The sequence below is a fragment of the Staurois parvus genome, unplaced genomic scaffold (assembly GCF_062004578.1).
Source record: "Staurois parvus isolate SC_StPar_1 unplaced genomic scaffold, SC_StPar_1.0 ptg000292l, whole genome shotgun sequence".
NCBI classification, from domain to species: Eukaryota; Metazoa; Chordata; class Amphibia; order Anura; family Ranidae; genus Staurois; species Staurois parvus.
This window is the reverse complement of record NW_028318088.1, coordinates 3,757,762-3,901,940: the sequence shown is the minus strand read 5'-3', so window position 1 is coordinate 3,901,940 and position 144,179 is coordinate 3,757,762. Positions and strand designations below refer to the sequence as shown.

Genomic DNA, 144,179 nt, shown 5'->3' with positions numbered 1-144,179 from the left:
CTGGTGAGTGTGTTTTTCAGAAGGGAAGGAGTTGAGTGGCACTGAAAAAAAAAAATCTTATTACTATTGTCTATATAAGGATTATTGTTTGGTGTATAGCTGCTGGGTTTGAAAATAGGAATAATCTAACCATAAGCACAGAGAGATGGCCTTTTGAACTTTGTATTTAGTATTTTTCAATCATGGTATCTAGAAGCAGGGTAAGAAAATATTTACAGAGAGACAAGTATCTAAGAACACGATTTTCTCAGCGATAACTTATAACGATTATGCATTTCCTGTGCCTACAACTGTTTTCGTCATGATGTACAGTGTATTACTTACAGTACCTCTACTACAAATTCTATTATCAAATAACACTGTATTTAAACGTTTTATAATGCAATAATGGGGTCATTATATTCCACCACATCTCATTCCTGAGAATAGCTAAATCCAGGGTAACAGTACCCTCTTCCTGACGGCCGTACGCATGCATGCGGACTTTCTTCGGGTGGGCCTTAACCACATGCCGCCCAGCCACTGTAGAAATACAGTGGCAGGGCGGCACGGCTGGGCAAAACCACGTTTTAAAACGTGTGTTTTCAAAACAGGTAGGGGGCGCGCGCGATGCGCGCCTCCTCCCTACCTGTCCTGCCGATCACGGCCGTGGGTGTCAGTCGCTGGGTCACAGCCGGTCATTACCGGCTATGTCCCGACGATTAGCGGCAATCACTGACAGAGAGCACAGCGGCAGTAGCTCCTGACACGCTGATCGGGACAGAAGAGTTTATCTGTCCGGATCAGTGTGTCTCCGTGCAGTACACACCCCCGCCCCCTAGTAAAACACTCCCCTCACACAGTTAACCCTTTCAGTGAATAATAAAGTTAACCCCTTCCTCCCCAGTGCCATTAGTACAGTGTCAGTGGGTTTTTTTTGCACTGATCACTGTATCGGTGTCACTGGGGATGTCAGTGACCCCAAGTCAGTTCCCCCCAGTTTCAGAATGTCTGCCATAAGTCGTTGATCGCCGCCATAAGTCACTGATCGCCGCCATAAGTCCCAGTATCTTTCCCGCCATTTGTAAACGCTATAACTTTCACGTAAACCAATTAATTTACACGTATTTGGTTTTTTTTTTTAGCAAAGACATATGCTAAATTTATGACTAAATTTGATTTTTAAATTTTTTTTTACTGTACATGTTTTATAGCAAAAAGTACAAAATATTGTTTTTTTTTCTCAAAATTGTCAGCCTTTTTTTTTATAGCGCAAAAAATGAAAACCGCACAGGCGATCAAATACCACCGAAAGAAAGCTCAATTTGTGGGAAAAAAGGAGGTAAATTTCATTTATGTACCATATTGCATGATCGCGCAATTGTCCGTTAAACTAGCACAGTGCTGTATAGCAAAAAAATGGCGTAAATTGCAGTATCTATACCATTGTTTGTAGATGCTATAACTTTCACACAAAGCAATCAATATACACTTATTGGGATTTTTTTTACCAAAAACATGTAGCAGAATACATTTTGGCCTAAATTTATAACTAACTTTGAGTTTACTATATATTTTTTATAGCTGAAATTAAAAAATATTGTTTTTCTTCAAAATATTTGGTCTTTTTTTTGTTTATAGCGTGAAAAATAAAAAGCGCACAGGTGATCAAATACCACCGAAAGAAAGCTCTATTTGTGTGAAAAAAAGGACATAAATTTTGTTTGGGTGCAGCATTGCATGACTGCGCAATTATCAGTTGAATTAGTGCAGCGCCGAGTAGCACAAAGAGGCCTGGTCAGGAAGGGGGGTAAATCCTCAGGAGGGCAAGTGGTTAAATTAAAAATGTAAACAATGCTGTGTCGAGAGCATGTGCAATGTGTGCTCCCGGCACAGTTACCTGCAGGTAACAGAAAGATCAAGATCTCTACTTGTGATCGGGATCTTTCCGATCATGTGACCGCTGTGACAGCCAGTCATTGTGTTCACATAAGCAAAATGACGGCCTCCGCCCCCCCAGCATCTGAAACCTCTTAAAGTGCTGGGCGGTGCCAGTGGGAAGGGGTTAAATAACATCACAGCTTTTAGAAGGTGATAATGCAGAAGCAACCAGTATTCTATGGCTGGGTAACTATGATCTACAGAAGGAACAAAGCATATTATAAAATGGAGTTACCAAGCTAAAGAAATAGGGGTTTTACTGCTAATTGTACTTCCATTGTACAAATTTTGCTCACTTGTTGTCCTGGTGGCCACACAAGAAGTAAGGAGAGGGAAGCTCTCATTAATGGGCCCTCAGAAGGCAAAAAAACATGACAGAGGCTCTAGTGTTTCCTACCATATACAAAAATACACTGTTCAAAAAAATTAAAGGAATATTTTTAATGAGCATAGGCGATGACAGTGGAGAGCGAGGATGAGGTCTTGGATGCTGCCCCTGCTATCCCATCCACCACAGAATCTGTTGCACTAGAGGAAATGGTGGCCTCTGCCTCACTCCTTCCCCAGCAAGCTTGAGGAACAGCACAGGAGGTAGAGGAAAATGGCCGAGGGCTGATGAGCTTTATTATGTGAATGATAAAGCTGCCTGTAATGCTGAAAAAGGGAATGCATGTGTGGTGGTGGATGGAGTGACTACTGCTGCCTCTGAGGTAATTTGCAGAGTGAGGGTTCTGAGGCTCCAGGAACCAATATGCAGAGTGCAGCTTTAAGGTCTGGTACTGTACATCTCATGCTGCAAATAAAACTTATGATGGGGCTCTGGCTGGGAGAGAGGGACACATCAGGCTCTCAGCTCAGGGGGGAGGTCTGATGCAGGTCTGCCATCTGCACCCCTGTCTTTCAGATGGCGGAATGTGGTGCAGCTCAGGTGGGAGGGTGGGGGTGCTCCCATTATCAGGAGGTTGGTTGTGGACAAGATTTTTGGGATGGATTTTAAGGCTGATGACATCTTTGCTTTGATCAGTCTGGTGGGCTCATATGAGTATGACCTATCCTTTGTGTGCCCCAAGTCTCTCAATATTTTCTGGAGAAGTACGAGCATGTGCATAGGGGTTTGCTGGAGTGGAAGGAACTTGTCCCAAAGCATATCTCACGCCAGCCTCTTGTTAAGAATGTCACCATCCTAGTAAGGAATTAATCAATTCCATCTGCTGACTTGGCTGTCTGGCTGAGAGGATTTGGGGAGCTACTGACCCCTCTGAAGAAGATTGTGGATGAGAGGGGGATATGGACTGGTGGGTGGTCAGTGCAGATGAGGCTGTATGTGTGTGGTAATGTGGTCTAGCATCTGCCCTCCTCAGCCTTCATTAGGAATTATAGGATTGTTGTGTTCTATCCTAGACAGCCCAAGCTCTGTAGTAAGTGCAGTTCTTTGGGTAGTTTTTCCTCCTCATGTCCAGAGATGAAGTACTCTCTGTGTACGGACCTGGGGCATCTGAATAAGGATTGCAATATCATCAGATGCAATCTTTGTGATGAGGTTGGCTATGCATACAGCCAGTGCCCTGAGGCCATACATAACCAGTCAGCTTTGGTGGAAGAGTTTTTTCGCCTGGACATGTAGGAGGCAGAGGAGAGGGGGCTGTGCCAGGGGTCCCCAATGTCTCTGTCCCTGTTTTCTCTGTGGTATCAGTGTTTGATGGTCCATCCAATGTGTCATCTCCTTGTGTTGTGTCCCCTGAGTCAGTGTCAGTGGATGTTGTGTCTGATCCTCCTGTTTCAGTCACCCCAGAGTAGTGGGGCTGTGAAGGGAGCTGGACCAGCATGAGTTGTCAGTCCGCCCCTGGTTGTAGGCCTGGTTGACAGTACGGGTTCCTTGAAAAAGTCTAACTTGGAGATCCTGGAAACTGCCAGGTCATATTATGCTGACCTCCTGGGTAGGAGGGACATCGATCGAGTGAGCATGTCAGGTTTTCTGGACTCTACTCCGGGACTGGGAAATGGCAGTTCTCTTGTGAGATTGACAGAGAAAATCACGGCAGATGAGGTGGTTAAAGCTATTGATAAGCTTGCCATTAAGAAGTCACCTGGTCCAGACAGACTGACAGCCGGGTATTATAAGCACTTTAAGGTTACTCTGGCCCCATATTTGATGGAGGTTTTTCATGGCTGTCTGAGAGAAGGTTCACTTTCTCCCTTCATGTAACAATCTGCAGTGATTCTTCTTTCAAAGGGTAAAGATTCTTTGAGAATTGGCGTCCCATTTGCCTTCTCAATGTTGATAGGAAGATACTGGCAAAGATAATTTTCTGGAGTTTATTGTCTGTTGCAGGCAATTTACTTTCTCACCGTCAAAACTGTTTGGTTCAGGGTAGAAGAACTCTTTCAGCTGTGTTAGTTGTCCAGGAGGCCCTGGGACGGTGCAGGGCTACAAGTTGGGGAAAGTTCCTGCTGGCATTGGATCAGGCCAAAGCTTTTGATCGGGTCAATCATGAATACCTATGGCTGCTTCTTGACAAGTATGGCCTGAAGGGGGGTTTTATTGATTGGCTGAAGATTTTTTACAGGAGGGCTGAAAGCTTCATGCTTGTAAATGGTTGGTTCGGACGGCTTATTGAGGTTGGTTCAGGTGTGCGTCCAGGGGTGTCCTTTAAGTCCTCTGTTATACATGTTCGCAATTAATCCCTTCATTCGAAGGTTAGAGAGCGGACCGTTGCGTGGAGTTCCTTTGGGCATTCCTGGAGAGCCTCCTCAGAGAGTCGTGGCCTATACTGATGATGTGTCTGTTTTCATTTCTGGGACAGAGGAGGCGGAAGAGGTGGTCTCAGTGATAGAACAGTATGCTGAGGCATCTTGCTCAAAGATCAATCAGGATAAGAGTGAGGTTTTCTGGATGGGAGAGGAAGGCTGAGGCTTTATACTACCAGACACCTCTACATAGCCCCGGTAGGAAATTAAAGTTTTAGGCATCAAATTTGGTCCAAGTGATTACGGCCTTGCAAATTGGGTAAGCAGGCTACTCTCTTACAGAGAAAGGATTGACCTGATTAAAACTTACCTGATCCCAGTATTTCTGTATGTCAGCTTTGTCTGTGTTTTGAAGAGAACTGAAAAAAATAGGCACTGTGGAAAATGCTCTCAGACAAGCACCTTAATGAAGGTGCATCTTTATTGGGTGAGACAAAGTAGCAAATATAATAAAATTTGACCAGCCTGAAGTGAATAGTGTGACTCCAACGGACGGTCCGCGATTACATCAATGAGTCCATTCGTCTCCTTTCTGATATCGACACATATCAGCTACTAAAGGCAGATCCCTTACCAGAGTATCAAATAGCCCTCAAATTACTCATTGACAAAGCCTATAATGATAGTGTAATAAATAAGAGAGAAAAGTCTTTCCTCCTTCCCCCCATTTGTAGTACTCCATATATTTATAATTTCCAAAAATACACAAATCTACTACACATCCCCCTGGTCGCCCTATAATTGCAAGCACAAATAGTTTTACGAATGGCCTCTCCAAGTACATTAGTTGTACAATTGCCGTCTTACATCAGAGACTCCAGTCATGTGATAGAAATCCTCAGCCATTACCAGTGGAAACATGGGTATCATTGGGCATCACTTGATGTAACTTCCTTATACACATCAATCCCTCACCACATAGGCCTACAGGCCCTTCAATATTTCTTATCCTCTGAAAGTTCTATTAACTCCACCCAAGCCAAATTTATTATTGAATGTACAGAATTTTGCCTTACCCATAATTAATTTACATTCCTTGACCAATTTTACTTGCAAACAAAACGGACTGCGATGGGAGCGAATTTTGCCCCTTGTTACGCCAATCTCACAATGGGCTTTTGGGAGAAACAATATATACAAGTAAACAACCCCTTTGCCAAATATATCGTTTTTTTGGGCGCTATATTGACAACATTTTATTAATCTGGGATGGTGATTTGAATGAATTTTTATCTTTTGTCGCATATTGCAGTTCAAACTACCTTGGACTTTCTTTTACTCATGTTTTTAACTCCCAAGATATAATCTTTTTAGACTTGGTTTTATCAGCCACAGATAATGAAATTCGTAGTACAATTTACACCAAACTCACTAGTGGGAACCCATATCTACACTATTCCAGTTGTCACCATCCAGCCTGGAAAAAAAATATTCCCAGTGGCCAATTCCACAGCGCCTATTTTTTTCAGTTCTCTTCATCATGCAATTGATTAACAAGGCAGCAGTGGTGAGCTCATGATCAACTGTTCACATGTTTCCACCTGGAGGGGCCTCTCTGCGCTCATTGTATGAGGTGCCCTTTGTCTGTGTTTTGCCAGCGGAGATCCACAGCTGTTTCTTCCAGCTGTTATGGGGGAACAGACTGAACTTCATCAAGAGGTCTGTAACCTATCTTCCCAGGAGGATGGGTGGCCTAGGTATCATCAACCCGTTGGTTTTCTTTTCTCTGATGTTTTTGAAACATCATTTTGGTAGCATGCTGGCAGAGGAACCGCCTGGGTGAGTTGGTATTTTTCAGACCTGGTTTAGGCCTTTTCTGCAAAGCTGGAAAAATGGTGGGCCAGTGAAAAGCCTGAGGGTCCAACATGGTAAGTTCCCGGCTTATGTTGCCCCGTTCCTGAAAATGCTTCGGCAGTGGCGAGTGACGGCGGAGGAAATTAAGTCTCGTCTTAGGAAGGCCCTGAAGAGGAGGGCTGTTGAATCTGCCTTTAGCAAGCCATTGGCCTTGAGGGATTGCCCAGGCCCTGTTATGAGGGAGGGTCTGCGTTTGATTAATCTGGAGAAAATCCCTTTAAAGTTTTGGGATTTGGCCTGGCTCTCATTCCATGAACGACTCTATGTGAAGGACAACCTGAAGCATCGCTCTGCAGAACCGTGGTTGTCCATGAGTGGAGTGTGGTGGGGTGGAGGAGACAAACCATTTCTTGCTTTAGTGCCCCTTCAATATAGAAGTCTAAGTGGTGGGTGGGGCTCTGGGTATCCCTTTTATTTCCCGCTTGAGTTATGCTAAATGGTCTTACGGAGCCTTTCAAACTCACCAGGATTTTGATTTCGAGACACTTTTTCTAGTTAGCTTAGCAGTCTGTTACTACATGGGGAATGCACAGTGTCAGGTTTCCATTTGCAAAAAAGTCCTTCCTGTCTAGGTGGTGGTGCACAGCATTCTGGGTGAGGTTGGGAAGATTCGGGGTCTTGAGAAGAACAGGTGGCAGACGGGGGCCTGGACAAAGGTGTGAAGGAATGTCAGGTCCCCGTAGCTGCTGTCTGTCAGTCTCTGAGTGTGTGGCTTCTCTTTCTGTCCTTTCACATCCCCTACATTTTTGTAAGATCAGGTGTTTGAAAAAAGGCTGCATGCATGGGGTTAATGTTTAATTGTTTCTTAGCCTGAGGGTGTGTTTAGGTGGAGTTAGGGTTTATTGAGATACATTATAACGATAATAATAATATTAAAATATGATTAGCTCTGTTTATATTTTTTGCTTAATTATATATACACTATATTGTCAAAAGTATTGAGACACCTGCCTTTACATGCACACAAATTTTAAGGGCATCCCAGTCTTAGTCCATAGGGTTCAATATTGAGTTGGCCCACCCTTTGCGGCTATAACGGCTTCAGCTCTTCTGGGAAGGTTGTCCACGAGGTTTAGGAGTGTGTCTATGGAAATGTTTGACCATTCTTCCACAAGAACATTTGTGAGGTAAGGCACTGATGTCGGACGAGAAGGCCTGGCTCACAGTCTCCACTCTAATTCATCCCAAAGGTGTTCTATTGGGTTGAGGTCAGGACCTGGCTTTGTGCACTGGTGCGCAGTCATGTTGGAACAGAAAGGGTGCATCCCAAAACTGTTCCCACAAAGTTGGGAGCATGACACCTCAAGAGTTCCCTTCAGTGGAACTAAGGCTCCAAGCCCAACCCCTGAAAAAGAACCCCACACCATAATCCCCCCTCCACCAAACTTTACATTTGGCATAATGCAGTCAGGAAAGTGCCGTTCTCATGGCAGCCACCAAACCCAGACACGTCCACCGGATTGCCAGACAGAAGCGTAATTTGTCACTCCAGAGAACACATGTCCACTGCTCTAGAGTCCAGTGGCGGCGTGCTTCCCACCACTGCATCCGATGCTTTGCATTGCACTTGGTGATGTAAGGCATGGATGCAGCTACACGGTCATGGAAACCCATTCCATGAAATTCTCTACGTACTGTTGTTGTGTTAATCTGAAGGCCACACAAAGTTTGGGAGTCTTTAGCTATTGACTCTGCAGGCAGTTGGCAACTTCTGCACACTGTGCATGTGCTGACCCCGCTCTATTATTTTACGTGGCCTACCACTTTGTGGCTGAGTTGCTGTTGTTCCCAATTATTTCCACTTTGTTATAATACCACTAACAGTTGAGCATGGAATATTTAGTAGCAAGGAAATTTCATGGACAGACTTATTGCACAGGTGGCACACAGTACCACGCTTGAATTCACTGAGCTCCTGAGAGCGACCCATTCTTTCACAAATGTTTGTAGAAGCAGTCTGCATTCCTAGGTGCTTGATTTTATACACTCGTGGCCATGGACGTGATTGGAAGACCCGAATCCAATGATTTGGAGGGGTGTCCCAATACTTTTGACAATATGGTAAGTATATATATATATATATATATATATATACTGTATATATATATATATATATAATTTATTCTGTATATATGTAAATATGTTTTTAGTATGTTGTTTGTTTATAAGATTTTTAATAAACAAACATCTACATGGGTGGAGAAGAGGGATCTAGCCAAGCAAAAGAATAAATATCCATCTAGAGTAAGATGCAACAAGTTTATCAAATTATGCCCTTATGATAAGACAATATAGTACTTTATACATATATGTAGTCAAAGCGACGATGGGTCATGCCGGCCGCTAGATAGTAGAAAAAAAGGCCCCATTATGTATGGTCCACAGCCGAATAGAGATGGTCCCCAAATGGGCAAACCTCTTCATCTGCAGCACTTCTGTAAAAGGGACGAAAGCAAGTGGCAGCCATGGGAACCAAGGCCACACCTAAAGGCATACCAAATCAAGACAAATGTACAATAAGAGGTAAAGGAAAGGTAGGACAAGGTTGGTGGGTTAGGGTGGGGCAATAAACTAGTTAATACCGGTTCTCCTAATATAAACCCTTGGAACTCAAAGAAGACTCTGAGGACAGAGTACTAGGGTTGCAAAAAACTGAAGCATGGCAAGTGCTCCCAAAATCAGGGAGCTTTGTAAATTACAAAAAGACATAGGACAGTAGTCTTGAGAACCATATTGTGTTACTCCTTCATTCTGAGGATGTGGCCTATGTGTACCTGAAGATGCGCCGATCTCCGCCATGCCAAGGTTAGATAGTTATGAAAGGTTGAGCAGAGAGGGGGGAAAAGGGGAGGGGAATGAGAAAGGATATAAGAAGAGGGGGGGAGGGAGATGGAGGGGAGGGGAAGAAGTTAGGAGGGGGAGGAGGGGAAAGGGAGAGAGGAGGGGGGGGAGAGGGAGAGAGGGAAAGGAATGAAGGGGGGGAAGGGAAATGAGGGGAGGAAAGGGAGGGAAAGAATAGGGGAGGGGAGGAGAGGAGGAGGTGGGGGGAGGGGTAGAGGGGAAGGAGGGGGGGGGCAGGAAGAGAGAAATAGGGGGGAGGGGAGTCAGAACATAGGAGCTAGGAATTAAGAGAGGTGAAGAAATTAAAGGTTGGCATTATCTAGCGGGTGGCTACAAGGCAGGGGCTAGCTGCAAAGATATCTCACCATCTCACCCAAGGTCAATCCCGTCACTGAAAAGGGACATAGTTCCCTAATATAACTGTTTCCTGACAGGTCAGTACAGCAGCAACAAAAAAAAGGGGATAACCTCCAACTATTGGAAACGAGGCAAACCATGCAACACATAATAGTTGTCTAACAGATAAATAAAAGGAACAAAAGGAAGAATAAGCATGTCCAGAGTCTATAGTATGTGGGCACAATGCCAAAGGGCATGTTGCCAGCAGGTAGCTTACCCAAAATGGCATCTATGAGGAATTGGGAATACCTGTGCAATGGCAACCTGAGTGGGTCTGCTAACGAACATTGGTAGAAGTGTCCAGGTATCCCCCCTTCCCTTACTCTGGCTGGGGTATGAAGGTGTGCACCATACTCTTCTAAGTAGCCTGCCAAAGTGCAAGAGACCTGAAAAAGAGGTATTCAAGGGGGTCAACCCCCAAACAGTTACAGATTGGGAATGGAGATGGGCCATGGCCTGCGATTGTCTAGCAGCAGCTTGATCAGTCTTGAGATCGGGATCTGGAGCAGGACAGAGCTGCTGAGGGATGGCTGAGGTGAGGTAGGATATGCGTAGATATGGAGAGAAGGCCCAGATCAATGAAGATTCTTCTAAGTTCCTCCGGATTATTGGTGTCATATTGTATCCCCTGGAATGAAAAGGACAATTTAAAGGGGAACCCCATTAGTAACGGATTGCTCGTTCCTGAAGCAACTGGAGCAGTGGTCGCATGGCCCGCCTCTTCACATTACATTTTGTGCTGTGATAGTGAAACTTGAGCACTATGTCTCGTGGGGGTCCATTAGTACATTTGCTAGTGAAGGCCCTATGGACCCTGTCCATCTCCAAGCATTCCAAAGGGAAATCAGGTATCAGTTCTTTTAGTAGGGTGAGAACCGAGCCTTGGAGATCCGTGATGGACTCTGAACCTGATATTACTGCGACTGGCTTGGTTTTCCATATCCTCCAGCTGGTTCTGTAGTTGGTGGAGTTCCACTTGGATCTGTTTGATATAATTTGCATGCCCATCCAACACAGCTGTGGCATTGTCCATTCGATGTTCTAAAAGACACCCACCTCCTTCACCTCCCGCAGGAGCTCACTAGTGATTTTGCGGGAAACCTTTGACAACTCTTCTCGGACTATGCCCCTGATTTTGTTCAGGAGTTGGGCACCTGGGTCGGAGTGAGCAGCTTGTAGAGCAGAGGGGAATTGATTAAGGCTGTTCACTGAGCCACCAAGAGAGAGCCGTGTGGTCTTGTCCGGCGCTATCTTGACTTGAGACTTGTCTTGTGGTTTCGGGTCGGAATAATGATGGGTTTTTGATCTGTCTGATGGCTGTCGATCGGTGCCTGGGCAGTGCTCAAGGAGTACTGGAGTAGATAGTGAGAGATTCAAGGCTAATTGCTGTAGCGGAGAGGAAATCTGTGCCCAGAGTGTGCAGAGCTAGCCTACGAGTCGACCTTCTCGGGTTGCCTTGCTCATGTGCCCCCCCCCCCCAACACTGCACTATTTCAGCTGGTAATTGTGTGGTCATGCAATGCTGTACCCAAACAGCCTTTTTTCACAGAAACAGAGCTTTCTTTTGATGGTATTTAATCACCACTGGGTTTTTTTTTTTTTGGGATATAAATTAAAAAATTAATTTTCTACTTTCTGTTATAAAAAATATCCAACAAACTCAGTCAGTCATAAATTTAGGCCAAAATATATACTGCTACATGTCTTTGGTAAAAAAAAAATCTCAATAAGTGTATATTTATTGGTCTACAAACTATGGTATATACAGTATATTGGAATTTACGCAGCTATTACTTTCTGACTGCCTGTCAGGGATCCCCTCGATCCCCGCCGCGATGGTCCCGGCGCAGGCACAGTGCACCGCCCTGTGCAGGGACACAGGCACTAGGTCCGGGCCGGCCGCGGCGTTCGAGTTCGCGCATGCGCAGTAGAAGCCGCGGCCGCCCGCTGGGCACCAATGGCAGCGCAGGGCGGGATATTTAAATGGCCCTGAGCTGTCATTCAGTGCCTTCTGGTCTCTCCTGTATCCTGTGATTCTGCGAACCTGTGCCCTGTAAGTTATTGACCCGGATTGTGCCTGACCTTGCTGTTTTCTCCTGTCCTGACCCTTGCTTTGCCTGACCTCTCTCCTGGATGCCCCCTATTGGATTTGACCTGCTGTTGCTGACCTGGCGTGTGACCCGACCATTCTCTGCCTGCTGCCTTGTACCTTACCGTCCTCTCTTTTACGACCCGGTCCGTCTGACCTTGCTCATCCATCCATCCGCCCATCCCTCGCAGAGGGGTCTTCTGACCTCCTCATATCAGACTCTTTCCCGTGGGAGCCCTTGGCGCATACCACTACCACTAGCGGACGTACCCAGCAGCCACGACCTGGTCTCGGGGGGCTCCAAGTCCATCCCCACCATCAGGGGCTCTGGTGAACAAGCACCCTGGGACTTAGATTCCGTGCGCTGGGGACGCCTATTCAGTGGAGTGCTAGTGGTACCGCCCGGCGGTCCCTTACACTGCCTATCACATTGCGTGAGGTGCTAAAATGCCAGGGCAGTACAAACACCCCCCAAATTAACCCTTTTCGGAAAGTAGACACCCTAAGCTATTTGCTAAGAGGCATGTTGAGTCCATGGAAAATTAATTTTTTTCCACAAGTTTTTGGAAAATGACAAAAAAAACTATTTTTATACAAAGTTGTCACTTACATGATATATTGCTCACACACACCATGGGTAAATGTGGAATTACACCTCAAAATATATTCTGCTACTTCTCCCAAGTATGGGGATACCACATGTGTGAGACTTTTTGGGAGCCTAGCTGCATACAGTTGTCCGAAATCCAATAACCCCTTTGAATGCCTGATGGTGTGTAAATTCCTCATTTAATTTCCTCATTACCTATCACAGTTTGAGAGGTTCTGAAATTCTGAAATTCCAGAATAGAACAACCCTCCCCCAAATGACCCCTTTTTGGAAAGTAGACACACCAAACTATTTGCTGAGAGGCATGTTGAGTCAATGGAAGATTTTTTTTCACCACCACATTTTTAGAATATAACAAAAGAAAAATTTTTTTTACACAAAGTTGTCACTTAAATTATATATTGCTCACACACACCGTGGGTAACCCCAAAATATATTCTGCTACCTCTCTCGAGTATGGGGATACCACATGTGTGAGACTTTGTGGGAGCCTAGCTGCATACAGGTGCTATTCTGGCATTTCAGGGCCTCCAAAAGTGTGATAGATAGTGAAGAAGTGAAATGAGGAAGTTACGGACCTTCAGGCTTTCAAAGGGGTCATTGCATTTCTGTCTCCTGTATGCAGGCAGGCTCCCAAAAAGTCTCTCACATGTGTAATCCCCATACTCGGGAGATATGGAAGGAACCACTTCATCCAGTTGCTTTGTAAATTACAAAAGAGTTATATATAGCCAATTGAACAAAATAAATAGACACCTTTTCGTACCAGTGTCAAACTTTGCTGGAAACTAGGCATGGATTCATCATTTGGCCGTTGAAGTCCACCCCTCCCATGTTAAGGTTATGGTCGTGGACACAGAGGGGTTTCTCAAAAAAGCCAGATACCGTGGAAATTTGGATGGTTGTGTCTGCGTGAATGGAAGACAGGATGAAAACATCCCGTTTGTCCTTCCATTTCACTGAGATCAATTCATCATTTTTCAAGAAAGCTTTTTCCCCGTTTCTAAGATGGGTATTTACAAGCCATTGGGGAAGCCCCGGTGATTAGGTCGCATGGTGCCACATGAGCCAATTCTGTACAGAAGTCTAAATAGTGGCATGCTTGTATAGAAATTGTCCACATATAAGTGGTACCCCTTGCAGAACAAAGACGACACCAAGTCCCATACTATCTTGCCACTGCTCCCCATGTAGTCTGGGCAGTCGGGGTGCTCTACTTCACTGTCTGTTCCCTCAAACCCTAAAATTATATAAATAGCCTGTGGCCCTCTCAGACAGCTTATACAATTTGACCCCATATCTGGCATGCTTGCTGGGGATGTACTGTTTGAATGCAAGGCAGCCAGTAAAGTGAATTAGGGACTCATCCAGGCAGATGTTTTGCTTTGGTGTATACACATCTGCAAATTTCTCAGTGAATTGGTTTACAAGGGACCAAATTTTGTAGATTCAGTCATGTTCAGGGTGACCCTGAGAAAGATAGAGTGTGTTATCACTGAAATGCAATTGCATTATTGTCTCATATCTACGCCTGGCCATGGCAGCAGAGAACATGGGCAAATGATGAATTGGGTCTGTGGACCAATACGACCGCAACTCATTCTTTTTTGTGGTAATGCCCATGCTGAGGGTTAGGCCCCAAAAAGTTTTAAATTTGGAAACTGTAATAGGTTTCCATGCAAATGGTCTGGCAAGAGCTGAATTTGGGTTGTCGGCGATATTTTGTTGTGCATATAAATTGCTTTGGCCCACAATCAAATTATACAAATCTTCTGTGAAAAACAGCTCCATAAATTCAAGGGGAGTAGTTAAATTTGCTGTTTCCATCCAAACTCCGTGTTGGACATTGAACGTGGGAAGTACGGGTGCTGCAGAATCTGTGGGCTGCCAATGAGGATTTGCAAGCACGTCTGGAAGGTCACTATGGGCTCTACGAGCCTGTGTGCGAATTCTTGGTTGCTGCGGGACACTACTTGTGCTAGCCACTGCACCAGCTTATACTGCACTAATATATTGATCCGTACAAACACTATACTAGTAATGACTGTGACTCTGACCCTGGCTGGGAGGGGAGCTAACTGACCCTGACATATCTGACATCGCTAGTGGCACTAATACAGTAATCAGTGAAAAAAACTGTATACTGACACTGCTCTAATGGCACTGGCTGCGTGACAGGGGGCACTCAAAGGAATAATGTGGCAATCAAAGGGTTAAAAGCTAAGGTGTGTAGGTGCAGTATGTTGCTTTTACTCACATGTGGTGTCCCTATCTTCTCTCCTTGGAACAAAATGGTTCCAGGGAGAGAACATCCAGCTAGCTCTGCTTCTCTGTTCACTGTAGATCTGGCCAAAATCACTGGCCAAGACCTGTTGACATGAATCTCCTACAGTGTATGACGGGGGGGGGGGGGGCATGGACCAAAATGTACAGGTATGGCACTGGTCCTGCTGGTGCCACTCGCCTGCAGTACATTGAGGGAGGGTGGCCCCAAAGTGTTTAATATGCAGCAGCTTACAAGCCCTTAGATGTGTTGCCTGCATTTTTTTCCAGGTAATCCTGCTAATAACACATTTTCTGTCCTAAGAAGTGCTGTCCTATAAACCAGCGTTTCTTGGTGTGCATTTGGCCATTGGGGAATAAAGGAATGACGTGCATGGCTCTGGAAGACTTTCTGTTCTAAGGCTAGCCAGATATGCATAGATTTTTCATGTTCAGCCCATGGGTTTAATGAAAAAACTTTAATTAATTCCTCATTCCACACTAACAGGGTGAGTACAGGAATCTCCCCGCTTTTTCCTGTATTCAAACAGCCATAGCACCCATAACTGTCTGATTACCCAAATAGTAACTGCATCTGATAGGATGTACAGTAGTTACTATTCAGCTGATAATTTTCCACTCTGCTCCTTTGATTATTTTTTTTCAGTTTGTCAAGCTGGGTGCTGCAAACAGGCCACTCATGGCTCCAAATTCAGATGATTCAGCTGAATACAGCCACAATATCAGCCATGTATGACCTTAAGAAGGCTGCACTGTGCTATGCACTGATTTAATTGGAGGGCTTTTTTGATTTCTCTAGTCCCTTCTCACCTTAACCTCACTAATATTGGGCTATATTTTTACTATATACCAGTGGTTCTGGATCTGCACTTGGCCACTGGAAGGAATCATTTGCATTGCTCTGCCCATCATCCTAAAGTGAGGAATAATGGTCTTATTTTTGGGATTTGTGATGCTATGAGACATGTGAATACTTTATGTTCCAAGAAAGCTCTACTTTGCTGCTACTGGTTTGGCTGGATAGCTTTTTGATTCCTTTAGTTCCTTCTCACCATAATTTTAAAGGCTACGTTCACCTTTAACAACATGGTACACCCATATTTAGGGTGTAACATGTAATATATTACTATGCATCAGTCCCTACATCCCCCAATTCCCCCCTTCATGACAGCGGGTGAGGGTTCATATTACCGCACCCACTGTCACAAATTAAAAAAAAAACAGTGCAGCTGTGTGGGGCTCAACCCACACAACTGCCTCATTCATTCACAGTCCCATCTACAACTACTATAGACAGCTTGTAGTTCTCAAAAGCAGAAACATAAAAAAGCAGTACATCCCCTAACAAAATGCAACAGAGTAAACATTGATCACCCTGCCTAACACACAGTTAACCCCTTGAGCACTCCAGATGTTAACCCTTTCCTGCCTAGTGTCATTAGTATAGTGTCAGTGGTTTGTATTAGCACTGATCACTGTATTAGTGTCACTGGAGTTGTCAGTGGCAGGTAGAGAGTTCCCAACAAGTGTCAGCATCAGAATAATCGTCACAGTCTTGCAGTCCCGCTATAAGTCGCTGATCACCACCATTACTAGTATAAAATACATAAATAAAAATTCCAGTATAAATACTGCCATTTTTAGACACTATACTGTAACTTTCACACAAACCAATTAATATACACTTATTAGGATTTTTTTTTTACCAAAACTCATGCAGCAGAATACATTTTTTGCCTAAATTTAGGAAAAAATTTAATTTTTTTATTGGGTATGTTTTATAGCAAATATTTAGATAAAAATTATATATTTTTTAAACTTTCTGAATTTTTTCAATTATAGCGCAAAAAAAAAAAACAGTGATGATCAATTACCACCAAAAGAAAGCTCTATTAATGTGCAAATAATTATATAAATTTAATTTGTGTACAGTGTTGTATGACCGCACAATTGTCAGTAAAGTAGTGTAGCACCGTATATAAAACAATGGCCTAGTCATGCAGGGAGGTAAATCTTCCAGAGGGCAAGTGGTTAATAAACACTAAGTATATTACAGATACTAACAATTCCAAAAAATCATTTACTAACAAATGTGACCAACAGTCTTTATCCATCCAACAGCAGCCCTTAATAATCCCTATACTGTATCTTAAATAATTAAGTTAATAATCAGTTAATAAATAAAAGTACATTTTTACTATGAGGTAAGTTTAAGATTAACTAGACTATACCATTCTGTATATTTAAATTCTGTCATAAATTGTTATATCTCTACCTGATCTAAAGTGCAGTCTATAAACTATGTCTATCTCTTAAACAAATTGTTAACTTGGGTCTGATTTGAGATTTCCATGCTTCATTTTTCGATATATAACAGTGTTTTCATATTTGTTATTAATTCTGCCACCATAAGAGAGGCACTAGTGCCTCATAATGGCTCTCCGAGCTGTCAGTAAACTTATATGAATCTACTGCAAATTAGATGTCTGTCTATTAATAATACTTACTGCCTCAGCCTGATCACAGCTGAACAGTAACATCAAAGGGTCTTTGAGAACAGTAATAGCTGTAACCAAATTTATGTATCCCAACACCTGCTCCCAAAACAATGAAATCTTTGGGCAATGCCGCAAATGATGTGCCAACTTGGGTCTATATAAATTACATCTTGGACATATTCCTGCATACGGTGATAAGGGATTTATTATAAATGGGATAGATAATCTATGCATAATTATAAATTGAGTTTCTCTCCAGCTCTCATTTATAATGTGAGGAGTGACAGAGCCCAGGGTCTCAGGAAAACCCCTGCTGAGAGGCCAGGGAGTGGACTGGCGCAGCAAGGTGCTGCAACTGAAATGGCTGAGTGAGCCAGGAGTGCTAAAATAGCAAGGAGAGCTAAGAGAGGGACACATAAACACAGAGGTACCATGTGGGCTGGTTGGAGGGACCTGCGCATAGCCAAGATTTAATGCTTAAGCAGCTGAAGTGAGATCCAGGTGGCTCAATATTATTTTTGTTTTGTGTTTTGATGCTGGAAACCCCTGCGTGGGCAACTATTTTTCTTGTTGAACTTGCTTTTGCCACTAAGCTAATTACCCCAGATATCACAATCTGCTATGGATATTAGGGGATCCCATACTTTTTATTTTTTTGCTTGGGGTTCTCCTTCAGATTCAGACCCTTACACTTTTTCTGCTGTTTACAGTGCCAGAAGCACTTGGAGGACTCATCGACCAAATTGGAAATTGTTTAGGCTGAGCAAAAGCCTAGTGCCTGACACACTTGGTGAAGTAAGCAGGACGTTGTGTTTTGTTTTATGTTGAAGTGAAATTGTTTTATGTTAACTGGATGCCTGGAAATAAATACGGGACGAGTAATCCTTTAAAGAGACTATATTGTATGGTGCCTTCCTTCTACAGAGCTGCCACTTGACACATGTCCCATGTCACAGTATATATACCCGCTTCACTTCTATATATATATATATATATATATATATATATATATATATATATATATATTCTTTCTTTTTTAACCTAAAAAGCAAATAATGTTTACAAATAAATATGTTCCATCCTTAACAAAAAATGTTACTATTTTGTTATACCGTCACCTAAATAGAATCCCATAGCTCCTATACCATCTCGCTGGTTTATAATTCTTGTAATGTAAAAATGTTTACTAGTTTTTTAACTGCTTTTTCATATCTGATGACACCATATTTTTTATGGTTTTTTTTTATAAATTCATTTTAATACATGAAAAAATATATTTTTACAAGTTCAATTCTTTAATCATATAAAATAAAAAAAGAAATGATGTACAAAACCCCACTATACATTCCCTTCAGTTCTATTAGCCTTTGGGATTACATAAGCAATGGTAAGGTAAATTTTACTAATAATTTTGTTGCAGGCAGAGAGAAAAATTGCAATAGTGCAAGGCTGGAAAGGGTATTGCACAGTCAGTGAAGTCTCTTGTGCTCAAGGTCCTCATACCAAGCTTATTTCAGGAATGATAATAAGATTAAAACTGAGCCCAGGTAATGATTGTCCTCTAATATGTGCAAGAAAGTAGATGATAATTAAAGACATTCATACAAAGTACAAAAACTACATTAATCAAATATAAGTAGTTGCTTGAATAATGTTTATGATCGTGATAACTTTTTCATACTTCAGTTATAAAGAATATTTTATTAATAATCTATTTGAATTAACACCTGTGAAATCTAAAAAAGAGTCATCTGATGATGCCAACACTGTAGATGCAGCAGTCAGTTGCTCTTTGTCAACATATTCAAACTTAATAGGGGAGTATTGTTCCATTTTGTTGATTTAGGCAAGGCTGAAAATGTAAATGTACAAGGGTGAGAGCAGATTTAGTTTTAGTTTAAAATAAAGGTGGCAGTATCAGATTTTGTCGTAGTTTACAGATGGCTGAATGTAGCGATAACACATGGTACCCATTTCTTACCTAGACGTGAAGAATTTCTAGCAGTATTAGTGGTAGTGGCAGAGAAAGATCATCCAAAAACTGCCATTATAACTCATGTGGGATTGTTTTATTTCAAAAGAATATCATTTGGACTTACAAATGCACCTACCACCTTAGAACATGTTATGGAACAGTTTTTGGGTGACTTCAATTTTGAACATTTGCTTATCTATCTAAATGATGTAATAATCTTTTCTTCATTTCCAAAGCACCATCAGTATTTAGGGGCAAACTTCATGAAATTAGCAAAGCATGCATTAAGGTTGAAGAACTCTCAACTTTGTGGAAAGTATGAGCTTCCTTCACATGGTGGGCTAATATAAAAGATTCTGAACTTCTAAGAAGTGGGCAAAACATAGACATTTGAATGGGGGGGAGGGGCAACAACAGCCCTTTGAGGACAGTAGGTACCTAAGGAACACCTAGAGAAACCCATCTAATTACAGCACCTTCAAACTGGAACACTTGGCACTAATATGGACTGTTACTGGTAAATTTGACAAATATTTCTCAGGGGCACTTTTGAAGCAATCACCAACCACATCCCTCAAAGTGCAAAGCCAAGAGTGTAATGACTGTGCGCAATAGGGACATGGAAGCTATAGGCGACAGCCATCTTGTTAATGTCTCATACATATTGTTTTCATGAGCAGTGATCTTACGCCCTCCCTCCTTCTGCAAACTATGGCATTTGTAGCCAAAGCTTTTAACAAACTTCAAAAGAGTCTCTTATCTCAACCAGGGACAACATAATGCAGCAAACAGACCTGGTCAGAGCTGTAAAACATTAATTGAGGTCTGCAGGATGCCTGTTTCCACAAACTATGGTGTCCTTTTATAAAACAGAGATCAGCAGTGATCCTGAGGATCGTTTCTGATCTCTGATCGTTAGTGGTTTAGGAAACAGAGATGATTAGTGGAGAACATGTCCGCTGACCATCTCAGTACACAGATGGCCAGTATATGAAGGAGCGATGTCAGTCCTTCACTGGCGATCTGTGTTCTCCCTCCAGATTCTCCAGCTCAGAGCTGGAAAATCGGAGGAACCGCAAACAAAGCAACGATCATTTACCGCTGCTTAGTAAACGGTGTTTGACTGATCTCTTGCTGTAATCTCACAAGATTATAGTAAAAGCAGCCATTTTCCAGCGTTGAAAGCGTTTGTAGATCGCGTCTCCCTTCATTCGGAGAAGTGATTTACACCACTTCATAAAAAGGCATTCAGAGGAGAACTGTCTTCTCTGAGAATGCCGGAGAACTGAGCAGCGGTCATTTCCTGCTGCATGATAAAAGGACACCTATGAAAAAATCTTCCCTCTGACCTATCGTAAAACAATAATAACTCAGTCAAGCCTATCACACATGACGTGTAAGGCCATTAAAGCTCTAGGAATGCAGAGCATGCCATAAAATGTCTATTCCACAATTTAACAATTCCACACATGATCTGTAAAATCCAACAACAGGATACATTAATATTAGGTATATAATTGAATGGGGAATATCATACCGAACAATTCAAGGTCATACATGACTATGTTATCACATACAAAAGGGGAGAATGCAGTCTCCTCCCTCCTGGGTTCCAGATCCATACGCTGTGTTTGGTATCCCTGGATATGAAATATAATTCTGAATAATAATCTGCCAGTTTCTAGAATACAACCTGCACGTATTGGAAGTTATTAATATTAGTATAAAACTGTATTTGGAACTTGGTCATAAACTTGGTGGCCTCCCAGCATCCATCCCTTAAACCGGATAATTGGTCAGATGGTCTCAGTCGACACCCCTTTGACATCACAGAAAAGGGAATGACAGGGCCTAGTAAGGTAGCTCTCGTTTTAACATCAACCAAGGAACACCCAAGAGAGTCACAGCAATATTTTTGCTTGGACAATTGGACACTTAAGACCAGGACTTTGAAAGTATTCTCCATTTTCACCTCCTTTTATTTCTCTGTTGCATTATTGTTCTCTTTATGTCTTTGTAACATCCTTTTCTGTAAATATTTTAACTGCACCATTTGACCTTTTCATTAATAAACCCTATTTTGAAAAGTGTTAAAACTATCTCTAAGGCTTTTAATGCAAACTAAAGAATCCCTGTCTCTTGAAGAGTGCTACTGTATATAATAATCCTCTGAATATACCTGTCTGTGGTGACAGTGTGTGTTACAGATGTTTATTGTTCACATTTGTACTTGTTAACATTGTGAAGGGTTGATAGGCCCAAAGCTATGGCATTTTGGAGTTTAAAGAGTTTATTGATTAATTCATTAACCCAGTGACAATTGCTCTCAGGCTGCTGACACATAGATTGTGGTCCCGCGAGCTGGAAAATCTTTGTGCAGGGTGCAACTGAGAGTGGCATTGTTACAGCACAGTATGAGATTGGCTGGTCTTTTTCACAAGTTGGTGAGAAGGGCAGGGGTCAGGCACCGCATTCGTCACAAGGAGCAAAGGTGGGTAGCCCACCTAGCAAAATTTCAGTTTACTAGAAAAAATCATCCAGGCAATTTCAATGGTAAAGCTGGTATCCTATCATGCTATCCTCAAGAAACTGTACCCTTAGACATAGATAAAAAGTTAGAAGAAATGTATTTGTTATGGTCTCACCAACTCAAAAAACAAATCTAATTCCTTAGTGGGAAAATACTATTGCCACAGAGGATTTGGGGAGTATGTGGGGGAAATTAAATTGTAAGGACTATCATATTTTTAGCTCCATAAGGCGCACTATTTTCCCCCAAAAAAAGGTTGGAAAATGTCAGTGCGTCTTATTGAGGGAATATGGAGCGGCTGGTCTGGTATTCCCGCCGCCGCAGCCGTGTCAGAATATTGGGCCGGCCGCTCGGTTCTTCTCTGCAGCAGAACCTTACCTGTTCCTTGGTCCAGCGCTGTACAGTCTTCTGGCGCCAGAATCTTTACTGTGGGCACCTGGCTGTGACAGCCGGCTGCCAACTGCGCATTCGCGAGAAGTGCTGCGCTTTGTGAATGGTCCTGCATCTTCTGGGACACATGACAGGTCCCAGAAGACACGGACCATTCACAAAGTGCAGCGCTTCTCGCGCATGCGCAGTGGGTACCCGGTTGTCACAACCGGGTGCCCACACTAAAGGGAGGACAACTCCGTGGAAGTGGGAGCAGGTACCTATCAAATTCAGGTACCCGCTCCCCCTCCCTTCCCAAAGGTCCACAGTCTCTTGGTCATCCCCTGTACTGTCTGCAGTCTCTTGGTCATCTCCTGTACTGTCTGCAGTCTCTTGGTCATTGCTGTCTGCAGTCTCTTGGTCATCCCCTGTACTTTCTGCAGTCTCTTGGTCATCCCCTGTATTGTCTGCACTCTCTTGGTCATCCCCTGTATTGTCTGCACACTCTTGGTCATCCCCTGTACTGTCTGCACTCTCTCGGTCATCCCTGTACTGTCTGCAGTCTCTTGGTCATCCCCTGTACTGTCTGCAGTCTCTTGGTCATCCCCTGTACTGTCTGCAGTCTCTAGTCATCCCCTGTACTGTCTGCACTCTCTTGATCATCCCCTGTACTGTCTACAGTCTCTGGTCATCCCATGTACTGTCTGCAGTCTCTGGTCATCTCCTGTACTGTGTCCGCAGTCTCTGGTCATCTCCTGTACTATGTCTGCAGTCTCTGGTCATCTCCTTTACTGTGTCCGCAGTCTCTGGTCATCCCCTGTACTGTGTCCGCAGTCTCTGGTCATCTCCTGTACTATGTCCGCAGTCTCTCGTCATCTCCTGTACTGTGTCCGCAGTCTCTGGTCATCTCCTGTACTGTGTCCGCAATCTCTGGTCATCTCCTGTACTATGTCCGCAGTCTCTGGTCATCTCCTGTACTGTGTCCGCAGTCTCTGGTCATCTCCTGTACTATGTCCGCAGTCTATGGTCATCTCCTGTACTGTGTCCGCAGTCTCTGGTCATCTCCTGTACTATGTCTGCAGTCTCTGGTCATCTCCTGTACTATGTCCGTAGTCTCTGGCCATCTCCGGTACTCTGTCTGCAGTCTCTGGTCATTTCCTGTACTATGTCTGCAGTCCATTGGTTCAGAATATTTTTTTTTCTTGTTTTCCTCCTCTAAAACTTAGGTGCGTCTTATGGTCAGGTGCGTCTTATGGAGCAAAAATGCCCTCGTAAACCTGGCAGAAATGGGGCAAATAAAGCTTAAAATTGTTTTGACATTATCCAAAACTCCAGATCTTAAACAGGATCCTGTAGATAAAAATAACCCTGTTGAGCACACTTGGCAAATGGCCTTGTCTAATTGGGATGAGCCAATGATTCAGTCCGAACCTAGGTTCAAACTGAACTATCACTGTTTGGGCATTCAGGAATGTGGCTAAACTTGTGTCCATTCACCCCCATGTTTGGTGGGAGATGAACATCATATCTTGAAGTGGTATTTCTACTTCTTCTGTATATGATAGTTTCCCACTGTCAATAGTTCCTAAGGAAGCAGTGGGTGCTGGCTCCTCCTATGTCCCTAGCAGGTGATAGGGCTATATTTGGTCAATGATGTCATTACTATTACTGCCCTTTCCCCTAAATCGCTGATGACAGCTCAGGAAGCTCAGTGATCAATACCCTCAGGATCAGTTGTGTTTGCAGGGTGGGCAGCAGGCATCGCGATTTACAGTGGATTTACAACATTTTGGGGGATTTTATTTTTCTAATAAAGGATATGTCAAATGTAGGGAAATCTATTTCTATGTTACTTTTTTTGTGAATGAGTAGGAGTACTATATCCCCCTTCCCATGGGGGATGGTATCTAAAGGTTCCCTTATTTTTACAGGGGGCTTCCAGATTCTGATAAACCTTCTGCCCGCAGACCTCTCACAACCACAGGCCAGGGTTGTGGGAAAGAGACCTTTGCCCTTATCAATATGGGGACACGGTGCTTTGCCAAGAGGATCCCCCTTGAAAGACAGCCCCCTATGGTTCAGGAGGAAGTGGGGCTAAAACATTTTTCTTTGTTTTTTTGAACAAGGTACCCCCTTAGAAACCACACCAGACTCAAAGGATCTAGCATACATTTTTGGGGGGACTCTACACAACCTTTTTTCATTCTTTTTGTAGGGTATGCTACAGCAAAACTGACATTTACAAAGAAAAAAAAGATACAATTTAATTGCTGAGAAATGACAAGCCAACTTCATTTTTTTTAAAGGCACACAGACCGCTCTGAATGTCCCTCAAATATCTCGGGGCACCTTTGGAATGGTTTATGTGCTGTTTTTAAAATAGAAGCCAGAAGGCAGATATGTTTTTCCAGCAATTCAAAACTATTTTCCTTTTTTTAAATATTAATGCTCCAGCCAAATGGAATTTAAAAAAAAAAAAATTTTCATTGGTACATGTTCTCCAGGGCAGTTCCCATCCTTCATACTTTTTTTTTTCAGATAACCCTATTACCCAGAAAATGGGCATTTTTGATTTGACAGATTAAGCTTCCATTGATTACAGTGATATTTGAGTTCAGGTATGCTGTAGTAGTTGTGATGACCACAGAATCAGCAGCAATTGCTTTTTGGAGGGACTTTTTCCAAATATATGGTGCCCTCAGCATTTACAATCAGACCAGGGATCCTGTTTCGAGGGAAAAGTTATGCAGGAACTATGTAAACAAAATGAAACTCATAAATAACATACAATTACATATATTTTGGGTAATGGAGCCTGTGAACAGATAAACTATAGGCTTATCCAACTTATAAGGACCCTAGAAGGAAGAAAAGTAACATAAATGGCTACATTATGTATGTGAGCTTGTATCTACATATATTCACACCATTTATGTTTCCACAACTTTTGGAAGAGAAGGATTAAACTCTTAGAAATGTTTTGTTCAGTCACCATTTTCAGAGCAGATCTGGACATTGTGCACCAGAATCATAAGAGGCAACTGCAGGAAATGCAATGTTTCATTGAACAAAATAAAGAGGAAAATGTTGAGCAAGTGAAAAATGTCAGTGGGAATACAGAATTACACAGTTTAAAATAGTAAATTAGTTATTCACCCACTTGCACACCTCTCTGTGTTGAATCCTCAGATGCAACTATAATGTCTCCTATGTCTGGTGGAATGGTATTGTCAAATGTACAGTCCACTATGTTCCAAAAGGCAGCATTATGCAGTAGTGTACATGTGACTAGGACCTGTTTGTTACTGCAATACATCTGAATGTGAATTTTCATATCCTCTCAATTTTAACACAGTTACTGTAATTTTACAGTGTATCTAAGCAGCATTTTTAGAATTTTCCAGGTTAGCAGTCAAGGCAAGCAACCAAGTTACACATTTACTCTCTGCTCCACATACAGTAATAAACATATGCCTAAAAAGAGAACTAAATAGAATAAACCACAAAAAACAAAACAAAATACGACATGAATACAAAAAGACTTAAAGCTAAACTACAAGTACTGTATATATAATAAAACACCAATAAATACAGGTATGTCAGTTCATTCTGAAATTGGAGAATATCTTCTTTTCTACTCCAAATCCAAAATAGTGCTTTGACTTATTACTACACCATTAATGGTAATAAAGTGCATAAAGCATAACAAAATCCATGAACTGTGCAAAATTAGTGTCGCACTCCCACCAGGTAATATTCACAATTCACCACTTGCATGGGAGATCCTGCTCCAATCAGGAAGAAACTTGCCAGAGCAAGTTTCCACCGATTCTCATGACTGACACAAATAGCTATGTGACCATTGGTTAGCACACCACTAAACTACTCCTCCATCTAGCTTACATGTCACCACATAACATAAGGAAGAAAAAGAAACAGTCTCCAATAGTGTAGTAAACATCCACATTTTAATCTATTATTAAAAAGCCATTCACAAAGATAAAAACAAATGGCACTTATCACAAAAAAATGGTGTAAGGCAATGCTGTATAGTGGCCACATCAGTATCTCACCACCTCCGGAACCCACTGGCACTCTCACCACATCATTTCTGGCTATGAAGTCACTTCCAGTTGCCATGTAGCCATGTTCCGATGTGTTTTGCCCTTACTACTTCTAGCCATCTAGGGGGGTGGCTACATGGCACTGCAACCAGACCTATATACCCTCCTCCTCATTACCAGTAACTCCTTCCACTACTCTGGGTAACACAGTGTCCAACAGGACAGACAATTATACAAAGTATAATTACACTCCATACTACCAACTTGCCCCCCTGCGCATTTAACCTTTATTTAACCAAATCAGCTGCATCAATATAACCCCTACATCACTAACAATGTTACCTAGGGAGATTTAACTCTTTCATCTCCACCTGGTATCTCGGTGGCCAGCAGGGTAGATAATGGACCTTAGCTAAAACTGTTATTACTAAATTATCCGCCTGCACCTTTTTCCCTTCTTTACCAAATAAGCTGCCTCAATATAACCCAAATAACCAGCAATGATCAAAATACATAAATTATATATTTCCAGTCATTTATCCTTCACGCAAACCATATATAGAGTAGGATATATGAGACAACAGAATACACAAATAAGTAAATACATTATAAAATGCAATAATTAATAACAAAATAATAATAATATATTCTCAATAAACTGGTTATCATAAATCTGAATCATAAAATTAACACAATTTAAAAAAAAAAAACTCACCCTTAATAATGGTCATACATGAATTATCGCTGCTAACTTATAAATCACTTATGAAGCTATTTATATTGAATTCAATATTTAAACTCTCAGGTACCAATGTACAAAGAAATCAATTTATTTACCCCTCCAAGAGGGATACACTCTATCAATGCTTCAAAATTGCAAACCAGATGGGTCCTTAGCGTGAACTTTCCTAAAATGGTGAAATAACTTCTTTTCCGGACCAACAAACTGCCAGAACATATTGAGAGTGTGTATTTTTCTTGACACAGCTCCCAGGCTCCCCTGGACTTTTTCCATATGTGATTGTGAACAGTAGCCTATATGTTGAATATTCCATCTCCTCCATATTTACTCCACTAGCACGCCTCTTTAATAACCTCGTCTTTCCACCAGGGCTAGACTCAAAAGTGATGCCCCGGATAAAGGTCTATATAGGACAAAATTTTAAACCAGATGGATATTTAGCTTAAACTTGCCTAAAATGGTCAGAAACACTATGGTGTTTATATCCCTTCACAATATTTTGCATATGTTCACCTATCATTTTTTAAGGAAAATTGAATTGTCTGAATAAAATATGCATGCTGTGGACTTATAAGGCATAACACCAAGCTCAACTAAAGAAAATACCTTTCTTCTATACACCCATGGAACTTTTTGGGGCACTCTTCTGCCAGCAAAGTCTATGGTAAAGTCACAGCATAGAGGATCAGTGACCCAGGTGCTTCTGTAGTGTAGACTGGTAGAGAAAGTTACACCTTACATTTTATGGGATTTTTAAGGCAACCTTGAAGTATATACAAAGAAATAAATTATTTAAAATATCAACATTTTATTTGAACAAATTTCTTTTGTCTGACACATTAATACATATTGGGTAGGAAATACATATTAGCCAATATGAAATACAACAATTTTTAACAAGTCATTCACTTCACAAATTTGTGGTTCTTACAATATACATCCAGTGGTATCCCCCAAAGCTGATTTCCATCTTGCAACCTCAAAGTTTGACTGCAGATATATTCAGCCTGAGAGCCAACATGTTTCAAATACATTAGTATAGATTCTTCCTCAGGGAAAAGATACCACTCTATAACAATAATTATTGTCAACAATCAATTATCAATACATATCTTTATAATTGAGCAATAGTAAGCTAACCATATAGGATACATGACTTACATATCCACCAAAAATAGTTAAAAGAAGATGCTTCACTGTGTTTAGAAGGCGAGTTTCTCTCATAACTGAGGCCATCATTTGATGTGCAAGGACCACAAGTGCCACACCACAAGCACTGTCATAACAGAATATATACTGTATATATATAATGCTATGTATAACAATATCTTAAAGATACAACAAGGCATCAAGTATATATAAGTTTGTAAAAGTTAAAATCTATGAAGATCATGGTAATATGTATCATTTTAATGGACACATAGATTGAAGGGGATATCTAGGTAGATTACAAGGTTCCCCGTATTATATTATCAACATCAACAATGAAGTATACTAGATATATGAGTTATATAATAGAAATAAATATCAAAAGTAGTTGCTCTCATTTAACACACTAAAAGCTGCATAGCAATGTAACAGTGTTCAAGTTGAATATTAAGAGCTTTGTCTTGTTGTTCAGACCACAACCTTCCAAGGGGTCAGCGTCTGGCACAATATATGTGGTTCCTCCCAGGATCCAACTAGATGATGAAAGCTGTATTTGATAATGCCAATAGTGACCTTTTATAATTTCCAAAGTGGATGTGATGTGTGTATTTCCTCCCATGATCAGATCATGTGCACTGGAGAGGAAAATGGCACCCATCGTGTGGTCCCCTGCGGTCATCTGAACTGCGGAAGCGCGGATGCACTATACGCATTGACGTCACATCCAGCTCCGGAATGACATACTTCTGGAGAAGACGGGCGCCATTTTGGAGACAAGAAAATAATGTGGACTGCACATAAAGCGCATGAAAGCAAGAGGGAAGAGAACTTATTCTACTGCTCTACAAGGCCACAAATATAGGTCTCCTACTGTGATAGGCGACCCTTTCTGTGCCAGACATGCCAATATAAGACCGCCCCATCAGGAAGACAGACACCAACCTCTACAGTGAAAACATGTACAAAAAGTTTGTAATAATGACTAGAGATGAGCGAATCGAACCAGGCGAAGTGGAATTTGTTTCGAATATCGGGAAAAATTCGATTTGCATCGAATCCGAATTTTAGCCAACTTCGGGTGCACGAATCGAATTTTTCCCGATCAGCCGGCAAAAGTGTCACTGCAGAGAGCTCCGCTATTTCTGACAGTTCTGACAGTTCATTTACAGTGGTTGAAACATTGTATTTATTTGTTTCCATTTAGGATACAGATGTTTTTATTCGGAAATAAATAGATACAATGTTTCAACCGCTGTAAATGTGAAGGAACTGTCAGAGAACTGTCAGAAATAGCGGAGCTCTCTGCAGATACACTTTTTGCTGTACTGGAATACTTCTTCTTTTCATTCTTCTTCTTCTTTTCAATTTTCTTCTTCTTCTTTTCATTCTTCTTCTTCTTCTTTTCATTCTTCTTTTCATTCTTCTTCTTCTTCTTTTCATTCTTCTTCTTTTCATTCTTCTTTTCATTCTTCTTCTTTTTTTCATTCTTCTTCTTCTTCTTTTCATTCTTCTTTTCATTCTTCTTCTTCTTCTTTTCATTCTTCTTCTTCTTCTTTTCATTCTTCTTTTCATTCTTCTTCTTCTTCTTTTCATTCTTCTTCTTCTTTTCATTCTTCTTTTCATTCTTCTTCTTCTTCTTTTCATTCTTCTTCTTCTTCTTTTCATTCTTCTTTTCATTCTTCTTCTTCTTCTTTTCATTCTTCTTTTCATTCTTCTTCTTCTTCTTCTTTTCATTCTTCTTCTTCTTTTCATTCTTCTTCTTCTTTTCATTCTTCTTCTTTTCATTCTTCTTCTTCTTCTTTTCATTCTTCTTTTCATTCTTCTTCTTCTTCTTTTCATTCTTCTTCTTCTTCTTTTCATTCTTCTTTTCATTCTTCTTCTTCTTTTCATTCTTCTTCTTCTTCTTTTCATTCTTCTTCTTCTTCTTTGTCGTGCCCCGTGACTGCCCAAATGAGTGAAGTGTGCGGTGATTCTAAGATCGACGGCACTCATCTGCATGTCATACTGACTGACAGTATTATTTCTCTTCCCCAGCAGACTCCAAGGGCATTTAAATTAAAGGTACAGTGTTCTGCACTAATATAAAGGCTCTCTGAAGCCTAGAAACCCTTTAAATAAGTTAAATTCGCGGCGAATAAATTTGCATCGAATCAAATTTCTCCCGCAAATTCGGCAAATCAGCCGAATCGAATATTTGAATAATTCGCTCATCTCTAATAATGACCAAAAAAGTTGCCATATAATCTGGACAGCATAACATAAACTTATCAAAAGAAAAAAAGATACAACAAATTAATAACATTGACAGATGAATCCCTGCAGCACAAAAAGAATGGGAAAATCCCCTATTGAGGAGAAATAAAGCATTCAATAGGAGGACATATTAGGGACATTATCAATCTGTTTTACCAAAAGAAAAGCCCTCCAAAAAGAGTCTATAACTTTTGGACTCATTTAAACCAGGATGGTGAGTGGCATCAAGGCACCTAATCCAGGGCATTTCTTGCTGTAGTAGTACCTTATTCCAGTCGCCTCCCCTGGTAGGAACTTGTATTCTATCTAGAGCTGAAAAGGTCACTTGGGGCATCCTATATTTGTGGAATTTAGCAAAATGTCTTCCCAAGGGTAAATACAGATTACCTATTCTCATAGCATGAACATGTTTGTAAATATGTTTCCAAAATTCTTGACATGTTTTGCCCACGTAAAAAGATCCACATTCACATGACATAGGATACACTACTCCTTTTGTCTGGCAGTTTATGAAATGTTTAGAAACATTTGTGTTTCCCTTCAGAAGAATGAATTGTTTTGATTGCTAAGTACAGAGCAATATGCACATTCTCTACAGGGGAAGTGCCAACATATTTACATGGATCACATCTCTGATCCCCTTTATATTAACTTTGTACAAGGGAGTCCCTTAGAGACCCTGCTCTTCTATAGGTAATAAAAGGATTCTCACCCACCACGGGTGTTCTGCCAAGACTGACCCATGGTTTTTGATATTTTTCTTATTTTGACATGCTCATTAGAAAATCTAAAGATGACCCTAACCTCCTCTTTCTCAGCCTGTTTATGACATTTGGAATTAAACAGGAGACTATGGCTGTCCAAATTTTTTACACGATGAAAGGCCTTTTTCAGGCCTGTTGGTATTCAAAGCTGCATTGCCAGCAGTTTCTTTCCTGAAGAGGCTACTCTCCAGGTCTAAAAAAAGGGGGGGGGGGAGAGAAAAGAAGGGGAAGAAGCTGGGGAGTCCACAATCTCCTATAATGCATGTAATTGAGGTGCCACCTAAGCCAAGAGCAGTAAAACAAGAAAAGAAGAAAACAGGCTGACACCTAAAAAGGCTAACCTCAAAAATGTTTATTGAACAACAACAAGCACAATATACAGCGTACATACCCAGCATCACTAAGACACCTGACCACTAGAATGCAAAGGGACCCTCCATGTAGGACATAAATGGATAGAAAAAATGTCCATAGGGTCTACACTACCTACTGTAATAATCCCCCATGAACCAAAACCGCCCACCTCCCACCTACCCAGCTAATCCCAACCACCCACCAATCCCAACCACCTACTGTGATAAACAATAGCCAGCCAATAAGAAAACAACAAAAGGAGAACTGTATCAGCTACATCCATGTGTGTAACCAGTCCAGCCTATGCAACTGCACAGCTGATATGACTAAAGTAGTAGCACAGGGTCGCCAGTACTCACAAACCGTTGGAACCACCAGGATCCTGTGAAGTAAGGTCTAGGTTAGAATGTCGATGGGAAATTCATGTCCTGCAGGAATACCTGTCATCACTGCACAGCTGGCTGCCGATCATGTGCAATGGGCACAATCCAGATTTGGGTGTCCGTGTGGTAAAAGTCCAGGGATGTGCCATGGGGTGTGGAGATGGCATGGGGATGCTGGAGGGAGGGGGGGAGGGCACATGCCACGATAACATGATTTGTCCCGCCTACTTCCGTAACTTCTTCATTGGTTGCGCAGTCTGTCAGTCAATGCTTATATGTCAGCAGAAATATCTGCCCTCAGTTTGCTTAAGGGGATCTCTTCATTCAATTACAGCCTATCATCCACTTAACATCAAGTAGATGGGAGCATAGGGAGAAAGGTAGATTATATACAAAAAGAGAGAAAGATATGTCATAACAATACCCTAGTCACAATGATTAACATATAAAAATGAATAAAGATAAAAACCTCTGCAAACATATACATATATCCAGCAAACACTGTATGCACCAATTGAAGCCCATAGCGAAAAGCCATCATTCTTCATATAAAGAGGGGGATAACCATATAAATGGTAAACCCCACATAGAGCAGTTCAGTTGAGAGATTATCAGGCAAGGATAGAGGAAATATGAGAGACTTTGAAAAGTACCTAAAAAGGCAATTTTGAGGACACAAGTTCAAGTCAACAACCATCATATCACAATAAATTATGGTACATAGTAGAGGGTAAAGATCTGACCGAGCATGGATGGATTATAGAAAACATTGCAGGGACAGGTCACTGTTAAGTCCTTTGGGAATAATGGATTCCAACAGGAAAATCCACATAGCCTCTTTCTGAAGGAGTATTTTATCTCTATCTCATCTTCTTTCAGATACAGTAGTTCTAATTTGAAAATTTCTAGATACTTGAACCCCTTAGTAGATCCAACATGTTCATTTCTAAAATGTATAGCCACTGGTGATTTATTGTCAGCAGTGGAAATGCTGGTAAGATGTTCACCCATCCATTTCCTAAATTCCCTTTGAGTCTTACCTATATAAATATAACTACACGGACATATTATCTGATAGACAATGAAACTAGAGGAGTAGTTTACAAAGGAACGTTTCTGATATTTCTGAGTTTTGTTAGAATTTTCAAAAACTTTACTTTTTACTACATATTTAGAGATGCTATAATGTCCACATGGATACATTCCCACTAATGGCTTATTAAGAGGCAGAATGGTATTTTGTTTTTTTGTGGAAAAGTATTCACTGTGAACCAAAGTATCTCCAATAGTTGGAGCTCTTCTGGCAATTAAATTAGGTCTAGGGCCCAAAATTTCCTTTAACCTACCATTCAGTAGTAGTATGTACCAATGTCTATCCAATACTGATCGCAAACGATCCCAATGGGTGCCATATGTAGTGACATGGTTTTAGAACATGCACCTTGTTTATTTAGAATTTTCTCCCTACTTCGATGCCATACCTTTTGTTTTCCATCCTTGACTACTGAGTTGGGATACCCCCTAGCTTTGAATCGCTTACCCAATTGGACAGCTTCCTCATGAAATTCTCTGGGATTGGAACAATTCCTCTGAATCCTAAGGAACTGTCCCGTGGGATCCCTCCAATCAAATGCCAGGGGTGGTGGCTGGTGGCATGAAGGAGGGTGTTACCAGCTGTAGGCTTCCTAAAGGTTTTTGTAGCCAATGTAAATGAAGACTTGCTTACTAGCAAGTCCAAAAACTCAATCCGATAAGGATCTACTTTATATGTAAGGAAGATATTCTTATCATTCCTATTAAGTTCAACAATAAAATTCTCAAACTGTTCCACTGTTCCCCTCCACACCACCAGCACATCATCAATATACCGATCCCATAATAGTACATGTGAATCAAAGGCCAATTGGGTATAGAGTTCTTCCCTTTCCCAGCTGATTACACTAATTAACACTGCCTTTTTTCCATCTAGCTTTGACCACATCAGAGGATATATGTCACTACATATGCACTGGATTTTGAGGCTATAGCCCTTCATATTGACATCTGGTTGTACTGCTACCTCTTTATATAGATTTTGGTCACTGCCTAGTAGGTTTCATTCACTGTGTATTCTACTAGTGTATATGCAGCTGGGTGTATACCCATTTATTATGGTCTATGATTACTGATTGCATACTAATGTTTTTCATTCCAGGTGCTTTCACCCTCAGCTCCTCTATCTCCTTTAGGGAGGGGGGTGATAGGGTGGGTTTTCTAACTAAGAGGTGCATCCTGGGGATTGCAGGGGGTTGGTGGGTGGTCGGGATTGGCTGGGTAGGTGGGGGGTGGGTGGTTTTGGTTCATGGGAGATTATTCCATCTGGGTAGAGTAGACCATATGGACATTTTTTCCATTCATTTATGCCCCACATGGAGGGTCCCCTTCCGTTCTAGGGGTCAAGTGTCTTAATGATGTTGGGTATGTACACTGTATCTCCGATGGTTTACATTGTGTTTGCTGTTGTTCAATAAACATTTTTGAGGTTAGCCTTTTTAGGTGTGCAGCCTATTTTCTTAATTTCTTGTTTTATTACTCTCCAGGTGTCCCCCCATTGTCTTAGAGATGTTGATGTTCAAAAAAATAAATTTTCTCCTGATCATGAGTCGTAGTAAAGAAAAGATTCGAATCATTTTGATTCTTCACCTCAAGACACCCTTTTCTGTAGTGTTTCAGGACCATCCCAAACAAAGAATATTTAATTTATATATCTTTGCCAGATGATAATGTGTTGTGTATACTTAGAGAGAGACTCACTAGACAGAAAATGCTGCTCCCACAGCCCCAGGTATAAATTGTCATATGAAGGGGCACAACAAGCCCCCATAGCCACGCCCTGTACCTGGAGGTAGTGGGAGCCTTTAAACACAAAGATATTATAAGTCAAAATATAGTCAAGCATAGTCAGAATAAATTAGTTAAATCTCCATTCATGCACTCTACCTTGTTGCAGAACATGTTTGACCACCGCAATTCCTTTATTATGTGGAATACAATTATAAAGAGATTCCACATAAACTGTTACTAAATAAGCAGATTGGGGTACATCAAGATTTTCAATAATTTTTAAAAGATGGATAGAATATTTTACATAGGATGCTAGATTTACAACATGAGGTCTAAGATAATGGTCTATCACTTGACCATTTGAGATACAACCATTTCCTGAGATGATAGGTCTACCAGAAGGATTGTTCATGTCTTTGTCGATTTTGGGAAGTGCATAGAATGTTGGCATCCTGGGGTACCTAGTTCTAATGTTTTACCATAAGTCTTTTTTAATAACTCCATTTCTATATGCTGAGTCCACTAACGCATAAAACTGTGAGTTAAATTCGTTAACCAATGCAACAGTGAAATTTTCCTATAGCATGTTTTATTTCTGAGAATTTTTAAGCACATGTTTTCATACATTCAATTATCCATTAGAATGATATTCCCTCTCTTATCAGAAGGTTTAATAGTTATTTTCATATTTGCCAATAATGACCTCACTGCAGTTTGTTCAGCTGCACTCAAATTATGATGGGTATGAATAAATGTTTGTGATTCAATGTCATTAGTGACCTGTCGTACAAACAGGGCAATAGCTGGATTTTGACTGAGCGATGGAAAAATATGAGACTTCTTATGAAAGTTCATATCCTGTACTTGTGTATCCTCACTAATTTGCCTCAACATATTCTTAATGTCTGAACTATCAATCTGATTATTGGGTTCATTTTCGTCTAATAATAGTGTTAAATCTCTAAGTGCTTTGAGGTCCGCTGTTGTGAGATTAGTCTCAATATTTTCAATTTGATTAGTATGTTTAACATAGAGACATTTAAAGAACAATTTTCAGGCAAAAATATTAATATCTTTTATTGTTTCAAATTTAAAAAGATAATCCCCATGTTAGTACTTGTTCCTTTTCTCTTGATAATGTATAAGATGAAAGATTGATAATATTCAATTCCCCTTCTGTATCACCTTTATAGTGTATGGTTCTATCCCTTTGCCTGCTTTGGGTGAAGTGCTCTGGTTTGGTCTTTCTAAAACAGCATCTTTCTTTGTCTTAGGGACAGCACCCGGTTCAATTTTTTGAGCACGTTCCTGAGATTTCTTAGTGAAGTGTAGCCTGGTTACCTAAGAGATGTCAACAGGTCTTGACAGCTCTGCTTAAAAAGTATCACAAGACAGATATGTTGTTTGGATAATCTTTAAACCACCTTGTTCTGGGGAGGAAAAAGCAGTAAATTGTAGGACTTTTGATACATCTTTACAGGATTTTTACTCTTGCTGGAAGCAATTGGATAACTTATTTAGGAAATTACTTTTCAGTTTACTCTAAAATGTTTATATATATATATATATATATATATATATATATATATATATATATATATGTATATAAAGAATGTTTCGACTCTCATATTTGTTCTGTAAAAATGTAATTTCTATATCAGGAAATATAAAATCAGGAAATAGCTGATGCAATATTAAATTTAGTGTGTACCTAAAGTTACAGAACATTACAACCATGTAATGAGTGTTTTTATCACCCAATGTATGTTAGATACATTAGTGCGTCGCGCATAAATTAACCCACACAGGCATTGTAATGTATAAATGGCATGCCTTCTTTAAGTTACCCCTAACAAGTTTACATGCTTTACACTTTCTGCATGCAAAAAAATCTTTCTTATCAAGTTAAAAAGAGAGGTTTTTTTTTCACCACCTTTCTCACCCCTCTTACCAAAATTGCATGTTCTCCTGAAAAATAACCTCAACGTCTTTATGCCAACAATGGAAATTAGAAATAAGGCTCCACTGCTGATTACCCTCATGCTCTTGCCTCTCCACATCCTGCAAACACTGGTCTCTAGGTATAGTTAATATTTCCTAAATAATTTTTTCAATCTGTCTGATGGATAAGCTTTTTGTACAAACATATCCTTAATATAGGTCTGATTGCTGAGCTGTGTAGCTGCCCGCTATGACGAAGTCGGAAAGGACAAAACACGTCAAAGCATGGCTATGTGGCAACTGGAAGTGATGTTAGAACTGGAAGTGACCTGGTGGAAGTGCCTGGGGGTTCCAGGAGTGGTGAGAATGGTGAGAGACTGATGTGACCACCATTGCCTGACACCATTTCACCATTTTTAATGTGGTAAGCGCCCTTTGATTTTACCTTTGTGAGTGGCCTTTTAATAATAAATATGAATGTGGATGAATTTACTACACTATTAGAGGCTGTTTCTCTTTTCTTCCTTATGTTATGTGGTGACATGTAAGCCAGCTGGAGGCATAATCTGGTGGTGTTCTAACCAACGGCCTGTGAGTACAATAGATATACAAAGCAATTTGTGCTAAACATGAGAATGAGTGGCAGCTTGCTCCGGTGAGTTTCTTCCTGAGGGGAGAGAGATCTCATGAGCACAAGTGATGAATTGTGAAGAATACCTGGTGGAAGTGTGACACTAATTTTGCACAGTTTAAGGACTTTGTATGGACTACATTATGTTTTATGCACTTTATTATCATTAATGGGGGGGTAATACGTCACAGCGCTACTTTGGAGTTAGTGTAGCACAGAAGATACTCTCCCATTTCAAAATGAACTGAGATCTTGAGATTTTAATTTAAAGGTAGCAGCAGTGACAATTTCATTCTGTTCACAATACATTCCCATGTGTATTTCAAACGTTAAATAGTGCTCAAGTTTCTACTTTTACGTTTAAAACTCAATATGTGTATTTTTAATAGCAGTTAGCGTGAATACCTCTATTAGACTGTTATCAGCCTTTTGGAATCCCCTTAACTGTGGAGCTCAGAAAAAAAAGAGGAAGGGGCAGCACTAAAAGCCAATCAAGTGAGCTACAGTGTCCATGTATGAATGAGTAGAGATTAGATCAACGTTTGGGCTGAACACAAATATAGATCGATTCTTGGCTGTTTGGGCAGTTGTCCGAACATCAATATTTTTGCTTGTTCGAGGGAAGCCGAATGTCATGTATAGTAGCAAAATTTCTACCACTACTATATATGATAGCTTCCTTTCTGCCAATGATTGTTAAGGAAGAGGCAAGTACTGGAACCCATCATGTTTTTACCAACCACTGAAATCACCCAGTCATGTATACAAAGAGGCAATGATAGTGCAAACATTACTGACCAGATATGGCCATATTAACATACTTAAGGAGTTTCCCTGATTCTGAAGTCTACTCAGCACAGCTTGACCTGCTAGGGAGCCAGGTGATATTTACTAAGATATCGAATCTGCTGAATAAGGGACTTTTCAAAATGGCAAAACAAATTACATCTAGGCAGACATTAAAGAACTAGACACAACAATTGAAGTCATAGAGAGCAAAATTGACTCCACTGTTGCCTGTACTAATCAGAACAAAATATGGATTCAGGATCTCCAGTAACAACTGAACTCTGCTCTGTGTAAGCTTCATGATCTGGAAAATTGCTCACAATGTTATAATTTTCAGATTCAGGGTTTGCCATAGTCTATAATGGATTATGAAAATGCTGTATAAACCTATATAAAGGACCTTATTCCTGACATCTCTGAACACGAGCCTCGTTATTACAGAGTTAAACTGGTCATGAATAAATCAAGGAAGACTAGCACTCTATCCATCTGGGGAAACCTGATAATCACTCCCTATACCATCCAGAGCACCAGGCTCTGAAAACTCTAGGCATTATCCCACAAGGAGGTTAAGTATTGATTGGCCTTTCCACTTCACCTCATCTTCTTCTACAACAAATTATACTCTTTCTGTCCATTTTAGGAAAAAGACAAAATAGTGCTTCAGTTGGGCATCATGCCTAGGGATCCAGGTCTGCAGGTCCCCTTGCACAATGAACAAGATCAGGTATTGCTAATTTTCCCTAATGTGGATAAGAGCCAGACATCACAAATTGTTGGACACTCCTCCACCATGCACTCCCAATATTTAGAGTGCACTTAGCTTATGCTTTTGTGGTCGCTTAAGAACTGTGAATGTTAGTGGTTATTTTAAACTTTATATAGCTTTCTTTCTACACCTGACAAGACATGTTTCATACCATATTGTGAAGGCAGTTTATTATAGTACTACACAAGGGAATCCTTGGGTTCTAGGGTTTAACTAAATAGGGATTTTCATTTGAAAACTTTTACCCCATAGAGCAGGACAACCATTTAACCCAAGCTATCAACTGAGCAATATACTTCGAACCTAGCATTTGAGTGTTTTTCTCGAGGGAGGGTTCACTCTATTTTATGAAACACCCTTATGGTTCCCTGTGGGATGATCCCACTAACATGCACCAATCATTCTTTCTGTTCTGCAAGCACAGGACAGTGTAGGCCAGTAATGTTTGTTGTGCATCTTCACATAAATTGGTCTTTGACTTGTGGTTCACCTTCCAATGTAAGTGTTGTATTATCTGTGAAGTTGATACACTTTTGACATTGTTTGGGTCTAGTAACCCAACTGAACTTATTATAGTGTACTTGTAAGTGTTTTATCAAGGTTATATGATAGTTTAGGTTTTTGGCATTTTTCAAGATGTGTAACGAGAGATCACACAAACACGTGTAGGTAAAATGAAACTGTATATAACATTTAATTAAATAACAGATAAATATAACAAATTTAATAATTTTGTAAAATGTAATAAGAATGCTTATTGTAGCTATAGATTCCTTACACTAAGGAGTGCCCTGTTTCCATGAGGGTTTGGCACGATGATCAAACCAGGCGTGTGCTTCCCTTGGTATGGGATTCCGAGTTTTGGCTATAGTATTAACATAGCTGGTAACATTGAACAATCATAACACTGAATAGTAGTATTACTTTTTAAAAATGATAGCACACATTCCTGAAAGGGCTTGGTCATTTGGTCAGTTCATATTGATATTCTTATAGTATGAAGTCAGCAAAGGTAAGGCTTAGGATTCATAAAGAAAACAATGCATATTGGGACTTTATAGGTGCTTTATCAACCTCAGGAAGATACACTTACACCAAAAATTCCATAGAAATCAATATATTTTATTCCAAAAGTTAAAAAATCAGAGATTGTCCCCATGAAATCAATTTACAGACAGATGACAAATAATCAGAACTACTAGACACTTTCCTATACCAAAGTTGGTTTTTGCTATCATGTAATGAATGCAACACACTGTTGAGAAACACAACTAGGAAGGTGTCATATCCCAACATGTTTCACCGGGTAGGCTTCTTCAGGAGTTCAGGAAAGGGAACACTGTAAATACAAAAAAGCACATATAACGTATATTTATCAAATAACATATAAAATACAACATTACTGCATCAATACATCATAAATTACATAAATATTTTATACTATAAAAATTTAGCAAGGAAAAAGCTATTATTCTCTTTACCTATTCTGATGATCATCCTGAGTATGCGGCTAGGCCATGAAGAGAGGAGAAGTAGAGACAGGAAGGAGGATAGAAACACCGAGACATGATCCCACCTGAAAGCCCTAGGGCTTATTAAAGGGAGGAAGGAGATCCCTTAGCTCAGATCACACTGCCTATAGGCCAATAAAGTGCATCTGGTTACAAACCAATAACATAAATCGCCACTACCCATACATGACTCAGTAGAGACACATATATCCAACAATCTCTTTGACTAATGCAGGCCATAGATGAGGAGAAAACCGGATGATTTTTCTTAAAAAAAACAAAAAATCGGTCGTTCAATTGGCCGACGTTACCAGGAAAAAAAACGGCCGATTTTCATCCTGTCTACAGGCGGCAAAAAAAGTCTCTGCAGAGAGCTCCGCTATTTCTTTGACAGTTCTTTGACATTTATAGCGGCTGCAACATTGTATCTATTTGTATCCATTTCGGATACAGATGTTTTTATTCGGAAACAAATAGATACAATGTTGCAGCCGCTATAAATGTCAAGGGGCTGGAAGGACAGAGTGGAGTCTAGGATGACACCTAGTACTCTGGCTTGAGGGGTTGGACTGATGGTGGTGTTGTTGGTCTTGATGGAGAAGTCTGGGGGGGAAGCGCGGGCTGGGGGTAAAATAGGAGTTCAGTTTTGGAAAGATTTAGTTTGAGGAAGTGCAGTGACATCCAATCTGATATGTCGCTCAGTAGGCTTGTGATAAAGGCGGAGACTGAGGGGAGGGGCAGAGAGATAGATTTGCGTGTCGTCGACATAGAGATGGTAGTTGAAGCCGTGAGAATGTATCAATTGGCCAAGGGAGGAGGTGTAGATGGAGAAGAGAAGGGGCCCGAGGACAGAACCTTGAGGGACCCTGACAGAGAGGGGGAGTGAAGAGGAGGCAGCAGCATTATAGGTAACACTGAAGGAGCGCTGTGATAGATAGGAAGAGAGCCAGGAGAGAGCAGAGTCTCTGAGGCAAAGAGAGTGTAGTTTTTTGAGGAGGAGGCGGTGGTCAACCATGTCAAAAGCCGCAGAGAGGTCGAAGAGTAGGAGCACTGAATAGTGGCCATTAGTTTTGGTGGTTAGCAGGTCGTTGGTGAGTTTGAGTAGGGCAGTTTCGGTGGAGTGTAGGGGGCAGAAGCCAGACTGTAGGGGATCAAGGAGGTTGTTGTCGGTGAGGTGGGAACTCAGGCGATTATAGACTAAGCGCTCTAGGAGTTTGGATGTAAATGGCAGTAGGGATATGGGTCTAAGGTTGTTCAGGTCGGTGGGATCCAGGGAGGGTTTTTTAAGTATGGGAGTGATGTGCTCGTGCTTTAGAGGGGAGGGGAATGTGCCAGTAGAGAGGGACAGATTAAAGATGTGAGTGAGGGAGCGTAGGATGGAGGAAGAGGGTGATCGTAGGAGTTGTGAGGGGACAGGGTCAAGGGGGCAGGTGGTGAGCTCTTCAGTAGTAGCGAGATTGAAGGAGTGGAGTGTTGAGGGGGTTTTAGTGTGAGGAATGCTAGGTGGGGTGGAAGTCTGAGCAGTGGCGAGGTCGAAGGAGTGGAGTGTTGAGGCGGTTTTAGTGTGAGGGATGCTAGGTGGGGTGGAAGTCTGAGCAGTGGCGATGTCCCTATGAATTGCGTCGATCTTGTTTTTGAAGTGGTTGGCAATCTCGTGGGCTGTGAGTGAGGTACTGGGTGGAGGTGGGGGTGGAGAAAGTAGAGAGTTAAAAGTAGAGAAGAGTCGGCGAGTACTGGAGGAGAAGGTATTAATGAGGGTAACAAAGTAGGCTTGTTTGGCAGCGTGAAGGGAGGAACTGTAGGTTAGGAAGGCAGATTTATATCAGGTGAACGCTTGTTGGGATCTGGTTTTGTGCCATAGTCGCTCCAGTGCACGACTGCGTCGTTTGAGATTTTTGGTACGGTCAGTCTGCCAAGGTTGTAGTGGTCGGGGTCTAATGCTTCGTGTTGTTGGGGGTGCTAGCGAGTCTAGAGCAGCTGATAGCGAGTTGTTATAAACAGTAGTGGCCAGGTCAGGGCAGGACAGGGGAAGGATACTGTCGTAAAGTTGGTCAGCTGCAGAGTGGAAAGGGGCAGGGTTCAAGTTGCAGAGGTTTCTGCTGGTGATAGTTTGACGTTTGGAGGGATAGGTGTTTGAGGACAATGAGACGGAGAAGGTAATGAGGTTGTGATCAGAGAGAGGAAAGGGGGTGTTTGTGAGGTTGTAGGGAGTGCAGAGATGAGAGAAGACAAGGTCCAGGGTGTTCCCGTCGGAGTGGGTGGTGGACTGTATACACTGTGCGAGTGCAAAAGAAGAGGTCAAGTGGAGGAGTTGGGATGTAGCTGGGTTATTGATGTTGATAGGGATGTTGAAGTCTCCAAAGATGATGGTGGGTAGCTCGGAGGAGAGAAAGAAGGGTTGCCAGGCGGAGAAGTCGTCAAGAAAGAGGGACACGGGTCCAGGAGGCCAATAGATTACTGCAATTCTCAGAGAGATTGTAAAGAATAGCTGGATGCAGTGGGCCTCAAAGGAGGAGAAGGATAGAGAGGGAGGGTTTGGGAGGACTTGGAAGGTGCTCTGCGGTCACAGGAGCATACCAACCCCACCACCTTTTCGACCGCTGGGTCTGGGTGAGTGGGTCCAGATGAGAGCTCCATAGGAGAGTGCCACAGGGGAGGTAGAGTCAGTAGCTTGGATCCAGGTTTCGGTGATTGCTAGGAGGTTAAGGGAGCGGGAGACAAAGAGGTCGTGGATGGCAGTGAGTTTGTTGCAAACCGATTGGGTGTTCAAGAGTGCACATGAAAACGGGAAGGTGGTTTTGGGGAGCAAAGGGACAGGTATTAGATTGAGGGGGTTGCAGTAGTTCGTGGAAGTAAGAGGGTGCCTTGTGTGTGGGCGAGGTGGTGGAGGACCAGGGTTCAGGGAGATGTCCCCAGCGGTTAGGAGAAGAGGGGTGAGAAAGGTGGCATGGGAGCGGGATGTACAAGAGCTGTATGTCTACCAGTGATGGCTTTCGGGTCAGTGGGAGAGTGGAGTATCAAGAGGAGGTGGTGAGAGTCGTAGTAGGGAGATGGAAGTAGTGAAGGTGTGATGTACAGTTGTTTGGGAGGAGCAGAGAGATATAGAAGAGAGATTTTGGGAACTGAGGAGAGGAGTATGAGGAGGAGGAGTAAAGGAGGCATTTTAGGAAGGTATACGGAGTGGCGGTCAAGTGTGGTGGAAAGTTTCTCAGGGTGCTTGATTGCAGATAGTCTAGCGTGCAGTAGAGTATCTCGTTGTATCTTCCTGCAGCTAGAGTTCTCGTGCTTAGGTTCAGGATGGGTTGAGTTCAGTTAGATAAGTTGTGATCAAGGGTAGTACTGGCCCCAGGGGATCCATGGTGCCCAGCGCCGGTGCAGGGGGTAGTAGCATGGTTGTAATCAAGCTACAAGTTCCAGTTTGTGCAAGTCCCAGATTGTAGGGTGAGGTTTGGCTTAAGGAGATGAGGGGTGGACGTCAGCTGTGGAAGTGTTTCCCAGGTGGTGGAGTTGAGATTTAAAAAAGGTTGTGAGGGGTGGACATCCGCTGTGGGAGTTGAGTGTAGTAGGGGCTAGGGGACCATGGAATCAGCAGTCGGGCCCTCTCCCACACTGACTGTACTCATGGGGGGTAGACAGATGGGCTTCAGGTCCGTGCAGGGTCGCGTCGTGGTAGGCGGTGGTAGGCCTCACCAGGCCGAGATCATCTGCTGGGCTCGACAGCGTGGAAATAGGCCCACTTCGGTTCACTCTTTCAGGTTTGGATGAGGATGTGCGAGTGAAGCCCCTTTAGGCCAGCTTCAGGCTCCCTTCGGATGTCAGGGGGGGGTGCCGTGGTAGGCCGCTGCAGGCCCTGCCAGGCCAGGTGCTGTGGTAGTGTGGTAGGCCTCGGCCTAGGTGGCACTGGTCTCTTGCTCCTTCACACTGGTCTCTTGCTTCTTCACGGCGCGGGTAGGGTTGGGGAGACCACTGGTGTCCTCCCCCTGCCCTCAGCTACCCGGGCGGTTAGGTTATATGGTGGGGGCTGAGTGGTGTGGTTGGCGGGCCTGGCGGTCTATGTAGCAGTGGGCCCTGCTGGGTTGGTGTGATGCGGGGGGGTGCTGCGGGCTCTGTTAGGACAGGTGCCTGAATTGTGGTCGGTGGGAGGCGGCGGAGTTGTGGGCAGTGGGGAGGCTCATACGGCCGCACTCCCTTCACAATATGTATCCTGGAGCCTGGATATGATTCACAATATGGATCCGCGGCTCAGCGGGCCCTGCATGGACGGGCGCTGCTGCGATGGGGCTCCAGTGGGGAGGCAGCGATGGAGCAGTGGGGAGGCTCGGGCGGCCGCTCCTTGTTCTCGGTGTGCACTCGGAGCTTGGCGGGCAGGCTTGGCGGTGGCAGGCCGCGTCTCGGTAGGCCCTGCATGGACAGCGCGTGGACGGGCGCCGCAGCGATGGAGCTTTGGGCCACGCGGCGTGAGGTCGGACCGGCACCGCTCCCCCCTCCAGGTAAGGGAAGGGTAGGGGAGACCTCCGGTGGGCGCCGTGAGCCCGCTGCTCCCGGGGTTGGAGGGCGGGAGCGAGCAGGAGTGCGGAGGCGACCGGAGATGTGACATATGCTGCTGCTCCGGTCGCCATTTTAGCCATATCAAGAACCACTCTTAGCAAATTTCCATGCTCACAGTCATATATACTAGAAAAAATAAAGAGAGGAAAATACTTCAAAAAGGTTGCCAATCAAATGCATGAACCATCCATAGATATAAAATTAAATATGGTCACTGGCAGACCATTTAATTAAGTACCCTTAGAATAAAACAGCCAAATGAAAATATTAGCTGTCATAGTTCTGGAGTCTACATAACATGCCATCAATTATCCATCAATATAAATAAAAAATAGCATAGCCCAAAAAGCTTTATAAAATGAGTTTGATTCCAGGTGGTACATAGAGATACTCCTGCAGTCATTCAGATATCCCTGCATGTAACAACCCAATAGTGCTAAATAAATATATGACATATATATTTATGAGCTGCTAAGTAGCACTTACCCATAATAACATAGTCATCTGTTTACCTCTGCAATTTCATCAAAATAGTTACCACTCACTCCAGAGACACAGTTCAGCTGTCCAAGAAATTTGGCTTCAGTTTATATGTATGGGTAGGATACTACCCCCCTCCCCCAGCCACACTGCAAATGTTGTGCATTAAAGCTAGCGGCATTCCTGGATGTGCCACCACACATGCTTCAAAAGTCTGTGCATGCCCAATAATGGACAGCACGCATGCGCAGTGGTAGCGGGACGGACAGAAGCCTCCAACCACTGAGTGAAGTCACTTCAAATGCCAGTCTGCCCAACCTCCATCCACAAATGAACATCAAGGTGCAGTGTCTGGAGGTTCACTGTATTGATTACTTGTCCTCTTTCTGTAAATTGAGTTTATGGGGACAATGCCTGATTTTTTTACTTCTGGAACAAAATATATTGGTTTTTATGGAATTTATGGTGTATTGTATCTTTCTGAGGTTGTATAAAGTCCCAATATGCATTGTTTTCTCTATTTGCCTTTCTAGTGGGGGATGTAGTGCTGATGGATCAGTGGTACTTGTCACTAGGCTTAGGATTTACTGTGAGATATTGGTGAGCCAATAATAATAAGGAAATATGAAATAAAGCTTTGTTTATGTACTAATTATTAGACTTCAATTTTTCTCCACTCTATCTACCTTCTTTTCTGGACCAGCAAACTGCCAGGATGTAGTGAGAGATTGCTTATTTTTCTTGACACAGCTCCCAGGCTCCCCTGGAATTTTTCCATAAGCAATTGTACACAGTAGCCTATATGTTGAATATTCCACCTCCTCCATATTTACTCCACTGGCACCCCTCTTTAATAACCCTATCTTACCACCAGGCCTAGACTCAAAAGTGATGACTGAATAAAGACCTATATAGAATAGGGTATAATACCACCCCTATGAGACCCTTGACAATTAAACATTGTTTAGACAAATTAGACATACCCCATACTGAAATATTTAGGTATCACCAGATGCACCATTTATGCATTCTATTAAACCACACTCAACTGGCTAAACATGCCTCACCTTCTATGTGCTCAAAAGGTGGGTCAGAGGGGTAGAATCTCCACAACATATGAGCTTCTATTGGGAGATTCAAGCAAGTTGTCATATATGATGGCTTGGGACAGATCCTATTGACACTCCACTAACTGAACAATGGCACATGCAAAGCATATATTCATAAAAGGGCATATTAGGTGTCTCTCTTACAGGGGCTAACTTGAAGGTTCTAACACAATGGTATCTGGTCCCCTCCAGGCTAGCAGTATTGTACCTGGGGTTCTCGCCATTATATTTTAGAGTTTATAATCATTTCAGTACAATTCTCAACATTGTGGGAATTTTAAAAAATTAGGGGATTCTGGTATGGTCTCTTTTCCCTTATTTAGAGTCACAGCCTGAAAGATCCCAGTAAGATCACTGAAAGATCCCGATATTGCACTACTCAATCAGTCAGTCAAAGACATACCCCGCAGCTCCCAAGAGGTTAATCTTTTTGTATACTGCCCAAAGCTAGAATTTCCATTGCAAGAGAATTGAAAACTCCCAATATTTCTCACTTTAATGAAAACTAAAATCTCTTGAATTGTGACCCATGAAACATTAGCAAGAATTCTAAACAAGAAGAAAAACAACAGTTTGAACATCCTTATCCTTCAGTGTGGACAGTTTACATTTATAGTGGGCATTCTTCAGTTGCTCTTTTGCACAGATCTATTTTTTTCATCCATTGTACAATGTCTTAGTGGAACAGTTCTATCCGTTCATAGACCTAGGGTAGCACAGTAGGTAAGGGAGTCACAGAAAAATCATTATTTGATGAAAGTTTTAGAAGGCACAGTATTGGACCCAGATCTTTTTTATTGTCTAACTCCTGAAGAGCAGTCCTGTTGCCCCGTGGGCATGGTTATCCAAGAAATGGCATGCCCCATGAACTGCTTGGTGCATGACACTGATGAATATGGGTCACATTTGCACTCTGATGGTAGTTTCCACTGATATACTGCTGTAGGGGAAAATCTGTTACCTCCATGGAAGATTTCAGTTGCATAACAACCTCACATCCATCACAGTCCTCCTTGAAGGAAGAATCTCCATGCAAACTAAACAGGGTGCATTGTTGCTCCTTTAGAACTCTGTGTCTGATTGCGCTTAGCAATGTCTTATATAATGGACCTAGAAACATTATAAGGGAAATTTACTAAAACTGGAGCACTCACAATCAGTGCAGCTGTGCATGGTAGCCAATCTCTAACTTCAACTTGTTCAGTTACGCTTTGACAATAAAACCTGGAAGCTGAATGGTTTCTGTGCAGAGCTGCTTCACATTTTGCACTGTCCAGTTTTAGTAAATCAACCTCATAGTCTCCCCTCCAAATGACAAACACATTGTCAATAAAACAATACAAAGCTTTGCCATACAGATTAAATAAAGCATTAGTGTACACAAATTTCTGTTCAAACGCATCAATGGATTTGTTGACATGTAGGCAAAGATATGTGAGCCCTTGACTGCACCACTTAATTATAAAAAGTAATCATCTTGAAAAAAAAAAAAGAAAAAAAAAAGATTTTCAGGTACAATCTGTAATATCGGCAAGCAACAACCTATCTGTCATAAAAGGTAATAACATTTCAACTGCTTTTATTCCTTGGGTATGTGCTATAAAGGTATATAAACTAGCCATATCCCAAGTGGATAACAAAAACTTGAAAGGTTGTTGCATATGCCGCAACTTCAGAAGGAAATCAGATATGTCTCTCAGTAATGAATTGCCCTTAGCAACAAGCAGGGAGATAATCTTCTCCAAGTAGATAGCTAACAAAGCACACAAGGAACCCCTTCTGCCTAACACAATTAGTTTTCCATGTGAGAACAGGGGATTCCTGTGTATTTTAGATACATCACAGGTGTAATAGGACAATTTTCAATAAAATTTGTTATATTGGTTTCATCAGTCAGACCTAGCTTAGATGCAGATGTTATCAACTTTTCACTTTTCTTAGTCACTTTAAATGTAGGATTAGAAGACAATTAGTTTATAAACCTCAATATTTGTCTCATTGGCACAATCCATAGAGTTCATCACAACTAAAGATCCAACCTTATCTGCTGAATTTCTGATTATTCTTAAGCAAGCATTATATTCATGTCTATGAACATTATAGCATTTCTTGCCACATAACATTATGAATGAAAATTTCCACAGATGAGTATTGAGATGATAGTGAGGTCCCCCCCTCACCAGAATACACTGATAAGCACTTGTAGCCATTGGCTGCAAGAGTGATTGGATGCTGTTTTTTCTGCCAAAAGCCGGTCATTAAACAGGGTTCTTTTGGACAGACTGCAGTACACGTTGACTGAACCAGTCAATTTTCAAACAGTGTGTACCCAGCTCTATAATCCCTTATACATTTTAGTGAAGTTTGCATAAAGCAGGGATTTTGGTTCACGCACCCTTTTAGCACCTAATGGGTTATATGTGTATATTGCTATTTGGATTTAGGCACAGACACTTCTTATCTCTGTTGCAATGCAGGTCCATGACCAGACCTGAATCTGTAGCTCTCCTACATCTGTGTCTTATCTGCAATATATCTACTGATGTATGCTATAAGCACGTAAGTATTTTGCATATTGCAGAGTAGAGCAGGGATTGGCTAGAGAGGGATTACTTTCATGCAGTTGGTCAGCTTAAACATGTACTGCAATGTGAGAAATATAGAAATGTGTAAGGGTATAACAGTGAGTAGAAGGCTGATAAAGATTTTTGAGTGCTCCTGTGATCACACCCCTTTAGCACCTGATGGGTTATATACAGTATATGTGTAAAGCTATTTGGATTGGTGTACAGATGTAACTTGTTTCCTCTCAAAATACAATATACACACTGGAATGCAAATCCAAAGCTTATATTTTACAGCCTTGGCCAAAATTTTTGAGAATGACTCAACTATTAATTTACCTGCAAGAAAACACATGCAGTCATCATTGCTTTGCACAAAAATGGATTCACAGCCAAGGATATTGCTGCTATTAAGATTGCACCTAAATCAACCATTTATTGGGTCATCAAAAACTTCAAGAAGAGAGGTTCAATTGTTGTGAAGAAGGCTTCAGGGCGCCCAAGAAAATCCAGCAAGTGCCAGAATCCTCTCCTAAAGTTGATTCCACTGCAGGATCAGTGCAGAGCTTGCTCTGGAATGGCAGCAGACAGGTGTGAGTGCATCTGCATAGTGAAGTGAAGACTTTTGGAGGATGGCCTGGTGTCAAGAAGGGCAGCAAAGAAGCCACTTCTCTCCAGAAAAAACATCAGGGACAGACTGATATTCTGCAAAAGGTATAGAGATTGGACTACTGAGGACTGGAGTATTTTCTTTGATGAACCCCCTTTCAGATTGTTTGGGGCATCCGGAAAAAATCTTGTCCAAAGAAGAAAAGGTAAAAGCTACCATCAGTCCTGTGTCATGCCATTAGTAAAGCATCCTGAGACCATTCATGTGTGTGGGTGCTTCTCAGCCAAGGGAGTGGGCTCACTCACAATTTTGCCTAAGAACAAAGAATGGTACAAAAACCTCCTCCGAGCACTTCTCCCAACCATCCAAGAACAGTTTGGTGACAAACAACGCTTTTTACAGCATGATGGAGCACCTTGCCATAAGGCAAACATGATAGCTAAGTGGCTTGGGGAACAAAGCATTGAAATTTTGGGTCCATGGCCAGGATACTCCTCAGACCTTAATCTCATTTAGGACTTGTGGTCAATCCTCAAGAGGTGGGTAAACAAAAAGACCCCACAAATTATGACAAACCCCAAGCATTGATTATACAAGAATGGGCTGCCATCAGTCAGGATGTGGCCCAGAAGTTGAATGACAGCATGATGCCAGGGCGAACTGCAGAGGCCTTGAAAATGAGGGTCAACACTGCATATATTGATTCTTTGTATAAACTTAATGTAATTGTCAATACTAGCCTTTGGCACTTATGACATGCTTGTAATTATACTTCAGAATACTATAGTAAAATCTGGCAAAAAGTTTTAAAACCACTGAAGCAGCAGACTTTGTGATAATTATTATTTGTGCCATTCTCAAAACTTTTGGCGAAGGCTGTACAATTGTCTCAGGAGGATATAAAATGTATTTATTTCCACTTTTGCCATGTTTGGGATTAACACCAATGTTTTCTTTGCTACATGTCCCCATTCACATGGCATAACTTTAAAAAAAAAGTAAAAACATAGAAGAGTGACAAAGTGACCCATCAAGTCCGTCCCATTTTTTTTAATTTACATATTTTTGATTGACTGTTGATTGACTCACTACCTCTGATGGAAGTCTAGTCCAAACATCAACTACTCTCTTGGTAAAAAAAATATTGCCACTTACCTTAATAAAAATGGCAGCTTTCCTTTTTTAGATGTTTTATTCTGGACACTCCAGCAAGGAAAAATCTTAGGTAGTTCTCTCTGTTTATGAGAGGGGTTGACAGCTGTATTTGTCATAATTAACCCTGTCTGAGCTGCGCAGGCAGATCGTATTGACACATTGTAACAAAGGGTTGAAGGTGTAGAGACTGTGCTTCTTGCATTGCATTTTAATGAGGGCAGCTTTGGGACAGGCTCACTCTAACAATGTTCAAAAAAAATCTTGCAGTCAGCCATGACATCTTCTGAGAAACATCTAAAAGGTAAGAAATACAGTATTTCATGAAAACATTTTTAGGCATGCTTCTTGAATGAGAACACACAACAAACATAATGGGGTTCTCTCAAAATTGACTGTAAAAGTACAAGTAAATGTTTTAAATTCTTAGCCAGAACCTGTCAAATGTTTAGCTTGCTAACTGAATTTCTTAAAGTGGTATCTGGCAACTGAACACTGAAACCTTCCAATGGTTAATGAGCATTGTATTGTCATCAAGGCTGTTGTTAGCACTTAGATAATCACACTGATACCCAGAGAATGGGCATACCATAAAGGATTTATGAACGTTCCTGTTTCTGTAATGCTTCAGACCCAGGTTAAGTTAATCCATTAACAGTTACCTGTCAGGCAGTAAAACTGCTAGCACAGGTCTAATAAATACTGCAAAGCCATTTAGATCTGACCTACACTGATAGCCTGAGTTACTTGACTTGCAAATTGCCCCTCTTAAACTCACACTGTTTAAAATTTACACGCAATTCATAAATGTTATGCTATGTTAATAACAAGCATCTATCTGAACATATCAGTAACTGCAATCTGATACTGAATTTGACCAGGCTACTATACACAGGAGGCAGAATAGATGCATTCCATCCCTGTATAGTCTGTACATCTGAAGTAACTTTTCCTCAAAGGAATGGTAACTGCATTATGCACAATAATATATGTTTTAGCAAATACAATAAAAATGATGACTGCATTCAGAAAATTTGACAATGTGGGAGGATTTCCTAGAATATTTAAAAAATGTCAGCACTCCCCACCCCTAACACTTGTGATGGGGTGGAAGAAGGGCTCCCTCTTTAAGGTCCACAAAAAGCTGTTGCAACTGCAGCTTGACAAATCTTTTTTATCATCAAAACCCAAAACATCTGGGAAAAGTAATTTTTTAGGAAAGCCGATGACTTGGAATTCTCAGACCAATGTTATCCTCTCTTGTCTTAACTCTGCCAGAACCCAAAGAACTTAGTACTTTTCATTCTTAATCATTTTGTTTTACAGTTGCATTAATATATCTATACTATTGTAATGCCTTTTTCTGTAAATATTTTTATGTACACTGCTCAAAAAAATTAAAGAATCACTTAAAAACACATCAGATCTCAATAGGGAAAAATATCATGCTGGACATCTATACTGATATGGACTGGGTAATGTGTTAGGAACGTAAGGGTGCCCCATCGTTTGATGGAAATGAAAATTATCAATCTACAGAGGACTGGATTCAAAGACACCCTGAAAATCAAAGTGAAATGAAAAAAAGTATGCAGCAGGCTAGTCCATGTTGCTGAAATTTCATTGCAGCAACTCAAAAATGGTACTCAGTAGCTTTTATGGCCCCCATGTGCTTGTATGCATGCCTGACAATGTTGGAACATGCGCCTAATGAGATGACAGATAGTGTCCTGGGGTTCCTCCCAGATCTAAACCAGGGCATCACTGAGCTCCTGGACAGTCTGAGGTGCAACCTGGCAGCATCTGATAGACCGAAACATGATATCCCAGAGGTGTTCTATTGGATTTAGGTCAGGTGAGCGTGGGGGCCATTCAATGATATCAATTCCTTCAACCTCCAGGAACTGCCTGCATACTCTGCCTGCATTGTTGTGCACCAGAAGGAACCCAGGAACCACTGCACCAGTGTAGGGTCTGACAATGGGTCAAAGAATTTCATCCGATACCTAATGGCAGTCATGATGTCATTGTCTAGTCTGTAGAGATCTGTGCTTCCCTCCATGGATATTCCTCCCCAGACCATCACTGACCCACCACCAAAATGGTCATGCTAAACGATGTTACAGGCAGCATAGCGTTCTCCACGGCTTCTCCAGACCCTTTCATGCCTGTTGCATGTGCTCAGGGTGAACCTGCTCTCATCTGTGAAAAGCACAGGGCACTAGTGGTGGACCTTCCAATTCTGGTGTTCAAAGGCAAATGCTAATTGAGCTCTATGGTGCAGGGCAGTGAGCATAGGGCCCACTAAAGGATGTCAGGCCCTCATGCCTCCCTCATGAAGTCTGTTTCTGATTGTTTGGTCAGAGACATTCACATCAGTGGCCTGCTGGAGGTCATTTTGTAGGGCTCTGGCAGTGCTCATCCTGCTCCTTCTTGCACAAAGGAGCAGATACTGGATCTGCTGATAGGTTAAGGACCTACTTTGGTCCTGTCCAGCTCTCCTAGAGTAACTGTCTGTATCCTGGAACCTCCTCCATGCTTGTGAGACTGTGCTGGGAGACAAAGCAAACCTTCTGGCAATAACACGTATTGATGTGCCATCCTGGAGGAGTTGGACTACCTGTGCAACCTCTGTAGGGTCCAGGTATTGCCTCATGCTACCAGTAGTGACACTGACCCTAGCCAAATACAAAACTAGTGAAGAACAGTCTGAAAAAATGAGTAGGGAAAAAAATATCAGTGGCCTCCACCTGTAAAACCATTCCTGTTTAGTATACACTATATTGCCAAAAGCATTGGGACACCTCTTCAAACCACTGGATTCAGGTGTTCCAATCACCTCCATTGCCACAGGTCTATAAAAATCAAGCACCTAGGCATGCAGACTGCTTCAACAAACATTTGTGAAAGAATGGGTCACTCTCAGGAGCTTAGTGAATTCAAGCGTGGTACCGTGATAGGTTGCCTCCTGTGCAATAAGTCCATTCGTGAAATTTCCTTGCTACTAAATATTCCACGGTCAACTGTTAGTGGTATTATAACAAAGTGAAAGCAACTGGGAACAACAGCAACTCAGCTGTGAAATGGTAGGCCACGTAAAATGACAGAGTGGGGTCAGAACATGCTGAAGCGCACAGTGCGCAGAAGTTGTCAACTGTCTGCAGAGTCAATAGCTAAAGACCTCCAAATGTCATGTGGCCTTCAGACTATCACAACAGTGTGCAGAGAGCTTCATGGAATGGGTTTCCATGATCAAGCAGCTACATCCAAGCCTTATGTCACCAAGTGCAATGCAAAGCGTCGGTTGAAGCGGTGTAAAGCACGCCGCCACTGGACTCTAGAGCAGTGGAGATCTGTTCTCTGGACTGACATATCATGCTTTGCTGTCTGGTAATCCAATTAACATATCTGAGTTTGGCGGTTGCCAGGACAATGGTACATGCCTGAGTGCATTGTGCCAAGTGTAAAGTTTGGTGGAGGGGGGATTATGGTGTGGGGTTGTTTTTCAGGGGTTGTGCTTGGCCCCTTAGTTCCAGTGAAGAGAACTCTTAAGGCATCAGCATACCAAGACATTTTGGACAATTTCATGCTCCGACTTTGAGGGAACAGTTTGGGGATGTCCCCTAGCTGTTCCAACATGACTGCGCACCAGTGCACAAAGCAAGGTCCATAAAAACATGGACGAACGCATTTGGGGTGGAGGAACTTGACTGGCCTGCACAGAGTCCTGACCTCAACCTGATAGAACACCTTTGGGATGAATTAGAGCGGAGACTGCAAGCCAGGTCTTCGTGTCTGACATCAGTGCATAGACACACTTCTAAACCTTATGAACAGCCTTCCCAGAAGAGTTGAAGCTGTTATAGCTCCAAAGGGTGGGCCAACTCAATATTGAACCCTACGGACTAAGACTGGGATGCCATTAAAGTTCATGTGTGTGTAAAGGCAGACGTCCCAATAGTTTTGGCAATATAGTGTGTGTGTATATATATATATATATATATATATATATATATACACACACACACACACACACATACATTTATATACAGTTGCAAGAAAAAGTATGTGAACCTCTTGGGATTACGTGGAGTTTTGCATGAATTGGGCATAAAATGTGCTCTGAACGTCATCTAAGTCACAACAATAGAAGAACACAGTCTGCTGAACATAATACTACACAAACATTAAATGTTGCCATGGTTTAATTGCACATAACATGTAAACATTCACAGTGCAGGGAGGAAAAAGTATGTGAACCTTTGGACTTAATAACTGGTTGACCCTCCTTTGGCAGCAATAACCTCAACCAAACGTTTCCTGTAGTTGCAGATCAGACCTGCACAACCATCTGGAGTAATTTTGGACCACTCCTCTTCACAAAACTGTCTTAGTGTAGCAATATTCTTGGGATGTCTGGTGTGAATCGCTCTCCTAAGGTCATGCCACAGCATTTCAATCGGGTTGAGGTCAGGACTCTGACTGGGCCACTCCAGAAGGCGTATTCTGTGCTGTTGCAGCCATTGTTTTGTTGAATTACTTGTATGCTTTGGGTCATTGTCCTGTTGCATCACCCATCCTCTGCGGAGCTTCAGTTACCGGACAGATGGTCGTATGTTTTCCTGCAAAATGTGTTGATAAACTCTGGAATTCATTTTCCCATCAATGATAACAATCCGTCCAGGCCCTGAGGCAGCAAAGCAGTCCCAAACCATGATGCTCCCTCCGCCATGTTTCACAGTGGGGATGAGGTTTTGATGTTGGTGTGCTGTGCCTTTTTTTCTCCACACATAGTGTTGTGTGTTCTTCCCAAACAACTCAATCTTGGTTTCATCTGTATAACAGTATATTTTGCCAGTAGTGCTGTGGAACATCCAGGTGCTCTTTTGCAAACTTCAAACGTGCTGCAATATTCTTTTTGGACAGCAATGGCTTCCTCCGTGGTGTCATCCCATGTACTCCATTCTTGTTTAATGTTTTCCTTATTGTAGATGTGTCAACAAAAATGTTAGAATGTGCCAGAGATTTCTGTAGGTCTTTAGCTGACACTCTGGGATTCTTCTTTACCTCATGCAGCATTCTGCACTGTGCTCTTGTAGTCATTTTTACAAGAAGACCACGCCTAGGGAGAGTAGCAACAGTGCTAAACTTTCTCCATTTGTAGACAGTCTGTCTTACTGTGGACACATGAACATCAAGGCTTTTGGAGATACTTTTGTAACCCTTTCCAGCTTCATGCAAGTCAACAATTCTTGATCGTAGGTCTTCTGAGAGCTCTTTTCTGCAAGGCATGGTTCACATCAGACAGTGCTTCTTGAAATCAGTAAACCCAAAACAGGTGTGTGTTTTTTAAGGGCAGGACAGCTGTCAGCAACACATCCAATATCATCACACTGATTGGAGTCAAGGTTGGCTCACTCCTGGCTCCAATTAGCTCTGGGAGAAGTCATTAAGCTAGGGCCTCACATACTTTTTCCTCCCTGCACTGTGAATGTTTACATGTTATGTGCAATTAAACCATGGCAACATCTAATGTTTGTGTAGTATTATGTTCAGCAGACTGTGTTCTTCTATTGTTGTGACTTAGATGATGTTCAGAGCACATTTTATGCCCATTTCATGCAAAACTCCACGTAATCCCAAGGGGTTCACATACTTTTTCTTGCAACTGTATATATATATATATACACCTACACAGTCAGGTCCATAAATATTGGGACATCGACACAATTCTAACATTTTTGGCTCTATACACCACCACAATGGATTTGAAATGAAACGAATAAAATGTGCTTTAACTGCAGACTGTCAGATTTAATTTGAGGGTATTTACATCCAAATCAGGTGAACGGTGTAGGAATTACAACAGTTTGCATATGTGCCTCCCACTTGTTAAGGGACCAAAAGTAATGGGACAGAATAATCATAAATCAAACTTTCACTTTTTAATACTTGGTTGCAAATCCTTTGCAGTCGCTTACAGCCTGAAGTCTGGAACGCATAGACATCACCAGACGCTGGGTTTCATCCCTTTTGATGCTCTGCCAGGCCTCTACTGCAACTGTCTTCAGTTCCTGCTTGTTCTTGGGGCATTTTCCCTTCAGTTTTGTCTTCAGCAAGTCTTCAGCAAGTGAAATGCATGCTCAATTGGATTCAGGTCAGGTGATTGACTTGGCCATTGCATAACATTCCACTTCTTTCTCTTAAAAAACTCTTTGGTTGCTTTTGCAGTATGCTTTGGGTCATTGTCTATCTGCACTGTGAAGCGGCGTCCAATGAGTTCTGAAGCATTTGGCTGAATATGAGCAGATATTATTGCCCGAAACACTTCAGAATTCATCCTGCTGCTTTTGTCAGCAGTCACATCATCAATAAATACAAGAGAACCAGTTCCATTGGCAGCCATACATGCCCACGCCATGACACTACCACCACCATGCTTCACTGATGAGGAGGTATGCTTAGGATCATGAGCAGTTGCTTTCCTTCTCCATACTCTTCTCTTCTCATCACTCTGGTACAAGTTGATCACTGATGAGCAAACTGTTGTAATTCCTACACCGTTCACCTGATGTGGATGTAAATACCCTCAAATTAAAGCTGACAGTCTGCAGTTAAAGCACACCTTGTTCGTTTCATTTCAAATCCATTGTGGTGGTGTATAGAGCCAAAAATGTTAGAATTGTCCCAATATTTATGGACCTGACTGTATATATATACTGTATATACACACACACATACATACACATACAATATAGTGAAAGTAATAATATCCCAATGCTAATTAGGCTTGCTATATACATGACCCCAGTTATTCTACACAAATGGAAAACTAGAAAGTCAGTAGTATTGTGTTCCACTGGCAAGGATTTCTATCCACCTGCTGAGCTGTGAAATTCCCAACATTCCTTTCTGTGCTTGCCCTGAGTGGTTACAGAAATGGATTTACTGTGAATGTTACTTCCTCAGATCACATCACTGTTGGCTTCCTGACAAACTCAGTGGCTGTATTTAAACAAGTGGCTATGTTATATGTACAGTAGCTTTATATCTACTACATATTTTTTAGCAATCATTTTCACATAAATAAACTGAAGATTGACCAAGCACAAACAAGTTCATTGCTTCTAAAAGTTGAATTCTAGGTATGCGTGTAAATACACAGCTAAAACATCTTTACCTGTCAAAGGGTAAATTATGTCATTCAGGCCCATCTGCCATACAGCACAGAAAGGCCCTGAATCTCTATGCACATTTTACTGTTGTGCAGGACCCATCTTAGTTTGCTGATTGCCCAATGTATGTGCAGCGGCACTGATGAGATCATTACTCTGTTGTTCCCTTCCATAAGCATGCTTGTGCAAAACCCTCATTGGCATTGAGCTGAGGTTGATGTCAGATTCAGGTACTTGTGATATTTTATGTAAACATATAATTGAATTTAATGGTGTTTTGTATATATTTTAAGTAAATCAACCATTTAATTAGTTAGTCATTTTGCAAGATATTGTTTGCACTGAATCAAAGTCATTAAAGCCCAACTGAACCCTTGCTATTTATTGCTTTAATCTAGTTAGACTGCATATATAGTATGACAAATGGGTCTTTTGTTTTGCTTTTTTAACTGATAAGTTCTGCAGCATGGGTTAAAATGGCACAAAACAGTTAGACCTCTATTGTCATGCCTTGAACAAACAAGTTAGAAAAGTGTCAGAGCTTCTTATTGCTATACTTTTTGTGGGTGAGAGACTTAGAAAGAGCTTTGAAGCCATGGCATCAGCATGACAGCCAGTAAATTAAAAGTGTAAGGAGAAAAGTCAGCAATGAAAGTCCTTACACTTTTCTCAGATTTATTGTAAATTATATAAAATTCACTATAGTGTTACTGGCTACGAAAACAAAATTCTCCAGGTCTATTATGATATTGGAATGATTGTAAAAGTCTTACTCCTTGCACTTGCGAAATTGATATACTATATGATTTCCAGTCATTTCTTACATCCTAAGTGCTAAGTGGCATGGTCTGCCAGCTATAATCATATGATAAGCCACTGTGTTACAATAATATAAAAATATGGGGTAAAGCACTAACTTAATCACATGAACTAGAAATAACAAGGCATCCCCAATGTTGCCATGGTTGCCACAGTTACAAGAAAGAAGCTGACTTTCTGTCAGTTTAGGAAAATTATGCCTAGTTGCAGAAAGCTAATTAATCATATTAAACTAAAAACTGTAGCAATAATATATGTTGTATATTTTTTCTTTACATTCATTTAAATTAATAATTATGCAAGTGAACAGAGAAGGGAACAAGTACAGTTTGTTCTGTTACATGTACATTCATAATCATTAGGCCTACAAGGACAGGCTAATAATCATTTTAATCTAAGAAACCAAGAATAATCCAATCCTTTTATTACCCACTCAGACAGGCATTCTAAATAAGACAGTATAGCACTTAACCAGGTAGAAAGTGCACATTGAGATAGAGAAAAGGATGAGATATGCATGTCGACTGAATTTTTCCAGGTTATACAATCATCTTATTAAAAGGGTTAAAGGACCTACAGTTTTATTTTAAGAATATAGTAATAATATAGGAAAAGAGAAAAAAAGTTATTTGCATTAAATATAAGACAGAAAGAAGGGAAGGTGTAAAATGAAAAGAAAAAGCAATAGATATGTAAAAAGGAGAAAGATAAAAACGGGGGTGGGCAAGGGGAAAAGGGATGCTAAGGAATTTGGTGAAGGGCCTAATGAGAGCAGGCCAGGGAGTATAAAAGAGCGAATGGAAGGTCAGTCTCAACTTAAGTGTTCTGCACTAACTCTAAAAGGGCATACAGTTGTGAAAGGAATGTCTAAATGAACATATTTTTTACTTGGATGTATTTAAAGATAAACAGGTGTAATAAATACATTGAAGCTAACCAGTTTCTAAGAGCCAGTTCACAAAAGTTTGATACAAAGTGGGATACAAATTATTTGAACAAATGTTTGGTTGTGTGCAGGGGCGGACTGACAACTCATGGAGCCCCCAGGCAATAGGGGATCATGGGGCCCCTGTGTCCTTGCCCACACTCAAAGCACACCCAAAAAAGCCTATAAAAAAGGTACCAAGGGCATTTCATGGGGCCACCTACTGACCCTGGGCCCTTGGGCAATGCCCGAATGCACGAATTGTCAGTCCACCCCTGATTGTGTGATACCAGCACTTTACAGGAACATTCTTGTATAGAAAAGTCAGCTAAGCATTTATGGATGAGTTTATAGATTGTCTATTTCTTGAGCATAAAAGATCTATTAAAATCTCAGTTGCTAATACATGGAGCAAATGTAGGATAATTTATTATATTGCAATTTAGGTGAAAGATTGGATAATGGATCTGACCAGGTACAGAGAAAAGAGTTTGAGGAAGGTTAAATCCCCCATTTTTTGGGGGAATGGATTGAGACAAACCGTGATATCTGTATAAACAACCAAAAGAAAATGTACAGAGAAATTATTTGCTATTTATGGAATTCCCATACTTAAGTTATTAATTTGAGATATATGTTCATAGCCTGGCCACAGGCTCACATTTATATATTGTGACAAGCAGTAAAAGAAACAAAAAAAACATAAGCGCTGCAATTGCTGCTCCACTCCTCTTGATTCCTCAAGCAGCAGGGGTTTGGTAGCCTTCTACAGCAGGTGCTAAAACTATCGCTAACCTGAGCCTATTTAGTGCTTTTGTTGTGATCTTTAAGGATCAATTACTTCACAGTGCCTGCATCTAAAGAGGTCAGTGAGCTTTTGCTAACAGCCGAAGATTCACTTTATAGTGTATGTAAACCCTAACAATATACCTCTCTTATCTACTCCCTTTTGGTCTGTTAAATATACCATTGGTTTGTTATATCTGTTTTTGTCATCCCACAACAGGCATAGTAGATGAGCGCATTTACAGTAAGGAAAATCAACGGGTATTGATCTGTACCTGCAGGGTCTTTAAAGTGATAGCACATGTGAAATGTGCTAAATATTTTGCTCTGACATACAGATTATTGTTCTGATTGGAAGTAAGATTGCCGAAGCTTTGTGATGAGACTGATTATCTTGTTGATTGCCTTCACAAACAGCAAAATAATTAGGGAAATTAAAAATAAGAAAATACTAAATAATTTGTTTATTTCATGTGGAAAGACTATATCCAATAGTATTATTTATAGAGATGAGCGAATCGAACACGGCGAAGTGGAATTCGTTTCGAATATTAGAAAAATTTCGATTAGCAGACTTCGGATGCGCGAATCGAAATTTTTCCAAAAATGGCGGCGACATGTGCGGCGACGGAGCAGGGATCTCTGGGAAGGCGCGCAGACAAGGCGCGCTGACCCATAATGCATTCATTCATGACATGTGATCGCATTAGCCAATCAGCAGCCAGCACTGTGTAATGGTGGAGCTATGTATTGCGGCCATCTTACAATTCTCCATTTGCCTCTGGTCATTCAAGAGAGACAGATCTCTCTGTATTAGGGACACAGAATCGTTACTTAGGGACACAGAACCGTTACTTAGGGACACAGAACCGTTACTTAGGGACACAGAACCGTTACTTAGGGACACACAATCGTTACTTAGGGACACACAATCGTTACTTAGGGACACAGAACCGTTACTTAGGGACACAGAACCGTTACTTAGGGACACAGAATTGTTACTCAGGGACAGACACAGAATTGTTACTCAGGGACAGACACAGAATTGTTACTGAGGGACACAGAATTGTTACTGAGGGACACAGAATTGTTACTGAGGGACACAGAATTGTTACTCAGGGACAGACACAGAATTGTTACTCAGGGACAGACACAGAATTGTTACTCAGGGACAGACACAGAATTGTTACTGAGGGACACAGAATTGTTACTGAGGGACACAGAATTGTTACTGAGGGACACAGAATTGTTACTCAGGGATAGACACAGAATTGTTACTCAGGGACAGACACAGAATTGTTACTCAGGGACAAACACAGAATTGTTACTGAGGGACACAGAATTGTTACTGAGGGACACAGAATTGTTACTGAGGGACACAGAATTGTTACTGAGGGACACAGAATTGTTACTGAGGGAAACAGAATTGTTACTGAGGGACACAGAATTGTTACTCAGGGACAGACACAGAATTGTTACTGAGGGACACAGAATCGTTACTGAGGGACACAGAATCGTTACTCAGGGACACAGAATTGTTACTCAGGGACGCAGAATTGTTACTGAGGGACACAGAATTGTTACTCTGGGACACAGAATTGTTACTGAGGGACACAGAATTGTTACTCAGGGACACAGAATTGTTACTCAGGGACAGACACAGAATTGTTACTGAGGGACACAGAATTGTTACTGAGGGACACAGAATTGTTACTCAGGGACACAGAATTGTTACTCAGGGACGCAGAATTGTTACTCAGGGACAGACACAGAATTGTTACTGAGGGACACAGAATTGTTACTGAGGGACACAGAATTGTTACTCAGGGACAGACACAGAATTGTTACTGAGGGACACAGAATTGTTACTCAGGGACACAGAATTGTTACTCGGGGACACAGAATTGTTACTCGGGGACACAGAATTGTTACTCAGGGACAGACACAGAATTGTTACTGAGGGAAACAGAATTGTTACTGAGGGACACAGAATTGTTACTGAGGGACACAGATTTGTTACTCAGGGACACAGAATTGTTACTCAGGGACAGACACAGAATTGTTACTGAGGGACACAGAATTGTTACTCAGGGACAGACACAGAATTGTTACTGAGGGACACAGAATTGTTACTGAGGGACATAGAATTGTTACTGAGGGGCATAGAATTGTTACTGAGGGACACAGAATTGTTACTCAGGGACAGACACAGAATTGTTACTGAGGGACACAGAATTGTTACTGAGGGACACAGAATTGTTACTCAGGGACAGACACAGAATTGTTACTGAGGGACACAGAATTGTTACTGAGGGACACAGAATTGTTACTCAGGGACACAGAATTGTTACTCAGGGACACAGAATTGTTACTCAGGGACAGACACAGAATTGTTACTGAGGGACACAGAATTGTTACTGAGGGACACAGAATTGTTACTCAGGGACAGACACAGAATTGTTACTGAGGGACACAGAATTGTTACTGAGGGACACAGAATTGTTACTCGGGGACACAGAATTGTTACTCGGGGACACAGAATTGTTACTGAGGGACACAGAATTGTTACTGAGGGACACAGACTTGTTACTGAGGGACACAGAATTGTTACTCAGGGACACAGAATTGTTACTCAGGGACAGACACAGAATTGTTACTGAGGGACACAGAATTGTTACTCAGGGACAGACACAGAATTGTTACTGAGGGACACAGAATTGTTACTGAGGGACACAGAATTGTTACTGAGGGACACAGAATTGTTACTCAGGGACAGACACAGAATTGTTACTGAGGGACACAGAATTGTTACTGAGGGACACAGAATTGTTACTGAGGGACACAGAATTGTTACTCAGGGACACAGAATTGTTACTCAGGGACACAGAATTGTTACACAGGGACAGACACAGAATTGTTACTGAGGGACACAGAATTGTTACTGAGGGACACAGAATTGTTACTCAGGGACACAGAATTGTTACTCAGGGACAGACACAGAATTGTTACTGAGGGACACAGAATTGTTACTCAGGGACAGACACAGAATTGTTACTGAGGGACACAGAATTGTTACTGAGGGACACAGAATTGTTACTGAGGGACACACAATTGTTACTGAGGGACACAGAATTGTTACTCGGGGACACAGAATTGTTACTCGGGGACACAGAATTGTTACTCAGGGACCGACACAGAATTGTTACTGAGGGACACAGAATTGTTACTGAGGGACACAGAATTGTTACTCAGGGACACAGAATTGTTACTCAGGGACAGACACAGAATTGTTACTGAGGGACACAGAATTGTTACTGAGGGACACAGAATTGTTACTGAGGGACACAGATTTGTTACTCAGGGACACAGAATTGTTACTCAGGGACAGACACAGAATTGTTACTGAGGGACACAGAATTGTTACTCAGGGACAGACACAGAATTGTTACTGAGGGACACAGAATTGTTACTGAGGGACATAGAATTGTTACTGAGGGACATAGAATTGTTACTGAGGGACACAGAATTGTTACTCAGGGACAGACACAGAATTGTTACTGAGGGACACAGAATTGTTACTCAGGGACAGACACAGAACCGTAACTTAGGGACACAGAACCGTTACTTAGGGACACAGAATCGTTACTTAGGGACACAGAACCGTTACTTAGGGACACACAATCGTTACTTAGGGACACACAATCGTTACTTAGGGACACAGAACCGTTACTTAGGGACACAGAACCGTTACTTAGGGACACAGAATTGTTACTCAGGGACAGACACAGAATTGTTACTCAGGGACAGACACAGAATTGTTACTGAGGGACACAGAATTGTTACTGAGGGACACAGAATTGTTTCTGAGGGACACAGAATTGTTACTGAGGGACACACAATTGTTACTCAGGGACACAGAATTGTTACTCAGGGACACAGAATTGTTACTGAGGGACACAGAATTGTTACTCAGGGACACAGAATTGTTACTCAGGGACACAGAATTGTTACTCAAGGACAGACACAGAATTGTTACTGAGGGACACAGAATTGTTACTCAGGGACACAGAATCGTTGAATTAAAGAGTATGTCAGACAACATGCAGAGGAGTGGCAGAGGAGGCAATGTTTTAGGAGCGAGCAGACGTGGCAGCAGAGGAAGGGGTCGAGGCAGCACTAGTCGCAGCCAGAGGCCAGTGCTCCCGGTGTCATCCAGCGGTCGTGTCTCCACCGACAACCCTGCCGTCATCGATTGGTTGGCTCGGTCGTCTTCCTCTTCCCAGGTCACATCTGACACCTACAGCCAACGGTCGGTGGGTACGTCAGACACAACCGTTAGTTGGCATGGCCCGGGAGCAAGCCCACTGAAATCACGTGTCCTCTACCTGCCCCTGTCCTTTGGTGTTCCCTCACCAAGCGAAGTATCGCATGCTGTGGGCTCAGCCCCACTGTACAGTGAGGAAGAGCTAACAGAGGGCGGTCAGGAACGGGGGGAGACATTCGCCTCTTCAACAGCCAGGCGAAGAAGTACTGGCGAGGAGAGTGGCTCGGTAGCCGGTCTAGAGACAGGTCTGTCTCCTGACCCACACGCAGCCGAGGGGGCTAGTAGTGAGGCGGAGACCCTAATTGATGATGATGAGGCTGATCGCACTTGGCAGCCTCGTCGTCATCAGGCTATTGCTTCCGCATCATCAGGAGAAGAGGGTGCCAGCTTGGCAGCGAGCAAAACAGTCGGTGGGTTGCCCAGGAGGCAGCAGGGTCGCAGCAGTGTCAGTGGAGGCAAACGGCCATGGAGTAGAGCACCAGCTTCACTGCAGCCTACCACCACGGCCAGTAGTGGTGCCGGTGTGCACGGAGGAAGTAGCAGTCAGCCAGTGAGGAGTAGCGGGGGCAAAGTTTCCTACTCGGCGGTGTGGCAATTTTTCGTCAAGCCGCCCGAGGAAGTAAACGTAGCCGTATGTCGACTATGTGGCCAGAAAGTCAAGCGTGGCCAGGGGGCCCATGTTGGGACTACAGCGTTGCGGCAGCATATGCAGCGTCGCCATTTGGTGGCCTGGGAAAACCGTGATAAAGATACGGCGGATCTGCCTGCCCCAGCCCCCGCTCCATCACCCGCTCCGTTACTTGCTCCGTCACCCGACGTCAATCGCCCTCTATCAGCCAGTCAAGGCTCCAACACCTCTGCTGAGGGGAGTTGTCGCTCGTTGGCATCTTCCGCTCCTTCAGATGCTCCTTCTCCTGCTACTCCTCTTCACGGATTCCGTCAGCAGTCTTTCTTGGAATCCGTTTCCAAGAGACAACAGTTTGCGAGCACGCACCCGACGGTGCAGAAGCTGAACGTCCTCCTGTCCAAGTTGCTGGTGCTGCAGTCCCTCCCTTTCCAAGTGGTGGACTCAGCACCTTTCCGAGAAATGATGGCTTGTGCCGCGCCGCAGTGGAGAGTGCCAAGCCGGCATTTCTTCGCCAAAAAGGCAGTGCCAGCCCTGCATTCACATGTAGAAGAGATGGTGGGCCAGTCTTTGAGCATGTTGGTCTCTGCCAAAGTGCACGGCAGCGCCGACATGTGGAGCTGTAACTACGGTCAGGGACAGTACATGTCATTTACGGCCCACTGGGTGAACGTGGTGCCGGCACAGCCGCACCAGCAACTTGGACAGGTCACGCCGCTTTTGCCTCCACGTTTGCACGTCCTTGGTCCGGCAAAGATGTCCGCCTCTACCACCTCTTCTTCCGCCGTGTCCTCAGCCGCCACCCCCGTGCCAAGTCCCATTACCCGACCGGCATATCACATGTGCAGGGCGCAACGGTGTCACGCTGTGCTGCACCTGGTATGCCTTGGCGAACGTAGTCACACAGGGGAGGAACTTCTGAGTGTAATGAACAGAGAAATCGACAGATGGCTGTCTCCGCGCAAACGGAAAATCGGAACCATGTTGACCGACAACGGAAAGAACATGGTGTCTGCTCTGCGTCAAGGAAGGTTGTGCCATGCGCCATGCATGGCTCACGTGTTCAATCTGGTTGTCAAGCGGTTCCTAAAATCCACCATCCCACTGCAAGACATCCTTAAAATGTCACGTAAACTTTGCATGCATTTCAGCCATTCCTACACCGCAAAGCACACCCTCCTTGAGCTGCAGCAGCAGAACGGAATTCCACAGCATCGCCTGATCTGCGACGTTGCAACAAGGTGGAATTCAACCCTACACATGTTAGACCGCCTTTACGAACAGCGAAAGGCCATCACCGATTTCCTGATGTTACAAGCGGATAAAGGTACTCCCCTGTGTAACTTCGATGTCAGCCATTGGCAGCTCATTCGTGACACCTGCCACTTGCTCAGGCCCTTTGAGGAGGCCACGCTATTCGTGAGTCGCCAGGACTATGGGATGAACGACGTCATTCCTCTGTTGCACGTCCTGGAACAAATGCTGTTAACAATGGCTGGTCAGGGTGCGGTAGACGTGGCGCACAGATCTCAACGCCACATGACCCCTGTGGGGGCAGGACAGGAAGAAGAGGAGGAGGTAGAGGAGGACATTTGTGCTCAGGAATTATTGAGTGAAATGGGTGGTTTTTCCACTCAGCGGACAGGAGTGGAGGAGCAGGAGCATGTGGTAGAGGAGGAGGAGGAGGAGACAGAGGACCCAGACGCACCGTGGCAGTATGCTGTGGAGATGGAGGCAGGGAGTCCCTCGCATTCCTTGGCACAAATGGCCCATAGCATGCTCGGTTGCTTGCGTAGCGACAGCCGAATAATAACCATCAGACAGAGGGATGACTTTTGGCTGTCCACCTTGTTGGACCCTCGCTACCGTTCAAAAATGGTGGCCTTTTTCACACCTGCTGAGAGGGAGGCCAAAATAACGTACTATAAAAACCACCTATGTAGTCAGTTGGTCTCTGCCTTTGTGCGCCAACGTCCATCCTCAGACACTGTGGGCCCTGTGCACTCGCGTTCCGCTGCCATGGCAGCAGGGGAGGGGTGGGGTGGTAGGAGCAGTGGTAGCTCCACCAGCAGCGGCTGCCTCAGTCTGCAGTCGATGATGAGTAGCTTTCTTCACCAGCGCAGTGAGGAAACTACTAACCAGCCGCAGTAGCAGCAGCATCAGGTGGACCTGGAGCAGGACCTCAAACAAAAGGCTTGGGCCTACTTGGACAGCACCCTGCCAACCGAGGTAGACAATCCCCTTGACTACTGGGCAACGAAACTTGACCTTTGGCCCCAACTAGCTGAATTTGCCCTTGAAAGGCTGTCATGCCCGGCCAGTAGCGTGGCATCGGAGCGCGTGTTTAGTGCGGCAGGAGGTATTGTAACTCCGCGGAGGACACGACTGTCCACCCAAAGTGTGGAGAGACTCACGTTTGTGAAAATGAATCAGGCGTGGATTAGTCTGGATTTCAAACCACCAGTTCCTGACACAACTGACTAAATCCGCCATGAATCATGCCCCAAACATGTGCCACTTTCAGGTCTCCTCACACTGCTGGTGGGTTCCATTTTGTCATAGGGTGCTGGCAGATTACGGGCCTCCCATTGCTGCTGCCAGGCCCGTAATCTGCCATGGGCCCCTGTACCGCCTCCTCATGCTGCTGCCAGGTCCAGAGTGTGTCATGGGTCCCTGTACGGCCTCCCATTGCTGCTGTCTCCATCGCCACACTCTGCCATGTGCCGCTTTCAGGTCTCCTCACACTGCTGGTGTGTTCCATTTTGTCATAGGGTGCTGGCAGATTACGGGCCTCCCATTGCTGCTGCCAGGCCTGTAATCTGCCATGGGCCCCCGTACCGCCTCCTCATGCTGCTGCCAGGTCCAGAGTCTCTCATGGGTCCCTGTACGGCCTCCCATTGCTGCTGTCTCCATCGCCACACTCTGCCATGTGCCACTTTCAGGTCTCCTCACACTGCTGGTGTGTTCCATTTTGTCATAGGGTGCTGGCAGATTACGGGCCTCCCATTGTTGCTGCCAGGCCCGTAATCTGCCATGGGCCCCTGTACCGCCTCCTCATGCTGCTGCCAGGTCCAGAGTCTCTCATGGGTCGCTGTACGGCCTCCCATTGCTGCTGTCTCCATCGCCACACTCTGCCATGTGCCACTTTCAGGTCTCCTCACACTGCTGGTGTGTTCCATTTTGTCATAGGGTGCTGGCAGATTACGGGCCTCCCATTGCTGCTGCCAGGCCTGTAATCTGCCATGGGCCCCTGTACCGCCTCCTCATGCTGCTGCCAGGTCCACAGTGTCTCATGGGTCCCTGTACGGCCTCCCATTGCTGCTGTCTCCATCGCCACACTCTGCCATGTGCCACTTTCAGGTCTCCTCACACTGCTGGTGTGTTCCATTTTGTCATAGGGTGCTGGCAGATTACGGGCCTCCCATTGCTGCTGCCAGGCCCGTAATCTGCCATGGGCCCCCGTACCGCCTCCTCATGCTGCTGCCAGGTCCAGAGTCTCTCATGGGTCCCTGTACGGCCTCCCATTGCTGCTGTCTCCATCGCCACACTCTGCCATGTGCCACTTTCAGGTCTCCTCACACTGCTGGTGGGTTCCATTTTGTCATAGGGTGCTGGCAGATTACGGGCCTCCCATTGCTGCTGCCAGGCCCGTAATCTGCCATGGGCCCCTGTACCGCCTCCTCATGCTGCTGCCAGGTCCACAGTGTCTCATGGGTCCCTGTACGGCCTCCCATTGCTGCTGTCTCCATCGCCACACTCTGCCATGTGCCACTTTCAGGTCTCCTCACACTGCTGGTGTGTTCCATTTTGTCATAGGGTGCTGGCAGATTGCGGGCCTCCCATTGCTGCTGCCAGGCCCGTAATCTGCCATGGGCCCCCGTACCGCCTCCTCATGCTGCTGCCAGGTCCAGAGTCTCTCATGGGTCCCTGTACGGCCTCCCATTGCTGCTGTCTCCATCGCCACACTCTGCCATGTGCCACTTTCAGGTCTCCTCACACTGCTGGTGTGTTCCATTTTGTCATAGGGTGCTGGCAGATTACGGGCCTCCCATTGCTGCTGCCAGGCCTGTAATCTGCCATGGGCCCCTGTACCGCCTCCTCATGCTGCTGCCAGGTCCACAGTGTCTCATGGGTCCCTGTACGGCCTCCCATTGCTGCTGTCTCCATCGCCACACTCTGCCATGTGCCACTTTCAGGTCTCCTCACACTGCTGGTGTGTTCCATTTTGTCCTAGGGTGCTGGCAGATTACGGGCCTCCCATTGCTGCTGCCAGGCCCGTAATCTGCCATGGGCCCCCGTACCGCCTCCTCATGCTGCTGCCAGGTCCAGAGTCTCTCATGGGTCCCTGTACGGCCTCCCATTGCTGCTGTCTCCATCGCCACACTCTGCCATGTGCCACTTTCAGGTCTCCTCACACTGCTGGTGTGTTCCATTTTGTCATAGGGTGCTGGCAGATTACGGGCCTCCCATTGCTGCTGCCAGGCCTGTAATCTGCCATGGGCCCCTGTACCGCCTCCTCATGCTGCTTCCAGGTCCACAGTGTCTCATGGGTCCCTGTACGGCCTCCCATTGCTGCTGTCTCCATCGCCACACTCTGCCATGTGCCACTTTCAGGTCTCCTCACACTGCTGGTGGGTTCCATTTTGTCATAGGGTGCTGGCAGATTACGGGCCTCCCATTGCTGCTGCCAGGCCCGTAATCTGCCATGGGCCCCTGTACCGCCTCCTCATGCTGCTGCCAGGTCCACAGTGTCTCATGGGTCCCTGTACGGCCTCCCATTGCTGCTGTCTCCATCGCCACACTCTGCCATGTGCCACTTTCAGGTCTCCTCACACTGCTGGTGTGTTCCATTTTGTCATAGGGTGCTGGCAGATTATGGGCCTCCCATTGCTGCTGCCAGGCCCGTAATCTGCCATGGGCCCCCGTACCGCCTCCTCATGCTGCTGCCAGGTCCAGAGTCTCTCATGGGTCCCTGTACGGCCTCCCATTGCTGCTGTCTCCATCGCCACATTCTGCCATGTGCCACTTTCAGGTCTCCTCACACTGCTGGTGTGTTCCATTTTGTCATAGGGTGCTGGCAGATTACGGGCCTCCCATTGCTGCTGCCAGGCCTGTAATCTGCCATGGGCCCCTGTACCGCCTCCTCATGCTGCTGCCAGGTCCACAGTGTCTCATGGGTCCCTGTACGGCCTCCCATTGCTGCTGTCTCCATCGCCACACTCTGCCATGTGCCACTTTCAGGTCTCCTCACACTGCTGGTGTGTTCCATTTTGTCATAGGGTGCTGGCAGATTACGGGCCTCCCATTGCTGCTGCCAGGCCTGTAATCTGCCATGGGCCCCTGTACCGCCTCCTCATGCTGCTGCCAGGTCCACAGTGTCTCATGGGTCCCTGTACGGCCTCCCATTGCTGCTGTCTCCATCGCCACACTCTGCCATGTGCCACTTTCAGGTCTCCTCACACTGCTGGTGTGTTCCATTTTGTCATAGGGTGCTGGCAGATTACGGGCCTCCCATTGCTGCTGCCAGGCCCGTAATCTGCCATGGGCCCCCGTACCGCCTCCTCATGCTGCTGCCAGGTCCAGAGTCTCTCATGGGTCCCTGTACGGCCTCCCATTGCTGCTGTCTCCATCGCCACACTCTGCCATGTGCCACTTTCAGGTCTCCTCACACTGCTGGTGTGTTCCATTTTGTCATAGGGTGCTGGCAGATTACGGGCCTCCCATTGCTGCTGCCAGGCCTGTAATCTGCCATGGGCCCCTGTACCGCCTCCTCATGCTGCTGCCAGGTCCACAGTGTCTCATGGGTCCCTGTACAGCCTCCCATTGCTGCTGTCTCCATCGCCACACTCTGCCATGTGCCACTTTCAGGTCTCCTCACACTGCTGGTGTGTTCCATTTTGTCATAGGGTGCTGGCAGATTACGGGCCTCCCATTGCTGCTGCCAGGCCTGTAATCTGCCATGGGCCCCTGTACCGCCTCCTCATGCTGCTGCCAGGTCCAGAGTCTCTCATGGGTCCCTGTACGGCCTCCCATTGCTGCTGTCTCCATCGCCACACTCTGCCATGTGCCACTTTCAGGTCTCCTCACACTGCTGGTGTGTTCCATTTTGTCATAGGATGCTGGCAGATTACGGGCCTCCCATTGCTGCTGCCAGGCCTGTAATCTGCCATGGGCCCCTGTACCGCCTCCTCATGCTGCTGCCAGGTACAGAGTGTCTAATGGGTCCCTGTACGGCCTCCCATTGCTGCTGTCTCCATCGTCACACTCTGCCATGTGCCACTTTCAGGTCTCCTCACACTGCTGGTGTGTTCCATTTTGTCATAGGGTGCTGGCAGATTACGGGCCTCCCATTGCTGCTGCCAGGCCCGTAATCTGCCATGGGCCCCCGTACCGCCTCCTCATGCTGCTGCCAGGTCCAGAGTCTCTCATGGGTCCCTGTACGGCCTCCCATTGCTGCTGTCTCCATCACCACACTCTGCCATGTGCCACTTTCAGGTCTCCTCACACTGCTGGTGTGTTCCATTTTGTCATAGGGTGCTGGCAGATTATGGGCCTCCCATTGCTGCTGCCAGGCCTGTAATCTGCCATGGGCCCCTGTACCGCCTCCTCATGCTGCTGCCAGGTCCACAGTGTCTCATGGGTCCCAGTACGGCCTCCCATTGCTGCTGTCTCCATCGCCACACTCTGCCATGTGCCACTTTCAGGTCTCCTCACACTGCTGGTGTGTTCCATTTTGTCATAGGGTGCTGGCAGATTACGGGCCTCCCATTGCTGCTGCCAGGCCTGTAATCTGCCATGGGCCCCTGTACCGCCTCCTCATGCTGCTGCCAGGTCCACAGTGTCTCATGGGTCCCTGTACGGCCTCCCATTGCTGCTGTCTCCATCGCCACACTCTGCCATGTGCCACTTTCAGGTCTCCTCACACTGCTGGTGTGTTCCATTTTGTCATAGGGTGCTGGCAGATTACGGGCCTCCCATTGCTGCTGCCAGGCCTGTAATCTGCCATGGGCCCCTGTACCGCCTCCTCATGCTGCTGCCAGGTCCAGAGTCTCTCATGGGTCCCTGTACGGCCTCCCATTGCTGCTGTCTCCATCGCCACACTCTGCCATGTGCCACTTTCAGGTCTCCTCACACTGCTGGTGTGTTCCATTTTGTCATAGGGTGCTGGCAGATTACGGGCCTCCCATTGCTGCTGCCAGGCCCGTAATCTGCCATGGGCCCCCGTACCGACTCCTCATGCTGTGACGTTGCAACAAGGTGGAATTCAACCCTACATATGTTAACCGCCTTTACGAACAGCGAAAGGCCATCACCGATTTCCTGATGTTACAAGCGGATAAAGGTACTCCCCTTTGTAACTTAGATGTCAGCCATTGGCAGCTCATGCGTGACACCTGCCGCTTGCTCAGGCCCTTTGAGGAGGCCACGCTATTCGTGAGTCGCCAGGACTATGGGATGAACGACGTCATTCCTCTGTTGCACGTCCTGGAACAAATGCTGTTAACAATGGCTGGTCAGGGTGCGGTAGACGTGGCGCACAGATCTCAACGCCACATGACCCCTGTGGGGGCAGGACAGGAAGAAGAGGAGGAGGTAGAGGAGGACATTGGTGCTCAGGAATTATTGAGTGAAATGGGTGGTTTTTCCACTCAGCGGACAGGAGTGGAGGAGCAGGAGCATCTGGTAGAGGAGGAGGAGGAGACAGAGGACCCAGACGCACCGTGGCAGTATGCTGTGGAGATGGAGGCAGGGAGTCCCTCGCATTCCTTGGCACAAATGGCCCATAGCATGCTCGGTTGCTTGCGTAGCGACAGCCGAATAATAATCATCAGACAGAGGGATGACTTTTGGCTGTCCACCTTGTTGGACCCTCGCTACCGTTCAAAAATGGTGGCCTTCTTCACACCTGCTGAGAGGGAGGCCAAAATAACGTACTATAAAAACCACCTATGTAGTCAGTTGGTCTCTGCCTTTCTGCGCCAACGTCCATCCTCAGACACTGTGGACCCTGTGCACTCGCGTTCCGCTGCCATGGCAGCAGGGGAGGGGTGGGGTGGTAGGAGCAGTGGCAGCTCCACCAGCAGCAGCTGCCTCAGTCTGCAGTCGATGATGAGTAGCTTTCTTCACCAGCGCAGTGAGGAAACTACTAACCAGCCGCAGCAGCAGCAGCATCAGGTGGACCTGGAGCAGGACCTCAAACAACAGGCTCGGGCCTACTTGGACAGCACCCTGCCAACCGAGGTAGACAATCCCCTTGACTACTGGGCAACGAAACTTGACCTTTGGCCCCAACTAGCTGAATTTGCCCTTGAAAGGCTGTCATGCCCGGCCAGTAGCGTGGCATCGGAGCACGTGTTTAGTGCGGCAGGAGGTATTGTAACTCCGCGGAGGACACGACTGTCCACCCAAAGTGTGGAGAGACTCACGTTTGTGAAAATGAATCAGGCGTGGATTAGTCTGGATTTCAAACCACCAGTTCCTGACACAACTGACTAAATCCGCCATGAATCATGCCCCAAACATGTTATTATTTTTAACATAGGCCTCTGTATGGCCTTCAATTTAAGCTGCTTACGCTTCGCCACTCTGCCATGGGCCCCTGTACCGCCTCCTCTTGCTGCTGCCAGGTCCAGAGTGTGTCATGGGTCCCTGTACGGCCTCCCATTGCTGCTGACTTCATCGCCAGACTCTGCCATGTGCCACTTTCAGGTCTCCTTACACTGTTGGTGGGTTCCATTTTGTCATAGGGTGCTGGCAGATTACGGGCCTCCCATTGCTGCTGCCAGGCCCGTAATCTGCCAAGGGCCCCCGTACCGCCTCCTCATGCTGCTGCCAGGTCCAGAGTGTGTCATGGGTCCCTGTATGGCCTCCCATTGCTGCTGTCTCCATCGCCACACTCTGCCATGTGCCACTTTCAGGTCTCCTCACACTGCTGGTGGGTTCCATTTTATCATAGGGTGCTGGCAGATTACGGGCCTCCCATTGCTGCTGCCAGGCCTGTAATCTGCCATGGGCCCCCGTACCGCCTCCTCATGCTGCTGCCAGGTCCAGAGTGTCTCATGGGTCCCTGTACGGCCTCCCATTGCTGCTGTCTCCATCGCCACACTCTGCCATGTGCCACTTTCAGGTCTCCTCACACTGCTGGTGGGTTCCATTTTTGTCATAGGGTGCTGTATGGCCTCCCATTGCTGCTGCCTCCACCGCCACACTGTGGCTCCACACTCTGGTTTTGGCCCCGTGACTGCCCAAATGAGTGAAGTGTGCGGTGATTCTAAGATCGACGGCACTCATCTGCATGTCATACTGACTGACAGTATTATTTCTCTTCCCCAGCAGACTCCAAGGGCATTTAAATTAAAGGTACACTGTTCTGCACTAATATAAAGGCTCTCTGAAGCCTAGAAACCCTTTTTATAAGTTAAATTCGCAGCGAATATATTCGCATCGAATCAAATTTATTCCCCGAATTCGCCGAATCAGCCGAATCGAATTTTTGAATACTTCGCTCATCTCTAATTATTTACTTTTTTAATGCTTTCACAAAGTTCAGTATAAAAGGAACAATTACTATCCTATTTCTATCTGTTGGACATAGACATGCCTGGAAATATGTTACCTATTGACACTACCAATGATATATAAAAGAAATGTATAATTTGACGCATGGTCTGCATTGTAAAAGCTGATTTGTTACATATAAATTTGTCAGAAACTCTATGCCATCTGTGGGCTTCTAATTACAATTGCATAAATATGATAATGCACAGTTCTTTGATAGTAGCATAAGATACTAGCAAGATAAATGGCTGTAAGTCAATTTTTATTGCATGTTACAGGTGCTCAACAATTTTTTTTTACACGATAGGTGAGAAGACAGTATGTTATTTCTAAAAATGTTTATTCTCATTAAAATTCAAATACCAAAATACCTTTTAAAACTCAACTCACATTTTTAATCCAGACTAATTTACATATACAATAAAGGATAAGAAACTTTATATTCTGTTTATTTAACCACTTGCCCTCCAGAGGATTTACCCCCCTTCCTTACCAGGCCATTTTTTGTGATACAGCGCTGCATTACTTTAACTGACAATTGTGCAGTCATACAACACTGCACCCAAATGAAATTTATGTCCTTTTTTTCCTCACAAATAGAGCTTTCTTTCAGTGATATTTGATTGCCTCTGCATTTTTAATTTTTTGTGCTATAAAAAAAAAATCACCAATTTTCAGAAAAAATAAAACAAAAAAAATGGCCGGGACCCAGGTGAGGGCACGCAGGTGGCTCATGTGCGCCCCCTATCTGGGACTGCAAAATCATGTATATATAAATAATTTTGCGTACCCCTGCCGCCCTGTAGCAGTATTTCTGCTATAGGTTGGCGGGAAAGTGGTTAATGAAATGCTGCAAAGGTAGCACCACACAATAACATATAGCAATCACTCAAAATATGATTTGACTAAGTTGTGAGAACATTATGGCTGCCATTGCTGACCTCCTTCTGAGAATACTACTTGACTGTCTGTCACTGGCCTTCATTCTTTCAAAAAAATGTAGCTGTAACAAACAGGCAGCTGTCAATGTCTTAGGAAAATCAGAGCTCCTGATATCAAAACAAACATCTCCTAAATGTGAAATAAAGGGTCTAGCTGGAGACTCTGTGTGGTAAAACAGGCTTGCAATTAAAATGACAACGTTACCATCAACACTACATTGTCTGTACCACATTCATCCCACATTTTACTGCTCCTATCATGTATTGATTCTTAGGAGATCCTGTGCACTAATGACTACATTCAGATTAGAAGTTATGTAGACCAGCTATAAATATGTATCACATCACACATAAGGCCAGAGATTGCCCAACCTTGGACAAAGGACAGTACTGCCTGCCATTTTCCACATGTCACTTTTAGGGGTTAATAAAGGGGGAGTCCTCTATGAAGTTTGCAATGACCACAGACTAAGATATAACATTTAGAGGAACTGTCCATCATATAGCAGTCCTCACCAAATTGATGTATATAGGGATTCCATATCTATTCCCACTAGGAAGATCCCCTCCCAAACTTTGAATTTCTAAATATTCAGCAATACTTCCTGAGTGTTTTTTAAATGCAGTCCATACACTATTTCCATTAGTCTGATGTCTACATATTTGATTGCCCTTTCCGATGGGCCATTTATTGCCAAAACAATTGGTCTTCTTGGGTGATTTTACTATTTGATGTATTTTTTAAATAATAAAAATGTTAGATTGCTATATTATTCCACTATGAAAAAAAATATTCATTGTTAGTGGCAAAACTCAGGGTTTCAAGTACCTTTCTTCATTTGATAGATTTTCTTTCCCTGGATCTAGAGGTTTCAAATCATTTTTCACTGCTTTGTTGGAAGAATGTCAAATACACTTTCCTGAGAAATACATGTATATCTTTGTATACTATAAACTCATCCATGCCTTAAAAGCAAATCAATATGGTGACTATTTAGGGGGAAATTAGACAGCTTGATCACATTATTAACAGCTCCCTCATACTGGTACTTCAATTGAGTCAGTTTTTCCACTTCTTGCATTTGTCTGTGGAAGGCATAGATGAGTTTACAGTATATAAGGATTTACATTTATTTCTCAAGAAATAAATCAAATGTCTTTGATTCCTCCACCAAAACGGAAACATGTTTGAATGATTTGGGACCTCTGAAAATCAAAGTTACTTAAAAACTTTAATCAAAGGTACGTTAAAACGTAAAACAAATGCCAAATTAGAATAAAGGGGAAGATGTACTTGGTCTTTTCACTGATCTACCAGCAACCACAGGGTCAAGACCACAGTCTAAGACATTGCCAATATTGACAAATAATTGTGTCATTAGTCTCTTTTTGGAATTAGTTACTGAAATCTTCAATGCTGTTCATTGGTCTAGGAAAGCTAGGGATAATCTGTCAAAAGAAGGCACTACAAAAACTAAAATTAGCCCTGGGATTAGTCATAGAAATACAGCCAGGTCCATAAATATTGGGACATTGACACAATTCTAACATTTTTGGCTCTATACACCACCACAATGGATTTGAAATGCAATGAACAAGATGTGCTTTAACTGCAGACTGCCAGCTTTAATTTGAGGGTATTTACATCCAAATCAGGTGAACGGTGTAGGAATTACAACAGTTTGCATATGTGCCTCCCACTTGTTAAGGGACCAAAATTAATGGGACAATTGGCTTCTCAGCTGTTCCATGGCCAGGTGTGTTTTATTCCCTCATTATCCCAATTACAATGAGCAGATAAAAGGTCCAGAGTTCATTTCAAGTGTGCTATTTGCATTTGGAATCTGTTACTGTCAACTCTCAAGATGAGATCCAAAGAGCTGTCACTATCATTGAAAAAACAAAACAAACCCATCAGAGAGATAGCAAAAACAATAGGCGTGGCCAAAACAACTGTGTGGAACATTCTTAAAAAGAAGGAACACACCAGTGAGCTCAGCAACACCAAAAGACCCAGAAGACCACGGCAAACAACTGTGGTTGATGACCGAAGAATTCTTTCCCTGGTGAAGAAAACACCCTTCACAACAGTTGGCCAGATCAAGAACACTCTCCAGGAGGTAGGTGTATGTGTGTCAAAGTCAACAATCAAGAGAAGACTTTACCAGAGTGAATACAGAGGGTTCACCACAAGATGTAAACCATTGGTGAGCCTCAAAAACAGGAAGGCCAGATTAGAGTTTGCCAAAACGACATGTAAAAAAGCCTTCACAGTTCTGGAACAACATCCTATGGACAGATGAGACCAAGATCAACTTGTACCAGAGTGATGGGAAGAGAAGAGTATGGAGAAGGAAAGGAACTGCTCATCATCCTAAGCATACCACCTCATCAGTGAAGCATGGTGGTGGCAGTGTCATGGCGTGGGCATGTATGGCTGCCAATGGAACTTGTTCTCTTGAATTTATTGATGTCGTGACTGCTGACAAAAGCAGCAGGATGAATTCTGAAGTGTTTCGGGCAATAATATCTGCTCATATTCAGCCAAATGCTTCAGAACTCATTGGACGCCACTTCACAGTGCAGATGGACAATGACCCAAAGCATACTGCAAAAGCAACCAAAGAGTTTTTTAAGAGAAAGAAGTAGAATGTTATGCAATGGCCAAGTCAATCACCTGACCTGAATCCGATTGAGCATGCATTTCACTTGGTGAAGACAAAACTGAAGGGAAAATGCCCCAAGAACAAGCAGGAACTGAAGACAGTTGCAGTAGAGGCCTGGCAGAGCATCACCAGGGTTGAAACCCAGCGTCTGGTGATGTCTATGCGTTCCAGACTTCAGGCTGTAATTGACTGCAAAGGATTTGCAACCAAGTATTAAAAAGTGAAAGTTTGATTTATGATTATTATTCTGTCCCATTACTTTTGGTCCCTTAACAAGTGGGAGGCACATATGCAAACTGTTGTAATTCCTACATTGTTCACCTGATTTGGATGTAAATACTCTCAAATTAAATCTGACAGTCTGCAGTTAAAGCACATCTTGTTCGTTTCATTTCAAATCCATTGTGGTGGTGTATAGAGCCAAAAATGATCCAATATTTATGGACCTGACTGTAAGTGACAATGGAAGCAATGAAGTATTGCTTTCAAAAGAGATGTACTTATGTGAAGTTAGGCATCTTCTGGGAGACCAATAGACCTATGGGGCATTAGGATGTAATCCGTTTCTAAGTTTATTGTTCACTTTAAGTTTCAAATTGGAATTAGCCAGGGAGCCTTATCAGTAACAATGAACATTTTTTTTCAAAGTGGAAGAATATAACAACATTTGATATTATTCCAAAACTACATAACCTCAGGATGACCAATTGTTTCGGCAATAAATGCCTCATTGAAAAGGGTGAGTAAATATGTGGATATCATGCTAATGCATGTTCTATGTAAAAGATACTTGGCAATTGGTGAATACTAATGAATCTAAAAGTTTGGTAAGGGACTAGGAGGCTAGTGGAAATCCTTATATAGGGGATAAAAAACAATCCTCTATAGAAGATGGTCCCGCAACAGTACCGTGTTTCCCCGAAAATAAGACATACCCATAAAATAAGCCGTAGCAGGAATTCTAAGCATTTGCGCAATATAAGCCATACCCCGAATATAAGACATAGTGATGGACGGGCAGCCCTTCTCATCTCCCCCATTGTGACAGCTGCTATCTCGGAGGTAAACGGAGAGGTAACGGGCAGCCCCATCAACAAGGTTGGCTCCTGGTCATTCTATCATTCTGTGCATGCTGCAAGCTGATTCAAAGAGGGAGACAGTGAAGAGGTAGAAAGTAAAAGTAAAAGTCTCCTCGGTGAAGTGAGGAGCAGGATGCTCTGCTTTAGGTACCGTATTGTGTGTCCTCAGGGGGAAGAAGTAAAGCTGTGCCTGCTGTTTTACTCAGCACTGTGGGTCTCTCTCCCCCAGCACCAACCAGCAACAGTCTGTGGGTCTCTCTCACCCCCTACAAACACCAGTAAAGCTGCTGCTCCCCATACTTACCATACGTACCATACTTAATAAAAATAAGACATCCCCTGAAAATAAGCCATAGTGTATCTTCTTGAGGAAAAATAAATATAAGACAGTGTCTTATTTTTGGGGAAACACGGTACAATAAATCTACAAAAACAGATAATGAAATGCAAGGGCTCATAATGAGTTTAATCTGGAATTAATAAACTGTGCCCTTTATCATACTTTTTTGCCAGTTGCTAGGTACCAGAAAATTCAGGGGATCTCTGGGCACCAGCCTACTCTTTTGCTCATTTAGGTTACTGGTAAACTGAAGAGGTCAACTTTCATCCTCTACAGTATATTTATGCCATGTGTATCTGTGGCTTTGTTATATTGATTATGTGTTGATGGGGCTCAAGACAAAGGCTGGAGGAATTCATTGGTGACCCAAACAACATAAATATGAACCTCAGACTGAATTATGTTGTGGATCTCGATCTAGAAATTACAACATACTATTGTTTGTGACAGATTATGTACTAAAACATATATGAAAGAAACAGTAGGCTAACACTCTGTTTCATATTATAAATCATTATCCTAAACACTTAAAGAATATGTAAACCCAACACTTCATATTCCTGATATGTGTCTTCTGTACCATGTACTTGTATGAAAAAGTATCCTATTCTCTTTGTATTGCTTTCTTTGCATGAAATCCCTGGTGTTCCCATCAGTCCCTCTGCTACTATTTAAAAAAAAACTGACCACACCAAGCAAAAGAACACACTGTGGTCAGTTTTTTAGATGTCCTGGGAACTCAGTGCGCTCTTCTCAAATGATCAGACTTGTACTGACACCCCCCCCCCCCCAGATCTTTTGCAACTGAGAACAGAGGGTATGTGATCACTGATGAAAAAGGGTAAATGAGGAATTTAGAATTTTTTTTTCTTACTATAAATGTGTGTTTTAACCTTTCATTTCTATTTTAAATGGAATGGGTTGTTTTACAAGGTTTACAATTACTTTAATAACAGGGATCCCAAAATATATAATTGAGGGTTTGTCGCAATTCCAAACAAGATGAGGATTACAGACAAGAGGTTAGGGAAATGTACCAAAAATTAGAAATATTGGTGCTTCTATAAAGTCATTAGAAAGAGCTAATGACAGGAACATATTGAATTTATTAACCCCAGGAAAGGAAGTTCAACAAGAAGAGAGTCAAGTAAAAATGGTCACCAAATTTGGCCAGAATTTGTGGCAAATACTGACAAACAATGTCACATATTGCGATTGTTCCCAAAAGTTACTATTAAAGTAGGCTCTTGCCCATAGTTGGTAGCCAGCAGAGCAAGAAATTTAAGAGACCATTCCATTCAGAATTCCTAAGAAGTTTATCTGAAACAAGGGTGTCAGCTCTCAGCAGAATCAAAGGTATGAATCTCTGTGGGTCATGTCAGATCTGTCCCTATGTAGAAAAAAAATAATTATTTCTACAAGTTTGCTAATCAAAGAAGTTTTGGATAGATTAATTTGTAAATTGTTCAGCAACCAGTGTAAAATATCACCTAAAATGCCCATGTAAAAAGTACTATAGAAGGAAAACTAAATGCCAGTTGAGAATTAGAATTAGTGAACATCTAAGGGACATAAGAAATATAAAGAAAGATAGTCTGTTGACTCAACATTTCCATCAGTCACATCATGATAAAACTAAGGGTAAAAGGTATAGGGCATATATGTCTTACATTTATGCCCTAGAATGGGTGATTTTAACAGTGCTGCTCCAAAAAGAAAACAATGTGTATCTACAAACTTTATTCACTAAGCCTTTATGATTTAAACAATGAATTTAAAGTGCAGGTGTTTCTGTAGTCTGCCCCTTGCATGGTGCCCATTTTGCCCCTGTCTTATGATGTCATACTAGCACTGCATAGGTTAATACTAGAGATGAGCGAAGAAATGAAAAATTCGATTCGACTGATTCAGCGAATTCGTGGACAATATTCGATTCGAGTCGAATAAATTCGCTGTGAATTTAACTTAAAAAAGGGTGTTTCTAGGCTTCAGAGAGACTTAATATTAGTGCAGAACACTGTACCTTTAATTTAAATGCCCTTGGAGTCTGCTGGGGAAGAGAAATAATACTGTCACTCAGTATGACATGCAGATGAGTGCCGTCGATCTTAGAATCACCGCACACTTCACTCATTTGGCCAGTCACGGGGCCAAAACCAGTGTTTGGAGCCACAGTGTGGCGGTGGAGGCAGCAGCAATGGGAGGCCATACAGCAACCTATGACAAAATGGAAACCAGCAGGAGTGTGAGGAGACCTGAAAGTGGCACATGGCAGAGTGGGAGCAATGGGAGGCGGTACAAGGACCCATGTCACACTGTGGACACAGCAGCAGCGTGACGAGGCGGTACGGGGGCCCATGGCAGATTTGGGGCCTGGCAGCACCTATGGGAGGCCTGTAATCTGCCAGCAACCTATGACAAAATGGAAACCAGCAGGAGTGTGAGGAGACCAGTAAGTGGCACATGGCAGAGTGGGAGCAATGGGAGGCGGTACAGGGACCCATGTCACACTGTGGACCCAGCAGCAGCGTGACCAGGCGGTACGGGGGCCCATGGCAGATTACAGGCCTGGCAGCAGCAATGGGAGGCCCGTAATCTGCCAGCACCCTATGACAAAAAATGGAACACACCAGCAGTGTGTGAGGAGACCTGAAAGTGGCACATGGCAGAGTGTGGCGATGGAGACAGCAGCAATGGGAGGCCGTACAGGGACCCATGAGAGACTGTGGACCTGGCAGCAGCATGAGGAGGCGGTATAGGGGCCCATGGCAGATTAGGGGCCTGGTAGCAGCTATAGGAGGCCCGTAATCTGGCAGCACCCTATGACAAAAAAATTGAACACACCAGCAGTGTGTGAGGAGACCTGAAAGTGGCACATGGCATGAGAGACTCTGGACCTGGCAGCAGCATGAGGAGGCGGTATATAGGGGCCCATGGCAGATTAGGGGCCTGGCAGCAGCTATGGGAGGCCCGTAATCTGCCAGCACCCTATGTCAAAAAATTGAAAACACAAGCAGTGTGTGAGGAGACCTGAAAGTGGCACATGTTTGGGGCATGATTCATGGCGGATTTAGTCAGTTGTGTCAGGAACTGGTGGTTTGAAATCCAGACTTATCCACGCCTGATTCATTTTCACAAACGTGAGTCTCTCCACACTTTGGGTGGACAGTCGTGTCCTCCGCGGAGTTGCAATACCTCCTGCCGCACTAAACACGCGCTCCGATGCCACGCTACTGGCCGGGCATTACAGCCTTTCAAGGGCAAATTCAGCTAGTTGGGGCCAAAGGTCAAGTTTCGTTGCCCAGTAGTCAAGGGGATTGTCTACCTCGGTTGGCAGGGTGCTGTCCAAGTAGGCCCAAGCCTGTTGTTTGAGCTCCTGCTCCAGGTCCACCTGATGCTGCTGCTGCTGCTGCGGCTGGTTAGTAGTTTCCTCACTGCGCTGGTGAAGAAAGCTACTCATCATCGACTGCAGACTGAGGCAGCCGCTGCTGGTGGAGCTGCCACTGCTCCTACCACCCCACCCCTCCCCTGCTGCCATGCCAGCGGAACGCGAGCGCACAGGGCCCACAGTGTCTGAGGATGGACGTTGGCGCACAAAGGCAGAGACCAACTGACTACATAGGTGGTTTTTATAGTACGTAATTTTGGCCTCCCTCTCAGCAGGTGTGAAAAAGGCCACCATTTTGGACCGGTAGCGAGGGTCCAACAAGGTGGACAGCCAAAAGTCATCCCTCTGTCTGATGGTTATTATTCGGCTGTCGCTACGCAAGCAAGCGAGCATGCTATGGGCCATTTGTGCCAAGGAATGCGAGGGACTCCCTGCCTCCATCTCCACAGCATACTGCCACGGTGCGTCTGGGTCCTCTGTCTCCTCCTCCTCTACCAGATGCTCCTGCTCCTCCATTCCTGCCCCCACAGGGGTCATGTGGCGTTGAGATCTGTGCGCCACGTCTGCCGCACCCTGACCAGCCATTGTTAACAGCATTTGTTCCAGGACGTGCAACAGAGGAATGACGTCGTTCATCCCATAGTCCTGCCGACTCACGAATAGCGTGGCCTCCTCAAAGGGCCTGAGCAAGCGGCAGGTGTCACGCATGAGCTGCCAATGGCTGACATCTAAGTTACACAGGGAGTACCTTTATCCGCTTTTAACATCAGGAAATCTGTGATGGCCTTTCGCTGTTCGTAAAGGCGGTCTAACATATGTAGGGTTGAATTCCACCTTGTTGCAACGTCACAGCATGAGGAGTCGGTACGGGGGCCCATGGCAGATTACGTGCCTGGCAGCAGCAATGGGAGGCCCGTAATCTGCCAGCACCCTATGTCAAAAAATTGAACACACCAGCAGTGTGAGGAGACCTGAAAGTGGCACATGGCAGAGTGTGGCTATGGAGACAGCAGCAATGGGAGGCCGTACAGGGACCCATGAGAGACTCTGGACCTAGCAGCAGCATGAGGAGGCGGTATATAGGGGCCTATGGCAGATTAGGGGCCTGGCAGCAGCTATAGGAGGCCCGTAATCTGCCAGCACCCTATGTCAAAAAATTCTACACACCAGCAGTGTGTGAGGAGACCTGAAAGTGGCACATGGCAGAGTGTGGCGATGGAGACAGCAGCAATGGGAGGCCGTACAGGGACCCATGAGAGACTCTGGAACTGGCAGCAGCATGAGGAGGCGGTATATAGGGGCCCATGGCAGATTAGGGGCCTGGCAGCAGCTATAGGGGGCCCGTAATCTGGCAGCACCCTATGTCAAAAAATTCAACACACCAGCAGTGTGTGAGGAGACCTGAAAGTGGCACATGGCAGAGTGTGGCGATGGAGACAGCAGCAATGGGAGGCCGTATAGGGACCCATGAGAGACTCTGGACTTGGCAGCAGCATGAGGAGGCGGTATATAGGGGCCCATGGCAGATTAGGGGCCTGGCAGCAGCTATGGGAGGTCCGTAATCTGCCAGCACCCTATGTCAAAAAATTCAACACAACAGCAGTGTGTGAGGAGACCTGAAAGTGGCACATGGCAGAGTGTGGCGATGGAGACAGCAGCAATGGGAGGCCGTACAGGGACCCATGAGAGACTCTGGACCTGGCAGCAGCATGAGGAGGCGGTATATAGGGGCCTATGGCAGATTAGGGGCCTGGCAGCAGCTATAGGAGGCCCGTAATTTGCCAGCACCCTATGTCAAAAAATTCTACACACCAGCAGTGTGTGAGGAGACCTGAAAGTGGCACATGGCAGAGTGTGGCGATGGAGACAGCAGCAATGGGAGGCCGTACAGGGACCCATGAGAGACTCTGGAACTGGCAGCAGCATGAGGAGGCGGTATATAGGGGCCCATGGCAGATTAGGGGCCTGGCAGCAGCTATAGGGGGCCCGTAATCTGCCAGCACCCTATGTCAAAAAATTCAACACACCAGCAGTGTGTGAGGAGACCTGAAAGTGGCACATGGCAGAGTGTGGCGATGGAGACAGCAGCAATGGGAGGCCGTATAGGGACCCATGAGAGACTCTGGACTTGGCAGCAGCATGAGGAGGCGGTATATAGGGGCCCATGGCAGATTAGGGGCCTGGCAGCAGCTATGGGAGGTCCGTAATCTGCCAGCATCCTATGTCAAAAAATTCAACACACCAGCAGTGTGTGAGGAGACCTGAAAGTGGCACATGGCAGAGTGTGGCGATGGAGACAGCAGCAATGGGAGGCCGTACAGGGACCCATGAGAGACTCTGGACCTGGCAGCAGCATGAGGAGGCGGTATATAGGGGCCTATGGCAGATTAGGGGCCTGGCAGCAGCTATAGGAGGCCCGTAATCTGCCAGCACCCTATGTCAAAAAATTCTACACACCAGCAGTGTGTGAGGAGACCTGAAAGTGGCACATGGCAGAGTGTGGCGATGGAGACAGCAGCAATGGGAGGCCGTACAGGGACCCATGAGAGACTCTGGAACTGGCAGCAGCATGAGGAGGCGGTATATAGGGGCCCATGGCAGATTAGGGGCCTGGCAGCAGCTATGGGAGGTCCGTAATCTGCCAGCACCCTATGTCAAAAAATTCAACACACCAGCAGTGTGTGAGGAGACCTGAAAGTGGCACATGGCAGAGTGTGGCGATGGAGACAGCAGCAATGGGAGGCCGTACAGGGACCCATGAGAGACTCTGGACCTGGCAGCAGCATGAGGAGGCGGTATATAGGGGCCTATGGCAGATTAGGGGCCTGGCAGCAGCTATAGGGGGCCCGTAATCTGCCAGCACCCTATGTCAAAAAATTCTACACACCAGCAGTGTGTGAGGAGACCTGAAAGTGGCACATGGCAGAGTGTGGCGATGGAGACAGCAGCAATGGGAGGCCGTACAGGGACCCATGAGAGACTCTGGAACTGGCAGCAGCATGAGGAGGCGGTATATAGGGGCCCATGGCAGATTAGGGGCCTGGCAGCAGCTATAGGGGGCCCGTAATCTGCCAGCACCCTATGTCAAAAAATTCAACACACCAGCAGTGTGTGAGGAGACCTGAAAGTGGCACATGGCAGAGTGTGGCGATGGAGACAGCAGCAATGGGAGGCCGTATAGGGACCCATGAGAGACTCTGGACTTGGCAGCAGCATGAGGAGGCGGTATATAGGGGCCCATGGCAGATTAGGGGCCTGGCAGCAGCTATGGGAGGTCCGTAATCTGCCAGCACCCTATGTCAAAAAATTCAACACACCAGCAGTGTGTGAGGAGACCTGAAAGTGGCACATGGCAGAGTGTGGCGATGGAGACAGCAGCAATGGGAGGCCGTACAGGGACCCATGAGAGACTCTGGAACTGGCAGCAGCATGAGGAGGCGGTATATAGGGGCCCATGGCAGATTAGGGGCCTGGCAGCAGCTATAGGGGGCCCGTAATCTGCCAGCACCCTATGTCAAAAAATTCAACACACCAGCAGTGTGTGAGGAGACCTGAAAGTGGCACATGGCAGAGTGTGGCGATGGAGACAGCAGCAATGGGAGGCCGTACAGGGACCCATGAGAGACTCTGGAACTGGCAGCAGCATGAGGAGGCGGTATATAGGGGCCCATGGCAGATTAGGGGCCTGGCAGCAGCTATAGGGGGCCCGTAATCTGCCAGCACCATATGTCAAAAAATTCAACACACCAGCAGTGTGAGGAGACCTGAAAGTGGCACATGGCAGAGTGTGGCGATGGAGACAGCAGCAATGGGAGGCCGTACAGGGACCCATGAGAGACTCTGGAACTGGCAGCAGCATGAGGAGGCGGTATATAGGGGCCCATGGCAGATTAGGGGCCTGGCAGCAGCTATAGGGGGCCCGTAATCTGGCAGCACCCTATGTCAAAAAATTCTACACACCAGCAGTGTGTGAGGAGACCTGAAAGTGGCACATGGCAGAGTGTGGCGATGGAGACAGCAGCAATGGGAGGCCGTACAGGGACCCATGAGAGACTCTGGAACTGGCAGCAGCATGAGGAGGCGGTATATAGGGGCCCATGGCAGATTAGGGGCCTGGCAGCAGCTATAGGGGGCCCGTAATCTGCCAGCACCCTATGTCAAAAAATTCAACACACCAGCAGTGTGAGGAGACCTGAAAGTGGCACATGGCAGAGTGTGGCGATGGAGACAGCAGCAATGGGAGGCCGTACAGGGACCCATGAGAGACTCTGGAACTGGCAGCAGCATGGGGAGGCGGTATATAGGGGCCCATGGCAGATTAGGGGCCTGGCAGCAGCTATAGGGGGCCCGTAATCTGCCAGCACCCTATGTCAAAAAATTCAACACACCAGCAGTGTGTGAGGAGACCTGAAAGTGGCACATGGCAGAGTGTGGCGATGGAGACAGCAGTAATGGGAGGCCGTACAGGGACCCATGAGAGACTCTGGAACTGGCAGCAGCATGAGGAGGCGGTATATAGGGGCCCATGGCAGATTAGGGGCCTGGCAGCAGCTATAGGGGGCCCGTAATCTGGCAGCACCCTATGTCAAAAAATTCAACACACCAGCAGTGTGAGGAGACCTGAAAGTGGCACATGGCAGAGTGTGGCGATGGAGACAGCAGCAATGGGAGGCCGTACAGGGACCCATGAGAGACTCTGGAACTGGCAGCAGCATGAGGAGGCGGTATATAGGGGCCCATGGCAGATTAGGGGCCTGGCAGCAGCTATAGGGGGCCCGTAATCTGCCAGCACCCTATGTCAAAAAATTCAACACACCAGCAGTGTGTGAGGAGACCTGAAAGTGGCACATGGCAGAGTGTGGCGATGGAGACAGCAGCAATGGGAGGCCGTATAGGGACCCATGAGAGACTCTGGAACTGGCAGCAGCATGAGGAGGCGGTATATAGGGGCCCATGGCAGATTAGGGGCCTGGCAGCAGCTATAGGGTGCCCGTAATCTGGCAGCACCCTATGTCAAAAAATTCAACACACCAGCAGTGTGTGAGGAGACCTGAAAGTGGCACATGGCAGAGTGTGGCGATGGAGACAGCAGCAATGGGAGGCCGTACAGGGACCCATGAGAGACTCTGGACTTGGCAGCAGCATGAGGAGGCGGTATATAGGGGCCCATGGCAGATTAGGGGCCTGGCAGCAGCTATGGGAGGTCCGTAATCTGCCAGCACCCTATGTCAAAAAATTCAACACACCAGCAGTGTGTGAGGAGACCTGAAAGTGGCACATGGCAGAGTGTGGCGATGGAGACAGCAGCAATGGGAGGCCGTACAGGGACCCATGAGAGACTCTGGACCTGGCAGCAGCATGAGGAGGCGGTATATAGGGGCCTATGGCAGATTAGGGGCCTGGCAGCAGCTATAGGGGGCCCGTAATCTGCCAGCACCCTATGTCAAAAAATTCAACACACCAGCAGTGTGTGAGGAGACCTGAAAGTGGCACATGGCAGAGTGTGGCGATGGAGACAGCAGCAATGGGAGGCCGTACAGGGACCCATGAGAGACTCTGGAACTGGCAGCAGCATGAGGAGGCGGTATATAGGGGCCCATGGCAGATTAGGGGCCTGGCAGCAGCTATAGGGGGCCCGTAATCTGCCAGCACCCTATGTCAAAAAATTCAACACACCAGCAGTGTGTGAGGAGACCTGAAAGTGGCACATGGCAGAGTGTGGCGATGGAGACAGCAGCAATGGGAGGCCGTACAGGGACCCATGAGAGACTCTGGAACTGGCAGCAGCATGAGGAGGCGGTATATAGGGGCCCATGGCAGATTAGGGGCCTGGCAGCAGCTATAGGGGGCCCGTAATCTGGCAGCACCCTATGTCAAAAAATTCAACACACCAGCAGTGTGTGAGGAGACCTGAAAGTGGCACATGGCAGAGTGTGGCGATGGAGACAGCAGCAATGGGAGGCCGTGTAGGGACCCATGAGAGACTCTGGACTTGGCAGCAGCATGAGGAGGCGGTATATAGGGGCCCATGGCAGATTAGGGGCCTGGCAGCAGCTATGGGAGGTCCGTAATCTGCCAGCACCCTATGTCAAAAAATTCAACACACCAGCAGTGTGTGAGGAGACCTGAAAGTGGCACATGGCAGAGTGTGGCGATGGAGACAGCAGCAATGGGAGGCCGTACAGGGACCCATGAGAGACTCTGGACCTGGCAGCAGCATGAGGAGGCGGTATATAGGGGCCTATGGCAGATTAGGGGCCTGGCAGCAGCTATAGGGGGCCCGTAATCTGCCAGCACCCTATGTCAAAAAATTCTACACACCAGCAGTGTGTGAGGAGACCTGAAAGTGGCACATGGCAGAGTGTGGCGATGGAGACAGCAGCAATGGGAGGCCGTACAGGGACCCATGAGAGACTCTGGAACTGGCAGCAGCATGAGGAGGCGGTATATAGGGGCCCATGGCAGATTAGGGGCCTGGCAGCAGCTATAGGGGGCCCGTAATCTGGCAGCACCCTATGTCAAAAAATTCAACACACCAGCAGTGTGTGAGGAGACCTGAAAGTGGCACATGGCAGAGTGTGGCGATGGAGACAGCAGCAATGGGAGGCCGTATAGGGACCCATGAGAGACTCTGGACTTGGCAGCAGCATGAGGAGGCGGTATATAGGGGCCCATGGCAGATTAGGGGCCTGGCAGCAGCTATGGGAGGTCCGTAATCTGCCAGCACCCTATGTCAAAAAATTCAACACACCAGCAGTGTGTGAGGAGACCTGAAAGTGGCACATGACAGAGTGTGGCGATGGAGACAGATGCAATGGGAGGCCGTACAGGGACCCATGAGAGACTCTGGAACTGGCAGCAGCATGAGGAGGCGGTATATAGGGGCCCATGGCAGATTAGGGGCCTGGCAGCAGCTATAGGGGGCCCGTAATCTGCCAGCACCCTATGTCAAAAAATTCTACACACCAGCAGTGTGTGAGGAGACCTGAAAGTGGCACATGGCAGAGTGTGGCGATGGAGACAGCAGCAATGGGAGGCCGTACAGGGACCCATGAGAGACTCTGGACTTGGCAGCAGCATGAGGAGGCGGTATATAGGGGCCCATGGCAGATTAGGGGCCTGGCAGCAGCTATGGGAGGTCCGTAATCTGCCAGCACCCTATGTCACTCTCCTCGCCAGTACTTCTTCGCCTGGCTGCTGAAAAGGCCGATGTCTCCCCCCGTTCCTGACCGCCCTCTGTTAGCTCTTCCTCACTGTACAGTGGGGCTGAGCCCACAGCATGCGATACTTCGCTTGGTGAGGGAACAGCAAAGGACAGGGGCAGGTAGAGGACATGTGATTTCAGTGGGCTTGCTCCCGGGCCATGCCAACTAACGGTTGTGTCTGACGTACCCACCGACCGTTGGCTGTAGGTGTCAGAGGTGACCTGGGAAGAGGAAGATGACCGAGCCAACCAATCAATGACGGCAGGGTTGTCGGTGGAGACACGACCGCTGGATGACACCGGGAGCACTGGCCTCTGGCTGCGAATAGTGCTGCCTCGACCCCTTCCTCTGCTGCCACGTCTGCTCGCTCCTAAAAAATTGCCTCCTCTGCCACTCCTCTGCATGTTGTCTGACATACTCTTTAATTCAACGATTATGTGTCCCTGAGTAACAATTCTCTGGCACTCAGTAACAATTCTGTCTGTCCCTGAGTAAAAATTCTGTGGCCCTAAGTAAAGTTTCTGTGGCCCTGAGTAACAATTCTCTGGCACTCCGTAACAATTCTGTCTGTCCCTGAGTAACAATTCTCTGGCACTCAGTAACAATTCTGTCTGTCCCTGAGTAACAATTCTCTGGCACTCAGTAACAATTCTGTCTGTCCCTGAGTAAAAATTCTGTGGCCCTAAGTAAAGTTTCTGTGGCCCTGAGTAACAATTCTCTGGCACTCAGTAACAATTCTGTCTGTCCCTGAGTAAAAATTCTGTGGCCCTAATTAAAGTTTCTGTGGCCCTGAGTAACAATTCTCTGGCACTCTGTAACAATTCTGTCTGTCCCTGAGTAAAAATTCTGTGGCCCTAAGTAAAGTTTCTGTGGCCCTGAGTAACAATTCTCTGGCACTCAGTAACAATTCTGTCTGTCCCTGAGTAACAATTCTCTGGCACTCAGTAACAATTCTGTCTGTCCCTGAGTAAAAATTCTGTGGCCCTAAGTAAAGTTTCTGTGGCCCTGAGTAACAATTCTCTGGCACTCCATAACAATTCTGTCTGTCCCTGAGTAACAATTCTCTGGCACTCAGTAACAATTCTGTCTGTCCCTGAGTAAAAATTCTGTGGCCCTAATTAAAGTTTCTGTGGCCCTAAGTAACAATTCTCTGGCACTCAGTAACAATTCTGTCTGTCCCTGAGTAACAATTCTCTGGCACTCCGTAACAATTCTGTCTGTCCCTGAGTAACAATTCTCTGGCACTCAGTAACAATTCTGTCTGTCCCTGAGTAACAATTCTCTGGCACTCAGTAACAATTCTGTCTGTCCCTGAGTAAAAATTCTGTGGCCCTAAGTAAAGTTTCTGTGGCCCTGAGTAACAATTCTCTGGCACTCCGTAACAATTCTGTCTGTCCCTGAGTAACAATTCTCTGGCACTCAGTAACAATTCTGTCTGTCCCTGAGTAAAAATTCTGTGGCCCTAAGTAAAGTTTCTGTGGCCCTGAGTAACAATTCTCTGGCACTCCGTAACAATTCTGTCTGTCCCTGAGTATGAATTCTGTGGCCCTAACTAGCGTTTCTTTGTCCCTAAGTAACAGTTCTGTGGCCCTGAGTAACAATTCTGTGTCTGTGCGAGTAACAATTCTGTGGCCCTAAGTAACAGTTCTGTGGCCCTCAGTAACAGTTCTGTGTCTGTGCGAGTAACCATTCTGTGTCTGTGTGAGTAACAATTCTGTGGCCCTAAGTAAAAGTTCTGTGGCCTTCAGTAACAATTCTGTGTCTGTGCGAGTAACAATTCTGTGTCTGTGCGAGTAACAATTCTGTGGCCCTAAGTAAAGTTTCTGTGGCCCTAAGTAACAATTCTCTGGCACTCAGTAACAATTCTGTCTGTCCCTGAGTAACAATTCTCTGGCACTCAGTAACAATTCTGTCTGTCCCTGAGTAAAAATTCTGTGGCCCTAAGTAAAGTTTCTGGGGCCCTGAGTAACAATTCTCTGGCACTCAGTAACAATTCTGTCTGTCCCTGAGTAACAATTCTCTGGCACTCAGTAACAATTCTGTCTGTCCCTGAGTAAAAATTCTGTGGCCCTAAGTAAAGTTTCTGTGGCCCTAAGTAACAATTCTCTGGCACTCAGTAACAATTCTGTCTGTCCCTGAGTAACAATTCTCTGGCACTCAGTAACAATTCTGTCTGTCCCTGAGTAAAAATTCTGTGGCCCTAATTAAAGTTTCTGTGGCCCTGAGTAACAATTCTCTGGCACTCCGTAACAATTCTGTCTGTCCCTGAGTAAAAATTCTGTGGCCCTAAGTAAAGTTTCTGTGGCCCTGAGTAACAATTCTCTGGCACTCCGTAACAATTCTGTCTGTCCCTGAGTAACAATTCTCTGGCACTCAGTAACAATTCTGTCTGTCCCTGAGTAAAAATTCTGTGGCCCTAAGTAAAGTTTCTGTGGCCCTGAGTAACAATTCTCTGGCACTCCGTAACAATTCTGTCTGTCCCTGAGTAACAATTCTCTGGCACTCAGTAACAATTCTGTCTGTCCCTGAGTAAAAATTCTGTGGCCCTAATTAAAGTTTCTGTGGCCCTAAGTAACAATTCTCTGGCACTCAGTAACAATTCTGTCTGTCCCTGAGTAACAATTCTCTGGCACTCAGTAACAATTCTGTCTGTCCCTGAGTAAAAATTCTGTGGCCCTAAGTAAAGTTTCTGGGGCCCTGAGTAACAATTCTCTGGCACTCAGTAACAATTCTGTCTGTCCCTGAGTAACAATTCTCTGGCACTCAGTAACAATTCTGTCTGTCCCTGAGTAAAAATTCTGTGGCCCTAAGTAAAGTTTCTGTGGCCCTAAGTAACAATTCTCTGGCACTCAGTAACAATTCTGTCTGTCCCTGAGTAACAATTCTCTGGCACTCAGTAACAATTCTGTCTGTCCCTGAGTAAAAATTTTGTGGCCCTAATTAAAGTTTCTGTGGCCCTGAGTAACAATTCTCTGGCACTCAGTAACAATTCTGTCTGTCCCTGAGTAAAAATTCTGTGGCCCTAAGTAAAGTTTCTGTGGCCCTGAGTAACAATTCTCTGGCACTCCGTAACAATTCTGTCTGTCCCTGAGTAACAATTCTCTGGCACTCAGTAACAATTCTGTCTGTCCCTGAGTAAAAATTCTGTGGCCCTAAGTAAAGTTTCTGTGGCCCTGAGTAACAATTCTCTGGCACTCCGTAACAATTCTGTCTGTCCCTGAGTAACAATTCTCTGGCACTCAGTAACAATTCTGTCTGTCCCTGAGTAAAAATTCTGTGGCCCTAATTAAAGTTTCTGTGGCCCTAAGTAACAATTCTCTGGCACTCAGTAACAATTCTGTCTGTCCCTGAGTAACAATTCTCTGGCACTCCGTAACAATTCTGTCTGTCCCTGAGTAACAATTCTCTGGCACTCAGTAACAATTCTGCCTGTCCCTGAGTAACAATTCTCTGGCACTCAGTAACAATTCTGTCTGTCCCTGAGTAAAAATTCTGTGGCCCTAAGTAAAGTTTCTGTGGCCCTGAGTAACAATTCTCTGGCACTCCGTAACAATTCTGTCTGTCCCTGAGTAACAATTCTCTGGCACTCAGTAACAATTCTGTCTGTCCCTGAGTAAAAATTCTGTGGCCCTAATTAAAGTTTCTGTGGCCCTGAGTAACAATTCTCTGGCACTCCGTAACAATTCTGTCTGTCCCTGAGTATGAATTCTGTGGCCCTAACTAGCGTTTCTTTGTCCCTAAGTAACAGTTCTGTGGCCCTGAGTAACAATTCTGTGTCTGTGCGAGTAACAATTCTGTGGCCCTAAGTAACAGTTCTGTGGCCTTCAGTAACAATTCTGTGTCTGTGCGAGTAACAATTCTGTGTCTGTGCGAGTAACAATTCTGTGACCCTTCCTTTGGACTCAGCTGGCGGACTACCACAATAGCAACTGGCACAAAGACTGGCACAAAGTGCATAATTTTCATCCTGATTATATTGCTTCAAAGGATTTGACTCTCTTTCTCTCAAACTCCTCACCAGGACATAATTAGCTCTTCATGACTCAGATCTCAGGCTTTTTCCACAGCCGTAGAGAGGACACCATGTTGGTCTCCAATTTCACTTCCTTGGAAATATTTTTTCCCAATCTATTGCCCCTGACCATACTCTTTCTTGGCTGTATGGCATGCTGAGGGAGGGGACATCCAAAGCAGACACTTATTTCTAAGTGCGAAAAGTACCTAGACAGCTCATTCTCTGTGAACAACTGGAAAAAATGCTTCACCTTCACAGACAAACTCTCAATGATCTTGTGTTTTCAGAAGAGCTATAAGACTGTATCCCTGTGGTAAAGGGACCCTTGTTAACCTAAATTGTATGTTCTCTTCATTTCCTAAGACTTTTTGGATGTACACAGAAAATGAGTGCTTCTACCTGCATATATTGTGGGGTTGCTGCTTGATATTGCTCTTTTGACAAAAAAGCATTTACGTCTTACAATTGCATGTGTATTTCTGATATCCAGGGGTTGCCTTTTTGTCAATGATTCCTGATTTGAACCCTACATGCAGTAAACTAGTCCACTACAGCAGGTTCATACTGTATATACACTTAGCCTTCTTGGACAAGGTAGATTCCCATATGTCACTAATCATCATGTTTTTTTTACCCACTTTTCATCCTTACCCTTTTTTCTCCTTTTCTTCTATGTTACTATCCGTTTTCTGTCATTATGGTCTCTGTTTGTCCTTCAAATGTCCTGTAACTACAAGACAAGAAGCACCATTTACATTATCAATGTTTCTTGTTTCTTTCTTTTTTTCTGTACCTTGAAAATTCTTAAAATAAAAGAGTTATTTGACCTAAAAGTGGTGCTACATATGAAGGAATATGTAAGTAGGTTGTTTGTGTTATCTTTGCAACATCAGTGATTGTTAACAGGTGTTCTGGAAATACACTCCCTGCTTTTACCAACATATGAAAACTGGGGGAAGTCAGGAAGAGGTTAAAGCGGAGTTCCAGCCTTTTTTTGAACATCAAATATTTCAAATGCCCCTCCAATGTACAGTGCGAAATGGAACAAATTTTTTTGTTTGTTTGTAAATACCTTTAATTTAATTTTGCCTGTTCCGGCCACCTAGGCGATGACGTCATTAGGCGATTCCCATTGATTCCTGGGATATCGGCGTCATCTATCCCAGAAGTCTTTCGGAAGCCTAATAATGTAATGTGATTGACAGGTTGCCATAGCAACAGGGTGGGTACTTCCGTGATGCCGCCATTGCTATGGCAACCTGCACTAAACACAATATGCCACGTAGTGTCGTTGCTGCGCAGGCTCGAGATCGGGAGGTGCATGCTGGGTAGCCAGCTGCACTGAATCCCGGAAAAAGACACAAGTGGGCTTCAGATGCTCACATCCTAAATGGCCACCTGCCTGCATCAGAGATCAGGTACATTTTTAAAGATTTTAAGCTAACCAGCACGAATACTGTTCTAACAGTATTCGAATTTAAATGTACAAGTAATAACAATAACCAGGGAATTAAAAAAAAATTGATTATGGGGAATGGAGCTCCGCTTTAAAGTATAATTGACAAAGAGTCAGATTTAAACAATGCAGGGGAAGTCTTACCGGGGTGAAGTCAATAAATAATGTGGTTGAAGCATATAGTCTAGTCCAGGGCTTAAAATTTTCAAGTCTAGACCTACTAGCCAGGCACAAACCTTACTCTCCACCAGTTGCCCCACCCAACCTTGCCCAGGTCCGCCTCCAACCCCACCCCCATCCTGTTCCCAACCGTGCCCCCTTAAAGCTTTTGAAATTACATTTTTCTTTAGAATAAAGAGTCCAAAATATAAAAAACTGCAATTATATCATAGCTTTATTATGTCAATTTAAAAACAAAAAAAGACCGACAGCTTTGAAAAAAAAACTACTGTATTTTCCGGCGTATAAGACGACTGGGCGTATAAGACGACCCCCCTACTTTTCCTGTTAAAATATAGGGTTTGGGCTATACTCGCCGTATAAGACTACCCCTCTTCCAACGCACACCAAATAAAAATTAAAAAACATCAGATTTGATTTCAATATGGTAATTTTAATTCAAATGCTTATGACATGCAAATACCTAGCAGGAAAACTGTCACTTATAAAAATAAGGCTGTTTGTCATCAAACATGTAAACATAAAACAGTGCAAGTGGATTAAACTTTTCCTAATTCACTCTAAAGCTGAAAGGAAGGATAAGACAATAAACCCATGGCAGCTGCCATGCTGTTTGTTTTCTAAGCAGTCAACCAAACTGGAACTGATGATGATAGGCGGAAGATAAACAATAGAGATCAAGTTCCTGGCGAGTCAGCAACGCCCATCATAACTGCAAGGTTTTGCTGGTGTGACAGTTTCTCTTTAAAAGCCTTCAAAATCCTCCTGTTCGTCATCTGATATCATAAGTTCATCAATGACATCTTGTGATACATTTGTAAGGCAGTCATCGTATGGATCTAATTCCGTATCAGATGGTGTGGTCTCAGCTTCGGCTTCCTCTTCATCTTGCCACAAGTAGTCATCCTCCATACCATCTAATGAATTTGATATGCCACACTTCTTGAAAGACTTGACTACTGTTTCTGCATCAATATCATTCCAGGCTTTTATGACAAACTTGCACAAAACATCCAACTGTGGAGAACGCATGTTTCCTCCTTTTGTGAATGATTTTTCGCCGCTAACCATCCACTCATTCCACTGTTCTCGAATGCGATCTTTAAATGGCTTGTTTAGGCACACATCCAGTGGCTGTACCAACGATGTCAATCCTGCAGGAATAACTGCCACATCTGTGTTTATTTTTGCAAGCCTTTGCTTGGTGCTGGGAGTTAAATGAGCCCTGAACATATCCCACACCAGTAGACTACGTTTTTGAATAAGTCCACCTGGTCGCCTGCTCCATACATTATCAAGCCATAGCTTTACCCCTTCTTCATCCATCCAGCCTTTTTCATTCACATGTACAAAACAACCAACAGGGAACTTGAGTTTCGGCATTGTTTTTCTTTTAAAAATAATCATTGGTCTCAGTTTGGCGCCATCAGCTGTGCATGCTAGTACCACTGTAAAACAGGACTTCTCATGTCCTGTTGTTTTAATTAAAATAGTTTTTTCACCTTTTGGATGGACAGTTTTATTTCCAACCATATCAAAATTCATTGGAGTTTCATCCATATTTCCGATACTACTTAACACATAGCCATGTTTATTGCGCTGTTGTATTACGTATCGATGGAAACTATTTACTTTGGCATCAAGATCTGCAGGTAATTTTTGTGCAATTTTCGTCTTTTGCCTCAGTGTCATATTATGCCTTTCCAAGAATCTAGTACACCAGGATACAGTGGCCTTAAATCTGTTGCTGTGATCTGGGTTAGATTTGGCCCACTGAAATGCAAACAAATGTATTTTATTTCGTGTCACTATATAACCGTTTTGGCGATGCTCATTCACCATGTCTGCTACATGTTTTTCGAGTTCTGGCCAATGTGGGGTGCCTCTTCTTAATGCACACTTACCCCTTGGCATACTCTTTAATGCTTTTTCATTTGCTTTCCAGTCCCGAACCATCTTTTCTGTTACTCCATATTTTCTTGCAGCAGCACAGTTATTATGTTCCATGGCAAAGTTTACAACTTTAACTTTGAAACTGGCTTCATATTTATTTCTTCTTGCTGGGGGAGCCATGATGGGGTCTTGACTGTTATCCATTTGTATACTGTACTGTATGAACCGGTACAGATACTGGTGCTGTACTGCATGAACCGGTAAAGATACTGGTGCTGTACTGTACGAACTGGTACAGATACTGGTGCTGTACTGTAAGAACCGGTAAAGATACTGGTGCTGTACTGTATGAACCGGTAAAGATACTGGTGCTGTACTGCATGAACCGGTACAGATACTGGTGCTGTACTGTATGAACCGGTAAAGATACTGGTGCTCTACTGTATGAACCAGTAGATACTGGTGCTGTACTGCATGAACCGGTACAGATACTGGTGCTGTACTGTATGAACCGGTAAAGATACTGGTGCTCTACTGTATGAACCAGTAGATACTGGTGCTGTACTGTATGAACTGTTAACCACTTCCCGACCGGCCATTGTATATAAACGGCCGGGCGGTGGCAGTGCAGGATCGGGTGGCCGTTTATAAACGGCCGCCCGCATCCGAGGCTCGTGCGCGGCTCCTAGGGCGCGCACCCGCGAGCCCGGTGATCGCCGTGTCCCTCGGATACCGGCGATCACCTGACGTGGTACAGGACCATCCTGTACCATGTGACCGACTGTGTCCAATAAGGACACAGTCTTAATGTAAATAGAAGCCGCATGGTGCGGCTTCCGCCCCCTTGACCGCGCACGCGCGTGCCCAGAGATCGCCGGGTCCCTCAGATACAGGGGATCAGGTAACATGGTACAGGACCAATGAAATCGTCCTGTACCATGTGACCAACTGTGTCCAATAAGGACACAGTCTAAATGTAAACAGAAGCCGCATGGTGCGGCTTCCGGCTCCTTCTCCTCACACGGAGTTCTGTCTGTGAGAGAAGGAGCCGGATAGCCTGAGCAAGCCTGATCGCAAGTGTCCCTAATTGTCCCTGATCACGTGTCCCTGACTGTCTGTCCCTGATCACAGTGTCCCTGATCACAGTGTCCCTGATCACGTGTCCCTGACTGTCTGTCCCTGATCACAAGTGTCCCTGACTGTCCCTGACCACAAGTGTCCCTGACTGTCTGTCCCTGACCACAAGTGTCCCTGACTGTCTGTCCCTGATCACAAGTGTCCCTGACTGTCCCTGACCACAAGTGTCCCTGACTGTCTGTCCCTGACCACAAGTGTCCCTGATTGTCTGTCCCTGATCACAAGTGTCCTTGACTGTCCCTGACCACAAGTGTCCCTGATCGTCAGTGTCCCTGATCGCCAGTGTCTCTGATCGCCAGTGTCCCTGATCGCCAGTGTCCCTGATCGTCAGTGTCCCTGATCGCCAGTGTCCCTGATCGCCAGTGTCCCTGATCACAAGTGTCCCTGATCGCCAGTGTCTCTGATCGCCAGTGTCCCTGATCGCCAGTGTCCCTGATCGCCAGTGTCTCTGATCGCCAGTGTCCCTGATTGCCAGTGTCCCTGATCACAAGTGTCCCTGATCGTCAGTGTCCCTGATCACAAGTGTCCCTGATCGTCAGTGTCTCTGATCACAAGTGTCCCTGATCACAAGTGTCCCTGATCACAAGTGTCCCTGATCGTCAGTGTCTCTGATCACAAGTGTCCCTGATCACAAGTTTCCCTGATCACAAGTGTCCCTGATCGTCAGTGTCTCTGATCACAAGTGTCCCTGATCACAAGTGTCCCTGATCGTCAGTGTCTCTGATCACAAGTGTCCCTGATCACAAGTGTCCCTGATCACAAGTGTCTCTGATCACAAGTGTCCCTGATCACAAGTGTCCCTGATCGTCAGTGTCCCTGATCACAAGCGTTCCTGATCGTCAGTGTCTCTGATCACAAGCGTCCCTGATCACAAGTGTCCTTGATCGTCAGTGTCCTTGATAGTCAGTGTCCCTGATTGTCAGTGTCCCTGATTGTCAGTGTCCCTGATCGTCAGTTTCCCTGATCGCCACACAGCGGCCCAGCTGTGTCCCTGATCACTGCATAGCGTCCCAGTGTCCCTGATCTCCACACCAGCAGGTCTTGATCACCTCCACACTACCAGGTCCTGATCGTCATACCACCAAGTCTTGATCACCGCCACACCTGCAGGTCCCAATCACAGCTATACCAGCGGGTCCTGATCGCCGCCACACTAGCAGATCCTGATCACAGCCATACCAGCAGGTCCTGATCACCACCCCAGCAGATCCTGATCACCAACAAACTAGTGGGTCCTGATCCCCGCCATACCAGCGGGTTCTGATCGCCGCCACATCATTGGATCCTGATCGCTGCCAAACCCACGGGTCCTGATCACCACCATACCAGTCCTGATCACCTGAGAGCCATTACAGCAAACTGTGAGTACTTTTTAGTCTTTGCACACAGTTTACACACACACTCACAAAACATTGCCTGCCAGCTCACGGTATCTCTGATCACACATTTGGTATCGCCATATTCAGGAAGAGTTATAGAATGTGTTTTGGGGTGTAATTATAAGTATGCCTATGTTGTAAAATAGAAATATCTCATAGATTGACAACTTTGCATAAAAAAAAAAACATTTTCATTTTCTTTTCACATTTTCCAAAAACTTTTGGCAAAAAATGCAGTCTTCAGAAGACTCCACATGACTCTTAAAATATACCTTGGGGTGTTTGCTTTCCAAAATGGGGTCATTTTGTGGGTAATTCCATTGTCCTGATGCTCCAGGACCTCCAAAATGGCATTAGGTAGTCAAGAAATTAGATGTGTCATTTTTTCCCCTAGAACTCCAAAAGGTGCTTATTGGATGTGGAGCCCCCCTATGTGGCCAGACTGTGAAAAAGTCTCACACATTTGGTTTTGCCATATTCAGAAAGAGTTATAGAATGTGTTTTGGGGTGTAATTTTAAGTATGCCTATGTTGTGTAATAGATATATCTCATAGACTGGCAACTTTGCATAGAAAAAAATACATTTTCATCTTCTTTTCACATTTTCCAAAAACGTTTGGCAAAAAATGCAGTCTTCAGAAGACTCCACATGACTCTTAAAACATACCTTGGGGTGTCTTCTTTCCAAAATGGGGTCATTTTGTGGGTAATTCCTTTGTCCTGGTGCTCCAGGACCTCCAAAACTGTGATAGACAGTCAAGAAATTAGATGTGTAATTTTTGCCCCTAGAATGCCTAAGGGTGCTTATTGGATGTGGGGCCCTTCTATGTGGCTAGGCTGTGAAAAAGTTTCACACATTTGGTATCACCATACTCAGGAAGAGTAGCAGAATGTGTTTTGGGGTGTAACTGCAAGTATGCCTATGCCGTGTGAGAGAAAGAACTTGTTAAAATGACAACTTTGTGAAAAAAAAATTAAAATTATTTACTTTCATCATTTCCCCTTAAAAAATTTGCAAAAAATTACAACTTCAAAAAACTCTCCTTGCCTTTCATTAAATACCTCAGACTGTCTACTTTCCAAAAAGGGGTCATTTGGGGGGTATTTGTATTGTTCTGGCATTTTAGGGCCCTGAGAAACTATATAGGTAGCCAGTACATCAGGATTGATACATTTTCAAATATATCAAATATATATACCGTGGTCTGTGGACTCTATAACTTTAATACAGACTAAATAATACAAACTGATTTGGGTTATTTCTACCAAACAAAGGTAGCACAATGGATTTTGGCCTAAATTAATGAAGAAAGTATATTTATTTGCAAAATCTAGTAACAAAAACGAAGAAAAACATGTTTATTTTCAAAATTTTCAGTCTTTTTCCACTTTTCTAGAAAAAAATAAAACCCCCAGTGGTGATTAAATACCACCAAATGAAAGCTCTATTTGTGTGAAAAAAATGATAAAAATTTCATTTGGATACAGTGTCGTATGTCTGAGTAACTGGCATTCACAATGTGAGAGCACTGAAAGCTGAAAATTAGCCTGGTCAGGAAGGGGGTAAAAGTGTCCGGTCTGGAAGTGGTTAAACATACTGGTGCTGTACTGTATGAACCGGTAAAGATACTGGTGCTGTACTGTATGAACCGGTAGATACTGGTGCTGTACTGTATGAACTGTTAAAGATACTGGTGCTGTACTGTATTCACCACCACATGTATCTGCTCACCAGATAGACTCTGTTTTTTCACCACAGATAAGATGCACACCAAACTTCATTAGAGATGGCCAACATTAGAATTGGCTGAAGTGCAGATGCTCCTGCTTCCCCCTGCCTTCCCTCAGAATAGCCTATACAACAACCAACCAATCATGGCAAGCGATGTACGGTATTTTCTGTGCACACTGTGCACACTGCATACAAAGCCTGCTTGGATTGGGTGGGTCAGCTCTCCCTGCCTGCCCAGCCCTGCCTGTCTCCAAGATACCATAAATTGCACAGAACTGCCACAGTGAAGACATTATAATATTAATAATTAATTACTGTATCTCATAGAAATTAAGGGGACAAGGTCGGATGCAGCAGTACCATACCGGTACTTCCGAGCTGACGTATGGGGAGCATGTCTTCAGCAGCAGTAGACGATCACTGATCACCATTCCTCGCAGAACTGCATGAGACGTCGGATGCAGCAGTGCTCGATTGATCGTGACTGAAACTGTGACATGCGCAGAAGCGTCTTCTTGCCGCTACCCGATGTGTATCCCTTCTCTGCATATCACAGTTTCAGTCAAGCTCAATCGAGCACTGCTGCATCCGACGTCTCATGCAGTTCTGCGAGGAATGGTGATCAGTGATCGTCTACTGCTGCCGAAGACATGCGCAGAAGCGTCAGCTCGGAAGTACGGTAAGGTTTCAGCACAGCACCCGGCGTATAAGACGACCCCTGACTTTGTAGAAGATTTCCAGGGGTTAAAAAGTCGTCTTATACGCCGGAAATTACGGTACTTTTGACTTTTTGCTATTAAACATGTCCAGTAAAAAAATTCAAAAAATCAAATAAATTTACACCAAATTGTATTCTGCTACATGTCCCAATACGTGTAAATGAATTGGTTTATGTGTAAGTTATAGCGTTTGCAAATGGTGGTATAGATACTGGAATTTTTTTATTTTAATTTTATTTTTACTAGTAATGGCGGTGATCAGCGACCTATAGCGGGACTGCGGCGGGCATTCTGACACTGAGGGGAGTTGACATCCACAGTGACACCAATACAGTGATCAGTGCTATTAAAAAGCACTGACACTGTACTAATGGGACTGGGCATGACGGGGTTAACATCTGGGGCGATCAAAAGGTTAACTGTGTGCTGTGTGTCAGTGGCACTGTTCCTCCCACTGACACCAACAATGGGGCACTATTCCTTCCATTGACGCCAATGATGGGGCACTGTTCCTAACACTGACACCAATGATGGGGCACAATTTCTCCCACCTCCACCAACAGTGGGACACTATTCCTCCCACTGACACCAATGATGTGGCACCATTCCTCCCACTGACACCAATGATGGGACACCATTCCTCCCATTGACACCAAGCATAGGGCATTGTCCCTTTTACTGATACCGATGATAGGGTACAATTCAACCACTGATACAAATGCTGAGTCCCCACACAATGGTGGTGTGTCTTAGCACAAAGATCCACAGTTTGGGGCCCTGGAGAGGTTCTTACTTGTGTTGTCAGTGGCTGTCATCCATCCGAATGGAGTGTCCTCTGTCCTCTCCCCGAGTACCTGGGCTCCTCATCCCTCCTTCAGCTCCAGGAACAGCAGTGCCATGCGGGGTGAAATGTCGGGGTCCCGGTGTCTGATTTCTGGGATCAGAGTTGCCACTGCATGCCACGTCACACCCATCTTGTCCCCATGCACTGAGGTGGAGCCCACCCACTGCTCTAGAATTGGTCAGAGAGTCAGTGGAGCTCATGGCCCTGCCCGCTCCTTCCTGTGGAATAATATACAACCCAGTGTGTCGCTGCCTGTCTCCTGTCTTGTGCAAAGTATCAGAACACACTCGCCCCCACATTATTTCCACTTGCCAAATGCGAGCAGGCGAGTGGAAATTTCAAGGCCTGGTCTAGTCTGACCCTGAAGTGCTGGATCACATGACCACACTCACCACATGTGACGCCAATACTTGAGCCTTAACAAAGCTCTCTCAGCTATACCACCCAACATATAGACAAACTATACAAAAACATTATAAGGCATCCGTTTAGGACAGTAGGAGGAGCAGTACCCAAGTATTAGATACTGCATGTTTATATAAGTGCTATGTGCCTTTGAAGTGGTGTGCTGGTCATAGACTGAAATTTAGAGGCTGATACAGCCTAAGGGCTCCTAATATTTATGGAGGTTAGAGATTTCTATTGCTTAACTTAATAAAGTATTACGTGTATAAGATACCTTTTTTTTCAATTTGTTACCATTTGGTGACTATATGAGGGACTGTCCTTGTACCTAATATAGCTTAGTGAACTTTACAGTGGACTCCCCCTGAGTTAACGTTTAAAGCTGAAATATGCAATTAAGTGGTCAGTACTGTACTTTATTCTTGTGCAAGAGACAGTTTGTTATATACTGTATCAAGGATTGAACATTGCTAGGGTTATACAGTATGTGATTTGACACACATTTATGCCTGCATAACCTCTGAACTGAAAATATTCAGAAATGCATTTAAACTCTTTACAGAACTCTAGGAATCAATATATGATAGGAACAGTAAAGATAGACCGGGTGAATGTAGTTCAGATAGAGTGGCATGGATGACAATGTTGTCATTTTAATTGGTGGAAGGTATGTGAATTTCAAGTGAATTTTTTTAAATTACTTTGTTTCAATAAAGAAATCCTCTTTTATATCATACTCGACCTTGAGTTAACCACTTTATTTCAGCTTTTGGTCAGTGTTTTTTTGATATATTGTAATTGAGCTTTAGTTACAGGCTGGTGTCCTCTGTGCAGGAAGAGTAGCTAAACAAAAAGTGTACAGTGAAATGTCCAGGCTTTTGATGGTGTTAATTACAAACCCCTTATATGCATATTTGTTTTGCTTCGGTAACTTAGAAAGTATTGAAGCTGCAAATCAACAATTCAGCCAGGTAACCAGTATTAAAAAAAGAACTAACAGCTAAAGTTCTAAACTAAACTAAAAAGAACTAAGAATGCCAGCTTTTATATTTTCGCAAGTGCTGTATATGATTGGATGCTTGAGTGTTACATTATATAACAGAAGTTTGCACAATGCTACTAAATAAGCCCTGTTCTACTCTGCATTTCAAAAATCATAAATTAATAGCTTGGCTGTATTCATGTGAAAACGATTTTACCGTTTTATAGTGTATTTATTATGTTCTGTATGAAAAGTACATTGTGTACATTGAGAATAAATATTCCAAATTACTGCTTTACATTTACCACTTGCAGCCAGCAGATGAAGTTCTCTGGCACAGTACAAGAACAGTGAGAGGTAGGTTTACAAAAGTTATGACAAAAATCAGTTGTTAACGCCTCTTTCGTAACAGAGACAATAATATCTTTTTTTTAATTCCAACCATCCCATTTCCTGTCAGAAACAATAATATCTTAAAGTCCTACTCAAGCCAATTTTTTTTATTCTCAGATTCCCTCCCCTGAGGGTTCATTTTGTGTTTTAGCTCAAAAGACATCATCACATGGGCCACTGATGTCTTCACTATGCTAGAGCCAGAGGAAGGAATCCCAGAGCCACCGCACATCATTTGCTTCAGATGCAGCTGACCATTTTGCATCCTGCCTCCCAGTTCATGTGGACACATATAGTGCTCTGAATGGCATAAAGGGGTAGGGCTACCAGTAGTGACAACTCTTCTCCTTAGTGCATGTCAGGACAGTGCTGAGCAGATTGACAAGGATGAACTGAATTTACTGTACCAAATTATCATTGCCACTCTTCTGAGAAAGGACTATGGACTGGTAGGATCAATGGGTATATTAAAATATACGAATGCACGAGTTTTGAAAAAAAAATAAATAAAAGTGCCCATTACATTTAATAGCAATGCAACTCTTACATAATGAACTTTACAGTTTACCTGTAGTTACTTGAGCTATTCATGTCAGGCAGGCTAAAACCATGCTAGCTATGCTGGCACTGCTGGGCATCCATTTTAAAAAGGCCAGCATATTCTGTGAAATACATATTCTGTGGTCATAAATCTAAGTCTGCCAATAAACTGGTCCTCCTATCTCATTAATGTAGTACATTTTTAGATTAAAATATTAATAATAATGAAGGCTTGTACAGGATATTCCCCAAGGGAGATGCCTAATCTTTGTAGAAACCATTTTGAAATGCCTTGTTTTTAGGACTGTCTTAATTTAAAACTTGACATGACAGCTTTATCATTTTTGTCTTTCATTTAATTAGTTTTTGTTGGGTATATTCTGAACTGATATTTTGATAAACATAATGCCTATAAATAAAGAAATAAGAATTTTGTAACAAAATACTATATTGGAAACTACATTGTCTGTGGGATATTGTAAGGTTAAAAAAGTCAAAATAGAATATTGCGACCATTAACTTATAGTGGGCCACTTTCCTCTGACATGCTTAATTGCTCATTACAATGTATCCCAATGAACACTAAATTAAGTAAAGGTCTCAGAATTTTTAATGCATTTTTAATGATGGCATATGCCATTTTAAGGGTAATGAACAAGTCTTAATATTGTATTTACACAAACTAGATTTCTATTAAAAAAAAACAATTTCAATTTTAAGCATAAGAGTAGGCAAACAGCTAAATGCACAGTTGAAATGTACCTGTGTGAGCTATCGTACCTGAAAAAAAGATTTATAATTCTTAATAATCCACATACCACAACCATACTCCATACAATTTTCTATTCTTCACTACAGTCAAAGCAATGCAGTTTGTGTAAAGCTTTGATAGGATAGTGAAGACAAGCAGCTTTTTGATTAGGTTATTTTGTTTCTTTCCCTTCCAACCAATTCACTCCACTTGTTAGAGTCACAGAGCAGTGTAATGTAGTAAAGCTTGATTGGTTTACAGTGTTCCCCTTTTCCCTCCCAGTCTGAATGTAGATGTGTGTCTTTATATCTGCCTACACTTACACCTTAAGTAAATTCAGCGCTGAGCTTGGTATGTTATATTGTGCTTTTTTTTTAATGTAATAAATAAAAGGAACATTTCAGAATAGAAAATAGTTTCCACAACTGTTTGCACAAGATCTGGGATTAGCATCCCCCCTTCACTACTTGAAGAAGTGTGAGTATATTTGGTGCCCCAAAACTTTGGCTGCAGGAATAGACCACTTGAATTTGCAGGAGCATATAACGACACTTACACACCTATTGACACAGAGTTGCTTAACTAAGCTGCAATTAAACATGTGTCCATTGAGTTTACCAAAAGGACAAACATAAATTAAAAACTTTCATTCTCAGAACCCTAAACTAACAGTTTATGGTGAGGAAGGCAAATCCCCTATAAAGAGAGGTCAACGTTTCTCCAATAGGAAAAAAAAAATCTTTCCAATCGCCTGAGGCATTCAGCTACTCCCCAGATAAACAATCTATGGTGTTGTTTCACATGGCATAAACAGCCGGTTATATTTTGTGTATTTAGAAACACATCAAGCCTTTTTTTTATTTTTTAAAGCAAGCAAAATAGTTAGCCAGAACTAGATCCTGTGGAAGTCTATTCCAACTAACAGCCATTCCATATGTGGAGGTTAAACCTCTTTTTCTCCAGTTGCAGACTATTTTCAATGGCCTTAAAATGAATAGTTTTGCACTAGGTCAAACATTTTAGCAACCAGATATCTCCTCTAAAGGTGGCCATACATGGATCGAAATTCAGCCAGTTCAGCAGATCATGTCAGACTAATCAGATTTTTTTACCATATCATTAATGTTTTGGACCAAGGTGATGCTGTGGACATAGCCTATCTTGATTTCAGCAAAGCATTTGATACAGTTCCATATAATGATTTAATAAAAAAGTTGTATAAGCTAGAACATTCGGTGTACAGTGGTGGCCAGCACCACAGAGGGAAAAGATTTGGGAGTACTTATTTCAGATGATTGCAATCTGAGCAAATGGTGTGGCCAGGCAGTGGGAAAAGTAAATAAAATTCTAGGATGCATCACTAGAGGGGTCACCAGTGGAGGAAGGAGGTCCTGATTCTCCTATATAGACCATATTGCCAAAAGTATTAGCACACCCCTCCAAATCATTGGATTAAGGTATTCCTGTCACTTGCATGACCACGGGTGTATAAAATCAAGCACCTAGGCATGCAGACTGCTTCTACAAACAATTGAAAAAGAATGGGTTGCACTCAGGAGCTTAGTGCATCCAAGTGTGGTACTGTAATAGGTCGCCACCTGTGCAGTAAGCCCATCCGTGAAATTTCCTTGCTACTAAATATTCAACGGGCAGCTGTTAGTGGTATTATAAAAAAGTGGAAGCAACTGAGAAATACAGCAACTTGGCCACGAAGTGGTAGGCCATGTAAAACGACAGAGAGGGGTCAGCGCATGCTGAAGCGCACAGTGTGCAGAAGTTGCCAACTGTCTACAGAGTCAATAGCTAAAGACCAAACAAAATTAAGGACTGGTGTCCAAATAATAAATACCAATACTCTATATTGACACTAAAAAGTCACACTTTCACCCTTGAAAGTCCAGAATAAGCAATAACAAACCCTCTTAGTGTCAAGTAAATCTTCCCAATTCTTTTTTTCTTCAATGTAATAATCCAAAAAGAAAAATTGATTTCCACTGTGTACCGCCAAAGAAATATAAATAAAAAACTGGATAGTGTATTATCCTCAATATCCAAATATTCAAAATATATACACATATAAATAACCAATATGTGAAAAACTGTGAAACACGTGAAAAAATGAGACACCCCGTGAGCATTTCTATGTGGCTAGAGTAAATACTCTTATCCTAAATAAATAATCAAAAGCCTTTAGGATAATAATCCAATTTGCCAAAATTTCCTCCAAGGTTATCCCACAATCTTTAAGCAAGGTACTGGACTATCCCATATTCTCAATCATGATGTCAGGAAACACTTCTCAGGGCCGGCCATAGGTTACCAACTCTCCTTGTCCTGCAGCTGTGAATAGAACAGCTTTCAGGCCTTCTAGTTGGCTGGTTTCTCTCCAAGCTTTGCAGGCTGTCCTTCCCTGGTGGACGCCTGGGCAGTGGAGCTTCCTCTTTCAGCTTCTCCCCAGCTTGCAGTCTCCAGCCTGAAAGCAGAACCCCCCTCCTCTGTGGCTACCTCCCAGGCCACACAGCAACACCTCTCAGCATCGGATGCACTGGTGTAAAGCATGCTGCCACTGGACTCTAGAGCAGTGGAGTCGTGTTCTCTGGAGTGACATTCTCTGTCTGGCAATCCAATGGACATATCTGGGTTTGGCGGCTAGCCAGGAGAATGGTGCTTGCCTGACTGTATTGTGCCATGTGTAAAGTTTGGTGGAGGGGGGATTATGGTGTGGGGAAGTTTTTCATAGGTTGGGCTTGGCCCCTTAGTTCCAGTGAAGGGAGCTCTTAAGGTGTCAGCATACCAAGACATTTTGGACAATTTCATGCTCCCAACTTTGTGGGAACAGTTTGGGGATGGCTCCTTCCTGTTCCAACATGACTGCACACTAGTGCACAAAGCAAGGTCCATAAAGACATGGATGAGCGAGGTTGGGGTGGAGGAACTTGACTGGCCTACACAGAGTCCTGACCTCAACTCGATAGAACACCTTTGGGGTGAATTAGAGCGGAGACTGTGAGACAAGCCTTCTCGTCCAACATCAGTGCCTGACCTCACAAATGTGCTTCTGGAAGACACACTGCTAAACCTTGTGGACCTTGTGGACACCCTTCCCAAAAGAGTTGAAGCTGTAATAGCTGCAAAGAGTGGGCCAACTTAATATTGAACCCTACGGACTAAGACTGGGATGCCATTAAAATTCATGTGCGTGTAAAGGCAGGCGTCCCAATACTTTTCTATGCCCAGTTCTAGAGCTCTCACTTACAAAAAGATATTGGTAACAAGAGAGTAAAAATATAAAGAGAGAATAATAAAATAAGACAGAACGAGTCCAGAGACAAGCAACAAAAGTGATGAAATGCCTGAGGGATATAACATATTAGGAGAGACTTCAGGAACTTAATAAATACATACAATCTGAAGGAAAGAAGGGAAAGGAGGGACATGATTGAAATCTTTAAATACATCAAGATGGTGAATAAAGTTCAGGAGTGAAGCAAAGATCAAGAACACAGGGACGTAACCTCAACTAGCAGGAGGAAAGTTCAAAACTAATCTTAGAAAGAATTATTTTACATAAAGAGTAGTTGATACACGGAATAAACTTCCAGCAGAGGTAGTGAGGAAGTCAATGGTAAGTAGATTCAAAAATGCTTGGACAAACATAGATCTATACTCAGAAAAAAAGTAAAGAAAAAGCAACAAATTAAAAAACATGTTTACATTTTTTTTAAAAATGGGGCAGACTTAATGGACCACATGGTCTTTTTCTGCTGTCACTTTTCTATGTTTCTATGTAAAATCAGTAAGCAAATATATTGTTATTCATAGGTGCAAAAGCATGCAAAATCTTATAATTCAGTATTTTTTAATTTTACATTGTAAGGGTTGGAAAAATAAAACAACATGTCTTAGCAGATAATCATTTAAAAAAAAACAATTATCAATGAAAGTAGACAATTTTGACCAGAATATTTACTGGAATGCATCCAGCACAACTAATCATATCACCCCCAGTGGGAAAGTAAAATGTGTTTGTTAGGATATTCCTGGACCAATTTCAGTAGAACTGCAAAATGTAATAAAGCAACATCCTGAAGCTCCAGACAATTGCTTGGAATGTAAAGATGGATAGTGAAGGCATGGCTACCCTGGGGAATTTGTTGCAATGTTCATAACAGGCCAGCCATTTCGAGGATGTCATGTCTTCTTCAAAAAAAGAAGCTTCTACTGCTTCTGCCTTGGTATACAATAGTATTAATGGTAAACTTTTTCCTTTAAAATTAAATGATTACTGCATAAAAGTTTGTTTATTCTGTATTTATAATAAAACAAAGTTCCCATTTTTTATTTTGCCACAAGTCATGATTTGCTAACACTGACAAAAAAAACAGATTTCTCATTTTTGCTGTTACAATTGACTGACTGTATTTTCCAAAAGGCAGTACAGAGCTTGAGATCAAATTACTGGCAGCACCAGCAATGTCCTCCACTGAAGGTTTTATCTTTGAAGAGAAACCTATGGTGTACTATAAGATTTAGTACTGTTACTGCAATTGTTTGCAATTTGCATGCTACTTCACTGTAAAAAAATACAGCATCTTAAAGTCAGCTATTAATTTTACTGCAAATGATACACAATTGTATTTATCCTTCAAGGTGAGCCTGAGTTTAAAAAGTGATATAAATTGCTATCTTATAGAGAACTTCTAGACACAATAAGCAGTACCCTGAAAGATTTACCTTTGTCTTATACTCCCCACTCAAAAAAATTGTAATACACTTTCTGATATGTGACTGTGCCTAGGCACTCCTACTCTGTAGCCTAATAGCTGTATATCATGCTGTGTGAGATCATCTATGACACTGATCCTCTGACAGCTTGCCTCATGAGATGTGGTAATGTCACTACTGTGCTATATAAAGTTCTCTTTGCTTGAGATAATGCCAAATCCATCTATCTTCTTCATTTTGTAGATCTGTGTTTTCTGTATATCTTCTGCTTTTTGACTATTTCCCCACCAGTCATTAGACCGCCAGTCATCAGATCGTTAGTCATTAGTGGGGGCAGTTCTGTCATGAGGAAGAAAAACCTTTTCCTCTACCCAGGTGGCTACCTTTGCACAGGGACACAGTGCAGAATACGGCATGGTTAGTCAAGCAGGAAAAGGTTTTCTTGGTACCAACAAAGACACAGACATTTAAAGGTTAAAACCTCGTATTTTTATCTGGGTTCATAAGCGTCCCAGGGTTGCTAGATCCAGTTTGTATACCCATAGACTGCAGGGTGGCTTGGGAGTTCCGCATGTTTCCAGACACTATTTGGCGGCTCAAATTTCCTAGTTGTCCATGCTTCACGTAATGACAGATATCCCGTTATGGGTACTTTTGGAATTGCCCAACTGTTCCCCGATCTCCTTAATTACATTGCTTTGGCTTCAGCATAAGTTGCGCCCCCCGGACCTGAGCCCCGTCATGCTTCACAGTCTACAAACATGGGACTCTGTTAAATATTTGAGTAACTTAATATCACCATTTATACCTATTTTGCTGATTACGCATAACCCTCTTTTCCCCCCCGGATTAGAACATTCCCCCTCTTTCTCTTGGTGGACCTCTCATGGCTTTGTTACTGTACATAACTTCCTAACCACTCGTTCATTTCCATCTTGAGAGACTCTTCAGGAATCACGGGGGGCTCCACCTAGGGAATATTATCGTTATTTGAAATTAAGCCATTGGATTATGTCGCTATTCCGTACTTCCACATATCCTTATCGCAAAACGCCCTTTGAACACATATGTCAACATTCACCAGGATCCCCTAGTTTCATTTCTGTAATTTATGTCTCTCTTAATAGTAGGTCTTCCTCATTGCCCCAGTCCTATGTGTCTCAATGGGAGCGAGATCTGGGTTCCTCAATTACGACAGAGGATTGGAACAAGGCCTGGAAGATGGTGGTGAAATGTTCTTTCAATACCATCCCTCTTGAGGCAGCCTACAAAATTCTCCTGCGGTGGTACTGGGTCCTGGCTCGGACTGCTCACTTTAATCCTAGTGGTGGCGATAGTGCTTCAGGAACTGTGGTCTACGTGGAGATGTCCTGCATGTCTGGTCTAGGGTTTTTGGTTTGCTGCAAACGCAATTGCATATTACGATCCGTAAAGATGCAAGAGTGGCCCTCCTGCATTGTCCTATTTTGGGTCTTTCCATGTCCCAGCAGAAACTGGCATCCTACCTATTCATGTTGGCCAAATGTGCTATAGCTCAAGCCCGGAGAGCCCCTTCGGTCGCCTTCCAGGGTGTGAAGACCCGGCTGAATGCTATGATGATTCATGAACAGATGTCTAGCATTCTCCAGGATTCTCATGTGAGATTCCTTAAGGTTTAGCCTCCCACTAGTATGGCCTCCTGTAGTCATTGCCTGTGCTGGCCCTGGATCCGTGATTCTTACTTTCTTTCTCCATGAATTTTCTCTCTTCTGTATTCCTTTCTATTTTCCTGCAACGTTTTCTTTTCATTTGTTTATGTCTCTTTCCCATTTTTCCTGAGTTGATACTTTTCGGTAGGGGTTTTTCGTCTTTGTTTTGTTTCAGTTAGACGGCGAAACGCTGTTGATATTGTTTGGTTCTGTTTTTTGCCATTCCAACTTGATGTCATTGGGCATCCCGTTGCCTGGTTAATATGCCCTGCTGATTTGTACCTGCTTTTGTATGCTTTTGTTCCGTTCTGACCCTGCGTGGGCGTATCCTGAGCCAAAAATCTCTTTAATAAAAATACTGAAACAAAAAACCTCATAAAGATATAATATTAAAACAACATTGCTTGTTTAAAATCCCTCTGAATAGGCTGTACTGCAATCACGTCAATGGTGCTATCTCACGCCCACAAGCTGTTATTCCAAAGTAAAGGTGAGTCTGTAGTCAGCCAATCTCAGCATGTTTCATGTTTTCGCACTTCTTCAGGAGTGTATTGAAGGAATATAGTTCTAAAACAAAACAAAAAATATACAAAAAAAATACAGCATAAAATCAAAATATTAAAATATTGTAATTGACTGTTTTGGCACTTACACCAAGGCACTGGATGGATGTATAGAGCTAGATCACAGACAGAGATCCCCTGGGAGAAAGTCTAAAGGCTATAACTGCCTATATGCATATAATGAAGATTGTTTTAGAATAAACACCATATCATGGCTCTATCCATTTTCAACTAGGAATAATAAGAGAAGGTATAACATATAACAGCACACTTCGAAAGTGAGGCTGATGGGATTTAAGCTGAACAGCACACGATGCACACCTCTTAGATCCTAATATGTATAATAGTGCAATAAGATTATTTGGATACTAAGCAGTGTGGCTGTTAAATCAAGGAGTTCAAAGAATGAAAGCATACCACTGCATCTGCAAAAGGTAACATATATACACCCATGTCATAACTATATTCATTTTCAACTGGAAATAATAGGAAAAGGTATAAAAAAAACATACCAGGCATGTAACAGCACCACACTTCCAGACTGAGGCTAATGGGACTTCGGCTGAACAGCATATGGTGCACACGCCTCAGATCACCAGGTGTATAATGATGCAATCTGACCAATGCGGTCATTACAGTAAGTCAAAAAGAACAAAAGGCACAATGCTGTATTTGCAAAAGATTACATATACACCTATATATATGTATATACAGTTGTGTCCAAAATTATTCAACCCCCAATGCTGTAAAGGGGTTTAGGGACTATAGTGTACATTTGGAATTGTATTCAGAATCAAATCCTACAAGGACGTTGTAACTACCCAAATGCAACTAAAATGACATCAATTGTTTATGTAATACAGTAGTAAATGGTTCTTATGTGGTTTCTTCATTGCCACAATTATTCAACCCCTTAAAGACTACCACTCTGAAGAACAGAGGTTCATACAGGTGCTTTCCATCAGGTATTGAAAACACCTGTGGATGTCACCGAGCAGCAATCAAGCATAATAAGCACCAATTAGGCAGCTTTAAAATGACTGTGATACTCAGCTCCTTCTAGACATTTACTGGTGTGGTTACAAACATGGTGAAGGCAAGAGAATGGTCCAGGAAGACAAGAGAAGAGGTGATTTCTCTTCACAGGAAGGGCAATGGCTATAAGAAGATTGCAAAGATGTTAAACATACCAAGAGACACCTTAGGAAGCATCATTCGCAAATTCAAGGCAAAGGGCACTGTTGAAACGCTACCTGGTCGTGGCAGAAAGAAGATGCTGACTTCGACTGCTGTGCGCTACCTGAAGCGTAGAGTGGAGAGAAGTCCCCGTGTGACTGCTGAGGAACTGAGAAAAGATTTGTCAGATGTGGGTACAGAAGTTTCAGCCCAGACAATAAGACGCACACTGCGTAATGAAGGCCTCCGTGCCAGAACTCCCAGGCGTACCCCCTTGCTGTCTCCAAAGAATAAGAAGAGTCGACTGCAGTATGCCAAAAGCCATGTGGACAAACCACAAAAGTTGTGGGATAGTGTTCTGTGGACTGATGAAACAAAATTAGAACTGTTTGGGCCCATGGATCAACGCTATGTTTGGAGGAGGAAGAACAAGGCCTATGATGAAAAGAACACCTTGCCTACTGTGAAGCATGGTGGAGGGTCAATCATGCTTTGGGGCTGTTTTGCTTCTGCAGGTACAGGGAAGCTTCAGCGTGTGCAAGGTACCATGAATTCTCTTCAGTACCAGGAGATATTGGATGGAAACGTGATGCAGTCCGTCACACACCTGAGGCTTGGGAGACGTTGGACCTTTCAACAGGACAATGATCCCAAGCATACCTCCAAGTCCACTAGAGCATGGTTGCAGAGGAAAGGCTGGAACATTTTGGAGTGGCCATCGCAGTCACCAGACTTAAATCCGATTGAGAACCTCTGGTGGGACTTAAAGAAAGCAGTTGCAGTGCGCAAGCCTAAGAATGTGACTGAACTGGAGGCCTTTGCCCATGAAGAATGGGCGAAGATACCCGTAGATCGCTGCAAGACACTTGTGTCAAGCTATGCTTCACGTTTAAAAGCTGTTATAACTGTAAAAGGATGCTGTACTAAGTACTAAGATTGAATGTCACTTGGGGGTTGAATAAAACTGATAATGCTGTGAGCACAGAAAAGACATTTGTGGTTATTTCATTATAACTGTTATGTTATATTTGTCTGACCTACAAGTGCCTCTTTAATGTAAATGTAAGCAAGATGACTGAATGATCAAAAGCAATGTCAAACTGGCCAAAACACTCAATTTCAGTGGGGGTTGAATAATTTTGGACACAACTGTACATACATACATACAGGTATATATACTATATATACTATACAGCCACCTTCAAAAGACAACCTAAAGATAATGAGCCCCAATGTAACAATCACTACAGATGCATAAGACAGGACAGAGATAACTAACACGATTCACGTATATATCTGAAATGAGTATCAACACATCAGCACCCATCACCACTGAGGGCTTTAAATGGAAAACTGGCCTTTTAAACACTGCTCCAATCCAGAGACGCCCAACTAGCATTGGCCAGCAATGACATCACATGACCTGATCCCTAACTGGGGCTAATACCAATGAGGGCTTCAAATGGAAGACCGGTCTTTTAAACACTGTTCCAATCTGGGAATGCCCAACCAGTATCAGCTGGCAATGACATTACAGCACCATATGTCTAACTGGGTCTAATTAGCTAATTGACATTGATGTGCTATATGGAAAATGTCTGCGAGCAATATCCCCTCCCCTTTTCCTGTGCCCTTTGGAATGCCTGCTCTGTCTGTAACAAACTCTCCTCTGTCCATGACTTTTTTATCACAAACTCCTTTAACCTATTTGCAATTACGGAAACCTGGCTTCATGAATCTGACATTCCCTCTCCTGCCATTCACTCCCATGGTGGTCTCCTCTGGATTCACTCTCCCAGACCTAGTGGACGGAAGGGAGGTGGAGTAGAAATTGTATTCTCCTACCTGTGCACTCATTGCAACCTCACCAACTTTCCATTTCATCTCTCTGATCACTCCCTTATTATCTTTACTCTCTCCTTGGCTTCCTCCTCCTTGTCTTCCAACTACAGAACAGTTACCAGTAGAAACCTTTGCTATTTTAACCCTACTCTTCATTTTTCTTCAACAGATTGTCTCTATGACAACATCTCAGCCCTGTCCTGCCCCAACATGGTCACTTCTGTCTGCAACAGTTCACTTGCATCCATCCTGATCACATTGGCTCTCCTCACTCCACACAGAATTAGGCCACAACTGCTACAGCCCTGGCAAACAGACAATGCCAGATACCTCAAAAAAACATAACCATGCTCTTGAGAGTTTATGGCATAAAAGCCTAAGACCCAGCAAGACTCCAACCAATATAAATCTGCCCTTCAAAAATACAATTCCTGTCTCCACACTGCCAAAAAGACCTATTTTATCACTTTCATTAACACCCTCTCACGCAGTCCCCATCGTATCTTTTCTACATTTACCTCTCTACTTCATCCTTCATTACCTCCGTGCACTAACTCACTCACTGACCAAGGGGATCGCTAATCACTGAAAAAATAAGATTGATGCAATTCGTGACAAGATCTCCACTGTACAGATAACTCCCTCACCCTGCAATCCTTGTCCACCTACACAATCACTACTTCCCTTGTTTAACCCAGCTACCTAACCACCTGTCCCTTGGACCCTCGCAAATACTGTGGTCATCCTCTGACTCTATCCTTCACTCTTTAACTCATATCTTCAATTTCTCCCTTTCTACTGGCATCTTCCCCAACCCTCTAAAACATGCGCAAGCCATCCCCATACTTAAAAAGGCTTCACTGGACCCCACCAATCTTAGCAACCTAAGACCCATCTCCTTACTCCCTTTTGCCTCCAAACTCCATGAACGTCTAGTCTACAATGAGCTGCCACCTCATTAAGAATAACCTTCTCGGTCCTCTTCAGTTTGGATTTTGCCCACAACACTCCTCAGAAACTGCTCTCCTAAAAATCACAAACTACTTACTAACAGCTAAAACCAACGGTCACTATTCCATACTCTTACTCTTGGACCTCTCCGCTGCCTTTGACACAGTTGACCACCCCCTTCTCCTCAAAAAACTCTATTTATTCATACTCTATTTATTTGGCCTCCGTGACTGTACTCTTCATTGGTTTGAATCTTACCTATCTCACTGCACCTTCAGTGTCACTTACAACCCTACTTCCTCCTCTTCTACTCCTCTTACTGTTGGAGTCCCCCAAGGTTCTGTCCTTGGACCTCTCCTATTCTCGATCTACACTTCTTCCCTGGGTTAGCTGATACAGTAGCTTCCCATTGTTTCCAATACCATTTCTATGCTGATTACACACAAATCTATCTCTATACTCCTCAGCTCACCCCATCAGTTTCCTCACATATCACTGATTTACTAACAGACATATCAGACTGGATGTCACACCATTTCCTAAAACTCAATCTATCCAAAACTGAGCTCATAATATTTCCTCCCCCACGTGCCTCCTCCCTTGATTTCTCGGTCAAGATCAATAGCACATCTATCAACTAATCCCCGCATGCCAGGGTGCCTGGATTCTGAACTATCCTTTCAGGTCCACATCCAATCCTTGTCCAAATCATGCCACCTCAACCTCCACAACATCTCCAGAATACGCCCCTTTTCAACCAATGATACTACAAAGCTTCTAATTCACTCCCTGGTTATCTTTTGCCTCAACTACTGCAACTCCCTCCTCATTGGCTTACCTTTACATAAGTTATCCCCCTTCAGTCCATCATTAATGCTGCTGCCAGGCTCATCCACCTTACCAACTGTTCAGTGTCTGCTACCTCTCTCTGCCAATCCCTCCACTGGCTTCCACTAGCCCAAAAAATAAAATTCAAAATACTAACAACAACTTACAAAGCCATCCACAACTCTGCCCCCAGCTACATCACCAACCTGGTCTCAAAATATCAACCAAACCACTTTCGTCGATCTTCCCAAGACCTTCTGCTCTCTGGTTCCCATGTCACCTCTTCCCATGCTTGCCTCCAGGACTTTTCCAGAGTTTTTCTCATCCTATGGAACTCCCTACCCCAATCTTTCCGACTGTCTCCTAGTCTATCCACCTTTAGATGAAAACCCTTCTGAAAACCCTTCTCTTTAAAGAAGCCTATCCTGCTTCTAACTAGTAAATTGCATTTTATTTCCTCCATTAGCTCATCCCCAACACCTATTACCTTTTGTATCACTCAACCCTTCCTTTTAGACTGTAAGCTGTAACGAGCAGGGCCCTCTGTTTCCTCTTGTACCAAATTATATTGTAACTGTAATGTCTACCTTAATTTTGTAAAGTGCTACACAAACTGTTGACGCTATATAAATCCTGTATAATAATAAAAATATGAGGCTTTAACCTTTAAATGTCTGTGTATTTGTCAGTACCAATACAATTCTAATGCCCCTGTTGTTCTTTAAATCATTTGAATAGATAATTAGGATGTAGGTACCTTAATCTTGGGTTAACACCCATCAATATTGAGCACTTGCTATTTGAATAATTAGGGAAAGATGGAAAAGATCAGATGCAGTCCATAGTCAATATTGGTAACTAGTCTTTGCATTATTTTGGGCACAGTTTACACATTTTAGGTCCACCTTAAGGCAAGCCAACAAGGTGCATTAGCAACCACACATGTCTGAATAAAGGAACTAGAGAAATATCTGCTGGGTAAACTGAATTACAAATAAGCTGATATATTGGTGGTAGGTGGCCTGCATCTAGAAAAGTATTTGCAAAAATCTGTACTCTTTTGCCTTCACTATTTAGACTGCACAGCCTTGGGGAATTTAGCATTTAAACATCAAATGTCAACTGCGATTATGGCCTCATTTTTCAACCCGAATAATCTAAGCAAGAGTTAAGCACCCTTTTTCACTGCAGACTTACCAAAATTAATGAATGCAGTTTGTATGTAGCACTATAAGAGAAGGTAATGCATTAATTATAGTTAATGCAAAGGTCTGAAGCTATACTGTTAAGAAATGTGCTCGCTCTTCACCTTACTCCAACTTTTTATACCCTCCACTGGCTGCTGATGTTCAAATCATTGAAAATCTGTGACACTCATATCTTAAAAATCAACTAAAGTCATATATATTGCAAATTGCACATTCCCATAATTCACCTGATATCATACAATGAGTGGACCTTTACATGCAGCTGTAAAACTCTGAAAGTGCTTACCCACTTCTGTCCACAAGACACCAACACTGAACATACATACAAATTATTAGACATGGTATTCATGAGTCATAGCTTTTTTAATACTGTTTTACATTTACCAAGTTTTGTAACTTATTAAAGCCCTTAGGCAAAATAGAGCTAAAAATACAGTTGTTTTATTATTATCATTATTATTATTTAACAAGGAACATGGTGAAATTTCTACATCAAGGGAAAGCAGAGTATTAAAAAATTCTTACAATGTGACTGATCATGTGATCGTGCTGGGCAAATTTCCCCACATTGCACTTATATTCAGCAAATGCACTGTCAAAGTGTTGTATATAACAATTTATCAGCAGAAAAAGGTAACATTTCTCAACAATTTTTGTTTTTAAATCTTTAATGTATATAGCTGTCTTTGAAAGAGACAGCCTTTCACTTAAAAAAGTTAAGTTTCAGTCTGGTATTAAGATCAAAATGACTCAAGTAGCAATTCAAAGAAGCTGTGAACACTTCAGTATATAGACTTTCAAAATAAAATCTTAGAACTATGATTGTAGTAAATAATTTTCAGCTATTACTTCTTTTTAAAGCATTTTACAGATTAAATGTCATATGACATTGAGATTAAATTTTTTGATGCATTTGTATTGAGTATTGATTTACAAATAAATATATATTCTTTTGATGATTGTCACCGAATAAATGTATTCACAATTCATCAAGAGAAAAAGCACATTTCTGAAAATGTACTCCCCTCATACAATACCATGTACTGTAGGGTTCAGATCTGCTTATTAACCTGTTTTTACATTTATTATATTAAAATAATAAGAGTGTGCCCTATCCTAGAGGGCCAATGAACCTGCACCCACTCCTGTTTTGTATGATTGTCCACATCACATCAATGTTTCTAGATGAAGACCTGAAAACTCCAACCCAGTTCTCTTCTGCCCCTCTGGTGTCTTAAGAGAAGGTTAATAATCTGAAAGCATGCAGTATGCAACTTCACCATCTGAGTTTTGAAAATTTACTACAACATACAACAGCAAACTTGTAAAAATATTTTTGTTTCAAGGTAAAAGACAAAAAAACCACATCCTGTAAATATTACTAAAAAACTCTCTATTTTGCAAGTAAAAATATTAAAATAAAACCTGAGACTTGCTTTTTTCTCAGGCTCTCTAAATCTCATCCAGGATCTCATCCGGGATCATAGTATGAGATAGAAAACCATAGAGTAAAGTGAATTACATAGAGAATCATGAACCAGTAACAGAGCATGGGATTCTAGGAAATTCCAGCATTCAGGCTAATACATTTATACTTGATAAACAACTTACTCATTTATTTTCAAGTACTAATTTTAAAATATTCTAGTTAATTAAATGAATTAATATTATATATATTGTAATATTGTTTGGACCTACTGCAAGTTCCTACTTCTAAACATACAAACATTTTAAGAGAGCTTGGGACAAGCCACATCAAGTTTGAGAAAATAGCAGTAAAAAAAATTAAAAATAACATTGGAAGGAAAATGTAGTTTATTTTTTACGTGCATCTATATTAAACCATTATAGTTAGGTTTATACTAAAGTTTGTATTTTTTAAGTTGACCGTTTGACCTTTTTATTTGCTTGTTGTTCTATTTCTTGTGTTTGCATTTCATGCAAAGATTGTAGATTAGTAAATATCATCTTTCCTCAAAAAGCAGGAAATCAAATGTGTTCCTGTGTACTGTTTATATATACAGTGGATATAAAAAGTCTACACACCCCTGTTAAAATTTCAGGTTTCTGTGATGTAAAAAAATGAGACAAATATAAATCATTTCAGAACTCTTTCCACCTTTAATGTGACCTATAAACTTTACAACGCAATTGAAAAACAAACTGAAATCTTTTAGGGTTGGAGGGGGAGTAAACATAAAAAACTAAAATATTGTGGTTGCATAAGTGTGCACACCTTCTATAACTGGGGATGTAGCTGTGTTCAGAATTAAGCAATCACATTCAAAATCATGTTAAATAGGAGTCAGTACACACCTTCCATCATTTAAAATGCCTTTGATTAATCCCAACTAAAGTTCAGCTGTTCTAGTAGGTCTTTCCTGACATTTTCTTAGTCGCATACTACAGCAAAAGCCAAGGTCCGCAGAGAGCTTCCAAAGCATCAGAGGGATCTCATTGTTAAAAGATATCAGTCAGGAGAAGGGTACAAAAAAATTTCCAAGGCATTAGATATACCATGGAACACAGTGAAGACAGTCATCATTAAGTGAAGAAAATATGGCGCAACAGTGACATTACCAAGAACTGTACGTCCCTCCAAAATGAATGAAAAGACGAGAAGAAAACTGGTCTGGGAGGCTGCCAAGAAGCCTAGAGCAACATTAAAAGAGCTGCAGGAATATCTGGCAAGTACTGAATGTGTGGTACATGTGACAACAATCTCCCATACTCTGCATATGTCTGGGCTATAGGGTAGAGTGGCAAGACGGAAGCCTTTTCTTATGAAGAAAAACATCCAAGCCCGGATAAATTTTGCAAAAACACATCTGAAGTCTCCCAAAAGCATGTAGGAAAATGTGTTATGGTCTGATGAAACCAAGGTAGAACTTTTTGGCCATAATTCCAAAAGATATCACATCATCAAAAGAACACCATACCCACAATGAAGCATGGTGGTGGCAGCATCATGCGTTGGGGCTGTTTTTTTTCAGCTGGAACTGGGGCCTTAGTCAAGGTAGAGGGAATTATGAACAGTTCCAAATACCAGTCAATATTTGCACACAACCTTCAGGCTTCTGCTAGAAAGTTGAACATGAAGAGGAACTTCATCTTTCAGCATGACAACAAAACAAACAATGCATACATCAAAATCAACAAAGGAATGGCTTCACCAGAAGATGATTAAAGTTTTGGAATGGCCCAGCCAGAGCCCAGACCTGAATCCGATCAAAAATCTGTGGTGTGATCTGAAAAGGGCTGTGCACAGGAGATGTCCTCATAATCTAACAGATTTGGAGTGTTTTTGCAAGGAAGAGTGGGCAAATATTGCCAAGTCAAGATATGCCATGCTGATAGACTCATACCCAAAAAGACCGAGTGCTGTAAAAAAATCAAAAGGTTCCTCAACAAAGCATTAGTTTAAGGGTGTGAACACTTATGCAACCATATTATTTTAGTTTTCAGTTTTTACTTCCCTCTACCTAAAAGTTTTTAGTTTGTTGTTCAACTGAGTTGTACAGTTTACAGGTTGCATTAAAGGTTTACATCACAGAAACCTGACATTTTAACAGGGGTGTGTAGACTTTTTATATCCACTGTATAGTGTGTATTATATATATATATATATATATATATATATATATATATATATATATAAAACTAGTATAACAAAGTATTGGGACACCCCTCCAAATCATTGGATTTGGGTGTTCCAATCATCTCCATAGCCACAGGTGTATAAAATCAAGCATGTAGGCATGCAGACTGCTTCTACAAACATTTATGAAAGAATGTGTCGCTCTCAGGAGCTCAGTGAATTCAAGCATGGTACTGTGATAGGTTGCCACCTGTGCAAGACCATCCATGAAATTTACTTTCTACTAATTATTCCACGGTCAACTGTTAGTGGTATTATAACAAAGTGGAAGCAACTGGGAACAACAGCAACTTAGCCACGAAGGGGTAGGCCACAGAAAATGACAGAGCGGGGTCAGCGCATGCTGAAGCACACAGTGCCCAGAAGTCTCCAACTGTCTGCAGAGCCAATAGCTAAAGACCACTAAACTTCATGTGGGCTTCAGATTAGCACAACAGTGTGTAGAGAGCTTCATGGAATGGGTTTCCATGGCTGAGCAGCTGCATCCAAGACTTACATTACCAAGTGCAATGCAAAGTGTCAGGTGGTTTAAAGCATGCCCCCACTGGACTCTACAGCAGTGGAGGCATGTTCACTGGAGTGACGAATCACGCTTCTCTGTCTGGCAATCTGATGGATGCGTATGGGTTTGGAAGTTGCCAGGAGAACGGTACTTGCCTAGGTGCGTTGTGCCACGTGTAAAGTTTGGTGGAGGGGGGATTATGATGTGGGGTTGTGTTTCCTGGTTTGGGCTTGGCCCCTTAATTCCAGTGAAGGGAACTTTTAAGGCATCAGCATACCAAAACATTGTGCGCAATTTCATGCTTCCAACTTTGTGGGAACAGTTTGGGGATGGCCCTTCCTGTTCCAACATGCACAAAGCAAGGTCCTTAAGGACATGGATGAGCAAGCTTGGGGTGGAGGAACTTGACTGGCCTGCACAGAGTCCTGACCTCAACGTTTGGGATGAATTAGAGCGGAGACTGTGAGCCAGGCCTTCTCGTCTGACATCAGTGCCTGATCTCACAAATGCACTTCTGGAAGAATGATCACATATTCCCATAGGCACACTCCTAAAGAAGAGTTGAAGCTGGTATAGCTGCAAAGGGTATAGCTGCAAAGGATGGGCCAACTCAATACTGAATCCTACGGACTAAGACTGGGATGTCATTAAAGTTCATATGCATGTAAAGGCAGGCATCCGAATACTTTTGGCAATATAGTGTGTATATATATATATAATATAATATACACTGTATATATACACATACACAATACACAGGAACACGTTTTCTAAATCATTAATATATCAGATTAACAAACTTTTATTCCTATCTATATCCAGCTCATCTAAAAAAAAAACAGACTAATCATTTCCATTTTCATTAAACTAATAAGAAAGATTTTTGTAATGCTTATGAGAAGTGTGTATGTGTAGGGGATACAATAGACTGGTATTTTTTAATAAAGCAGGGAAAAACTAAGAACAGAGTGCCAAGCGCTTGTCTAAGGCAAGCCATGCAATTTGAAGAAGGGTCAGCCGCACACCGGATGATAGATGAATATAGTGTGTATTTATTAATCCATAGGACACACAAAACACCAGGACATGAATACAGAACCTGTTAACGCATTTCACACTATCTTGTGCTTAAAAAGGCAAGCCATAGATGAATCAATTTTCTTTCCTTCCACCACAGGTGGAAAGAAAGAAACTTGCTTGTTCCACCCATAGACACAGTCAGTGTTGATGGGGGAATGCCTTCCGTAAAGCTATTGTCTTCTGCTGGAGTTAGGGGGGTGTGTGGGCAGCATTCTCAGATGGCAGAACACAATGATTACGGCAGGCAGCTATAGCTGCAGGCAGTAATCGCATGCTAAAAATCCGAAAGGCTGGTTGTACCCAAGTCGATCCATAGATCAACTTGGGTATAATCAACCTGCCAATAGATGGATCGAATCTATCTATGGCAGGCTTTAGGAGTCCATGATACTTTATTAAAAAAAAAATCCCTCTTTGATCCTTTTATGCTAGCCCTATCACCTAAATGAAGAGCATAGCTGCCTGCACTGGACTTTGAATACAAATGAGTAAACAATTTACATCTATGTTACATTATAGCATTATTGACAATAATAATTTGATAACGAGATGACAAGTGGCATCTAATTAATTTTAGCATCCAGAATATCCCCCTTCATTCAGGATAAAAAATACTATAGCAGAAATCTCTATTGGACTCTAATAACAAAAATCCTGAAGAGAACAAAAAAGCCACTTCAATGGACGTATATTACCATTTAAAATGTACTTGCAGTCCATTGAGATGGCTACCTGAAATTGCCCTGTATTTTTTGTAGATCTTTCAACATATCATCAAACCCCCACCACCTCAGTTCATTTGAGGGATGATAGATTGGAGTCAAGGCCCCATATCTATCTTTTGGTAATTTTATTGGCAGCTTCAGAGAAAAAATAGAAAAAAATCTCTCCAATGCATGTCCAATGCAAAATGAAATTAACAGAATTGGCTTTTCAAAATTGGAGCAACTTTGAATAAGATGGCCTGTAAAGGTCCAATTAGGCAAGATTGGCATCAGACCAGTAATAGAGTTATTGATACTTTCCTAAAAGAAGATCACATCCTCTTAAGACCTTTTCCTATGTCAAAAGCCCAAATACATTTGTTGAAGATCAGTACTCCTCAAATTATTTTTAATGTCTGGGAAAAAAAACCCAGACCAAGCTATTTTATATTGCATTAATGTAAGCATATTTGTGTGATTTCAGGTCCACTTTCCCCCTGATTAACCTTTATGGTAGTACCTTATGGTTTTCATTTTTGGTTGTCATAACTTCAATTATTTCATGTCTGAAAAATTTAGCATAATAGTTCTGTAGAATATATCAATTTAAGAAAATAATCTGCCACTGCAAACATGTTCTACATAATTGGAGACACATCACTTTTCTTCAGTGTAAAGTTTTCGATTAACATTGTTTTCTGTTACTTGCATTCTGCTTTATTTGTTTCCTTTTACATTTGCCTAGTCTCTTGATTGAATTCTGGAATGCTGAAGCTATGAGAAGCTGCTTTTAAATAAAGAGAAAAAGATCCAATGCTGTGTAGAAAACTCATCTGTCTGTGGCAGCTTGTGACTAGATGAGAGAAAAAAATGTGCCCTAGAAGCTACTCATTAGGAATTCACCGGGAGCTCTCTAACTAGGCTAGCAGAAGCTGAAATTGAAGTGGTCTCTGACCTAATTTTCTTCTGCATGAAACATCTGCATGAAGGCATTCTTTGATGTATTCCACTTGGCTCTGTCTACGGTATTGTATCACATGCTTTTTTTTTTACTACCGCCTGAGTTGTTATAAGACATTTCCCAGATAGCAGAAGGCAAGATGTTGTTGCTCTGCTACTAATTACTTGATATGTACTCTTGAAAAAATAGGTGCAGAAAAGAAACAGTTCACACTCTGTAAGATGCTTGTCTCTGTGTATCTATGTCTCGGCAGACTGATTTAAACTAGACAGACAGATAGATAGATAGATAGATAGATAGATAGATAGATAGATAGAGTGATATCTCAGTTAAAGTGAAGAAACCAGTTAAATGGTTGACCCAGTTTTGGCAAGATGGAAAAAAAATCTTGTTGACTTTTGGGCTCCTTGAAACTGTAGCAGACACATCTATCAAAGATCTCAGCTAATTAACAAAATGTCCAGACGCCTTCCTTGGATCAGGAACATAGCCTTCAATAAAAACAAAGGCTAGAACTGCATTTTCTAGGAGGAATGTGTAATGCCTATGTGAAAGTTGTATAATTCTTTAACAGCCAATCATATTTCAGTTAGACATTTAATCTGATTGGTTGCACTTTGAGCTGTCTCATGTTAGGAATTACTGAACCTAGAACTAGTAATTGACACTGTTTTTATATATGATGCTTACCTTTCACAGTAAAACATTTTTGATCAGCAAGGGTATTTGACAGGTGGGTTTTGAACTAAATTGACATACAATTCTATGTAAATGAGTCAGCATACCTCCAAGTACTAAACAATATCCTTATTCTACAAATATAATTCATACACATTCACTACATAATAACCTTGTAATCTATACTCATGAAAATGTTCTTACTTTGTTTTTCTGCCTCCTCACAACATCTTCTGTAAGCTCCTGAACCTCCCCTTTTCCTCCTCACTTCCTTTTCTTTGGAATAAGCAGTGCACAATAGGTGCAGTCATGTGTACTGCTCTATACTCACTTCAAATCCCATAGTCCATAGGCCCTTGTCCATCTTGAGAAAAGAAAGGCTGCTGTATTAGTCACATGCTAAGAGAAACTCAGATCACAGCAGCACAAAAAAAAAAAAAAAAAAAAAAAAAAAAAAAAAGTATAAGGGAGGCTGAGAGCAATAGAAGGTGCTTTTTTGAGTTAAGACATATTTAAATAGATTTATTTTTTTTAAACAAAAGTTTAGTGTCACTCTGAAACTTGTAGCTATCTACAGCCTCTGGTCTTACTCTTAATTCCTATAAAACAATTGCTTTAAATATTTCTCTACCTGATTCGGAGATTCAATATCTGCGGGACAACTATGATTTTCAGTGGGCCTCTCGTCCTCTCCCTTATCTGGGGAATCATCTCACGAACTCTATCTCGTCACTATATAGGACCAATTACCCCCCTCTCTTTAAATGACTTAAAACTGACTTACATGATTTGGAGGATCTTCCTTTATCCTGGTTTGGTAGAATTAATTCTATTAAGATTACTTTTTTGCCGAGACTACTATATTACTTTCGGACTTTTATTTTACAAGCAGCAGTCTCTAGATTTATATGGAAAGGAAAACGTCCTCGGGTTAACAAGTCAACTTAATTTTCCCTAAAAAAGCATGACGGTTTGGGACTTCCTAATCTTCGGATTTATTTTCAGGCGGCTCAGATAGCACACCTCTCTTGTACTACCATTAGGGGTTATGTTCCCCAGTGGGTTGGCACTGAGGCCTTATCTTGCCGTCCCTATGCTATTGGCGCTCTCATATGGCTTCCTAGTCGGTTGCGTCCTCCTATCCTGTGTCTTACATTATCTTATTCTTTATCGGTCTGGGATAGATGGCTGGCCCGCAAACCTCTCCATTCTCTACATACACCTTTAGCTTCAGTCTTTTGTAACCCTGAGTTTATTCCTGGCCTATCACTATCTGCATTTCAGTGGTGGATCAATAAGGGTTTTTTGCGTATTGGGGACTATTTAGATGGCCTTCGTCCTCGTTCTCTCCAATACTTTTTGACAAATTGCCAGATGCCCTCCAGTGAACTGTTCAGTTGCCATCAAATTATATCTTTTATCACCAGTAAACTCAAATTACTTGTAGAACCCTGTACACTCACACCTCTAGAGATCTCCAGTGGGGCTACTGAGATGATGAAAGGTCGATTGTCCATTATTTATGCTTTCCTTGTCGAATCCACTTACTAAGCTATCCTATATGACTCAGTGGGAAAGGGATTTGAACAATTCTTTAGATTTGGACACTTGCAGGACTACGGCCAATGCTCTATCTAAAATCTCGATTAATACTACTCTTATCGAATCCAATTATAAAACGCTTCTTCGTAGGTACCTAGTTCCTACACATGTTGCTAAAATGTTCCCATCTGTGTCCTCTAATTGCTTTTAACATTGCGGCCAAGAGGGCACTATGCTCCATATATGGTGGAAATGTCCGGTAGTTCATAGATTTTGGATCTGAATATTTAACTTAATTTATTCAGTAATGGGAATTAATATTCGTAAATCACTGGAAGTAGCCTTATTTCATTTGTTGCCCACTGATATTCCCAAGAAATCAGTTAAATTAATCCTTTATCTTCTGTTGGCAGCATGAATTGCTATAGCTAGATGTTGGAGACAGTCATCAATTCCGCTAGACTCGGACAAACAGAAACTTAATTGGATTATGATAAACTTATAGGTATCCTTAATAATACTTCTAAATCTGAGGTTACATGGGAACTATGGATTAGGTATATTTCTATTATCTAATGGATTTATGGCTGGCCCTTCTCTTCTCTTTTTCTCTTCTCTCTTTTCTTTCCTTCCTCTCTTTCTTTCTTTTCTTTTGGTTTTTTTTTTCCGTTGTAATCTTTACTCTCTCCTTTGATTTCTTTTGTTCAGTATTTTTTGGTCTCCTTATTTTATCAGATGACTATCTGAAACTGCCCAGGTTTACTGACCGATGGAATATGTTCTACGCTACTGGGGTTGTGTTCTCTTGTTTACAACATCATTGGTTGATGTATTCTTATGTGCCTATATACTCTATAAATCTGTTTATTTGACACAACTCCTATTTTTCTGTTTACACTTTCTACAGTTTTTCAATAAAAATATTGAAATATAAAACTTGTAGCTAACTAAAGGCATCTATGCACATATTTCCCACCCCCAAGTCCATTTTTTCAGATGACCCAGGGTTGTAAATCCTACAAGAGAAAGACTTAAAATGTATCTTAAACAATTTTTTTCATAATTTTGGATAGTGTAGGGAAGGGTTCATTCCAGTGTCAAGCTCTTTTGTCATCTTTGTCCCACTAACAAGATTTTCTTTCAATGCCTGTCCTGTAGACGCAAGAGTAAATATAGGAACACATTGAGGGAGATTTACTAAAACTGGTGCAGCTTTGCGTAGTAACTAATCAGCTTCTAACTTCGACTTTTTCAGTTCAGCTTCGGCAATAAAATCTGGAAGCTAAATGGTTACTATGCACAGCTGCACAATATTCTGAGGCACCAGTTTTAGTAAACCTCCCCCACTGTATCTCCAGGAGAAATAACGTTTCAGACAATTGTCTCAGAAACAATGTGAAAGGCTTCCCCTCTATTCTTAATCTGGGGACAACTCAAAATTTTGGATTTTCCCCCACTTTCAGTCCCAGTGATAAGGGTCACCAAGACAAATAGAGAGAGTATATATTTAATGAGGAACCAGATGGCAGTTTAAACTTGACAGAGGTTCTAACCTTTCACCACTCTACCAAAAACTAAAAAAAAAATGTGTTGTCTATACATACATTTTAAAGGAAACCTGTACTTTGAAATACATAGGCTGCAATTATTAACTTCTTCTGAAAATGCTAGCTGTTTGGCTGTCATATTGATTTAATAGCTTCAGTTCTTTTCGGGTCAATAAGCCAGAAGAAATATGTAGTTTTGAAGCCCTTACTTCACTTTGGCTTTTAAATCTGTATAATGAATCCAAACTGAATAATGCCTAGTACACACGGTGAGAAATTTGGACGAATGATCGTCCGTTTTTTTTGTATGCTAGTCTCCATATCGAAAAGGTTAGTTGACTTATGAAAATTCTCGTGCGACAGTATAGAATTTCAGAAGTCATGTCATGTATTGTATTTCTATTGTATCTTTGGATAGCTATTGTACTGATTAAATGTAAATTGTATGATCTGGCATAGTATGAGAAAAAATGTTGCGCTTGTCTCTTTGGTTATTGTTGCATGAACTGTCATGATCGTCTCTCCAAAGATGTATACTAATGATCAGATTATCCTATGATCGCTTCTGGTATGAAAATTTTCATCAGATTTTCTTATCATGTGTATGGGCCTTTAACCTAAATTTTAAAGCCAGAAATTTATATGGACTTTGGGTTAAAAAAAAAGCCCTACTCAGGATTCAGTGCTCACTTTGTAACCACAGTTTTAATCAAATGTCATTAAAAAAATTATCAAATTTAATAACAATGTGTAAGCAAGAAGCTAAAGAAAATTTTTCACAAGAGACAAGATAACCCTTCCTTCTGAAAATGGAAGTTGCTCAGCTGTCATTCTGACCCTCTTCAATACTGTTAGCCACTGGTATGCACATAAAGACTGCTAACCTTCAACATTAGCATACAGAGAGAATTGATATGAGAAATGTAAAAGAGAAGACTGATTTGAATATTGCTGTATACCCTTTTTTATTGTATGTTTTATCATGTATTTATAGAATGTTATTATTATTATTATTATGGTAGATGTGTCTGGTAATATACATTATGTGAAGGATCTGTAGAGATATCTCTGGGCTATAATAAGGATCCTTAAAACCATTGACTGGAATGTTTAGATGTTTTATAAACACACGTGTGACCCCCTCAATACATGAAAAGTCTAGATATGAGGAGAGATTAATTCCTAAAGAGATAACAGTTTGCATTTATAGGTGGATTGAGACATTTCAATAATAATGTGTAATTTACTTAGGGTTTGTCAGATAGTATTTGGAGCTTTTTTTCCTTTTGAACAATTGTCAGGTGATTTTGGATCTTCAAAAATTGACTTCACTATGATGATGTTCAATCTTAACAAACATTAAGACTAGGTGTGGCAGACACATACAGGTGATTAAAGGTAATTTTTTATATTTTTCTTATTGATTTGCTTTGAAACAGATAGTCATCTGTATTTGGAGCAGGGGCAGACTGACCATTTGGAAACTTGGGCACTGCCCGAGGGCCCGGGGTCAGTAGGGGGCCCCATGAGATGCCCCTGGTACCTTTTTCATAGGCTTTTTTGAGTTTGGGCAAGGACACAGGGGCCCCATGATCCCCTATTGCCAAGGGAGCCCCATGAGTTGTCAGTCCGCCCCTGATTTGGAGTGAATGTTATGTTTGATTTTTGAGGATATACTGATGTAGGAAGCTCTGCACTAATTCATTATAAGTGTATAGAAATTGTGTTTTTGGTCAGTGTGTGTAGTAACTGTGTTAACATAAATATATAGATCAGAAAATGTCGTTATTGTTCTACCAAATGATTGCATAGTGATCTGATTTTCTGACTGTCATCTAATGTCTATATGTTGGGTAAAGAAAACCTGCACTGAAAAAAACTATAAATACGACAAAGCCCCATGTACAGATTGCTGTACAGCGTGTGTCCAGGATCCAAGACTACCACAGAGACACAAGGATCAATCTGAAGACTATGTACTTGAAGGAGGTCAGAAACTTTTTTTTTTAAGTTCTAAAACATCATCTTCTAACATACTGTTGTCCATTGTACATACATTATAACATTAGGTGATCACATTTGTTTTGCTGTAGACAGGAATGTTGTATGAAATTATGGATTCTGCATATACAAGACCTTCTTTAATAAAGACCTTGCAACAGAACACAGATTAAGCTGCATGCAGATAAACACAAGATGAAATAATCGAGCAGATAAATGGCTCCCCAGAATCACAGCACTGTAATAGTTTACAGACTGTACCTCCGAATATTATTACACCAGTTTGTATCAGAGATTTGTAGTACTATTCAGGCATTTTAAAAGAGGAATTCAAATATTCTGGCTAATCTATCAGTCTGTACTGTATTTCTTGAGTTGTCTAAGCCAATGTATCCTTTGCCTAACCTGTCAGAGTTGCTCTTGTTTTTGAGTAAAGCAATGCTTAAAACAGCCATTTTACCAGCATATCAATAATGGAGGGCATACATGAAGATGTATCCACATGCGTGTTCCCAAATCTTGTACTTTATAGTACTTATGGTAGCAGCATCCCGAAACACCTGCCAATCAGTAAGCTTAAAACAGTCTTGCAAGGCAGCTACTGTGTAGCTCCATTCACCCACAGCTTTACTATCCTTAGAACTGGTTTGCATCTATTTATAACTTGTAAATAGGCACATACAAGGAAAATTGTTATATGATCTGAAGATCCCAGATGGGGAAAAGAAAGTGTATTATAACCGCCAGAAACATTTGTATACACATGGTCTAAAATAATCTCTCCTTTTGATTGAATGTGAACATGCTGTTGAATTCGTGCCAGGATAGATCTTAAGTCTGCTCTATTAAAATCCTCGGCTAAGATGCAGTCGATCATGATTTTAGCCATCTGAGTACTATTAGACCACATTGTTTTTTTTTTTAATTTGCATCCAGTGGAATATATATAGCAAAATAAATACACAAGTAAGTTCCATAGGAAGATAGAATAGTCAGCATATTATCAGAAGATTCTCACCATCAGGAGTGCAGTGTATCTCCACTTTTCTAGCATTCTGACATCAGGTTTTGTTGATATACACACAAAGTCTTCCTCCCCTTGCATTGCATGCTCCCTGTGTTCTCTGAGCTCTAAACATAGTCTCTAGAATAACAGCCTCATCTGGTACATTACAATGCAGCCAAGTCTCCTTAAATGGAAGAGCACAGCAGTCTTTCAAATCCTTCTCTTAATTTAAACAGATCTTTACTTCATCCATCTTATCCTCTAGGGACTACATTTGCCACAAATAAGCTAGGGAGAGGGGTGAGCCTATAGTCCAGACATCTGAGTCGAGCCCCACTCTCAGCCCTCCTCTCTTCCTCTTCTTCCTGGGTCTGTCACATTGCTTTTTGGATTTCCTGTAGCTGCCAAACCACCTTATGACTCCCTCATGGTGCACTCTAGGTTTTTCACACAGTCACCCAGGGATGCCACACTGCCTCCTAAGACCATCACCATTCTTTCAAAGACACCAAAACCTGTGCACCTGGAAAGGAAGTTCCAGGGGGCCCAGCCACTGCAGTGGAGGATACACAGGGAGGCATCTGACTCCAGAACACCCTCTCCAACTGTAAGCCCCAAATATCCCACACCTGATCTCCATCGGGAGAGAGAGAGAGAGAGAGAGAGAGAGAGAGAGAAAGATGCTTGGAAGATGTATACCATTTAATCATTAAATGTGCCTACTAAATGATCAAATGGGTGTGCTGGTGACTTACACAGTGGCGCTGATTTACACAGTGGTGCTATTCGCTCTCTTTCACTTGGCACCCCATTTTTTAACATCTGTAAGCCATTTAGAATGTTGTTTGGATATACACTTACTCTATTTCATATGAACGCCTTTCTATCCACCTCTTCATAGGAAAGGGGTTTTAAAATTGCTACCACATACATGGAAAGGAAATCTCATGTTCCCCCCAGGCCTTCACAGCCCATGGAGCTGCATCTCCACAGTCCTGGTACCAGCATGAGGGCAACTTTTCCAAAGTTAACATAATTTATGTGCACATGCTTATGATTTTACATTCCTCCTCTTGAAAAGAGGGAGAAAGCTACAAGAATATGGTAGAATACATAGATCATCTGGAGTGAAAGTAATTACTGTTTTTCTCTAAAAAAATCTCAAACTATAAAGACTTTATAAGTTACATTTAAATACAGTGCACCATTACTGCAGCCTGAAATCATTTTTAGATGTTTATTGTATCAGAAAATGAAACCAAGGAAAGAAATGCTAGGGATCATGAAGATGAATTTGTTGCTTGAACGAAAAGCTAACAGTTATGTTTAAACAAACCTGACAAGTAGGTATTGTTCATCACTACCTTGCATAATCTATAACTTAAGTGACAAATGCAATTTTGAAGTGGGCAAGTCATTGCAGAAAACTGCTGACAGTGAAAGCATGTTCCTAGTTGCATATTATACACTGACATATTATTTTTGTTACTTCTTCTCTTGTTGCATTCAGTGATATCTATTAGAGATGAGTGACCCAGCAAAAACTTATATTCAGGAATTTCACATATTTGGAGTATTGCCTAATATTGTTAAGTAACACTTAGCAAGTAATTTTACCTCACTTAAAAATGTTGCATGAGTACAAGATGGATTGTGATTGTTGATATGGCTAAAAGCTTTTTTTTTTCTTTTTTTTAAATCAGCTGTTTATTGCAAAAACAAAGTACATACATGAATGTAGACAATGTGGCAAACATCACATGGACAGTATAATAAGAAAAAACACAGCTGCACTTTCACCGATTTGAATGTGTGACAAAGTATTGTGTTGCATGTGTTATCATACAAAGGAAAAATACAATATAAATCGAATGTAAACTTAATAAGAAAACCAATGAAATCTTACATAGCTATGGCTCTGAGAATAAACAGAAGGCCCTGTTAAAGCGCATCAAGGTTAAAGTCACTAAAGTTATTGTCTGAGCCTCATTCTCTTCTGACAACTTGTGATCACATATGAAATCTGAGGCATGGAGAAAAGGCATGCCCAAAAATGTACAGTAGAGGTCACTGGGGGATAAAAGCTGTGTTTTGACAAATCAAAATTTCCTCTAAATCTGATTGATTTCCATATTTACTTATTATGTGTCTTTAGCTATAGCTGCCACTTTCCCACTAATCAATCGATATGGGAAAGATCGCAATATTACAATCATCACATGATTCCTAACTCTCATTTAATGTTCACCTGTATTCTTTATATCATAGCATATCATAAAGTCACAAAGCCACACCCACTATGGTTTAAAACAATGGAGAGTTGCGGAGCAAAAACAGAAACCTCAAAGAGCGTCAAAATTTACACAGCAATGCTCAGTAATGCTGGAAGCCACAATACATAACACCCAATTTATAATAATGTGGGGTTGATTTACTAAAACTGGAGCTCAGCCCCTGATAACGTCACATATGACAAAATCTGTAGGGTGGAGTTGGGACGTATGACACACCACGCAAGCACAAGACACTCGTGGCCATCTTGGATATTGACATTTGGAGATTCTTTCCCTGTGAATTATATATGCGCTTTACATGCTGAAATCTGTAAGTGCATTGGTCTAATAAACCCTTTAGTTTTATATACAGATCTTCACTATGGAGGGTATTCCTTTCTTCTCCTCATATATGAGGTCTGGTGCATGTCTATGGTGTTGCTATGAATGGATATCTCTTTGACAAGTGGAAGATACATGTCTATCCATTATTGGTTACAAGGCTATTGTCAGGAAACTAGTACAGCTAATGCTAATTCTTCTACAGCGAATGGTAATTCTTCTGCAGCTAATGCTAGTTCTTGTGCAGCTACTCCTCATCCTGTGCAGCTAATGCTCATGCACATGTACCAGCATGCAGACGAGCTCAGGCTAATATCCAGCATTTCTGTGCACCAGCGCACATCAGACGTCTTCATGCGTTGGTGCCAAGCTGCCTAATTAAAGAAGACTCTGCTGTGTACTAATCACTGGGTGTTCTTCAGCTTCCTGTGATCTGTGCTCCTGTGTTCCCGTTTTTACAGACTGATTTTCTGTTGATGACCCGGGTTGTTCCTGACCTTGCTCTGTGGATTCTGAATTCTTACCTCGGCTTACCTTAGACTACTCTCTGCCTGATCTCCTGGTGCTGACCTAGGCTTGCCTCTGACTACTCTCTGGCTGATCTCCTGGTGCTGATCTCAGCTTGAACTGGAACTCGCCCTGCTTGCTACCCTAATACCGACCTCAGCCTGCCTCCTGACCATGCTGCTGTATTGCTCTGCATGACCCTGGCTCACCTTGACTACGTCTCTGACCCTCACCTGCCATCAAGCTACTGTCACCTGTGCTTCTTTGAGCCTTGTACATCTGTCACCACATTCAGGGGTGCTCGGACCAGAGCTGCAAGGAAAGCCCTCTCGTTTACTTGGCCTCCAACCAAGGTACGTGACAGCTGTTGATGGAAGTGGAGGAACATCGTCGGTCTGCAAAAGCCCATTACTATTTATAGTGTACTATACATTATACCTCTGGTAAGCCATTGCCTGTTGCACCTGGATGATGTTATATACCACTACTCTCTTGAGATTTGGAGCTCTTCTGAGTTTCCCTTCATTTTACATCTCTGCTGTATCTCTAGAGGACTTTTTTTGGTGTGTGAAACCTATAATAACGTTTTGACAAATTGGGATATTTTGGGGTTTACATCAATTATTTTTGGGAGGACATAACCTTCACCTTTATATTTATATTTGTTTCTGGCATTATGCATACTTAAATGTCATTGTGCATTATGTATGTCTTTAGACACTGTTGATAGCTATAATTACCTTATCTTTTAGGAGAAATTCTTACTTATAGCGCTGCACTGTTTGATTGTTTAAAAATTACCTATGCATTATGGTCTCCAGATCCAATAGACATTCTAATTTTCTAGAACTGTGAGTTTTCTAAAGAAGTAACTTAATTTCCTGTGTTTTTGTGATGGCCTCGATGCTTTTCAACTACTGTAAGGCTGAACTTAAACAGGATTCTAATTTCAGACATTCTTGCAGTAGCAGTTTATATTCTGGTGAGATACTTGGTATGTCTCATTCACTTCTAAAGGCAAACAGATACTGCACCTTTTCTTACTAAAACAATGAGACTGCTCTTGTGTTTGTAATGAAGGTTGACACTTGAACAAGGACATGGTAAAAAAGGCAGTAGTTTCCTCAGAACAGAGAACGGTATGAAATTGCAAAAATCTTTCCAATATCTATATAACATAGAGGTTATTGTATTTTTAAAATCATAGGCTAACTTAAGTTATTAAAGACTCAAGCTTTTGGGATGCCTTAAATTCCTTCTACAGGATTTATGCAATGAATAACAAAACATATGTTCTTGTAGCCACCTATTTCTGTAGCAGAGGCCACCACATAAATGATCTCAGGATTATGTCACTAATGGTAAATCTCTATTCACAGAAAGAGGCTGGAATAATAATTTAAATTCACACAAAAAAAATCAAATCTCTAGACTGTGGACCAAATAGAGACAGAAATGTTATGTGCTAATATTATTTTAATTGATTTTTTTTAGCTCTGACAATAAAGCTTGTTTTTCCTCAAGCCATGATCAAAAGTATATGGACATTTCAAAAAGATTCTTATCCTCAATGAGGTGAGTGGTTGCCTGACTTTTTATCTCTTCCTCAATTATCTCAATAATACTCTTAAATTGAAATTCCAGGAAAAAACGTTTCATTTTTCTTGGTTCAGATAAGTTATCTATAATGTTGTGTACTGTATAGAAGGTCTGGATGTATTCTGGGTAAGGTATTATAACTAGTTTCATTTATGCACTATACAGCTGTCAGCTGTGAACTTCCAGCATTGGCTATGAGAGTTCTGGCAGAAATCTACTATACCTAGGATTAGTGGTAACTTATCTGGACCAAGCAAAATTAGAAAATTGGTTAGCTTTTTCCTGGAGTTTCACTATAAGATCTGATAATTATAAACATATATTATTAACGAAAACTGTTGCAATTCAAGTGTGTCAAGAAAAATAGTTGCAAATTTTAGGGTGTATATCATTGCTTCTCTGATATATGGACATTTTAAAAGGACTCTCTTTTGAGGAGAGGATTGTGCTTAACTACCCCAATAGCACCTCTAAGTCTCCAATCACACTCAAGCATAGCGTAAGTAGATGAGGATTTTTTGATCTTTAAATGCCATACAAGAGCTTCTTCGGGGGGCTGGATCATGTGTTTTCGGCCTATAAACTTTTATAGGAGCTCCTAAAAATGTCCATTGAAGTCAATGGGGCTGAAAATACCCCAATCTGCTTCAAAAGTGAGGCATGTACCTTTTTGAGTTTCAAGCATTAAATTAAAGGTGCCTGAATGATCGAATGTGAACAAGGAAAAATGAAAAGCATGGGATTTGGCGTATCAAGCATTTTGGAGCTAAGAGCTACAAAACACTCGAATAGGTGTGAATAGGAGATAAGCTCCAATCTCTATATCTATAGTCCCCCCCCCCCTTATAAATAGCTTTTACCACTCAAGTATGTCAAGAAAATATTGTTGTATAATTCAATTGTTATATTCATTGCTCCTCCTTGTAACTTTGCATATAAATATGTGGGTTTCAGAAGCATTTTCAGAATTGTATAAAGCCTGGAGAAGGAATCGAAGGTGTCATGAAAGCTTGCATCTTTATTAACTTTATTTAGCCAGTAAAGGGTATCACTTAAAATGTAAACTTTATTCAACAATATTGGAGCTACATTTGAACTCTTTTGCAGCTGGGCCCTTACTCTGATTTTCCATCTCAGGTAGCCAGATCATTTTTGCTATTTTTCACATTTGTTTTCACTTAAAGCTTTGCAAGTTAGTAAAAGACCCAAAACTGTATATTTTCTAAAAGCCCAAGGCTTGCAGAAATAAAAGATGATGCTACTGATCTACTAATACTCTTTTCCATTGATCCCCATCGCTCTTTCCTTTGTCACAGCTGTCATTAACATACCCAATGTTAGGTATAGTCAGAGCCTACAGAGAGCTGTGATGTCACACCCTCCATCATGTAACAGTGCTTGGGCAGTGATTTTCCAATAGAGCCAAGCAGTGTCACCTGGGAGAAGGTCATATCCTTCCCAAACCCCTAAGCTAGAAACAGGACCAACTAGGGATCTCTGGAGAGGCACATATCAGTGGTTGGGAAGGCTAGTAAGACACATTACACCTCCTCAGAAAAAAATATACATCAAATATATTTATCATGTTTGTTCTCTAACAACTCATAATTTCATTATGATAAATGATATACTGGTTGTTGGACTCTGAAGCTTTGTGCTCTGGAAATATAGATTTACCCAGGATAGTTGGTATTAAGTGTGTTTCCACTAGGCACAAAAACTCCAACACACCTAGTACACACCCCTCAGACCTTTTGATTAAGTGGAGTAGTGTTGAATGACCCTGTTCAGAGACAAGAAAAGATAGCTGTATGAGGACCTGGGAAATGGAACTGGAAGTTTACTGAAAGTCACCCTATGAGGGTCAGTGATGGTTGCATATCAGATTGTACTTTTTATTTTAAAATTAACATTATACACTATTTTTAAAGGCCCAACAGTTTGCACAGCGCTTTACAAAATAGAAGGAGACAGTAAGGTTACAATATAATTCAATACGCGAGATATCCGCTTGTGAGAGCTTACAATATAAAAGACTTATTCTTTAAGTGATCCAAACTCTGCATTGTACTTACACTTATGTTAGCATTGTTTATGTATGCATCAAAAAATCTATCCTTGTAATAGTCTTTTCTTTCTTTATATTAAACAATATTAAAAATCCTTACACTAAACCTCTCAGAGCTCTTACTAGAAATTATGTAACATATGTTACATTCCTGTCCAGGTGTAGCAATGAGTCATACAAAGCTTTTTTAATGGTCAGAATTTCAACAGTGGATGCTGCCAATGGTGTGCACTTCTATTAAAGCACATAGTGGCAGCTAGCGTGTTTGTGTACGCAGTTGACTGCTCCATTGACCTGTCCCACATCGAAGAAAATTATATTTAAAATATTTTTTAAAAATATTATTCCCAAATATATTGACATGTATTTGAAATACTATAATTTGGCTGTATTCAATATATTAAAATATATATATAAATACACTGTATCTTGAAATGCGTATTGAATATATTACAAAATATATGACAAATACTTTTTTTAAATATATTCTTCAGTTTTTTTTAACATATATAAAAGTCAATTTAACATATGTTTTTACATATATTTGTAAATGCATTCCAAAAATGTAGATTAAATGGACTTTTAAAGACATACAGTATATTTAAAAATGAATTTTTAAAAATATTTTCATATATGTTGTAATATATAAAAAAAGCATTTCAACATACAATATATATATATATATATATATATATATATATATATATATTATTTTTTTCTTAAATATATTGAATATGGCCAAAATTGTAGTATTTCAAATATATGTCAATATATTTGGGAAGAATATTTTTTAAATATATTTAAAATATATTTTGCTTCCATGTGGGGTCTCAGTGATGGTTACCCTCAGTCTGCTGGTGCTTAGATTGTTGTCCCCTGGGCTGGAAAATGTATTTTCAGTATGAGAAAATCCTTACATATACATATAAAGAACACTAATATGGTTACAATATGTGAAGGCTGCAAGTTGCAATATACAAAGAATTAGGTTTAAGTGAACTGGTTGTCCAAGTGAATTGCTTTATTAAAATTGTTTAGTCTTCCTTGGCTGCTTAAATACTTAAGTACTTAAGTATAGACAGGAGATTTTAATCTGACCATCCTGTTACCAACTTTTGAATTTTGGTAAAATTAAGGGTGGTATTGTGGTCAGCACCCCTTCCCTATTCTCCCCACACAGTTTGGGCTTTGTCACACCTCATTATCATCACACTATTACTTTAGTTGGTCTAAGGTTAATTACATATCTGTGCTAATACCTCTTTGTATACTTCAAATCAGGGGATTCATTTTTGCATTATTCTTTCATTTGAAATCATTGCCTGTTTACTTCATATTGTAATTATATAATTATATAGTATATTATATAGTTATAGTATTTATTATTATATATTTTCTAGCATTTTCCAACACTTTCTAAATCCATATTCCAAGAGGCTGAACCAACATATCATATCACAGTACTTTGATGTGCATTTGATTTTAATAGACCTTGAAGTCCTACAGTATTTCACTCAAGAAGCCATTCTGTGACTTCATTAAGGCATCCTAATCCAAGTATTCTGTACTGATATTTCATACTACCAGCAAAATACACCACTGTTTAAAATAAGTAAATATATATATATATATATATATATATATATAGACATTCCTTATAGCCACCATTTCTGGGTAGAACCTGACCAATAACAGCTAAAGTATGACCACTTCTTTCAGGCAATACACCACATCCCTTAAAACTAGCTTTTATAAAAGAGCCAATTAATACATGAATCATTTGCTGTCAGTGGTAATTATACTGTTTCCTGTGTGATCAAATGGAGAAAATAATCCATGCCAAAAAGCAGAAAGGAGAGGACCTGTCAAAATTCTAAAGGAAGTGATGTTACAACGCCCAAATATAAAAAAGATGTTTGAGCTATGATATATGCATATGACATAATGCAGTAACACATACTCACACGTATTTTATGTAGTACATTCTAATAAAAAACCGAATGTGGGAAACAATATTTTTCACTGTCTTGCAACTACCTGATCCTTTTAAGTAATTTGATACAAAGTATACTAAAGTGTAAGGTAAGGTATAAAGGTAATTGCTACTCAAAATGTTTTTCACCATAGCTGTTGACAGCGTTGAAACTGATGGCTTGTAGATTTAAGTATGTTTACTTTTATATATGGTTCAGTAACAGACACTAAGTTGTCTTTCTAGTTATAAAATATGTTAATAAATTGGTATAAAAGATCTTCATAGGTGAAAAACTGGTCCTTCAAATCTATACTGTAGGTAGTCTTTGATGTATTTGTTTACATCTTTGCTCATGTATTTCACTTGAAAACCAACATTTTCTTAAGTAAAACACAAATTATTGAAAATAACCAATCATCATGACAAGTCATAGCCCAAGGAGAATAACAGGAAGAAAACTGTGATGAAATCATGTTTTGATGTATAGTAGATTACTTTAGGTAAGAAGCAAAACTGAGGAAAGGCATTGAAGAGGGCAAAATACATTGAAGCAGGGTCATAATAACAGATCAAATGAATGTATGTACTAGAGAAAGCATAAGCAAAGCCAAAGGAAAAAGATGCACATGATGGAAGACACTCTTCTGCCCAAACATTTAACTTCCAGTTCAGACTGCAATGCATTTGTTTAAAGGTTTACATGTATGGTTCATGTAAGGAACATTACACTGGTTGGTCAAGCTCTTAAAATGTTGGCTCTGAATATATTCTTGCTGGTCTGAAAAAAGCAGAATAATAAGCATCTAGGTTTGAAACTGAATTCCATGTATGTCAACAAATAGACACTGTAAAAGTAGGTGTCTCATTTTGTCTAAATAGATGTTGTCTACTATAAAATCAGCACAATGTCTTCTGAAGAAATGGTACTTCATTCTTCTTCATGCTAGTTGGATGATTGCACTTCTAACATATATCCAAATCACCTCCCCACCCCCATTTAAGCAATAGTCTTCACAAATTTCAAGGTAATGCATGAGTAAAGCTTACCAATTTTGAAGTGCACTGAAAATCCCAATGTAATTGATGTACTAGTCAAATCCCCACACCAGTCTTCCCCAATTATAATAGTTATACACTTTTTTTACTGTTAAAATACACATCACTATTAGAAGGGTTTTTAGATTTTGTTGTTAGTTTTAGTTGGTGCATAGAGTTCTGTACTTCCATAATATGTGTTTAATTAATTTAAAAAAATGAATGCAATTGAAGGTCTGTACCACACTATACCTATTTATAGTACTCACATTGGTACATCACTAGTCTTGCGTGGTGTCTGGTCATCTTCAGAAAACCCATGACATGGTTTAAAATTTCACCACTCCACTCTGCCACCCTTTACAGTCCCCCTGCCCATTCAGCTCTATCCAGACCTTTAAAACAAAGTAGTGTCTTTAGATATTATTATTATTATACAGTATTTATATAGCGCCAAAGGGTTTTATCAGCGCTGTACAATAGCGAGGGGGATAGAACATGAGACAATACAGTAACAATACAATACACGAGGGGTTTGAGGGCCCTGCTCTTTCGAGCTTACAATCTAGGAGGGAGGGGATAGTGGTACAGGAGGAATTGGCTGTGGGGGATGGAGTGGTGGGAGGAGTGGAGGAGATCGGTTGTTAGGTGAGGGTGGGGTAGGCTTCCCTGAAGAGATGGGTTTTCAGGGTGCGCCTGAAGGTGAGGAGG

At 42.6% G+C, this 144,179-nt stretch overlaps 1 long non-coding RNA gene across 1 annotated transcript; it reads right to left on the bottom strand.

Annotated features, from left to right (window-relative positions):
* Positions 1-39,535: 39,535 nt before the first annotated feature.
* Positions 39,536-133,915, bottom strand: LOC149458177 (uncharacterized). Its single transcript, XR_016313492.1, has 3 exons — positions 133,682-133,915; positions 50,756-51,049; positions 39,536-40,117 (listed from the first exon to the last, which is right to left on the bottom strand). It is a non-coding gene; the product is annotated as an uncharacterized LOC149458177 (long non-coding RNA).
* Between the last annotated feature and the right edge of the window lie 10,264 nt (positions 133,916-144,179).